The 144179-nt window shown below is 42.9% G+C and overlaps 6 protein-coding genes and 1 pseudogene across 12 annotated transcripts in view; 4 read left to right on the top strand and 3 right to left on the bottom strand.

Moving 5' to 3' along the window:
- Positions 1-1186: 1186 nt before the first annotated feature.
- nptx1l (neuronal pentraxin 1 like) lies at positions 1187-4822 on the top strand. Its single transcript, XM_084036511.1, has 5 exons — positions 1187-1709; positions 1946-2153; positions 2807-3051; positions 3143-3322; positions 3647-4822. Exons 1-5 carry the CDS (start codon positions 1266-1268, stop codon positions 3866-3868), a joined length of 1299 nt encoding a protein of 432 aa, XP_083892637.1. The 5' UTR covers positions 1187-1265; the 3' UTR covers positions 3869-4822.
- Positions 4823-37851: 33029 nt separating this feature from the next.
- On the bottom strand, positions 37852-47626 carry sec14l1 (SEC14-like lipid binding 1). 2 transcript variants are annotated; one of them, XM_084036187.1, is made up of 16 exons: positions 47462-47626; positions 47055-47134; positions 43731-43880; positions 43426-43557; positions 42920-43048; positions 42580-42793; positions 41821-41930; positions 41400-41589; positions 40990-41078; positions 40836-40906; positions 40578-40749; positions 39823-39957; positions 39514-39648; positions 39080-39331; positions 38779-38957; positions 37852-38585 (listed from the first exon to the last, which is right to left on the bottom strand). In XM_084036187.1, the coding sequence occupies exons 2-16, from the start codon at positions 47115-47117 to the stop codon at positions 38480-38482; spliced, it is 2127 nt and encodes a 708-aa protein (XP_083892313.1). In that variant the 5' UTR covers positions 47118-47134; positions 47462-47626; the 3' UTR covers positions 37852-38479. The 2 variants fall into 2 exon arrangements, with proteins under 2 accessions (XP_083892313.1, XP_083892314.1); XM_084036188.1 differs by lacking the exon at positions 47462-47626 and adding an exon at positions 47342-47360.
- Positions 47627-61379: 13753 nt separating this feature from the next.
- Positions 61380-105329, bottom strand: mgat5b (alpha-1,6-mannosylglycoprotein 6-beta-N-acetylglucosaminyltransferase B). The gene is made up of 17 exons (XM_084037172.1): positions 105031-105329; positions 103358-103470; positions 95500-95644; positions 92114-92223; positions 90568-90641; positions 89387-89554; positions 87829-87993; positions 84451-84620; positions 76192-76323; positions 74514-74647; positions 73064-73194; positions 70659-70823; positions 70367-70513; positions 70142-70258; positions 67313-67387; positions 63135-63400; positions 61380-62344 (listed from the first exon to the last, which is right to left on the bottom strand). Exons 1-17 carry the CDS (start codon positions 105096-105098, stop codon positions 62146-62148), a joined length of 2379 nt encoding a protein of 792 aa, XP_083893298.1. The 5' UTR covers positions 105099-105329; the 3' UTR covers positions 61380-62145.
- A 7213-nt stretch (positions 105330-112542) lies between these two features.
- Positions 112543-114622, top strand: LOC311031100 (uncharacterized protein). 3 transcript variants are annotated; one of them, XM_084037216.1, is made up of 4 exons: positions 112543-112634; positions 112728-112821; positions 113477-113767; positions 113838-114622. In XM_084037216.1, exons 1-4 carry the CDS (start codon positions 112605-112607, stop codon positions 114185-114187), a joined length of 765 nt encoding a protein of 254 aa, XP_083893342.1. In that variant the 5' UTR covers positions 112543-112604; the 3' UTR covers positions 114188-114622. The 3 variants fall into 3 exon arrangements, with proteins under 3 accessions (XP_083893342.1, XP_083893341.1, XP_083893340.1); XM_084037215.1 differs by having other exon boundaries at positions 112728-112833; XM_084037214.1 differs by having other exon boundaries at positions 112588-112646.
- A 12210-nt stretch (positions 114623-126832) lies between these two features.
- On the top strand, positions 126833-127942 carry LOC311030892 (ras-related protein Rap-2a pseudogene; annotated as a pseudogene). Its single transcript has one exon. The product of its transcript is annotated as a ras-related protein Rap-2a pseudogene (transcript).
- A 1629-nt stretch (positions 127943-129571) lies between these two features.
- Positions 129572-144179, bottom strand: part of prpsap2 (phosphoribosyl pyrophosphate synthetase-associated protein 2) — a 46282-nt gene continuing 31674 nt past the window's right edge. Inside the window, exons 2-12 of one of the 3 annotated variants that reach the window (XM_084037268.1) lie at positions 137479-137574; positions 137333-137385; positions 136907-136973; positions 136621-136793; positions 136347-136462; positions 136206-136261; positions 135861-136006; positions 134924-134965; positions 132577-132647; positions 132280-132426; positions 129572-131888 (exon numbers count right to left, since the gene is read on the bottom strand). In XM_084037268.1, the coding sequence (XP_083893394.1) occupies positions 131730-131888; positions 132280-132426; positions 132577-132647; positions 134924-134965; positions 135861-136006; positions 136206-136261; positions 136347-136462; positions 136621-136793; positions 136907-136973; positions 137333-137385; positions 137479-137561 (1113 nt within the window). In that variant the 5' untranslated portion in view covers positions 137562-137574 and the 3' untranslated portion in view covers positions 129572-131729. Of the gene's footprint in view, positions 131889-132279; positions 132427-132576; positions 132648-134923; positions 134966-135860; positions 136007-136205; positions 136262-136346; positions 136463-136620; positions 136794-136906; positions 136974-137332; positions 137386-137478; positions 137902-144179 lie in introns of those variants that run through there. The other 2 variants (XM_084037267.1, XM_084037269.1) reach the window with 2 other exon arrangements.
- LOC311030783 (cytoglobin-1-like) overlaps positions 139467-144179 on the top strand; it is a 4911-nt gene continuing 198 nt past the window's right edge. The window contains exons 1-4 of the mRNA XM_084036763.1: positions 139467-139616; positions 139711-139853; positions 142958-143189; positions 143643-144179. The exon at positions 143643-144179 is cut by the window's right edge and continues 198 nt beyond it. Coding sequence (XP_083892889.1) covers positions 139711-139853; positions 142958-143189; positions 143643-143807 — 540 coding nt within the window. The 5' untranslated portion in view covers positions 139467-139616 and the 3' untranslated portion in view covers positions 143808-144179. The remainder of the gene's footprint in view (positions 139617-139710; positions 139854-142957; positions 143190-143642) is intronic.

The raw sequence follows: 144179 nt of genomic DNA, 5'->3' as shown, positions 1-144179 counted from the left end.
GGACATTAATATAGTACATGGCACCGGATCTTCCAGCTCTGAAATTAAGTCCTTCCTCCTGACAACAGTTTACATTATGACTGGGTGTTAATATCCACCCCGTTAAAAGAAGCCTGCAGCTAGAAAGCATTTAGCTTCTCACGCCTGCTACAGGTGATATTAATCATGCTGTGACCTATCTAACCCCCACATCTAATATCTTTTTTGTCACATGCAGACTTCCGTGTCTCGTGCTGTGTACCTCTCCCCCGTGCTCACGTTTCCAAAAGAAATCAATTTTAATCTGAGGGCCGATATGTTTTCATTACTTATTCAAAATGTTTTCATTTTATTTTCAACATTGACCGACTAGAGAAGAGCCGAGTGGGCAACGGGAAAATATAATGGAATTCTCCTTCCTGAATAATAGATAGAAAGTAGATAAATTGCTTGGGGACAGATTATCATCTGAGAAATTGAGAGATGATTATAGCAGTGATGTGGAGAGGAGCAGATCGCCACTGTAAGAGAGGGTCTTTGGGAATAAGGGGTGTGTGTGTGTGTGTGTGTGTGTCTAGGCTAGCTAATTTACATGAGTTTCCAAGAAAAACAAATATCATCATCACATAGGGAACTCAACAACACAAAAACTGAAGAAAGAGAAAAATAAAGAGTAAATGTTGTGCAGACTTGTCTCAGCTGAGCTGAAGGGAGAGAAAAAAAAGGCTCCAGCACCTGAAAACCAAGCAGAGACGCTCCTCTGCTCTCTGTGGTAATGCGCTGTGGTTGGAGCTCTCCTTGGTGCTGAATCTGCGGGGACTCCACCGACTACAAATTGCAGTAACTTCTGATCTCCATCCACCTACACGTGTGTGTGTGTGCGCGCGCGAGAGAGAGTTTCCTGTGTGCGCAAAAATAAAACAAACATTGCACCCCGCCACGAATGCAACCCACTGCCTACAAAATGCGCGTTTTCCAGATGAATAATACACAGCGAGAAATGACAAATAGTCGAAGTGATGAAAGATTTAACATGTGGGAGCCTGAAAGCAAAATGGGTTTCATCTCTGGAATACGACGCCGCTCCTGGAGCCGATTAAACAGGGACAGCGCGGTTCCCTCCCCTACGGTCGTGATGCAGTGAACCTGCTCTGCGCAGAACCAGGCTCGCCGTATAAAAACGGCTGCACTTCCACAGACGGATTACAGCAACAAGGGGGGACACACGAGCGCGTCAAGTCACTGCGGCTCATCAACCAAAAAAACAACCCAGCACAGACGCAGACATGCAGGCCAACAGGAACGGAATCAGTTGGAGACTTTTTCTATATTCGTGCCTCTTTTTGGAGAGTTCGTCCCAAGACTTCGGCGGACAGACGCAGTTCATTTGCACGTCCGTACCCAAGGATATGGACATTTGCGCAGCCACTTTGCAGAACAGCGTGCCGGGAGGGGACTTGAAGACCACGGTCATGCAGCTGCGGGAGACGGTTTTGCAGCAGAAAGAGACGATCATGAACCAAAAAGAGACCATCAGAGAGCTGACCTCCAAGTTGGCGCGGTGTGAGAGCCAGAGCGGCGGGGAGCCCGGGGACGCGCGGCCCGGGGGCAGGAGGAAAGAAGCGGGGTCCAAAAACACTATGGGGGATGTATCGAGGGGCCCCGCTGACACTTTGGCGCAACTATCACAGACTTTACAGTCGCTGAAGCAGAGATTAGAAAACCTGGAGGTAGGCTGCTGCTCCTGGGGACGACACTTTGGGTGACTGCGCAAAGCGCCAGATTACGAACAAACCACTTTCTTCACTAATATAATAACACCAACAATAATAAAACGTAGTCTTGCGACTAAGAGAAAACGTTACCACAATAAATCAAGTTGCTTGTTCAGATATAATGAATTGGTAAAAAAAGAGTACGCTTGTGTTACACCGACTCACACTCATTCCTTCCCCCCCTTTAACAGCAATTCAGCAGAAGTAACAACTCGGTGCAGGCGAACAGCCTCAAAGACCTGCTCCAAAGTAAAATCGACGACTTGGAGAAGCAGGTGCTGTCCCGAGTGAACAGCATCGAGGAGGGGAAGCCCGGACTCCGGAACGAGACGGAGCAGCGTGGGCGAGTGGAGTCCACCCTCACGTCTCTCCACCAGAGGATCACCGACCTGGAGAAAGGTAGTTGGGGGGAGAGACAGCACTCAGGCTGGCGCACTAAAAAGTGAAGGGAGGTCTGGGGGTGTGACGGCTGAGTGCAGGGACTGATTATTAGAGCAATCCAGGAGAGATGTCACATCAGATATCTGATCAGATTTTTATATGCGAGGGAGGGAAAATGCAAACAAATATTCTGCACATATAGTTTGGTATTATAAACCCGTGTGAAGTAATGCTTCACTCATCCGCACAAAGCTGGAGGGGGCAGATATATCCTGCAGTTTCCTGCTCTAATTCATGCAGATTAAACCATTTCAAACACGCAGAGAGCGAGGCGTCCCTCCGTTTGCTCTGCAAAGTTAAACCACAGCGCGCTCTCGGGTTGGGACACCTTGGGGAATTATAACCGCAAAGAAAAAAAAAAAGAAAAAAAAACTATGGCAGTGACATATTGAGGTGTGGCGTCAATAGAAAGGAAGATGAAGGTTAACAACGTCAGCGCTCCTGTGGTAGATCCATCATGCGACATTAAAGCACATCTGTGGATCTGTTGTGTAACCTGTAAATCCTACATGTAAATCCCGCGTGCGCGCGCGTGACACATCTGTGTTTGACTGAAATGAAAACACAGATATTAAGATGAAGTCAAACCGCTGTGTGTTTGTTCGCCGCAGGTCAGAGAGAAAACAGGCCCCTGGATAAATTCCAGCTCACGTTCCCGCTGAGGACCAACTACATGTACGCGAAGGTGAAGAAGAGCCTGCCGGAGATGTACGCGCTCACCGTGTGCATGTGGCTCAAGTCCAACGCGTCTCCGGGCGTGGGCACGCCTTTCTCCTACGCAGTTCCGGGTCAAGCCAACGAGCTGGTCCTCATCGAGTGGGGAAACAACCCGATGGAGATACTCATCAACGACAAGGCACGTCTAAACACGGCGGACGCGTCGCCATGTGTTGTTGTTGTTTTGGCTCACTGCAGCAAACATTCACGTCACACCTGTCTCCTTCCAGGTTGCCAAACTGCCTTTCCTCATCAACGATGGGAAGTGGCATCACATCTGCGTGACCTGGACCACTCGGGATGGCGTTTGGGAAGCTTTCCAGGACGGCGTTAAGAGGGGGAGTGGAGAGAATCTGGCTCCATACCATCCCATCAAACCGCAGGGTCTGCTGATCCTGGGTCAGGAACAGGTGAACACAACACACGCCTGTCCCACATGCTTTCCACGTCCACGAAGGCAACACATAAACTACATTTGGAGATTATCTTAACTGCTTCATTCACCGTAACAGGATGTCAGGGCAGAACATATTATTATTATGATTAAAAGATACAATAACTGTGTGTCATGATGTGAAATATTACCAACAAGGTGGAGAAGTCATTTTAACATTTCATTGTGTTGAACCCTCCCCAGCTTCATATCCATCCTCGAGTTTTGTTCCTTCCATGAAGCAGCCGGAGGCGACAAAAATCATATCATCCTTGATTAAATCCATTTGTCTTTTCCACAGGACACGCTCGGAGGAGGGTTCGATGCCACACAAGCTTTCGTCGGAGACTTGGCCAATTTCCACATCTGGGATCGGAAACTATCCGTCGGAGAGATATACAATCTGGCCACGTGCAGCAGCAAAGCACAAGTGGGCAACGTTTTTGCATGGATGGAGACGAGCCTTGATATTTACGGCGGTGCCTCGAAGTGGACATTTGAAGCCTGTCGCCAGCTCAACTGAAGTGCAGTGAAGAGGAGATGAATGCATTTTGATAAAGTCACAGCATTGCTAGACAAATTTGAAAGATCAGGATTACTTCAATGAATAGCATCCGGATTTGTTAGAGATTTAAAAATATCATTTGTGGACACTAGATTTTTACCAGATACTCATGTGGGACAGGTCACTGCAAACGGACACTTTGGCGTCCTGTGGTGCTTGAATGCACCATCAGGCCTACTTGTGGTTTGCATCCGATGTCGCTCCAGAGAGCAGGGGATGCTCTCGGGGAACAAAATGTCAGACCAGCATCAAAAGTACAGTAGGAGGTTATGTAGTTTTTAGCCAACAGATGTCACGCAATTCAGCAAAACAGACTTCTTAAAAACGTCTTTTCTGTCTCGACTGCCAGGGATTTTCACTGTGAAAAAGGACAAGGTGGACTTCTTTAAAAGGAACGTGCTCTTCGAGAGGTCATGAAATAGACGACATTGTTTCTCTCTCACTCTTCTTTCTCCACCACCACCTGCTTGACGTGATTTAGTGTAAAGAATGACGTATTTATTGCCAACATGGGAGCCTGAGTGCCTTGGGCTGTTGAAAAAAAAAATCTCAGCACATTCATTATGATTTGCAGAGTGTTTGTGTATATTTTGTGTAAAATACTTTTGAAAAGAGGTGTTTCCTGTAACACTCTCAATGAGATTGGATCGGATTGCTTACTGTAAAAAATGCACTTCATTGATGATAATGACGCATTTTGCAGATGTTTGTACTTCAGTGGGAATGTTCTCTGTACAGTAACAGCATGTCTTAACTTCTGTAAATGCTGCGTCAGCATCTATGATCTTTGCTTTTACGATCCGACTTTTGGGTTGAGATTTTATACTGTATTGTTATATGCTTAAAGCATGGCAACACGGACAGATGAAAAAAGTTCTAGTTTTTGTAATAAATTGTGATACTTGAATCATATACAGGTGTTAACATATTTATTTGTGAAATGTGCACATTTTTTACGAAGCAGACATGAAATGTGGACTGATGAAAAGGTCAAAATTTGACCTCCCGGATCCTTAACATGTACATTTGCCATGTACACCATTCAATTTGGCTGCTATCGTCAAACGTTGCATATTAACAACGGGTCACATGACTATATGCATGGCAAAGGGGGCCACCTGTAAATATATATCACTAAAAACCCACTTCAATACCTAATCACCACCAACCGGCTCACAGACAAAGTCAGAGGAGGCTCGTGAACATGCGTGTTCAGCAGCTAAAGAGTCCGATATTTTCTGTCAGGAGTTGGTGGAGACCAAAACAGAGTTCAAACCAGAGTGGTCTTATGAAAAACAACTTCAGTGATAATGTAGCTCCTTTTCTGCAGAGTGTGTTAATATGCAACTGCAAAAGGCAGCAGTTTGCCATAACAACCTAAGAGGTGGCACAAAAGTTTGTCATTACAGGTTCTCTTTATCCCATTAAAAGTTTTCACAGAAGCCAACAGACAGTAAAAATCCAACAGTATACTTAAAAAATAACTGCTTACTATAAAACTGTTATTTACGAGTAAAGGCCTTTACAGACCTGGGGCGTGATTAACAAATTACACAAAAATGTGAAATACTCGCATATATTTTGCAGCAAAACTATTCGTACTGGCAGAGATGTGAATTTGCGACAGTTGCGGCGTTTTTTCAATAAAAGGTTTGAATAGAATTAGTGCAGGCAGAGGGCCAACTATTGGGATCCTACTGACCCAGAGCAGCGTCTGGCAGTCTGTCTGAGTAAACTGTTGTATAGCCAAAGCCACTCAAGGCCGTTTTTGCAAAACTTTCCTCTGTTTAGAGTTATGCAGTGTGTTTAACAGCAAAACTTTCCTGTTGACAATTGCAGTGTGTTTAACTAGTAAGAACGAAATAGGCACATTTGGTCTGCGCTGCCTCTGTCAAGGTTGAAAGGTGTAATAAAGTTTGCCGTCTTGGTTTTGACCATGAAGCCTCCGTGTTGCGATACATATATAGCGTACATTTTTAATCTGTCTGTTCTTCACAATGGGATTCGGTGTTGGCGTTGATAGGAAAACGTGTTAAGTTGTTTTTATTACAATGCCTCACATTATAGGCATATTATTAAAGCAAAAGTCATTTTAACAGAAACATATCAGGATGTGGGATTCGTGTCCATGAAGAATGGATGAAGGATAAAGAATGTGAACTCGCCTCCACTTTACAAAACCGCCAACATTCTTTTGTGAGAATTCATCTCAAGGTGGTGGAGTTCTGGGGAACTTTTAGAGCAACTCAAGCAAACATGAACCACTTTTATAAAAAGGAGTACAGAGAACCCGTTACGTGTGCATTGTAACTACGCATATTTCACAGACTGTTCTGTAAACACATGGCTATTTCTGTCACCAGAAAGGTTGGCGTTGAGGTCTTACGTCTCAATCCATGCAGTCTTTCTGCAGATCAATCAAAGCTGCCACTCACATTAGAGGGGATATCAGTGTCTGAAGGTCCTCCCTTTATTGTAAGCGAGGTCATTTGGTCCCACCACAGTCGTGTCACATGTCCCTTAAATTGGTCTCCGTTCCCTGCCTCTGAGGTAGGGGGACGCCTTCACGTCAATAGCTTTTCCCCAGACATCAGATGAACTTCAGCACATACCTATCGCACAGCAATTACAGACAGCTAGTGTGACACGGCTGGGGTTGGATTTCACTGCACATTGTTTCCAGAGCCAAAAGTAACACACAAACACACCTATATCCCCCACACAGACACGTACGGACAGATGCACACATACAATGTGTGACCTCTTCTTGAGTGGCCGCTGGGGGCTGAGGGAGAGAACCACTTCCACTCCCACATGTATCCACTCGGCCTGGTTGACATTCAGACCACAATTGTCCAAATCAGCTCTTTCTTCTCTTGACCTAAATCTCGCCCTACATCTTGTCAGGCATATTTTTGGCACATCCAGATAATAGCCAGCCTGTTGACCTATCTCCAGCCTCACTCACTCATAATTGGTTTGTGCCTGCATGCACTCCGATTCAAATTAGTTTAGAGGAAAGGTCAAATTTGAGGTGGTTTTTGTGCACCACATCGCACTTCTCCTGAAAGTACAGTTGAGGTTGATGAGAACGTCTTAAAGTACTTGTCCGAAGTAGGCGACCCCGGTTGTGTGTACCGATTGTTATATCCTACAATCCCATAGCTAGAAATATTACACTGAAAACTAAAGTTAACAAAATTGACGCTGGCCAAATGTAATGCATCTATTGCATGAAGAAATTATCTAGCCAATGGCATTCTAACGTAACAAAATTAATCTCAATGATGTCACTGGGGCCAGTGTTGGTTGGGGCTGAAGGTTTGAAAATGAAAAGAAATCTGTTAGTGGTGAGTTGCATTGTGGGTAAAATGTGACCATAGAGTGCAGCTTTTGTCCAGTTGATTTAAACCCCTCTGACTACTGATGGGCACATTCTGGCAACGCGGGGCTGGACAGACCATAACTTACAAAGAGACCCTGCCTCTTCTATACAAAAGCCACTGTAACTGTGGAATGGAAAAATATCCCCTCCTCAAAGACTGCTTACTGTGCTTTATAAGGCAAACATAAATGTCTCATCAAGTGGCTGATGAAAAATTCATGACAAGAGAATAGGAAAACAAACAAAATCTCGAGGTGGGTGTGAGAGACATTTAACTGTCCCACTGATGCTGAATAAGAGCCGTTTCTGCTGAAAAATGATAAAACTGTTGACATAAGCATTTGTTGATAACTTTTGTTCAGGGAAATGCATTTTTAATGACAACAAGATTATCTGCACAGATAGGAAAACAGTGATACTCGAGAATTAGATTTTGTAATTTGCGTAAATCATCAGTATCCTTTTATTGGATGATGCGATGCTCGCCGCATCAAAAAGAAAACGCTGAAAAAGTTTTATTTTGGAGGATTTATAGCCTTTGATGGTTTCAAGTGGAGAGTGAGGCGCATGAAATGTATAAAACGATGGCTTTGGATTCTAACCGACTCTCCTAGTCTCTCACAAAACACCAGGACGTCATTTTACATTGACAATGAGTCTTTTTCTACTCTATTCTGACAGGCGCCGTGAGTTATATCTTTTTTAATCGCTTAAATCTCATTATAGTACAACTTTGGCCTGCAGCACCCTTTAAATAATTATTGGCAAAATACAGCAGAATAATTGTCTGTTTAGAATGTGCTTTTAATGATGCCAATCGAGAGCCACGCAGGAGGACTTTGGCTTGCATGGTGAGACAGAATATATATGAGACACACATCCATCCATCCATACTTGTCCTTAATCTCAGAGCTACTTCTGCAGCTGTCAGGGTGGTGCTCAACCCTCCATGCCACTGAATGAATAATAGATTCCCCACTGACATGGGAAATTCCCCTTTCAGACTATCGCACAACAACTCGGAGCCCAAATATATGCAAAATTAAAGTCCCTCCTTTAGGGAAACGCAAACATAAAATGTGTAGGTATCTAATTACTCCTCTAGGGGAGAGATTATTTTGGATTGTTTTAAGTGTAAACACTATTCGCTCAATTTTGTTTGTGCTTTACACACATATTATGAACTCCACAGTGTACACTTGGGATACATACTGAGCCACGCTGGCAGTGTGACAGTCAGCGTTTGTCAACTGGAAATTCAATATGATTATCACTTCCACAGGTGCTAGGGGTGTTACTGGCTGTAGGATCATGACGAGGCCAAAAAAACAAAAAAGCGCTTTTGTGTGTCTGTTGGATCTTCGCACATCTCGACAACCTTTCATAACATCTACTTCACACTTGGCGGGTGTATGGCTGGGGATCCGAATTTGGTGCGAATCCAGTTTTGGTCTTTTTTAGTTGTTGGTGTACTGAGGCTCACAGATCTCACAGGCGTGACAGTACAGAGAGAGAGCTGACAGGCCACAGCAGGATCAAGCATGTCTCGTGCCACATTCATATAAAATCCAGCCCCTACCCGCAGGTTTGTGAGAAGGTGTGGACATTTTTTTATTTTTGCTTTAGAAGGTAACTGCTGTGGAACAATCATTAAATTACATTTTATTATTCTGATTGCCGGCCCCTCTCTTCATTCAATTTAGCATGCTTGACCACCGCTACTCTCTCTCTTCCTCTTTCGACTAATTGAGCCAGAGTGGATTTTTTTAGGCCGTGTTTTTACAAACAGCATCTGACAATGTGAATACATATTAATCCTTCAGGTCTAAAATAAAGCAAACTCTCATGACCCCATTGGGATTCTTGCTCCGTCTGCATGTGCACAACCTACAAAAACAATCCCAACAGCACAACAGCGTTCATTTTTCAAAAGTAACACTCTGGGAGAGTAAACTTGTGTGGTGAGTGCATCTCCTAAGAGCACAGTTTCTCTTGTCTAAAGGGATTGCAGAGCAGATTAATGGGTCATTCCAACACTTCCTGGCGGCCTTCCCTCCTCTGGCTCAGCGCCCCTCCATGCAGCTTGTTACGTGCTGCTTCTGCACACTAAAGGGTAGGTTTGCATTTTTCCTCTGCAATGGTCAGACTGACTTTAAGATAATGGGTAGAAAAGATTATTCAGTGTTCAAGGGCAGTTGCTGCAGCCTTTGTTGATTGAGTGCTGGAAACAAAAAGGATTGCATCTCAATGTATTGGTTACATGAAATCTATGAGTGGATTTTATTCTATCTCCAGCAGCAGTTTGCTACTAAAAGAACTAGATAATACAATGACAGATTGTATTATTCTATCTCCAGCAGCAGTTTGCTACTAAAAGAACTAGATAATACAATGACAGATTGTTTGTGGGAAGCAGTCACCCAACCACAATTATTTTTCGATCTACACGTGTGTGCACGATGCTACTTCTTCTATATCTATCTAGAGAGGACATCTCTATATGGATTGTATTGGTATGAGAAGTCCTCAAATTGCCAGATTTGGTGAAAATGTTGTTTAGTTTACCACTTTTGAACCTTCACTTCCACAGTTTGTTATGCAAAGTGGGAAAAATATCAGAGCCTGCTTAAAAAACATCCCACATACCTGACTGTAATTACCACTAGGAAACTAACATCAATAATATTTACCATAAATCTGACACGACATGAATGCTGCATAATTCTATCTCCTCTTGATCATCAATCTCCCTCCATCCCTCTCCTTCCTTCTTTAAAACGGTCCTCTCTCTCCATTGCTCTCCCTCTTGGCAGCCTGCCACGGCCGGGCTTCATCCACAGGCGTCCTGTGACAGAAGCTGGCGCTACAGGAATATTTTTCATGAAAATGCCACAATCCCTGCACCCTCTGGGAGCCTTGCCAGGGGTTGTTTTCCATAATCAGGTCAATCACAAACAGCCACCACACAGAGCCCTCCATCCCTTCCCTCCACACACACACACACATCAGGTGGAGCTCTGCTCGGTGTGCCAGAGTAATCACTAAGGGTGTGGCGGCGGCACTGAGGCAAGCATTGAAGGCGGAGACGCAGGTGTCCTAAACTAGCCGACCATGAGGCAGCAAACAAAATCTGCTGTTAAAAAAAATGTCAACAGTAAATTTTTGCACTAAAGTGTTGATCAGAGAATGATTAAACCATAAAAAATAAACTGGCAAGTGAGATACATTGTTATACTTGCAAACTAGCAATAAAAAAATGTTTTTACAGTCAAATTCTGTTTGGACAAATAAAGTTGGATATTTCTCCACAGGAGCACAACTTTAAATGAATGCAAGCTGTGTTCGAGGACACAGTGTACTTTTGTACTCTGAGGTACAATAAAAGATGGCTGTAAAGTGAAGTATAATGTGGAGGAGGGCGCTCCGATGCTTGTAATCAACGGAGGAGTTCAATAGAATTGTAGCGGTATGTACCCCTCAGCACGTTAAGTGCCATCTCAATTAATGAAAAGTCAGCAGCAATATTGAACACATAGAATTTCTGTCAAGGTAAACTGACTTCAATCTCCACTTCATAGCTTCAGAATTCAAGTAATAAAAAGGTAGTTTATCCTGCAAAACAACTGAAGGTCGTGTATTTTCTGCTATGTACAGCGAACGCAAATTCATCAGCCCTTTTGTCTTTGATTTTTACTTTTTAAAAAGCAGCTTAATGACAAGGTGCAGTTAGAAAAAGGCCAATTCTGGAGAGGTTAACTACATGACTCCAAACTCTTCACAGCAAAAAAAGGATTTTACATTCAGCACAAAAATGCAAGGACAAGTCTGACAAAAAAGGATCCATCTATTAAAAATTTTAAAAATTACCACCTTTTCAGGCAGTTGTTTGGATGTTACCAGTATGGCAGCCAGTGTAAAATTCAATATCCAGTACTGGCAATGGGACAGTGATCGATGCTCAGTATTCTATGCCAGTATTGTGAGGCACAACAACATTCCTGTGCAAGAAAACTAAATAGGAAAAGTGAAGTTGAATAAAAGCAAACAGCCCACATAATGCAGAAATGAAGAAAATGAAATTAAACCGACACAAGAACTAAAAGTATTGTGAAGTCAGGGTCACGTAGAATGTGGAAAATAGACTAAAGTTAGGTTGAGACTGCGTTTCAGCTAAAAACAACATACATTTGTGTTTTCAGAGGACAATATAGTGATGCTGTTGAGCAATACAGCTCAAAATACCTCAATCGCCCTAGACAGCTAAGATAAGATAATCCTTTATTAGTCCCTGGTGGGGAAATTTACAAACACCATTCAGCTTAGATGTCCTATGAAATATGTTTAAAACCAAGACAGACATGGAGATGAGAAAGTCAGGAAAGCAGATCTCCAGCCTTTAATGCTGTCTTTAGTCAGTAGAAAATGACTGGTTGCCAGAAACAAAGCAAATCCCAGGTTGAGAATTGGCTTTTGAAACGAAAAAAGCAGACAAAACTGAAGGTAATAAAGAGTAAGGTGGCAAAAATGAAAAGAGGGAGAATGGACCTCAGCACAGTAAGGCGTTGGTCCTTCTCCCTACAGAGGAGGAATAGCTGAAACTGACAAAAAACATTAAAAAATACCCAAAAGATGACTCTGCGGAAGAGAGCTTCGGTAAAGAAATGACTGTGAAAGAGAACTGGAAGATTAAAGTGCTGAAAACCTGGCAGAGGATGGGCCAATAAGGAGAGCGGGCCCTCAGATGTCAGACTGCTGTGTCTTAGGGGTGTTACTCACGGTGACACGACCGGGTTTCAAAGAACTCTGGGTGAGATGCTGGGAGTCTGTCGGCAGGGCATTAACAAAAGCAGTTGACAAAAGGCCTATATTTATCAGAACAAGGGGAAGAGATGGAAACCCCTGATGGAGTCCATAAAGTCTCCTCTGACCTGGAAAATAGAGGAGGATCAAAGATGACCTTGGTAGGCATGTTTCCAGTTCCCCAGAGGATCACCCTGTCATTCCTCCACCAGACCGTCGTGTGTCTGTGTGGCCACAAAGACCCTCTCCCTCGTTACTCAACTAGACTTGGATTTAGACACCAATCAAAGACTTTGAGACTTGCTTGTGATTTGCAAAACAATGATTTGGTTCCACCTCGGGTACACACACATAAAACTTCAAGAACCCTGGGAAATATAGATGCACGGCATGCCATGAAAGGTAGAAATAAGCATAAAAAATGTTCTTAGGTGTTTCTACAGCCAAACTTTTGAAATTTGAACAGATATGGACAAGAATGACAGAAAGTAGAATTTCCATTTAAACTCTTTCTTGGATCGCCATTTAATATTCTTCAGTTTTACCATTTTATTGTCTACTTAAATCCAAAGTCAAGTCAATTTACTAACTGATAATTATCAATTATTACTTGGTGCAGCTAATTGGGGAGTGTCTCGCTGGAATGTGGTTTTAGTCCTGAAAGGCTGATTGAGTTAATGCTGCTTTCAAGGGTAAAAATTATCAGATTGGTACGGTTTTACAAACAGCAACAAAAAGTAAACTAATTACACAATATTCCGAATCTTCGGCTATAAGTACCTGCAGCAAATTACAATATACTGATTCTGACAGATTAGATGAAAGTGGAGCCTGTGCTTGTAATATTCCCCACCAAAGCAACACCCCTACACTACATATTCCTCATTAAAAAAAAGAAGTAATAAATCAGAGAGCACACATAAAAGAAGCTGGTTTTGCTTTCATGATTCCCTTCTTATGTCCCAAAATTTCAAATCATATGCACTGAGATGAGCATCACTGCCGACTCCCACCGTTAGCCAAAAGAGGGTGCAGACAGCCAAGAATCTCCAAGAGACAGAATGTTTCTGCCTGAAAGTGCGAGGATACGGCCACATTAATGAAGTAAATCAGGGCAGCACGTGTGCAGCACATAGCAGTAACATAAGAAGAAAAATACAAGCTCCTCTGACTTTTTCCACTAATCACACCTGATGAGGGGGTTGTCAGCTGTGAGGAATCTCTTTGTGAACATAGGCTGTGTTTGTGCTAATTGCTGATTGATTCAAAAAATGGACCACCTCGACCCGCCTGTTTTGAGAAACTTTCAAACGTTACTGAATGATTTCATCATTTCTACCCATGGAAACAACAGAACAAAACACGCCACCTTTTGATTTCTACATTGCAACTACCATGACCACCTCTGACTGTAGGAGTGTCAAATAAGGGGAGAACAAAGCTGGCTTATCACTGGGGGGGAATAGAGACTGGCTCTATTGACCAAGCATTAGCTATTAGCCCTGTTGCAATACTTGATGTCTGCCAAGCCAGTATGGGTATATCTAAATGCCTGTAAAGCACAATCAATGAGAATAAACACCAGAAACACTAGAGGCTTACAGATCACGGTATTATTAGTAGCCACTTGCATCCATCCCTAGTGATCATTCCAGATTATGAACTTGGTACGGTCGACAGCTTTCCCGGTGACCTGATGCAACTAGCCCTGTCACGCTCGCTGGGATACGGGGCACAATGGGACTTGTGTCTTCTCCCTCCGTACTCATGAATAACCCATGACCTCAGCGGCACCGGGAGCAGCTCCGGGTACTCCGAGAGGTTTTCACTAAAACAAACTGTCAAAACAAGACACAAGGGTTTATATGCACACGGCAGAAGGTGGGAAAAGTTACACAACAGCAACACCCTTGGCTGTTTTAATCAACAGAGTTTTTTTGGGGGGGGACGTTTGATTCGATTTTATCCCCCCCTAACTTAGACAAATGAGTCCGTGTGTCATCCAAGGACATTTAGTAAGGACAAACATATAAGCTGATGGGACTGTCTCATGCTTCATTTCATGGCACAAAATGATGTTTGGGAGAACAAACTACAGACTTGTGGTACATTCACATTGGGTCACTATTGTGCGATTTCCATAATTACAATATATTTACCATACTTATTCCCACAGCACTGTTTCATGTTTGAAATTAGTCCCAAAACCTGTTAAACTGCTAAATGAGTTAGCAGTGTTGGACTTCCAGTTCCCTCATCTGGAAGTCAAGAGGGTGTTTGAATGGGTTTTTGGTTAGATCCCTGAAATAAGTTCTTAACAGATTTAAATGTTTTGTTTGATGAATGACTTGAATGTTGAAGCTTTTAAACATCAAAGAGACTTCCAAACATCATCACAGAGCCCAACATTAGCTTTTTACTTCTGCCAATTGTATTCAATCTTCATAAAAGAGGTGTTCATTTGTGAAGATGATCTTGCTGAACAAAACGTGTAAGTATCACAATAATCCAAACAGAAAAATCCCATTGGCCATTTGTCAGAGGAACCTGTGCCATGCTAACGTCCTGATTGGCCTTAAAAAAATATGTCATCCCCGGAGCACTCTAAGACTAAGCTTTATGACATACTGCAAGGGGCATTATTATTACATGCTATAAAGAGGTCATGAAAAGTGACTCATCATCCTTAGACTCAATAAAACCTGGCACCCGGGGTTCATTTTATGAACATACTTCATTCATGCCAACTTTTCATGATAAGGCACGAAATGCATCCATGAAAAAGAGATATAAGACTGCAACTAACGGTGACCTTCATGGTTCTGTCGGGAGAATGCGCCACCTACTGGTTATCATCTCTGCTACTACATTCGTTGCTGCAGACTTGAGAGGTAAAACAAAACAGTGATGCGCCTCCCTGAATATAGTCTTCTCTGACAGGGAGACTATAATAGCACAGTCATCTGCTTCACCTGGTCTAGAACATTCCTCTGGCAACGTCCCATCATTCCTCCACATTCTACAGCACTGCAGAGCCGGGACCGTCACATACCAACTCCCCACTGCACACTTAATTAGCAACCTGTAGAGTGTCAGTTATGTACGTGTATGTGTGTGTGTGTGTGTGTGTGTGTGTGTGTGTGTACACACAGCTTCAACTTTTCACAACTCGCCTCCTCCTCCAACCCTTCAGCACATTTCCTGGCTGTTTGCCCACAGCCACACTGTCGTCCCTTGTGCTAAAACACCGTTTGGGTTTAACCAAGACAAAGAGCCTGATTTACAGTTAATTAAATGTGTAGTGCAGTGTGTACAAAACATAACTCATAATTAGTAATTGAGAAATATTGTCACACTTGTTGGCTCTTACGCTTAGAGATTTTTTGGGAAATACACTAATTTGCTTTCATACAGTAGAGCAGCAACCTTCTCATCTAACTTGGCAAGACTGCAAATAAGTTCATTTTCCATAATGTCAAACTATTCCTTTTATTCATGCATCAAACACCTTAGAATAACATAATAATAAATAATACAATTATTAGCTTCACAATTAACACGTTTTCCTCGGTGCAAACATTGATAAAAGTGAAAGGTCATTCCATTGCAACGCACCAGCAGAACAACACCGCCATTTACAACAACCGTGTATCAAAGGATGCCAGTAAAGTACAAAAGTAAAACAAAATTGTTTCTATTGTATTTTATTATATAAGAATTTAATATATGAGAAATGTGCCTACTATAATAACTATTTAGTTACTTATTTCTGGCCTGTGTGTTAATAAATAGCCTACAACTAATACCATGTTAAATTCCATACACTGTATTTCAGCTACTAGCACTATCAGCTACTAGCCGCTTGTTTAGAAACAGGGATGGGAGCGGTCATGAAAAACAAACCCAGTAATTGTAATTCCACCGTGTGGCCACTATGTTAACTTTGTTTGGAAGTCCTGAACTCTTCCTGGGGGCTTGCACAGACTCAGTTTTCATTCAGCACCATCCAATGGCTGATGTCGACAAAAGCACCAGAATTTAATCTCTTTGGTTCTATACTCTCAGATGTAGTGCTCTACCTAAAAATAAATACAGCATAAAACTCTCATGTACATTTTTGTGTGTGAAGTAATTAGCGTATCTACAAGGCGGACAAGGGGTTGTCTCTTCTAATTAAAAAAAAGGGTTTGAGGACATTATGACTGACTGATCTTCCTGTAAAAACATGTAACGTGTTCTTAATTACTGCTGGATGGGTTGATCATGTCACGCTAATTGACAGTGCACTACACGGAGGGTGATCATTACACTAATGGTCAACAGCCATTACAGTGTCCGACATTTAATCTGTCTTCAATTAATTGCTTCTATCACGGAGTGCAGAAACCTCATATAAGTGACCCGGTGTCAGCTCTCACTGTGAGCTGCGCTGTGCTAATGAATGAGATGCTGTTTCTTCCTAAAACGGGAGATATTTTGGGTATTTTTTCATGAATGTCTATGAACACAGGATACACAGAGAAAAGGATTCAAATAAAAAACAACCTGCTGCAGCAGCACACCACGTCATTTGTGTGCTTAGACTGCCTGGACTGTAATAGTAAAGATCTATATGCTACCACCAAGTTAGCCCAGGGACATGTGACAGGAGGAGAGGTCATAAAAGCTCTCTGTAGACTAAAGGAGGCTGGCAGGAAATGGCGTTTTGGGACTGCAGCATACCATAGCCCACCGCCATTTACTCCGTCTAACCTTTAAGCACATTAAAATCTGCAGTATCTTTTATTAAAACTCACATGCTCAGTTTTGCCCTTTCCTGCTGTAACCTCTGTCTGGGTATTCCTTTCAGGGCAAGTGGCTCCGTCAAGGAAATGTTAATAAAGGTGGGTTTCATTAGAGTCTGGCCTCGGGTTCCCCCGTGTGTCCCTGTGTTGGGATAGACCTCAGGATGTGGCTTTTGGACGGTGCAGCTTTCAGCACAATTAGGAGTGCTGTGTGTCAGGAGGGGAGAAGGGGAGACAGTGACCTAATGATCCAGAAAAAAAGGCCTTCAGTGAGGACGTGTGTCCATTTGGCCACATGTAATAAAGTAGCACGTAGACCATGCAGAACAGGTGTATTTTCCTAGCGTAGCTTTACGGTGCTATAGTGTCTCTCTGCACAAGGTGACTTCTGCAGCCAACTAACTGCATCGACAGCAGCACCCTGCAAAGTCGAAGGCTTCATCAGATCTCTCAGGAGGACCCACAGCTCGTTAGGAGCCAACAACTACACATCAATCAGCGGTGCTGCAGTCCAGTGATGGTCTTAATAGAGATGTAAAAGTTATCCTTGTACTCTCTTGCCAGTCACTGGCAAGCTCACTATGCGGAGAGAAAAATCTAACTATCACAGATCACAGATAATAAGTAGAGCAGCAGGTAATTAACGTGAACTCATTTGATAAATGATAAATAATTGAAGTTATTATTGAAGAAGAAAATGTGTTGGCTCCAGCTTCTCAAATTTTAATATTAGCTTTTTTTCCCATCTTCTGTGAGAGTAAACTAAATATCTTTGATTAGACAAAACAAGCAACTTGACGCCGACACGCTTTGGGAAGTTGTGACGGAGACAACATAAATTAAGCAATTAAACAATCGAGACAAGCAGCCCCTTGCACAGTTAATGTAAATTGTTATTTATGAAGAACGTTGCCAAGAGTTGTGTAATATATGTGCATTCAACTACATTAATACAGTTTGTATCTTGCAGTGCCCAGAATGAATGCTCTACAGCTTTATCCAATCTACGGATCATTTTAAACGTAGGATAATGCTGACTAATGCCTTTTTATCACTCCCAACAGTCTGAATGTTTACTCCAGCTGTGATGCAGCCGAGTCTCCATCTATACAGGTGCCATGAGGCTTCTGTAAAAATAAATGTGCATCGTGATGATGTCAGCAGTGTTCCAAAACTTTACAATGCAAGAGACACAAACTTTTGCTGAAATATAGATATAAGCTCTGTTTGTATCCGGCGCACCGGTCCTCTGTGTGACCTCCACGTCAGAGTGCAGTGGAACTGGAATGATCCGAATCTCTCCCCTGGCACACAGTTTGGGATTTAAGCACATCAGGTATAATCCAGAAAGTCACATCAATAAACCAGCGGCTCTATTGTTTGTGGCCAGCACGGCCTGCATTTAATCTGACATACTGTGATAAAAACAAAAACAACACAATGGATCAAATAACAAAGTCATAACGGTACTGGGGTAACTGGAAACCAAACAACTGACTACTATAATAAAAATATATACATCATTATCGATTCCGTATCGCAGTGCAATAAACAAATTAATCATGTTATCACTGTAAATTCAGCTTTAACCAGCTCAGATCACTTTGCATGGAAGCTGGACTTTCACAAGAACACACATCACCTGAAAATCAATCTCGTCAGGCTGCAAGTACTGTGTTTGATTTACAGATGGTTTTTAAATGGCTGTTTCTAAAACCAGCTTCTCGGATGGTTGTCTAACAAAGCTTAACTATCACTATCGCATCTTTTACATGTATTTGGGATCACTCAGGCTTACTACTGCGGTTCCAAATGCTACAGCAACTCAGACTCCAAGTTCCTTTCAATTCAGCAAAGGAATCCTTGAAGCAACGGAACTTAAATTAAAATCTTGAAAGACACATGAGATCCTCTGGCCCTAAAACCCGGTCTGTCACCAGATGTTCAGACTATCTCGACTGTCGCCCCAGTCAAGCCATTCCCTTCCCGTTCCATTTGATCTTCTCTCCTTATTGATGTAAACTTAAAACCCACGCTCATTTACTAACTTAGAAGTTTTGACTTTTGTGTTTGCTCCATAAGTCTATCTACATTTGTTGTTAACGTTCATGTTTTTTTTAACAGAGGAATTCTTGATGTAACAGTCAAATGGTTTTTACTGACTCAAGGCTGCTCCATGCAAAGATGTGTTGGGAATTTAAATGTGTATTGTGGAGCATCTGAGAAGACAGCTGCTGAGGATATTGGATATAATAAATAGTAAACAATAAGGTGCTTGGATGAGCTTGTAATGTTACCCCGATAAAAACAATGACATATTGGCACTCAAGGCTTTCAGTAAGTAGTGGAATGTAAAGGTAAATTCAAACAAAGCTGAATAAAATAAACGTCATGCCCGTTTATGGGATAATATCAATATAATATTGAGATACATTTAGTCAGTGTTATTGTAGCAAATTTATAGGGTCCTTGACTTTGAGCCCTGCAGTGCTTTGCCTGTCAGACCATAAAAATGTAGTAGCGCGTAATCCTGTATGTGACAGCACTGATTTACCATAATCCAGGACATTGGCTCTGGCCAGTGTGGAGGGGCCAGGTTCTAATCCAAGGTCACTTTATCAGCCATGTCTAGTCGAGCTCAGCATTATGTTGCATAATGTCCACTTTGGGGGTAATAAGTGATTAAAACGGCTGTCTTTACTGGTCACCCTGTTGGGACGTGGTTTTTAAGCAACACAAATGCAGTGCGAGGAAACTAAATCCATGTATTGCATAGCAGATGAATAAAAAATAGGAACAAATCATCCTAGAGAATTTCTGTCTGAATCAAACCACAAAGGGGGGCCTGAACAAAGACTGTGTTCCAAAAAGTAGACAAAGGAAACAGGCAAAGCAAACAGAAGGATTGTTCAAGTATACTCTATGTGGATACAGAAAACAAAAGTGAGAGTCAATTTTATATTAAATACTCCATTAAAAACCTGTTTTCATATATTAGGTCCAACTAAACATCATGTACACCCAGTCATAACCTACACCACTAAACTGTGCAACCTGTTCATACACCTAAAGATCATTTCTATAATTGTACTTGAGCACTGTCTTCCCCTATTTTTACAATAACCTGTTTTATTCCAGAGAGGATTATTTCCTGCAGTCTGTTCAATCACACAGATATCCAGAGGATCTCCCCGTCATCCTTTCTTTCCTCCGCACGTTTCGACCAACGGCCTTAATGAGAACACGCAATCGCTTTTAGCTCAGCTTTGATGTGTATAATACAAAATGCTAACAGGATTCTACCCCGCCAACCCCTGCTTCCTTTCAGCTTGTTTAATACTAAATTGCTTCGCGGCTGACTCAGTTTCATCAATCACATATTTATGAACAAACATGTCAACGACAGCCACGCGATGTGAATGGACAGCGCCAAGCAGTGTAATTAGCATTTACTCAAACGAGAGGCAACGCAGCGCGACACATAATGGGGATTTTCCTGCCTCGGTTATGGGATGCAAATTTATTTTCCTTCAGACCAATTGTTAATTCACAGTTCCTTTTGCAAATTACTTCAACGTCACAGTTTTAGAATGATGTAGAGAGAAGTTTACAGTTGCTGAGCTTGTGCCACAAACCTTAAAGCTCCCTATAACCTGCATGCTTGCTCATATTAAAGCTGCATTAAACATACACACAAACATGAAGGTTTACTTTGAAAACATTTAGGATACGAATCATTCCACACATTCTATTGAAATGATCTAGTCATTATTGAATCCTTAGAGTTTCTCTTCCAATGAATGGATGTACATTTGAACTTAGAGAAAGCTCATATGAAGCGTACAGCTACAGTGTTTACAAGCGATGGTAAGCAGACCATGTGGGCTCAAGGTTGAGTCGTTATCTTAGATGACTGACTAAACTTCCCTGACTTTATGTAGAAATGTGCCCTTCTCGCACTTCTTTTTATTAAAGTACAAACATTCAGCCATGAAGGACAGCTCGGAACATTTATGTTTGCATGGTGATGATGAAGAAAAGAAACCTGGATCCCAAACAAACCTCATAAAAGCCCTCGCCCCATATTGAAACCCTCTTCTGTAATGTCGGACAACCAATTCTATAAAAACACAAAATAGGGCCAACGTTTCATGTTCAGATAAATGATGGCGCACTTCTCGGTAGCACACATATTAAAAACACGTTAATAAACACTTCATCAATTCAGACCATCTGAAGTTGTGTTCCTTTGTGCTGCACTCTCTCAATAACAAATGGCCGCCGAGCTTTCACAAATGAATCTCGTCTGCAGATGAGAGCGAGTTGGTACGTGATGAATCGCGCTACCACCCACAAAGTGTGCACACAGACACGGGAGATTTCAGAAAACAAACGCATAAAGAGCAATGGGGGTGTCCTTGGGGAGAGGGCCAACATGACTGTTGTGGCTCTTGTTCAATGGATGACTCAGTCCTCATGAAAGCATGGTCACACGTTTCCATTTGTTTCCCAAACAACTGAAGTGATTTTACGCTTTTTTTTCCTACCTTTGAAAACAGGATTCATCATTGTACAAATGTTTCGGGTGTAGATGAGATGGGTGGCACTGATCTGCCCCGGGGCTTTGTTGAGAATACAGATAAATAAAACTGTCTAATCTCTCGGGGAGCGTGTGCGTGCGAGCGTCGGTTCATTAATATCGGTGACAATCCCATGTTCCTGAAAATCCGTTTTTCTGAGTCATCTGCGCCACTCAAACATGGTCTTCTAACCTTTAGAGCGATAGACCTGACGACAAAAGCTGTTAGGCTTAAACTTGCTGAGAATGTGTCACGGAGGGGAAGAGTGAGGAGGCAATTCATCCAAATGATGTGTCGATACGTAAAGCCACGGCTTGCTTGGTCAGTGACTAAGTGAGCGAGTGCGTGTGTGTGAGAAGCACTAGTGTCATCAGCAGCAGCAGCATCCTGATCTTAACATGCTCAACTGAAGAAATCAAGCTATTAGTTTGGATAACTTTATCATCCAAATCAAGCTGTTTATTAAAGCTTCCAGAGAAGCAGTATGCTTAAATTAGTGGGCATTTACACGCGTCAGAGGTGAACTGGTCTCACAGACAAAGGGGGGTCTCTAGAAAATATTTACAACATTATTTGTCACTTGTAATCATCAGTAAAGCGTCTTATAAAAGCTTAGTATCTCCAGCAGTATTCTCTTTGTGTTTCCTTTAATACTGCCATTGAATAGGAGTTTGTTTGTGGTAAGGCCTTTGTATTGAAGATGGTCTTCAATACAAATGTTGTGTAGTTTAGAAAACCCAACACGTACAACCTGAAAAGAAGTGGATTTTTCTCCCCTTTGCTTAGACATCCTCAGTGCACTCTGGTAAAAACACGGACTCTGTACGCATCAAGTCGGGGAAATATTTCAAAGAGAAAGCAGAGTTCATTACCTCTGTCCCAGGTTTTTTTTTTTTTAAGGTGAAATATTATTACATAGAAATAGAATAGAAACAAGTGTGCTGTGTGGATGCTGTTGGAGGTCACAGTTGCTGCGTGGTTGCAGTCGTCTGAGTGGCCTTATTATTAACGATACTCGTCTTGGTAATGTGTGTGCACACTATGTACTGCCTGGTTGATTGCCTTGGCTTTCATCCACAGGCGGATACTGCGTATTGAGTCTGTGTAAGACTTCAGCATAACACTGGAGACGGGGGGGCCAAATTGCCACCGGGTATTTCACACACAGATAACAAGTTTTGCAACGTGAAGTTAAGGTAAATATTTCATGGTGTCTGCCCCATACGGAGAGAACATCCAAGCCCACGTTTTATCGAAGAGGTCACGGTGTGTCTGTCTGTGCAACGTTAATGTCTACACACTTGGGTTTTAATGCAGAGCTTCCTTGTTTACACAATGTTATCTGTATTTGTGTATGTCTAGAATGCCCAAATTGCCTTAAAATCTGTTATCACTGGTTTCTCCAACAAATACACAGGGACCAATTTCATCCGGCTGTGGTCTGACAGAGCTGAGCAGTGCCCTGTTTCCACAAGAAGGTTCTCCTCTTAACACAGTCGGACAGATTGGCTAATATAAAATAAAAACAAGCCTGCTAACATTGACACAACGGCTGCAATTAAGGAATATCTTGGATATCTTATTCAACCAAATGTCCAAAATACCAAAGAAAATCCTGAAAAGCTTCATTTATTTAAATACAATATGTAAAAACCTGCTGATTTAATATATTTGATGGACTCATTGTTTCAGCTTTAAATGACACAAAATCACCCTAAATATAAAAATGTGTACGGGTTATGGAAATATTATTAATCTATTATTACAGGAACAGTCACAAAAGCAGAGTTAACATGACACTAATGGCAAATAATCACCAAGATATCTTACTCAAACTGGATTTTTTTCTTTGTGATTATTGTGGCGGTAGAGTTGAAATTCACCTCCATTCCTTATTTCCAGTTGTCAATTCGTCAAAAGTTCCTTTGTCACAAAGGGCTCTGATGCAATATTCTCAAGGCTCCCTGAAAGGAGAGGGTGGCGCTGACAGCTTTCATCTGTAAATCACTCTGAGGCTCAGTTCTTCGTGCTTACAAGAGCTGAAGACATCAGTGCTTCACTCTCTGGTCTGTGGTGGGAAACATCAAATATGCATAAATGGGGGGAAACAAATTACTGACAACATCCCCATCCCATTTATGCTTTGATCAGGAGCAAACAGCGGCTTCGCTTCAGCGTCTTGCAAAAGCTATGCTGAAGCACATTTTGTGTGGAAACACACACGCACGCACGGACTTCAATCGTGAAATGAAGTGAGCGCAGTATAAATCCACCACTGCTTCTTAATTAAATTATAAACATAATGTGGCTCTTTCCTCCATTGGAGAATGTGCATGTCAAATGTTTGAGACGATGTCATTATTTCCTCCAGTATATTGGATTTTTAATTATTAGTCACAGACAAATGTAGACTACTTATGAGTCTCCTGTGTATCGAGCAAATCCAAAAACCTTTTATTACCACAATAACCAAAATGTTAACACCAGTAGAAAATATATTGACTGTCTTTTAGGATCCCAGCCTGAAATTACAGGCAGCATGCAGAACTAATTTTTGACAATAAGTGGAATAAATAGTGAATCCCGATGCCTGTGTGGTCATCCACATGACCTAAGTCCCTGTCCCTGTTGTCCATGGATCCACACAACCGTTAGAGTCAATAATTACATCGGCAATCAGAACATCCAGCCTTAATGCTATTAGCACATCTGAGATCAAGCAGACAAAGCAGATGCCACAAGAGAGCAGGATTGGTGGATCTGTCAGTCTGGGATTCAAAAGAAACTCTCTTCTCTGCGTGCTCGGCTTTAAATCTTTATCCATTCCTCAAAAACCTGTCATCCTCCACCGCATTCCTCCACCGGAGCTTCTTTTAATAACCATCCTTTTTAGCTCCGTCTCATGTTCCTCCCTACTGCCTCCATGCTGCACACATGACTCACCTCTAATGATACAAGCAGTACCTAGAAATATACTAGAGTATTGTATCTGGACCAATTATCTGAGCTGGTAGGTGGATGAGAATGGGCTTTCCAAGTAAGAGGCTGCTTAGAGCTATTCTCCCCACAAAGCCTAGTTAGCTATGCTATTGATTAGTGGAATAGCCGAGAGTGGCACCGCACAGTGTGTGAGAGAACATGAGAAGGCCAACAATTCAATAAAGACACACACGATGTTTACTGCACAACGATGTGGACCTTTTCCAGTGTGGGGTCTGTGGAGTGTTTGTCATTAACTAAGCTATAGCTCACATTGTGATTACACAACTTTATAGGAAATCAGTAGAATAATGAAAATGAGGTGGGGACCGAGCAATTAAGCAAACAAATAATATGAGACGGAGCTTAGTCGCCATGGCAACCGTATAATGACATGAATATGAACAACAACATCGAGGAGTATTACAGGTCTGGCTGACAGCGTTATTATGGCAAATTCAATCCAAAACATAAACGTATGCTAAACAGGTGAGGGTTGAAGTCTAGAAGGTCAATCAATGTTACATCAACTGTGTCACCCTTTTTTCTCACCTCGATGACGGCTCCCATGTTCAGCTATACACTGCTTGCCGTGCATTCAAAAGGACTGTGCTTTCCTCTGCCTCCTGTCTCAGCCTTGCCCTCCCTGACCCTCGTTATGGCGGTGCCCATGAACACCACTGTGCATAAGTGAACCCTGGTCCTGCTAATTTGTGCGGCAGGAGTGGAAAACCCACAAATCACCTTTTGCTCTGCTCTTTATGTCTGCAGGTTCAACCCACTGGCTCAGAGCCACGACTCAGTCTGCAGAAGGGGTTTGACAGGGATGGGGGGGGAAACAAGAAAAGAGGAGAGCATTTTATAATGCAGCCTATATCCAATGTGTGATTTGTTGTATGTATCAGTACTAATGAAATACTTAACAGTTCCTACTTGAATGTAAATGTATAGTGGAAAAAAACAAGACGGGGAATGTGGAATAATAATACTGGGAACCATACTGGCTAACAAAAATGAAGCATTTACAGAAATACATTAAGGATCTCACACATTGCAAGCTGTCAGTGAGCGTCTGTCGTCGTAGTTTGAGAGAGTGACCTTATGTATCTCAACAATGGCTTACATATCTGCAGCCCAAAGTCTTCCAGTGTCCTATTTGTATGATGAATACATAATTACCTCCTGGTATGGAGGACGCAGAATATACGTGCTTGTTGGCCATTAGCTGTAGTTTTTGTGTTATGTTCAAGCAGTTGCCCTTTATCGCCGCAAGCTCTTTGACGTTGGTTTACTGCGTCTGGGCCTTAAGAGTATCGTAATATAATTCACTTGTCCTGTCCTCCTTTGTTCCCCATAGATCATTTCCTTCCACTGTGACGGCATTAAAGCAGCTATAGGAACCAGTGACAACTTTACTGCTACCTGATTCATATAATGAGACGAACCTGCCTTATAAAGTGCTACCAAAAAAGAGCAGTTAATGTTGTGAAAGCATCCTTAAAAGCGTGTTCACTTTTAATATGCTGAGTTTAGTATCAAGAAGCCTAGATGTTGACAGTCTTCACAGCTTAGAGCAAAAGAAATCTTGTTCCTGACTGTCACAGTAACACATCACAAAACCAGAGCAGAGACGACGAGTCTTTGTACAAACAGTTTACATCACAGAACACAGAATTTGCTTACAAATGGGCAACGCTGGAGGCCAAATTCCCCATTAAAGTAATCAAAAGTCAAATCAAAGGCAACATTCTGGCAATTTTGTTGCAAATTACAATCGCTTTAAGAAGCAATGTCTAAAGAAGAAATGCTTGCATTACTGTTTCCCTGCAATGTGCCAGTACATGTTTGAATCCCACAGCTTGAGAATCTCTTGCCGATTCCTTCCACACAACAAAACGTGACACAAAACATGACAGTAGAGCCGTGTACTGAAATTGATTCAGTGCAGAGTAGACACGTGTACTGCAGAAAAACCCTCTGTTCCAGTTTACATCAAGTAACAGTTATGAAAGTGTTATTTTTATATCTGACTGCTGTGATCTGAGCAGGTTTTGTGTCCCAGCAATATGTGGCTTGTGGTTATCAAACAAGACAGGTAAACAAAACACTGCAGTTTCCATCCAACACGACCTGACTCATGTGTCACAGTGACGGAGCCCCATCTTCGGCTTCATGCAGGACCTCACACAGGCCGCTGGAAAACTATTCAAACTGAAATTACATTTTAGTTGTGCAGCCCCAGGGAGCGTGGGAAGGAAATCCTGCACATATCCAGCACGCACCTAAGGCAAAAAGGCTGTAATGAATTTTTATTGCTGCACGGGCAATGAACACTGAATTGAGAGATGCAAGCTGTGTTAAAAAAAAAAAAAAACCTAATGGATCATTTCCAAATGTGCCATGAAAGTGGGAAAGGTGATGAGTCCAGCTTAAATGATCACAGGCTGGGCGGATCATGGAAGGATCACAGCTATCACATCATTGGTGCAATCAGGCTGCCCAGTAACTTTGCATGCAATTAATGATAAGTGAATGTCTAGTATATGGCATGATAGACATTTAAGGAGAAATTGGATTTTAACACTATAAAGTCATCCATTTGAACACTATTAAGTCCTCCTCTGTGACTCACGTCAGTCTTAGACAGAAGATGCTTTTCTTGGCTTAAGTTCAAGGCCTCAGGTTCTGAAGATTCACCTTTCCCTGATGAATAATCCCATCTCGGCCTGGAACCTTTCATCCACGGGCAGAAAGGGAATCTAAACTGAGTTGTAAGAAAGCATTTGATCACGACGTGGTGACTTCTTGATTGCGACTGACGCGACGGTGTCCCTCATCACATAGAAGCAAGAGGTGGAACAAAGGACTATTAACTTATGACACTTTCTGATAACAGTCACTTTACAAGATATCATTCAAGTTTTGTGTTCCCCAGGAGTGCTACAAAGACCTGAGAGCTTCAGTTTAAATACAATTATCATTTTGACGGCATGTCGTCAGAGTTTACTGGCGTCTATCTATCAGCTCTACAAAGCGAAGGGACCGGCTTAAGGTCATCCTCTCATCTCCTCACTCTCCGTCTCGCCCTCTTTCTCTCTCTTGCATGTATTTTAAATAATACAGGTTAGCATAATGTACCAGTTCAAATTGAGGTTATCCACTTACACTGCTCTGAATCAAAGAAATGTTTTAAGCAAATGCAAATTATATTCTGCCCGATTAAATATCTTAAACCAGTTTAATTACAGATTGAAGTACTTTTAAACACGTAATGTGTATTGTGAAATTAAAAAATATATATTCTAATTCGCAGAAAAGACAACTTTTTTTAGTCCTTTTTAGTGAAATAATGAAATAATCTTAAATAAGATGATGTTGTCCCTGCATAAATACAGGATGAATACATTTTTAAAATTTCCTGTATTTTTTTTTTATGCTTTCATCGCTTCCCTAACTTGATAGAGTGTTTTTTTTTATCCCGTTGCCAATAAAATCCCATATCGTCCAATCCCTATTAGGAAGTGAAGATTCAACAAAGAGTAATGGCAAAGATGGCAAGTAGAACAGATTGTATTTTGTTTATAAGTTAACTTTTCAAACGGTGCTTGCAGACGAATAAAAAGAGTGGGAAAGGCCCATCTTAAAAAGGCAGAATTTACAGTATGACCTCTCTCCGCAACCTTTGGCAATATTTACAACATTAAAACATTTGCAGGCCAAACAGTCATTAAACACTGCTTGTCTTTCCACATAATAAATGGGATGCAGCCAGAAAATTTAGCCAACAGCCATTTCCGCTTCACATTATTTTTTCACCGTTCAGACTGCACATACTGAATAACACATGAACAACAACAACAACAACAACAGATGAAAAACTCTGCAGGATACCTTGTTTCACCATATGACATCCTGTAGGTCCAGTTATACAAGCAAACACGCTTCCTTCAAATACGGTGACTGCCACACACACCAACCCGCCTGGTAAGGGTTGAGTTGAGGTAAATTGTATACACTCTGCCAGCACATAAACATGTTCGGCTTACTGCTTCCAATCTCCAGCGGGTTGGATTAACTGCGGGGCCTAAATAAATAAAATGCAGTATATTTTCCCCGTGTTAAGCAAACAATCCATTCTCTTTCTCCTTATTCATGCGTCGTTGTGGCAACAGAACAAAGAGCAGCCGTAGTTTTACTTTTTGTTAACGTCCAAGCATCCAAAGCAGGTATGGCTTTGAGGTATCCTTAAACTACATCAAGTGGTTATGAAAAGCAATGAGAAGCATATACAACGATGCATTTATGACGAAATCACACATCCAGAGCCTTCATGTATTACAGAATTGGAAGAATATGGACAAATAGAGGAGAAACATGCAGGTTGAGAACAACCAAATCGTTTTCTGCCACTGCATTGAAATGTAGCATGTCAGAATACTTAATTATATTATTTACAAGGTCACCCCTCACTTGTTAAAAGCTGGGATGTTTACTAGCCAGGTTTAATGCACTTGTTAGCTCTCTATCTCTCCCTAAAATGACTTCATTGGGGAAAGGAGTTCAATTGACAAACCAGCAGATCCTTTACTAGGCTCTGGGTATGGCCCCACATATTTAACTGCAAATTGAAAGTACAAGGTAATAATGGGTTCTACTTCCATTCATGGACATCGGGTTTAGGTTTGTGGGTATTTTCTAAAGTGTCAGGGTCTCTTTTATCTTTTAGAAAGATGTTGTTGAGTCACTGAATATCTTGTGAGCCCACATGCTCGCCAGTCATCGAAGCAGCTGTTTAAGCTGAGATTTCTGCCAAGTTTCTGCCGGCAGGCTACCGTTAGAAACTGTCCAAACATATTTATCACCTGATTTTATCACAGTGGATCAGTCCACAGGCGTGTGCTTTTTGTTTTCCACCAGATATGCTCCCTGAATCATATGATTGACTTCTGTTGCTGTTGCGAGTATATGGCAAGAATACTGTTTACACATTTAATAGTCTGAAGTTTGAAGTGGCAAGGAATGATGCACTTTTGTTGGCCAACCCTGGAAACTAGCATCACACTCAACAAAAAGCCGATAGGATGTGATGGCATTTTGTGGTCTCAATTACCCAATCGCCTTTTTATATATAAAAGCATTCAAATTCACCAGAGGGGCATGTAATACTACATATTTTATATTGTCGAACCAAACATTAAAATCTCTTTTTAGCTTGTGTTAACCAAAGACCTTAGGTCGTCTAACCAAAGACCCACTCAAAGTGCTAAGATGTGCTCATTTTAAGTTTTCAGGACTCATTCCTGCTCAACCCTACTGATGAAAGTATTGCAATATTTATATATTCGCAATATTCCAAACTGGGTGACATTCTGTATTAAGTTACTGCTAATGAAGGTCATGGAGTTGACTCATATATTAAGAAGTGACAGGATATTCAATATGTTTGTCACTGAGCTTGACACTGACCTCTATTGCTCATCAAAAATGCATCTGCAAAACAACAAAATGGTCATTTTGGTGATTTCCTTGACAGGGGATCAGTTTTTGAAACATTGCAGGAAGTAATGAGGGAGGGAGCAGCCATAGTGAGCTGTTAGATGAAGAGCTGCAGGCTGCACACCTCCAACTTCTCAGCGAGGTACCCACTGTTTGCAGACTCATGCTATGTGGAACATAATCTTACTAGATTACCGTTGCTCACAAAATGATGGAAAGGGGCAACAAAAATAATTTGTTTTGCTGCCACCTGTGACCTGTAACATTAAGCAACATTTGCTGTTAACACCAGTAAATACTCCAAATAGTCCAAATAAAGTCCCACCAGGACTGAAATCTTTATCATTTAATTTCCTCTAAAGGGGTTCATGTTGACATTGAGATCAAAATGGATGCTGCCAATAAAAGTTGAGATGCAGCCAAAAATTTCCATGCAACTGGTTTTAGTTGTTTGTGTGCCAATAAGACCATTAGATTGTCACAACCAGTTGGTTTTGACAATCAAAGACCTTTGAATGAATTGCACTGTCTACTTTGCATTGAAGTGCTAATGACCCACAGAACAAAGGACTGTTACTATATTTCGGTATAGGCCGGATACGTTGATGCCACAGCAAGTGGCGCAAATTGGCTCTCACACTCAGGCTTGTAGTATGAAATAGGCTTAACAGATCACAGCTGAAAGATCCTCGGCCCCGAGCCTAAGCTGGTCTTGAAGGCAATTACAACCACAATGCCTTCGCACCACACGCAGGAGGGGGGGCTGTCATGTGATTCCAGTGAGGGAAGATTGTTCATTTCAATATCCTTAAAAAAGGAATTGAAAGGCATACATGGCTAACACATCAGCCTATAGTCATTTTGACCCTGACAGGTGACGAGCTTCCCTCAGGCACATACAATAGGCAGACCTGTCAAGGTTCATATCTCTTCCCTGCAGCCTGTCAAAGCTATTTTCTCCAACTACGGGCAGGAGAATCAAAAACATTTTCTACATCTGCAGTTTATAAATGTAAAAATGACACAGTATACTCTGCGACAGTAAGTCAAATCTGGAATATTATATTATAATAAATCAGTGAATGTATATCCACGTATCTATTTGTTTTATTTTGCTTGACAAAATTAAGAAAGCAATGATTAAGTCTAATGTTGTCTTTCATGTGACAGAATTATCCCAATCACATACAGTGAGGCATACAGTTTATTAATTAAAGACTCCGTATCGGCCAATACCCAAAGCCCAAGTTGGGAATTAGGACTAAAGAAGTCAGATCTGCACATACCTAATTGATTATACACAAGACTTTTTGTTTTTTGCATGGCTTCATCAAACAAAATATTACATGTTAATTAGTGAGCTTTAAAATATGCTATAAGAAGGATTTTGTTACCTTGGGACGGCGGCATGCCGGCAGTTTCAGCGATTCCTGTCTCTGTCTAAGCAAACCAGCTGTTTCCCTTCATCTAACGCACAGATATGACAGTGGTATCTTCTTAACTCTTGGCAAGAATACACGTATTCCCCAATTTGTCAAAATGCTGGTTTAACTCAGCATTGAAGATATGATGACATGGAACTAAATTATATGAGGTGTGAAAATAGCACATATTGAGACATTGCATGGTGTTTATCTACATAAACAAGCACACAGCGTCCTTACGACAGAAGCTCTCTGATTTCTTCATAACTTTCACCACAGGGAGTTGCAACCACAGTGTGTGCCAGTTTGGACCAATCAGCCATACCGCCTCCTCCATGGGCTTTTATGTTCTGCAATCAGACTCAAAATGATAATGAACTTCCTGCCAGAGAATAGGTGTCCCTTTATGCCGGGAAGAGTTTTATTTTAATTTACACGGCGCAATGAGGCAGGTAGTTCAAACAAGCCAGGAAGACATAAGCTACAAGCAGACTGAGCGGTGTAGTGCCAGCACGCATCGAGGGATCGCTTATGGGCCTGGCTTACAGTAACTACCTCATAATGTTAGAGAGAGACAGAAAGGGAGAGCAGTCGATACTGGTGCCAGAACACATTTTCCACACACAGTTTGGCTGTGTTTCATCTCTCTTGTTCTCAGCTTCACTGCATCTGTAAAGGATGGTCTTTAAAACAACAAGAGCCACAGACCGGCCTTGGATCATTCTGTCTTAGTCACTTTTAAATGCAGTCGCCTCTACCTTAAATATAAATCATAAATCAATTTTGGAAAAGTTTTGAGAACCCCCTTATGCCCTGTGTTAAAAATGAAGTTGGTTAACTATTCTGAAAATTAATTGACTGTTAAAGTCATTTATTCAGGAAAATTACAATTTTCACAAATTTGCTCTTTGACTTCATCTTTTCTACATTTCTACTCAATCTTATTCAATAGTAAACTGAAAAGCTTAAGGTGTTGAAGTGCTGCTTATGCCTAGTTTACACTACACGCCCCGATTTTCTGCCTGCCGACAGTTTTCGGAGCTCCCGGACAAAAGCCCCAGATCAGAGGCAAATCTGCGACGGCTTGGCAACTCGAGTGTTATGTGTGAAATGTTCAGAGACGCAAGCCGAGAGGCTCACTGGTGCATCGCAGACGCTCCCCAGATATCGAGCATGCTAAATATCTGGATCCGCCGGGGAGTCTGTTGGGGGAGCTGTAGCCAATGAGAGTACAAGGATTGAGGGGAAACCTGGTGGAGGGGTCGCCTGTGTTAATGCACTTGCAACATGGAGCAAAGTTGTTTTTGCACCGAGGGTGTTGAATATTTGCATTAATGAATAAATAAATAATAAAAGTAAATAAGTAAATATGTCACTGATGGATCTACATGGGGGAAATAGTAAACATGCCTGTAACAAGCAGGACTGCACTCCATGTCACTTACTGCATGTTTTTCATGACAAAATGTAGTATAGAGACCTCATCGGGAATTCCCCCCAATTACAAGACAGCAAGATGTGTAGTGTGAACAGCACTGCCGTCTGACAACTACGACAGAAAGTCCTCAGTGTGAACGTATGTACAGATAATCATTAGTTGCAGCCATTGCCTTGTCTCCAAATTACTTGTTTTGCACAACAAACGTTGCATTTCAAACTAGAACTAGGGCACGATTTGCACAGTGGTGTAAAATCCATCCATCCATTGTCTACCGCTTATCCTGTATTTAGGGTCGTGGGGGGGCTGGAGCCAATCGCAGCTGTCATTGGGCGAAGGCAGGGTACACCCTGGACAGGCCGCCAGTCTATCACAGGGCCAACATGTAGAGACAAACAACAATTCACTCTCACATTCACACCTACGGGCAATTTAGAGTCACCAATTAACCTATCCCCATCCTGCATGTCTTTGGACTGTGGGAGGAAGCCGGAGAACCCGGAGAGAACCCACGCTCACACGGGGAGAACATGCAAACTCCACACAGAAGGAACCCGGGCCGACCCGGGAATCGAACCCAGGACCCTCTTGCTGTGAGGCGAGAGTGCTACCCACTACACCACCGTGCAGCCGTGGTGTAAAATAAATAAATAATTATTTTTACTTCATTTTCTGTTAATTGAGTAAAGCCTTAACTGATTAATCAACTGCTTCGGCTCTAATAAACTAGCAAAAACACTGCACACTTATCATGACATAAAAGGACAGTACAATATGATATAATGATAGTTATGATAGCCTGTCACATCCAGATGTTTTTCTGTTAAAGTTGAGTGTAGGAATGCCTAATCTGATTCATTTCACAATAACAGGCCACTCTGATGCCTCCGTTTTGTCTGAACAGTCCACGACCGAAATATAATCAATTAAATACCATATAGGACAAATCTGCTACAGTCTGAATGAAAAGGGACGCGCAATAATGGCAGCAAGATGGCAACCAGTCCCATGGGAAGCTTCCTGCTCTCTAGTCCTTATTCACACCCACATCATTCAAGTATAAGGGTTTTCCAGACAGACCCTCTGCCTGCCAATCAGGCAAACCTGAGTTCGATGAGCGGTGGTGAGGCTTGGCAGCTGAGAGGGCCGAAGATGGATGCCTCAAATGCCGCCGGTTACTGTCTCCTGGCAGAAACAGGAGTGCAGGTAATCACTACAGACCTCCAACAGTGCCCCATGATTACAGCTAACCTGAGGGAATACTGAGAGACAAGGGCAAGAGGGGGGTGTTGCCTGTCACAGATAATACGTGGTAACGGCCCAGCAAGTCACCCTTCTTGAGACACTGTCAGTCATTTTTAGCTCTTTATACAGTGGGTTTTAAAATAAACAGTAATGCTGACATTTAGAGTCAACACAGCAGGAAGAAGACACGGTGTAATTGGTACTAGTAATGGTATTAGCTCCATTAAGTGAGTCAGTGACGCGTAACCATCAGCATGTCGTCACTAAACTGGTCAAGCTGAATGGAGTATAATTCATTTTCTTAATTACACCTGTCGTTTTTCTACTATGCCGTTAAAATATCTGCCGGTAAAAATCAACTAAAATCAGCCATTGTAGTGTAGCTAGCTAGTCTAGTTTAGCTAGCCGTTGTTACGCGACGGAAGCTAATTCTCTTGCTAATTGTTTGGCCAGTCGACCGTTTTATACATTTAAAATGATTGTTGACAGGTCTTCCTTCCTTTAATGAAACTTTTGTTTTGGGGTTTTAAATCTCGGCGGGACGACACAAGCTAGCTAGCTGTTAGCCGAAGTTTACCACCGTTATTAATTGTTGCATTTTAATCGATAAATGAAATGTCACCCAGCGTGTAAAATTTTAAAACACTTACCGCTGTCTTTCAAGATGTTTGCAGATTCTTAAAAAAACTTTTCTTCGGCTGAAACACAAAAAAATAATCCGTTTCGTCTTCGACCCGTTTCCTTGGAAACATGCTCTGCGTTATCTTAACGCAAGACGTTGTGAAAACCGGAAGTGACGTCCCCGTTTTAATTACTTATCGTTAAAAAGAAAAACGTTATTTACAAGGTCATCTATCTCTATTATACATTCATTTCAAACACATTTTATTTTTTATCAGGTAACACTGAACATTTTTATTAGCGTGACCTTTCAAAAAAATGTCGTCTGGCTTTAACGGTATTGACTTACATTTATAAGATATGTTTTAAAACCTCGCTTTAAGCAATCAATATTGTGAGATTGCCATAGATACACTTCAAGTTTGGTATTCTGTCCAAACAAGCCACGGAGAAATGTTTTATCCCCAATGTAACAATTAAAGGAGATCAGGCCCACACCGACCTGCACACTCAAGCGCCCATTTAGAGTGAGAGGAATGGAAATGTCAACGATAAAAGTCAGCGAGGCAAGAAAATACCAGAAAAATAAAACACTCTGATGTTCTCAAACCAACGAAAACAACATATGAATGGAGCAGAGCCTTGACAGTTCTTTGCAAATGAGGGCAGTGCTCGGAAATTGGCCTAAATTGAAGCGAGATAGATTGATGGTCTCCCTTGTTGCGGAGATAATCAATGTTAGAAGATATGAGTGCTATGAACGTCAGAGATAAATAGATGTGACTGTATCCATTTGTTTGTGGACATATTAATCAGGCCCGGGCCCAGTAGTAGCCTACGTCAACTCTGAAAATAAATTTCAACCCAGCCAATATGAGATTAGTTAAATAGACAGGTCCACAACTCAGATAGAGGAGACATTGAACATTCACCGTTTCTCAGGTTGCACACGTCGCATTCAAGCTGAACATTTGTTCACGCAAAACAATCCCAGGGAAAGTTTCTCTTCCAGTGCATCTCGCCTGCACACTAATCCACAGCTCTCCTTTTCAATTATTGCGAAGGTCAGAATTGTCAGAAGGAAGCAAACAAAACACAGGCTTAGGTTTTTAATTACAATCCCCACTACAGTGAGACTCTCCAACCTTGAGTCTGACAAGATTTCCTGATTGTGATGAAATAAAATTAGAACAGAAATGAGGATTTGAAAGACTGAGAGAATAGATGGGAGGATGTTTGGACTCTTTGTGTTGTGTTCATTCAACCATCACATCTGGGAGTGTGGATATGCTGACATGGGAAGATACGTGAGTCATTATTTAGGCTGAGATGTTTATAGCTTTGACAAGAAGTCTGGGAGTATTTCAGCAGCGCATTGTCAATGCAGTCCTCCTACTTTGCCTGCTGTGCTCACCAAAGAATTAAGAGATCTAGTGTTGTCCAATATTTCAAACTGACTGCTTCTGCAGGACCTGCATACCACCGGTCAACCATCGGTTTATGAGGCAGATTAAAGAAAGGGGAGCCGTTTCTTACGGGGATGTAGCTGGGAGTGAATCTTCACTCCAGTTTCCAGATAATCTTGTCGTTACAATGTCTGTGATGTTCAGTACAAGGGAAAGATGACAGAGATGAGATGTCACGATGTTGCTCTTCTCCTGAGAGACTTCTTCATGGATGACTGTACTGGAAATGTTGAGTCTACAAAGGCACAATTTCTCCTTCCTGGTGGGTGATGATGAACAAAACTTTTGCAGATTATTAGAAATATTCATGATTGGCAACAGAATGGAATCCTTCAAGTCCATTCGACTGATCTTTGCAACATATTCCAGTTTTCTTTTTCACTTTTCATATAAAAATTAGATAAATAACATCATATAAAAAGAGGCCTAGCATCTCAACGGCAGATGCTTTTGTCACAAAAACTACAAAGATGGCCTCTTATTATTTTATTATTGGTAAACACAGCTCTTGTGAAGTTAATTCTACCACACTATCCATCTGTTGCGAGGAAAATGGTGAAGTGATATTTGATGCAAGTTTGTGCTCATTCATGGTCTTCAGAGAATGTAGTGACATCATCGCCAGCATGGCTGTAGACTCTTAAAACTACAACTTTACTAAAGGCAAGTTTTGTGAAGAACAACAAAGTTTCTGTTCAGACTTTTGTCCAATTCACCGATCAATAATACATAATATAACCATAAATCGTTTCAACGCTTGTTGGCCAACTATCCTTCCTTCTCAAGCTTGTGTCGCGTCAAAGGTGATGCATTATTTAGGAGCGTGATTGACTTACCAAACATTGTTACCCGTAGAATAGACCTTGTTTTTCAAACGCCGGTCAAATAATTCAGCTTTACATCACAAGACTGCTCAAGAAGAGGTTTTAATAGCAAATTAAGTGTATCAGGAGAAAGAGGTGCTGCTATTTATGTGGACAATATGTGTCTTGGGAGATCATTAGAGCAAGGTGGGTAATTCAGTAAATAAGCTTTTGGCAAATGCCCTCAGTTCCTTTTTCTAACAACCCTGTCACAGCAGCAGGAAGTCAGGCTCCCGTTCAATCAATCCCCAAGAAAACTCAATCTACCTGATGTTGTGAACTGTGTTGGGATGAACAGCAACACATGACAAGTTGGCAAACCAAGAAAAAAACAACAACCCCAACACTGGGAAATTCAATTAAGCTTTTGCTGGAAGCATCGGATAAGTTTATGGAAATTAAAGTTTTATGTAAATCAGTTGTCTGCCTGGCCCTGTGCCAGATCACAAGGGGCTGCACTATATTGCATTCAAATTAGCAGCCTCGGAAAACTCAGCAGCTATGACTAACAAGTCCAAAAACAACATTATATGAAATCTAGAGTGCGCTCTGCATATTTTGAGATATTTCATATCATCTGCTCACTCTTAACGTCTCACCCATTGCTGTAAAAATGATTAATAACCCATCTTTACAATGACTACTCCACTGCAGCTGCAGCTCTGCAGACATTGTTTTCTAAATATCCAGTATCACACACACACACACACACACACACACACACACACACACACACACACACACACACACACACACACACACACACACACACACACACACACACACACACACACACACACACACACACACACACACACACACACACACACACACACAGGAATTTACAATATTAATGCTTGAGATGAAGTCTTTATTTAAACAATTCTGTACCAGTGGAAACAGTATGTACTGAGTAACCAGCTTCGCTGAGGGCAGTTAAATCACAGAGCACACTGCCATCTTGTGGACAATGAGAGTAACAACAGGGAGAGAAGCTGTGTGCATTATACATATTTTTACTCCCATCGTCTCATTTCATGTAAAAACTGCCGTTTGTGAGGCACCTTATTTAGTATTTATTCATCCAGCAGATATTGTGGATACACTTTAACTACTTTAACAAATAGGGTATTCAAAATGTGCACTTTAATTGAATTTGTTACGCTGTGCACTATTATTCAAATAACAACAAACATAATATGAAGTCAGTCACTGGACAGGACACTGATACTTTAAATACATCATTTCCGAGAAACAGAGATCAATGAAACCGTACTGTTCTTAGAAAATACTACTCCTACAAATAATAATAACAATAACAATCATTTATTTATAGCCAGTTCCATAATACTTTCCTCACCTCCATTAGTCAGGTCAAATTCTGATTAAAGAGTGTGAGTTATATGATCCCTCTCGTTGGGGATATAAGGCACAGTCAGAGTAAGATGTCAGTCGGTTTGAGGACACTGTTCTCTTTGGGGGCAGATGCTACCTGGAGATGGTGGAGCTGGCTTGTGATTGGCTAGAGGAAGTAGTGGCAGCGCTGAGCTGGGAGAAACCACTATGACTAGACTCCAGACTGGTCATGGATCCCCTTAAAGATAATAGAAAAAAGACAGAAAAGGGATATTCAGACAGGAAACTGGTTACAGGTAAGAAACACATTTGACAAAAATAAGGAAACATAAGATTTTTTAAAAAAAGAACAGAGAAGCCTGTGGGAAAGTCAGCTTCAGTAGAACACATGCAAAGAATAGAAACAAGCTCAGTGGAATAAATAAACTGACCTGAAGTCATGGGAGGCCAGCACCTCTGTGTAGTACATGACCTTACACTTGTGGGAGGAGACCTGCAGCGAGGCCAGCACATCATCCACGCGAGGCAGGCTGGAGGCGGAGCAGGCCGGGGCGCTGTGGAAGCGCCACTGGAGGATGTAGAAGCCGGGCCAGCGTGTTACGTGGGAGCCCTGTTTGAACCGAGGAAAGCTGCACGATCAATTTGAGACTGCCGTGATGGGAGAATTTAATTCCCGTTGATGAGACGACGGCAAAACGGGAACAAACAAATCTGCTGTATGATCTCTCTGACCTGTACACTCTCTCCCTCCCTGCACGTGATGGCCTTCTCCACCATGCTGTAGTCCTGGCCCAGCACCCAGCTCCTGTCTATCATCTGGGCGTTAACGGCCCCCGGGGACGCGATGCCGTGGGCTCCGAGAGTGTCTTTCTTCGGTGGCTGCGGGGCCCTCCTGGAATGGTAGATGTTGAAGATCACGTCTCCTTTAGACACATCAAAGTCCCAGGTGATGACGGAGGAGGCCTCGGTGATCTCGATCAGCATCTGCAGCAGGATGCAATCAGATTGGAAACAGACGGGCAGACAGCTGGCCATTAATCCCTCAGTTCCTGTTTGCACCAGCAGGTGGCACCCTAACCCACAGAATATAACCCATGCACATTTCTAATCAACTTCAGCCTCACTCTTAATGTGGATTTGAGAGTGGATTAAAAAGGAGCCTGTACCTCATAAGGGGCTCCCTTGAAAATACTGGCACTCTTATAGATGGAGTCAGTCAACAGGCGGTTTTCCTCACTCTCCAGCTCTTCTGCTGTCCTGTACAGAGATTTGGGGACCATGCCTCCTTCAGGGATGTCACACTAGAGAGGGCAGATAGGGAGAAAATGAGAGACAACTGATATTAAAAGATGCATTTAGGTGAGAGCTCAAAGGGAAGCTAAATGACTGCAGAATAATAAAAGCCAAATCAGGAGCAAAAGGCACATTATTGGTATACATTAATCAACATGCTTAGCGGCTGGACTGAAACTCACCATGCAGTCCCCTCCCAAGAAGTCGGGGATGATCTCTTTGTCAATATAGTCCACCAGTCCTCTTGGATCCTGGTAGTCGTTTCCACCGTAAACAAGGAACTTCTTCCGGGTATTCTCATCAATCAGAGGGCTGACCTGGAAACAAGAGAAAAACAAGAAACACCCAAGAGTTACGAGAGCAAGAGCATCATGTTAGAAACCGTAAAAGTAAATCCATGGATATCTGAATTATTCATGTTTGAGAAATAAACAGTTTGGCTGGTCGACGGTGTTGCTAAGCATCTGTATGCACTTTTACATCATAATAACTAACGTTCGTTTTGTCGATTATTAGCTTTCCCAACTACAGCTTAGAGCCCAAACTTTAAATCTGCTTATGTAATGCAAAAACTGTATCCTGCTTTTATTACTTTTGTAATAGTTTTGATTTATAACAGTTGTGTAATACTCCTTTATTCAACTGCAAAATGACTACAAACTATTGCATATTGCAGCACTATATCGATGATAACATTTCTCCCATGAGGATCTGCATATTGCATTGTTTTAATTATCTTCCTCTCCATTTTTTCTTTGTTTATAATTTGTTCACATTCACAATGCGGCGCCCAGCAAGATGCAATCCCTCGTCTGTACAACTTCATCCATTCTCTCAGATGATTCATTAAAACCACTTAAGTGGCTGCACATAAAAGTGCATTTATACACATTTTATTTTATTATTTTATTCTACAAATAAAGACATTTATTCTCACCAGGGTCCAGAGCACTGGGAAAACTCTGGGCGCCCTCAGGATGAGCAGGCGACCCAGAGTCTCGGGGTAGTTGGCCTCCACCACCTCGATGATCCTCAGCAGGGCCTTCACACCCGGTCTCCACAGGTGACGCATGTTCAGACCCTCCAGATCCACCAGGCAGGTCCAGCAACTGACCAACACATTAGCATTAGCATTACAAGACATGCAAGCGTGTGGAGACCTGGTTAGCCGTTGGATGGATTCATATTTAGGCACCTTATCGGTCGACCGAAGACTCTGGTGTTTTCTTCGCAGCGCCTCAGTCCCTCCTCGTTGATGGACAGGACCTGGGGCACATTCAAGTTGTAGCATTCATTTAGCCAGCTGTTTTAATTAAAACAATGAGGCTTAAATCATGTATTCATGTCACCTGTCTCAGCAGCACCTCCTCTCCCAAGGCTCGCACCAAGCCCTTAGTGTCCATTTGGCCCAGACGTAAGATATACAGAGGACGGCCGTCTGAAACACACACACACACATCATTTAACACAAGGGCACTTCCTGTGTTCAAGTCCTACTTGTGAGCTGGTGGATCAGCTGAGCTGTGACTCATTTTCAGAAGGTGGGAGCAACAACAGCTGGTGCTCAGATGTGACAGTCAATAATTAACAGGCCATTTCAACCCAGGAGAGCTTTTTAAATACAGAAGACCTAAATCCCTCATTAAGTCTTCACTTTCACTCTAAGAGACAAACGACAGCACGACGACAGCAAATGAAACAAAGTGGCAGTAAGATGGAGTGTATATCGGCAGCTAGCCAGCCTTATTTCAGGTCGTACCTCGATCGTGGTGGTGCCAGCCGCCGCTGTAATAGTCCTGGAGCAGTTGTGGGTGCCCCCAGGTGTCCAGCAGGAAGTCTACCTGATGCTGCTTCCTCCAGGTCAGCGACTGGCACAAGAACTCTCTGGCCTTGTCCAGGTTGAAATCTCTGGCCCTCAGGAAGCGCAGCACATGCTGATCCTTTGGAATCTGTACAACAACAAGCAGGGGTCAAACATCTGATGCACAGCTCTACGTTAAAGCTACTACTAATAAAATTTTAGCCAATGGATGCTTGTTATTGCAATCTAGAATACATGCAAGTGTGGGTGTGATAGCTGAGCAGAAGTGTGCCCTGAAAGCCCAGTAATAAATGTGTATTTTTACATAACTGCACAAACTGCTGTGTGGTCAAACAATGTGTGTTTGTGTTTATGTGACCTTGCCCTTGTGGGTTTCCTGGAGCCACTGGCGCAGTCGAATGAGACAGCTCTCCTGCAGAGGTGTTAATTCGCCGAGGTAACGTCTGATGTAGTCAGCATCCAGCTTGTCTACAGGCCAAAACACGTGTTTGTGGGAAGTGAACAAGTGTATAAAGTTAGCACATATTGGATGCATAAATCGGAGCCATCAGGAGCTGTTCTCCACAGAGTATTTACACAAGCTGTCCCCCGAAAAACAAAGCCGTCTGTGTAGTTTGTTGTTGTTGCAGGTAGCTTATTACAAGCCATAATCAGGTTTATTGTTGGGACTTGTTAAAACTCCTGAGAAAAAAAGGTTTAACTGCTAATCTGAAGCACAGCCATGTTTTTGTGGTTGCGTTCACTCAACCAGAGCAAGTGTTTTTGCTTGAATTCACAATGTTAACCACGTGCTTACTGTGAACGTGCGGTGGGCTACCCACGGGGTCTGACAAAGCATCATTATGTGACGAGTTGGCATGAGAATGTGGTGGTTAACCACATGTGTGATACTGTGATTAACTACTTTAACATGAGAAAAATTCAACATTTGTCACTATTCTTCTTAGAAATAGTGCCAGTTTTTAAAATATCACATATAATACCATTATATCAATCATTACTTTCCTCTTATTATTTACAGGCTTAAAGTTCTTAGTCTTTCAGGTGAATGTTTGTACTGTAAATACGTCAACATCTGTTGTTGCATACTTAATCGTGACTAGTAGTAAACACTGACCTTCTGGGGAGCCGGCCACTAGCTCTGTGGGACAGACCGGGTCTTTACTGTCCAGTCCAGGTTTAGCAGTGTTGACTGGGATGGCTCTGGCTGTGGAGCGGGGCGGCAGCTGGAGCTTGGCGGTGCCAGAGACCACCGAGGGGGTCCAGCGAGGTATGTACGTTACTCCTTCCTCCTCCAGCTCTCTGAGGTAGTACTCGATCATCTCTTTACCCTGCAACACAGGAAGGAGACAAGACTTCAGCTTAATGTGGCATTATGGTTGTAATCACAACAGATCACAGAGCATACAGCGGGCAAATGCAGCCACAATTTTAGATTTCAATACAAACATGCAAACCTTTTTAATGCTGCTCGCATACTGTTTCATAGCAATCTTCTCTGCCGTGCTCTCAAAGCCAAAAAAGGATTTAATATCCAGACTAGCCGTCTGTTCGAAGCACGTCCAGTCCTCGTTCTCCGGATGCACCTGTGGAAGAGGACACACATGAAGATATACAATACAATAAAATACAATACAATAAAAAGGATGAATAAAATGCATGTGACAGATGAAGTGGCTCTACAGACAGAAGTCATCACCACCAGCAGAGAGGAAACGGCCGGTGAGGCTTATGTTGTGGAAAACGAGGAAATGTTTTAGCAGGGTAGATATTAATGGAGTGAGTCACACTACATTGACTTTGAAGACTCCACCTGTTGACACAAGGGGTTAGTGCATTTGGCACACTATAAGAAGATCATTCAGATTGATAATACATGCGCTGGATAGAAAAGCCACATGTTCACTAGTACATGCAACAGTCCTGACTGACTTGAATGAATAGATACAAGCCCAGGACTGACCGTGTAGTTGCAGCACTCGCTGACGATGACCCTGTTGGAAAAGGTCTCGTTGTGGACCTCGATGCGGAGCGTCCTGTCTCTGCGGTTCAGGGTGTTCTTTTGGCTAAAGTACAGGTAGTCGACACCAGCAATCTGCATGCAGAGAAAAACAAAGATGTCATGCTTTACAGACAACATGAACGGAGCAACCCTCCTACAATACCACCTTTAAAAGGTTGCCACTGTCCGACACAACACAGCATTCCCAGTTGTGTTCTGATTAAATCAACTGTTTGATGCTCTGTTAAGAAGCCGAGGACTCGTACCCGTTTCAGGAGCCGCGGGGCCTCGATGTCGATCGTGCAGCGCCTCTCGGTTACCAGCGTGGATCCGTCCTTGCTTGGGGTCTCGTTGATGATCTCGCTGTCGACAAACACCGGGATCAGCGGGGACTTGGGGAACCTCCTCACGTAGGCCTGAGACGGGGGGAACACGGCACATGTGAAACAACTCCATCCTCTTTGTTTGTCCCTTTGTTTGATTGATTTCCATCGTCATGGTTTATTTGGCTGCTAATTTAGTGTACAATGTCAGATATGTTGACAACGCAAAGAAAATATTTATATTTAGTTTGAACTTGTTAATTGCTATTAATCTTTATTTGTTATTGTTTTAATTTCAATAGCCATGTTTTCTTCTTCTGTTGCTATTTGATTTTAATTTTATCTGCATTTATTGCATGTATACCGTGGCACCAGTGACTCTCCTTCAATGTGTTTGTCGAGGTTTTAAATACAGTGGAAACCTCTTATGGTGATCACATCTATTTGGGTCAAACTGATCACGGGAAGCGGATCGTATTTTCTTTTTTATAAGTAATAAAACCGACGGCTTCACTACTTTCTGAATTTTTATTGACTGTTAAAATACAAAACAACAGGCGTTGTCCGCGTGTGCGTTTGTTTTCCGTCTCCTTGTCGGAGTACAATGCACAAGGTCGCCTGAGGTTCAACAAGTTCCACTGCTGCAATCTCTCGTTTCTTTGTCATAAGCTTCGAGGAGACTACATTTTTTATTAAGAGAAAGACAGACTTTCTTTTTCTCATCATGATTTCAACGTGCACGCAGCGGCAGCCTCAGGACGGAAAGCTGGAAAGCAGACGAGTTACCGCGAGGCAAAGTGTCAAGGGAGCAAAACAAAAACAACAAAAAAAGAGAATTACTGCAGCTTTAAATGATTTCCCATATGTGGTCATGCAGTTTATCCCTGTAACCATGCTCACTGTAAGCACTTTACTTTTTTTTTTGCATAGCACTGGTGTTGCTGGCTCTGTACATTCTGTTCCCAGCGAGGTTTTTTTTTTGCTTTTGTCCTGCCCACCATGAGGTAGATATCTGATTGGGCTGGAGCGCTGCCTTTGAAAGGACCCATTATGGCCCCCTTGTATTTTCTATGTTGTTGCTGACTCAAGACTACAGCATGTGATGTTCAATTCACCATTCCAGCGTGTGGTTAGGATACATTTAATAGTCATTGGCTTTAACAGCTCATATAAATACAAAGTGCTCCTGTGGCAGCTTTTTACAAGCAGTGATTTGCATTTTACTGCCCACAGCACGCTGCATGAGCGTCTGTCCACGCAAACATCACCGGGGCTCATCGGTCAATATTGATTGAGTCTCGGAGCGGCCGTTTCAGGATATACAAAGAAAAGTCTTAGTTTATGTAATGAGGTAAATATTAAAAGTAGAATATTGACAGGTAAGGTATTCAACCATCACAGTAAAGACAGCTAGTTGTCTTTTTTTTTGTGAAGATCGTAAAGGACAAATCACAAAATAACATAAATAAAAATAGAAATTCTTCATTCTAGTCAATCCTGAAGGTCCAATCCAACTGACTAAATAAAGAGAGCAAGGCAAAAATAAAAGGCAGGATTTTCAATTACACATCCTGCTTGTATTGACACTGCTCAGCATATGAGATATCTAATCATTAAGATGACATTCTCCACAAAGCAAATGAATGGGACAGGTGGCCTTGGTAGCAAATAAGCAGCGTTGAATGGTGCAAAAATATGTTTCTCTGACTGCAGACTAATGTAAATCTTTGTCCTCCCTATCCCTCTCTGAGCGCTTAGCACACAGTTGATGAACACAGAAGATCCTGTCCAACCTCATTTTCCACAACCAAATTTCACATTAGCTTTGCAGCAATGCTTCCTTTCCTTAAGGGCTATTGATTAAATGCAAGTCTACACACGTCAACCACGCAGAGGCAGATTAGTGTATCTCTTACATACAGACCAAAACGCACGACGTGTCATGAAAGGTACAACGGTGATGTAACTGGTTAAACATTCAGTTCCATCCAGGACACCGACTGTAAGCCGGAGGATATTATCAGCAGACGGGACAAATGAGAAAGCTCCGAGATAAGTGGGAGCAGAGGAGGTGGCGGACTATTCACTGGATTCTCTGCTTTAGGCTTTCGAGAGATCTTTCACAGGATTTGTTCCATACTTTTCACAAAAGGCCCATGCCGAGGTGCTTTTGAACAACGCGCAGTGAAGCAACATTCATTCTCAGACCTGTGATTTTCTGTGAGAGATGTTTCGTTGTAAATGAGGCTCGTGTGGGAGGCAACTTGGCCTGCTTGGGTAAAGAGTTATAGCACACGGAGCAGAATGTCACGGCTGCATCGCCGCCTCGACCCCACTCTGAGGATATTGCATAAGTCTTTGGCTTAATACGTAACTGCAGGGGGAGAAGGGAACAACAGCAAGAGAGCAGACTGTGAAAGTGGGTGAAAACAGACTCATGGAAATGCACATTTATTTTCCATTTGTCCCACTTTTGCTTCACAGGGAGCACTGAGTTGTTGATTGGAAGCGAACAGACTGTATCAGTATCATAAGGAGACATTTTTTCCGCTTGTTTACCACATGGTGAATAAATGTTTGGGAAGTTGGAGCTCCATTGCTATTTCAGTGCATTTCCCTGGGATGAGTGTTGAATACCGCGGCAATAAATATTCTAATATAGCTAGAAAAAGAATCCTGCTGATGCATTCAACCAGGGAATTCAAGGAGTATTATTAAAGCTATTTAAGAAGCGGTAGCAATCATGCAGAATATCTGAGAGACTCCTGACCTTTCAGCACAGCTATAAACTTCTATAATTTGCATATTTTTACCAATAATAAAATAAAATGAATATATGATAAAATAACCAATTATAACGTTTGCATAAATATACCAAAAAAAATCAAATATTGTCAGAGTCTATTAAAAATAATGTTTGTAAGTCATTCCTGCCTGAAAAAGCAATTTAAAAAATCACTAATCAAATAATGACTAAGACCAAAACAGCCAATTAGTTGACAAATCGATGAAGAGTGTGGAAGCCCTAAAAATATCCAACCTTGAGAGCAGTTAAAGAGGAAAAAGGCAAAGAAATACAGAGTTTAATAAGCAGGATTCAGTATTGAATGTATGTACTACAGTATATGTATATTCTGTCTACTCAGGAGAATAATTCAATTAAAGTAGAATATAAAGAGTGAAAACCATAATGGCCACGGATATTATAGAAGCACACATGGTTAAAATACTATAATGGTAAATAATGGACAGAAACACACCACTCACCGCCATTATCAACTCAAACGGGTACTTGTAGACCCGGACCGGGGACTGGTACTCCTGCACCATGGTTGCAACTGGTCCAGCTGTTGGGTAAACACACAGACACCGTCAAGACACAGAAAATAGGCTTTTAAATAATAATAACAACAAACATGACAGCCATTTACACGGGTCACTGTAACGCTGCTGTTGTAAACAGATCAGCTGAGTGTGCAGAGACAAGGGCGTTCACGTGACATTTGATGCTGCAGATTAGAGTAAAACCATAGAAGAAGAATAAATACCCTTACATGATAAGCAGCAGGCTTCTGAGGGGGGGTTTAATAGGGCCGGGTGCAAAACAAACCCCCTCTATACACTATTTAGTGGCCAACGGCCCGAGCGGCGAGAACGCCGAAGTTTGGACTCACAGCAGAGTTGAATCCAGGCCGTTAAACGTCAGCTACGTCACTGAAGTTGTCCTACTGTCCGCGTGTAATCCTCCATAGTGTCGGCTGACTGGGGGGAAGTGTACTTCCACGCACCGTAAACCCGAAAAACTCTAAACTAAAACCAGAAGCGGGTCCGTCCGTTTAGTCCCCGAGCACCGAGTGTTGACTCCGCCTCCTCCGGACAAACCGGAAGTCCGCTGGAAGTCCGGGCGTTTTATTGTGAAAGGCAAAATTAATTTACCGGTATAAACGTTTTTTTTTTTTTATTAATTTTATATTAATTACAAAGCAAAGCACTTGGTTTAATGTAGACACTGATTGCAGAAGAGCAGTTATAAATAATATTTATTAATTTCACTCAACCCCTTTCTGGCTTCATGAGAAAACCTTTTTTTTTTTTGTCTTTTTGCTCATTTGCGTTATTTTTGGGTACAATTGTACATAAAATTTCATAGTTAGTAAATGCTCCTTATTCTGGCCATTTAATATTTTACAATTAAGGACTAAAAAATATGTCATTTAAACCACATTCCCTTCAATTCTCCAGCATATATCTGTATATATAGCCTCTTTTCACGCTGCAACATTATCAGTGATGTATTTGTTTGTCCCTGCGCGACAAAATGGAGGATTTATCGTGGCCCAAAAAAGGCACAGATACAGATTTACAGATCTCTGGATTTATTTGTGCGTTGTGTTTTACGAGACACAAGTCACATGACAGTTTTAGGGCCACATTCATCACTGTTTGTGGATTTTGTGAACCAGCCTGGTCTCAAAAGAATTCACGCATGTATTTACATTGAAAACGGCTACATTTTTATAGTAATGACGATGAGAAAGTTGTAAATTACAGATACAGATACATATTTACAGAATCTCTTTGCATTTATTTGCGCATTGTGTTTTACCAGTTGTGTAACATGACATTTGTCTATGAATTCCCTACTTACTGTCTCTTTAGTGGCTCACATCAGCTGTTCCAGGGAGCTGCAGCTGGTCTCACATTGAGGCTCCTGAAGCAGCATCATTAAGGGGATTGAAAGGGTCTGGCAGCCTACAAAAGGTACTGGAGTCCAGCAGGGGGACATCCTGAGAGGCGGAGAAGGAGTTCAGATAAGTGCTGTTCCCTAATCAGCATGAAGAATAATGTTACTGTGGATCTCAACAAATGTCTCCACACAATTTTGGACAGAGAGTTACAGCTGCAACTTCACATATTTCTCAGAGAATATAACCGGTGGCTATTGTGATGGACCCTCGTGCATAAACATACATTATCTAAAAAAAAAGAAGGAAAACATGATGGATATGGCTGCAATATTGATTGAGTTTGATTTCTCCTTTGAGCAGAGACATGGTTTCCAGGCAAACAAAGCACGAGTGCCAGCCTATTCATTATTCAACACATTGACGGAGGTGGCAACGATCCAAATGGCCGTTGTGTGTTACTCTTTAGCTTTTTTGTTTCTGACTCACACAACTGAGCCGTAATTTTAATTCTGACGGTCAAAACAGAAATCAAACCACCATGGTGGCTCACAGACTGACGATAGCCGGGGACCAATCCTTCCTGCAGGCCTCACAATGTCCTCCTGTCTCTCCTGAGTGGGGGATTGTGGTTGTTTTGATACTCTAATTGTGATCAAGGGCCATAAAAATGCCTCCTGTCATCTATTATGACAACAGCGGATACTTTGATATTCACATCCTGCTGTATCCCGCCGTCAGAGCACTAGCACAAACACAATGACTCATCTTTATCCTCCTGATTTAAATATTCACCTACATTCTCAGTTGTTTGTGGAAATTACAGCCCACCCAAAAAAAAACAAAACGTGAAGGATTACCGGCCGTCTCCTCAAAGCTGGGCTCATCACCTCTCTGAGCTCATCTTCCTTGTTTAGAATCCTCTTAGTGCGCCCGTCTAATTAACTCTCATAATGACTTAAGCATAGTGGATGGATTTCTCCATCCACTAAACACACCGCAGGCACCGCTGAGCTGAAACCTTTGGCAATAACTCTCCTGGAGATTATGCAACCTTTGGCAAATCTTTTTTTTTTATTCATGCATTGGTTATCCAGAGCATGAATAAACCTCGTTCCATCAGCTGTTCACCATCAAAGAATACAGGAATAGGATCTGTTAAACAACATTGTCCGTTACAAGCAAAGACTCCTGAACAAAAAAAGGGCTGTTTGCTCTCCGGTTAGTGCTCATTATCATGCAGATATTCACACATATGAGCCAGAATCAAGTTCAGGCGGTCAACTCGAGCTCCATATTATATACAACACATCTTGCCAATGTGGTGGTCTACATACATCATTTCCCATGTCTCCCTGCTCTGCATCAGTGTTGCTGCTTCCTGCTCTTTCAGCCCCAGCATGCACCTGCAGGCTCCGACGGGGATCGTATTTAATCACCACTCCAACATTTCATGTGATCACGTCTGTGCGGGAGCAATGGCATCGTGTCTAGGCGCCAAATTCCAACTATCAAATGTTGTGATCAACGTTTCAACCGTGAGTTATCCCACTGAAATATAGTTTCCTGTTTTTTAGGCAACTCAAAGTCTTAATGAGTGAAATGATGCTGATGAAGTGACTTGTGCCTGTGAGTTTGAGTGATTACCGTTTCATCTGGCTCCTGAAAGCGTTGCTGTTTTCCTCCTCCGTTTCTCCGGCAGGGAATGCACCTCGGGGAAGAAGTCAATTCAAATTAAAATGGAGACCGTGTCAGAAAAAAAACAAAAACAAAAACAATAGGCCGAGCTTTAAGGAATGCAAAATGATTTTCAGGCGAGACAGATTTTATCCAGGAGCTGTTTAGCACTGTGAATTGGATCATTTACAATTCAATTAAAGTACCCTCTGACCCATTCCTACACCCCGGAATGAAGCCTGTCTGTGTGTGTGTGTGTGTGTGTGTGTCCATTTATTTTGAGAGCAACACTGATTCTAAGACAGATCCCAAGCAGGAGCAGTAGCCTACTTGTTCTCCTGCAGTTGGGGTAAAGATCAATTTATTCACTGAACACAACTAAAACACAAAACTTATGATTTGATTCAAAGGGATGTTTCCACATGTATCCTCTGCTAAGAGAGCACAGGAAGCTCTTTCAGAGAGCTCTTCCATGAAAATCTAACTCAACAGCATCACTTTGCTTGGGTGAGAGATTTTAACTGCTACTTCACCTGCAATAATTTCTGCTTGAAGTCAAGAAACGTGACGAAATCTTTGTAATCGGAAGGAATTTAAACGAGGATGTGATCCGTCAACGGAGTTGCAAAAGCTAAAAGTTTGTGAAGCCTGAGATTAGAGACATTTCAACGAGGTGACTCTTCGGAGCATCGTCAGCTTTCAATGAGAGTGAATGGCTGCAACTCTATCAAGATATATTTGTTGTCATGTTACATTGGCTTATTTATTACCTTGGTATTATTAAAAAAAAAAATCAAATATCTAAAAAGGAGAAATGAAAAGTCTTTACTGCTGTAATGAACAGCTGATGACACCAACACACTTAGTGCGAGTGTAAAGGTCAAACGATCCTGAGAGGGATGTGTTTTTTAATTTGAGCGGGAAGGTTGCAGGAATAATAGGAGGACAGCGTCAAGCCACATAATCAACATTAACATGGGACGTAATGACGGAGGGCGGGTGTTGTTCATTAACCGTCCACTTGAGGTCCTCATTCCATTACCAATAATTGGAAAATGAGATTAAATCAACAGGACATTGAATGAAACGTGTATGACTCTGTATACCTGAAGACTTTCAGGTTGGAATCAGCGCTGCGAGTCCGGGACACGCGGGACTAAATCATCCATAAGCAGCGCCGCCTGCGGCTCCTCCACGCTGTCCAATGCCACATTCATATTACAGCCCAGAGCAGCTGCAGTACGTCTCTGTAGTGTCAGATACTGGCTGGCAAATGTTGTGTTATCAATCTGGAGGTGTAAACAACCTGTCGCAGACTGAAGGTCAAAGCAAACCATTTAACAATGATAATATAACTGAGTGTAAGGAGCTGTCTGAACCTCAAGGATCTTTTAGTTATTGAGTGTCCTCTTGAAGCGAGGGGGGGGGGGGGGGGGGGTCCTGTAACTATTCAAGTCAACTGGTGCAACATAAATGCAATGGATGTGTGTTTTTTTTTGACAGTGAAATGATTTCCTTGCAGAGTCTCTTCCACCCACATGCACTCACCCTGTATAGGCGCCGTGCTTTGAGCTCCACACTCATGGATTTAATCTGAAGGCACACTGGTGGGGAAAACCAACCAACAAGAGGCGATTTATCTGGGCTGGGCTGATAAAAATAGCTTACTGTTTTGTCCTAATTAAGATGAGATTGATGTCAGTCCAAAATAAATGCACTGATATTTTAGTTCAGGTGGAGTTATTTTTTATTTAGCTTGACGTAGTTAAAAAATCAAAGGGGTTGTCATGATGTAGTCTGTCAGGAGTCACGCTGTAAGTCTTTCCTCACAGAAGGCGGTCCATGCAGTGCACACGCAAAGGCTAATGGAAAATATCCCATCGGGCCTCTGTAGAACACGACTTCAAACCATTCCAGCCTAGAGTTCACCCTCAAGGATGACATTTGAAACAAGGAATAAGTGAGGTGTGATTTATGAAAATCCCAAGCCTCTCATCTAAGAGGAGAATCTCAAAATGCATAACTTGTTAAAGAAATGTCGAGCAGAGCAGGAGAGCTTAAAATTACTCGTCTGAAAAATGGGTGTAAGACAGAAGATCACATGATTGCCTGGCAGCGGGCTGAAATAATTACTTTTATTCCAACGCTGGATTAAAGGGGACGCGGAGGAAACAGAGCCAGCAGTCAGAGAAACAAGAGGAGGAAGGCAACCAGCTCTCCGACACATCCGACGCTGACCTGAAACAAACTACAACAGATGCCACAATCAGGCTTCTTCCAGCTGAACGGCCATGTTAGCCCGGGAAGCACGAACAACCACAGAACGGGGTTTTTTTTTTGGAGAAAGGCTGCAGACTTCAGAGCAAAACTGTCAAGGTTTATCCACCACACACAGTATATGATATAATAGGCACATGTAGGGTTGCCAGGTTGGGTTGGATTCCTACTTTTGATTAAGTTGAGAGAAATAGCCTGGTGTTTACACAGGTTTCTAGCATTTCTTTATTTATTTTTACTGATTTAGATGGTTTTTAATATTTGATTGTGCTGGAATCCGTCAATTTTTTCCGGCAGCGCCGGCCGCATGGCGAGCAGGGCGAAGCTAATAGGTGGTGCAGGTGTTCAGACATCTGCAGCCAAAATATATTCCCATAAAGACAGATTGTAACGCGCTGGACTCCGAGGCACAACATGACTAATTCGCACAATCTGCTCAGAATCAGTCAGCGTGATGTATGTTTTCAGTGGCCTTTCATATTCAAATGAGGGAGACGTTGGAGCGTACGTTGGAGTCCGGGCAGCTGTGGGAAGAAGAAGCCATTTAGAAGATTTAAAGGAGGGATCATTATCACCCCATCACTCATGTTGTCTCGCTTCGGCTGCTATATTCCAAGTCGTGGCCTCCATTATTTAGTGTCCGTTACCTATTAAGGAGATTTTTAACATGCATGATCCACATTAACATTCATCAGGTGTTCATGGTCACCAGCTGCTGGCAGGTACCACAAGGTATGAATAATTTAATAATATAGACATCGATTCTTATTAATAGCCTAAATGTTGTATTCATCACAAAGCATTAAAGATGGATTTATTTGGATATAAGTAGCCTGGAACAATATTACTTATTGAAAAGTTCACTTATTCACCATCTTGCAGAGAGTTAGACGAGAGATTCGATGCCATTCGCATGTCTGTAGGCGAAGTAGGAAGCAACAGTTAGCTTAGCTTAGCGTAAAGACTGGAAACAGGGGGAAACAGCTAGCCTGGCAACATCTAAAGGCAACAAAATCCACGATACCTCTAAAGCTCACTCATCCGCTTGTGATTATGTGGCGGACGATTTCTTGGCTGCTCGTTGTAACTTCCTCGAGTCTCGTCGTGACTTTGAAGTTGCCAGGCAACCAGCAGACTCCAGAATAGACCACCATAAGCCCCCCCAGTAAAACCTGTCACTTCTATTTATTAGTTTATTTTCGCTGGCTGTAGCTTCATATGTTCACCTGAGTCTCTGCAAGAAAAGAAATGAGCAAAGATCTCTTATATTAACTTATCCATCTCTAGAGAGGGATTGCAGTTGGAATAACAGTCTTATTCCCTTTTCATAGCCTATCATTTTCAGTAAAGATATCACAGGTGACATCCAGATATAATATTCTGTATCAACACTTATTCTTCCGTATGAATAGAATGTGTGGGAGAAGATTAAATTCAATGCGGTGTTCTGCTTTCAGCTGTGTGACTATCTATGTCACGCTTCACAGGTGATGTTAAAAACGGGGGGGGAAGCCAAACAGAATTCCTCAGGTGTGCAGAAATTCAGAGAGTTGTTGTTTTGCTGAGAGGCCACGCTGCGCTGCCGGAGGTAATTCAGCGTCACATGACAGACATGTGATGAGTAAGCCAGGCAGGGAGGGGGGGAGACATAACCAGCTCAAATGAGATCAATTAAGACCGATCAAAGTGGAGAGGAGATGTGATGGTAACATGCCTCTACCAAGCTCTGACGTCGCACACACACACAATCACACGGCTTCATTTGAGCATCATTACGAAGATCTAACACCTCAGGAAACAACTCTCTGTTGTCAGCCCGTATGAGATGAGCTACTCCTGCATGTGGTTTAAGTGATTGGAACAAGTATCTCCTGCAGCTCCATTTTGTTAGATTTCTCAAAATAGCTGATATACCGCGCAGAGACAACCGGCAAGACAATTAAATCTCTCTTAAATAATTACCGTACGAAAATAAGCGTCTGGAGAAAGTATATGAGCCTGCGAGCGCTCTCTGTCGACTCATTAGGAGAGATCCAAGACCATCAAACAGAGGTCAGAGGACACGCCCACCCACCAACACTTCACATTATACAACCTTTAACCGAGTCATTGTTTAATCCACAGCAACAAAGAGGAAGTCGGGAGAGAATCGATTATCCAACAGTTGAATCATTTATCAAACACGGTCTTTCTTTGCTGGCTAACAGCGAGCTGAGGTACTCATCGGAAGCGTTTCGGGGGAGAAGGAACATCCTGAATCGTGAGTAAACAGATGAATCATTTGCCACACAGGATGTGAGTTTTGTAAGGGACGTCATCTGTGGCAAAACAAGGAGGGCAAAGCTCACAGAGAGACATTTCCAATTTCAGGAATGCCGGGTGGATGCAGAGGTATACGGGACCATGCAGGCAATATCTTCAGAGATCATGGTCGTGTATACATTCATTATCATTGTTGAATGTCAGAACATTATTTGTTTTGTTGCCATTGGGCATTTTTTTGACCAATCCGACCCTTTAAACATACACTTTCATACACCGTTGCCTCATTTTTCTAGGTACAAGTTTGAATGCTGATACAGCAGTTTCTTAACTCCGTCTCTGATCTGGTCCCACAGCCCTCTCACCTCCTGCATCAATCCATAGACCACTGAATAACCCATAAGAACATGCAGCATGCTGGCTGCAAAGCTGCGTGATACCATTGATCTCTCCGAAAGTCTTTTACATCAAGGTCCTACCAACGTGATCTAAGATCAACATGTTTTTTTCTTTGATTCCCATTTGAGACCTCTTTGCCTTTTTCGCTGTGCATCCTTGCCATGGCGTTTGTAGGAGATCACTTTGAAGATGATCCCCGGGAGAGAAGCCTTATTAAAGGCTGTCATACACACATGCTGCTCTAATCCATCTGCCTTGATTCTGGCCCCCAACTATTCAATCGTTTGTCTCCTCATCTTTTTCTCTGCAGGAAAGACATCTCTTCCATTCACCCACGCTGTCTCAATCACTTCTATTAAAGCTTGACAGCCCACTCAGACGGCAGGGTCACTGCTGTTGGTCTGTCTATGAGGGATGAGGCTCTCTCTCTCTGTCTCTCTCATTGGTCAGGACTGAAGGCATTTGCAGTCACCGAGCCTCTCGCCTCCACCTAAAAGCCGTGTGCCACAGACAGCCTGAACCTTTTCTTCCCGCAAGACTGCGGAGGATTGGTTTTTATGTGTCTAGTGCGCTCCACTCTCAGCTCTATAGAATCAGTAATGGTGTGGCCTTTGCAATTGTACAGAGGCGGCGAGCGAGGCAGTCTGGGTGTCTGTCGCTGGAGCTGCCAGCTGGCGATGGGATCCGTGACTCAGTAACGGAGAATGACTGTGGAGTAGCCTCTTGACTCCACTCAGCGCACGCATTACTGAGGAAATGCGTGCAGATGTGTCTAATGTGAAATGGGTCCATTTGATGGAAAGAGGGTGGAATATCCTGCAGCCTGGAGGTCATCTCTCCGTCAGCAGGAGGAGGGAAAGGGAATATGAGGACAGGTGGGAAAGGATTTCCCGGGACTTTTCTGACTTAAGGGGAGAAAAAATAATTAAACTCCGCCGCAAAATATATTCACACAAAAAATGCTTCCCCGCTTTCCAGCCAAACTTTGCTGCCGTTGAACTTTAAAGGAATATTTCAACCCACTGGGTTCCAAATCTTAAACTTTTAATTTCTAATCCTTTTCTTTTAGTGCTCTGCTCTGACAAAGTGCATACTGTTGCAGGCAGTATGCATTCAGTTCTACTTCATCACATTGTACCTTGACCTCTCTTGGTTATATGTCTACTGCACAGAGGATTGAGGCTCACAATAGCCAGAAAAGCATGTTTGCTTGCACACTGCACAATAAGACTGGATGCAGATGGACACCCTGGTATTTTTGGCATTCTGGCATATGAATTGGGACAAACTGAATCTTTTCCTGGCATTAATAGTATGGTCGTGTGGCACAGTCTTGATAAGCTTATTTCAGCATCAAGACTGGAAGTGGGAGAAGAAATCATCCCTTAAAGCTCACTAATGATCACATCATATCTCGTTTGTTTCATGTGAACAAAACCAAGCTTTATACTAAACAAATAGATCAATCGATTTCAATTTCTCTCCCGTCATGTCAAACTATTCCTTTAAACCTGCAATCGCTGATGATCTCACCACCTTTTAAGTTGCTTATTTAAAACACAACCAGTTACAGAGCAGCATGATCGTGTGTGTGTGTGTGTGTGTGTGTGTGTGTGTGTGTGTGTGTGTGTGTTGGTTCTTCTCAGAGGAAGCGAGGCTGAAAAATCCACATGGACCTGAGCGATTGGATATATGTGCTGGGTCGGCGCTGCCCACTCACATCTATCTCCGATGCCTGTGGTTGAGTTGGAATGAAGCAGACTTCGGCGTGGCAGACAGGAGAGCCTTATCACGCAGCAGCAGAGCTGTCTGTAGGTGGTTTTCCTCAGGTGCAACACACACATCCAAATCCTGCAAAAACAGGCTTCGTCTCCACTTCACTCATTCACGTTGTCGAGTGCAAACCAAATGTTATTGCAGCCGAACGCGGGGAACGCAGAAGGAGCAAATGACATTTCGTTAAATCAGCCAATTAATCTGCATTAACCAAGAATGCAATTACAATAAAGTGTTTTCAGCGTCTTTAAGAGCTTGAACTTTACGTTCTTGTTTTCACGCACATGTGATGAAGAAGCCGAGGGCCGAAATGAATGAGGAGACAGTCAGACAGAGACGGCTTAACTCCTACGACTATCATTATTAACGACAAAAACACACATCTAACGTGATGCACCACAAATAATAGATGATGGTCTCCCAAATCGGCAACCTTTACTTCCACTCTGCGGTTCTGATGGTCATAACCGGCCTATTAAGGACACATTCTATTAAGTGTCAGTTTTTCAGACACCTATTATCACGGAGAGAGGCATCAGCATACAGGGAGCCTGCACACAAAGAGCAGGGTCATTATGTGTGAGGCATTTATCTTTGTGGGAGGCAGCGGACGGGCAGCGAGTCTCCGCTCTGTCACACATACTAAAGAGCCGAAGAGACCCGAGCCAGCACAACAGAGGAGTGATAAGAAAGGAGTGTCAAATACACGGCATTCATGTAAAGAGCGAGGTAATTGGTCACGGAGAAGGCTTCGGCGTCTGACAAAGAAAAAGAAAAAAAAAGAATTAATCTGGAGGAGATGAGGTGAGGATTGAGAGGAGAAAGAGGAACCTGGAGAGATCGAGAGAGAGAGGAGAGGAGCCGATGAGGAGGTGAGACGGGAGGGATGAAGGACGCCTGCTGTGTTTGGAGAAAGGTGATTCATCCTGGCCTTCCTTTAGATGGGTCGGCCTGCCGAGCCATGAATCAGACGGCATCATGGGTAAAGTTGCTCTGCTCCAGCGCTGAAACAACACACACACACACACACACACTGGGAATTTGGGAGAATTGCTACAACAAAGTCTGTTTAACCAATTAAAAAACACACAATCTACATTTTTTTTAAGCACATAAAGCCACAGACTGTTTATAAGAAGACTCAAGTTTGGCATTTTGGAATCTTCAAGTGAGAAGTCGGGTCATTTTCATCCAATCAGACTGTTTTGCTACCAGAGGAGTCGCCCCCTGCTGGCGAGAATTCAAACTTAAGCTCACCTCTGCTTACTGTTCAGAGTTGGAGGTTGCCATCCTGGTAAAACCGACAAAGAGTGCACACAACCACTGCAAGAACACGTGAGGGATGGGTAATCATTTAACTTCATTTTTTTGCCCGTCAGACTTCTTTATACGTCTAAGATATCAGACGGCTCCTGGTACAAACTTATTCTCAGTTTGGAAACTCACTTCCTTTTCTTGTATGTCGGGCACAAAGCAACATATTCACTTCGGTATCGAGTGTTAAAGTCTGACTAGATATTCTGGCCTAGAAAGGATTTGACTTTGACAATTATTTACAACAGTCAGAGAGAGAAAAGGCTATTAAACGTCTCTTCCGTCTTACTTCACTGTGTTTCCTGAAAGAGTCTTCGCTGACTGATCCACAGCAGGGTGTGGAGAATCTGCCCAAGGACCAAATCAACAAGCTAGTCAACAAAACAGCTGCAAAAGCAGCACATTTGATCTGCAGGATGTCAAACCATCATTGTGTGGTTTTTGTTTGCCTTGAATGGTTTCTCACGGCGGCGGTTCTTTATGCCAGGAAGTTAATAAAAGCACTTAAGCCATGAAAAGCAGAAAAAGAGGTGAGATTTTCTTTCTGCCTCGCTGAATAGAAAAATACTTAACTGTGGGTGCAGCATTGTCGGTTCAATAGTGAAAAATCCATTCCAGAAAAAGTATTACATATAATCTTTTTTCTTTCATAACTTTGCAAAGTTTTTTTTTTTTGTTAAAGACCAGAATTCAAACCATGAAAGCCGTGAAGCAGTCAAAGCCTTCTGACTGCTGCTGCCACACACACACACACACACGCACGCACACACGCACACGCACACGCACACGCACACGCACACACACACACACACACACACACACACACACACACATCCTTTTGGCTTTGGTGACTTGAGAAGAAGTTCAATATTAGTTCAGAGATTATGAATTGGAGAGGTGAAATGGGCATATTGTGAAATGGCCCTCGCTATCAGTCAAAGAGATACTGGCACCATCATTAAATGAAACTCCCAGCTCTGTCTTTTGAAGCCGTCTCATTAAAATCCCCTTATCTTAGTGGAGGGCTTCAGCTCCGGCGGAGCGGCGGCTCACACGATTACCACTTTGGCGTCATTGCATCCTTTTCCGTGAACATTATAACCTCCATCTGCAAAGGTGATCTAAAAGCCCAACATTCAACGTCACTTCATGTTTGTGTTCAGGGAACACAAACAAAGTCGAAGAGAGTGTGGTGAGACGGCATGAATATAAAATAACGTGACTCATTATGTCACCATGATGCAGAAGAGTGTTTCTGTTTGAAAAAAATGGCCAAATCTGGAACATGAGAATGAAAGTATTGAATTAAAGCATTGAATTGTACCTGCTTGAAGGAGGGCAACGTAGTTCACAGACTTTAAATGACATCTTTGTGTAAAAAAAGAAAGAAATAAAGGTCCAACATGTCCAACATTGTCTCATTAGGCTGATATATTATCTCTGGGGGGGGGAACTGGACACCATGCTGTGAGGTTTGAGTCCCATTGTACGTTATGGCACTAAATCCAAGTCATTAAATCCTGATGCAGTTCCCCGTAGGCCTCAGGTCATACTCATCTTTTTACTCATTAAATGAATATATATATATATGATACATAATGTAATACTCTCATTCCAATCCAAGACACAGTTCTTGGTCACTGTGATCATCCCTCCTCTTCACATTTTATTTCAGTCAATCCAAGAAATTCAGTCCAATTCACCAAAAAGACCACACTTACACTTAAACTGCTCATATTGGCTTCAGCTCAAGTTTAGGATTCATTCATTGTGGCGTTAACGATGGACATGAATAAGCCGTTTATGAGGATAATCCCGCTTTTGATCGTATTCAGCTCATCGTGTTTACATGGGAGCAGAGCAGGCTTATTCTGTAAACATGGTCTAGTGTTTACATGTGCAAACACATTCATACATGGGTGAGTCATGTCCATGTAAACACACACACACACTAAAGGGATTTCTCCGTATCCATTAGGATACACATGGGCATGTGAGCATCGTTCTTCAGTAATAAAATATACAGATTGTTAATCCGAGTTGGGGATAACGGAGTGGAAGACGCCTCCAGTTGTTGCAGATGTTTTCTGTGTCTCTGCAGCTGCAACATCTCTCTACAGTTTAAAGTGACGTAGTTGGTGGTAAGAAGACCTACAGGCTATTTCAGCTTGGCTTTCTCTCTGGGCTCGCTCTAAAAAAACAGAACTTTCTTCTTCTCTCCGCTTGTATTGCAGACTAGTTGCGTTTCCAACAGTGAAAATCCCAAAATATGAGAGCAGAGGATTTTTTACTGTCGACATACATTAGACGCAGCAGAGAGACCAGCCGGGGCCGGACTGTGGAGGCGTTACTCAAACTGTTCTCCGACGCCAACTGAAACTGAACCATTCAGCTGTAATGAAAGTCAGCATTTATTGCAGGCGGTTGCCGACGGTAACCCCCGGAGAGCCACTGTGTGCATTACCACGCATGGAAGTTTTACATCCCACTCAGACGGAGGTGAGATGAAAACCTTCTCCAGGATCCCGGACATAAACACTGCCCTTGAGAATGTGGAAAACAATAAAGAGTTATTGTCCTCTTGGCTCGGCTTCAGACCACGGAGCCTTGTATTTTATTATTTTGACTCAGGATCAGTGGCTTGGCTCAATTCAGCACGACGACCACGTAAAGAAGCAGACGAAAAAAAACAAACATTATTGGATGAACCTACGATGCTAGACAAGGCCAATCAGATTCAACTTTATTCATCACATTCAATAACAGCCCTAACTGTCAGACCGGCCGTCGACTAGTAAACAAAGGAACACAAACGGAGCAAAGTTGCCGATGTCAGCAGGATAGGAAGGAAGTCTCCCCGGGGCCAATCCTGCCCAAACAAAAGATGACAGCTACATGAACTTGGCGAGCTCACTCGCTCCATGCACTACCAACCAGGCAAGACCCTGCACGACTCGAGGAAGGTGGCGGGACCTCGAGGCAAAGCGGGGCGGAAAAGAGGTCAACCCCAGCAGCTATCCGAGAGACAAAAACACCAATCATTGCTATTCCATTGTAAGTGTAAGAACGCAGGAACTGCTGATTTCTTATGAATTAGAAAGTCTTTTAAAAGAACATTTGTCATAATTATATATAATTCCCCATCCATATCCTAGTATAAATAACAGCGACAGCCTTTCTTCCCCTGTCTTTTATTAAACAACACTTATGTACAAATATATTCAATACAGGACATGTAAAATAGTACATCTCGACATGGTGGAAATTAGGGATGGGACGATATAACGCTTCATCGCTGATCCGGATACAAACACTCACCAAGTCGGTGGTAAATCTTCATTAATTGGGATAATCGTGGTCGAGAAGTTAAAAATAGAATCTGATTAAAAATACAGGAAGTATCATGTAATAAAAAAATGAAGGGAGTCGATATGATTGATTATTTGTTTTTCAAAAGATTGGTTAAATGATTCCAGTAAGTTTAAGTGGTATTTTATAGATTTTAAGCATATATAATATCGGGAATTGCAATATTTTAGCCAGAATAATTGTGTCATTCCATCTTCATATCGTCCCATGCCTACTGTGAATGGCTTTGGGTGCATCTAGTACAAATATCCAAACTCCACTATGACACTGTAGGTTTTCACACAACACTGAGTAAACACACTTCGTCAATTTCAAGCATTTTGCGATATTTTTTTTCTTAAATCAAAAAGCTTCCCGTTTTGATTGCTCATGATTCCTCTACTAATCTATGCCTTCCATCACATGACACACTTCAATGTGACTTTTGTTAAGACTGTGGCCTTAATGCAGCCATGTAAACCTTTAAACTGAGGCTCCACACCCACCACATTCAACGTACAATCATGCAGTTCCCTGAGAGGTAATACTGTCTGTTTGGCACCACGGACTCTCCTTTGCAAATGTTAGAAAAGAGTCTCTATCAGCGGCTCCTCCTCTAGTCATAGGCAGTCTCTGCACAGCGCCACCTGCCCGATACGGTAGTCTCTGCAGGGGCAAAGGCGCCGATACTTGGCGCTGGAGCCGGCACAGCTGAACAGCAGCGGATCCTGCTGCAGGCCGCATTCAGCGTGCTCCGCCGAGAAGGCAGGGAAGAGGTGGTTCATCTCCGTCTCCACCGCCTCACACTGGAGGTCCAGCCTGGAAGCAGGAGAGGCAGAAGAGGCGCACGCTGATGAGGATGCAACTATAAAAGACTTTTAAAGGTTATTATTATTCCACTAATACATCACATAATGAATAGTAATGTTGCAGCGATGCCCCCGAGAACCTCAAGGAATAAAAAGGCAGATGTGACGGGGAAGAGGCTGAGCCAGGGTCTGTAGTTTGTGCTGCTGCATAATTTTTTGGAAGTGCAAATGAGCCGTGAGACTGTGGAGAGAGAAAGTTAGTTAAAGCAATTTATTATTTATTTTTTGCAAAATGAGCATTTCGAGAAGTTCAGAAGAAATCCAGAAGTCATTACAAGTGTGGACGGTGCATTTGGGCAAGAACGCGGTTCAATATCACAGTTGACATGCTGATGGTAAAGGGACTTCTGTCGTCTTCCAATCACTTAAAGCGGTTTGGACATTTCAGCCACTCACACACATCCAGACTCTGATGGCAGCGGCTGCCATGCGAGCTGCCAAACTGGCCACCGGGATCTAATCTAAATGCTGATTCACACACTCGGACCAGAGGAACCGAGGATCTACCTGCTGGTCTTCCTTATATTCTACTTGTGTGCAGCACTTTGATGGAAAGTGCTTTATAAATACATTTATTAGTATTATTATTATCTCCTGAGAAACAGCCGTACATCCAAAGATTACTTTCCATGTCATTAAAAAACAAATCTAAAATATCAAAATAGAAAAAAATGTAAAATCTCATATGCCATAAATAGCATGAAAAGATAAAAGTGTTATCGTCAGTGAACAACTCTTACGCGCTGAAGGCCTCCTTAATGTTGATGAAACGATACAAGGCAGGTTCGCAGACGAGTCCCGCCCTCTGGCACGCCGTCACACACGACTGGCCCTGCGGCGAGGCCGAGAGACGCAGGGCGCCGAGGGGAGGCCAGGATGCGTGGGCGCTGGCGTTGGCGGCCCACGCCAGGACGCTGGAGTTGGGCAGGAGGACGAAGGGGCCGGCGGGGCTGCTCAGCCAGGACGAGTTCGCCGCAGGAAATGGGGCTTCGGGGGAACAGAAGTCCTGGCAGGTGCAAAGACAAAGTGACCCAGATCAGTGACATGTCCTGTGTTGTGTTACAAACACTTTGACCCGTCGGCTAAAATAAACTCCACTCTGACAAACGATACATTCAGCCGTGCAACACATGATGATAGAGGAAATATTAAAAGGGCCGCCGCCGTACAAAAGGTGCTTATCAGAGCTGAAGTCCTCGTCAATCTTCCAGGAAATGATATGAATGCCGTTATGCCAAACCAATAACAAATGATGTTTGGAGGAAGAATTAGGCTCTGGTGAGAGTCCTGATTAGATTCCACTCCAGCTGGGGCTATTCATAAGAGCCAGGTAATAACATTTCTCTGACGTGTCCCACTGGCCTCCAGACCCGTTTATTAAAACAGGCTCCCAACGCCCGCAGGCAATAACAAAGCTGCTGATCTCTCCATCTCTGCTGCACTTCCACTGCTAAACGCAGACAACATCTGTGACACACACACTAACACACACACACACACACACACACACACACACACACACAGCTCATCAGGACTGTAACGAGGCGTGGGAAGGGGCAAGGTTAAGAGACAGAGATGGATAGCAGGGGCATGTGGAGATGCAACCAACTGTTATTAAATCTTTTTATTTCCTTTTCATATGTGCATGAATTTGCTTTCATATGTGGAGCTTGTGAGACATTTCTTTATCTGTTTTGGTCCGGCTATCATCCACATACTCTACATATATATATGTAATTATAGATTTTTTTTATACCACCCACGATGAGTCATCAAAGTCAGACAATGTCTCATCCTACACATAAAAAACAAAGAACATTTCTGTAGATTTGAAAGTAATATTTAACTCGACAGCTGTGCAGCCGAGAAGCAATACGCGTCGCGTACTGATCATATTATGTGCTTAATTAGAAGAGAACGAGCAGGAGAGTCTGTTTTAATCATACGTGAGACCTTGTTACTTCATCATGTGAATACTGATTGTTAAAATTAACGACGGCATGGCGAAGGAGCAGAGGCGTCAGCCACTCTATTCATCCGTGCCTCCAAAGCCTCCTTAGGGAGGGTCGGGGTCACGCTCCTTACAGACGGCGTCTTTGAGGGTCTTTGAGGGGCCGCATTCGTGCACGTGGAGCAGAAACGCTCGGTTTGAGTTGACTGAATGCTCATTAAGTATATAAAGTATTAAATGAGAACCTAAAAAACAGGACTAAAATATATACAACGTATATAGAGGTGAAGCCTGGCGCTGTGGGACCAGAAGAAATGAAATAGCACAACACTGCATGTCTACTGGTAAGCCAGACTAAGTGCAGTAAGAGTGGAAGTGACTCAGCAGAATAATACTAGGACCTTCAAAGTGAAGCAGCCATCATTACTCCAGTCATACACAGCTGGACTTTTCCTACTGAAATAGTCCTAAAATAACGAACATACCTCATCAATCAAGCTTCTATTGAACTGTCATTTATTGAGGCTGGTGACATCACCAGTAGGTTTTATGTTGGTATCTCACATCTATGCTGCATTGAGGGACCGCTGGTCATTCTGAACCTCACCTCTGCTCCAACCTTTCCACTACATCTCTTGGGTTAAATGAGAAAATGTCAACAAAGTGCTTTTTCCTCTGTTACATGGACACAACAAGACAGATACTAATAAGGACAGGTGGGAAGTGTTAACTGTGTCATCATGCAATCGAAAAGGTCAGAGTGGGATGGCTGGAGGGGAGAGGACGTTGCCGTGGGAGACGAGGAGGAGGGGTAAGAGTTGTAGGTGACTTGAGAAGTTAGAAACAAAATAGTAAAAAAAGTTGAGAAAAGGGGGAGGAAAGAGAGAGGGAGGAGAGTCTGAGAGTTCATGCCAGACGGAGAGTCAGTCTCGTCAGTCACGGCACGTTGAGGCTGACAGCCTGGGAAGAGTGGTGTCAGAGCATAGAGGCTAACACTTTTCTTTAACCTGCCAGACACGATAGCAACTGTCACAACATGACGGATGCACGGGAGGACGACAACATCTGCTAAAAAAAAGGGGTGTTTTAGGGTGTTTTTACACCGGCAGACCGGTCTGGATCGAAGGCAAAACATAATTCATTGATGAATTTTAGTTCTGGTCGACAACCAAGAGGAGTAAACATCAAGATACACAAACTGACAAGTTACTCGCTCCTTGTTATCATCATCAAGACCATCTGGTAATTATTATTATTAATCAGCAAATAATACATAATAAAATCCTGTGATTGGTTCTCATCAGAATCAGAGCGCATCGCCTCTAACAGGAATATGGACGCGAGTCGTTACTGAACCAAAGGTGTGAAAGCAGCCGTATCTCTGGTTCTACTTCTGTCTGAGTACTCGGCCCGGATTTCATTCAAATGCACTAAAACGTGCCTTAATAATTAATGAACTCCCATTTTGATGTAACAGGCTGGATAACAAGTCCACTTTCCTGTACAGTATGAGCATTACTTTCCTCTTTCATCACCATCCTCGAGGACCATCATTGAGAAAAATGAGTCACCCTGCCCGTCTATTCAGCTTGCAGCTGCTGCCTGCAAAGAGTTTAATAGCTGACCCGGGCGGTGTAGCTGAGGAGGAGATATTTTGGCAAAGCAAATAAGAAGTCCCAGAAAGGAAGCTAAGATAGATGCTCAGTTTCACAGCCGAATTCAATGGACATATGAATGCTTTAATGAGAAGAGACCTTCCATTCAACATTTGCTGGAACTTGAAAAAAACAACCTTTGTTTGAATTCCTGGGCTGAAACGAATGCAGCCATCAAGGTAATCGGGGACAAAAGGTTTGGTTTGTTTCCGTTCCCAAGAGACGGACAAATGAGAAAACAACAAAAAAAGTGCCTCACAAACACTTGAGGAAATATAATGGGGATGGCTGAGGATGGAGGATCCGGCACGCCGCAGCCAATTAATTCCACTTTCCTGTCAACAAAGAAGCTGAGACCCTCGCACAACGAAGCCTGACCTAATGAGCAGAGGTGAACACGTTTCCTTTGTCTTTCAAGGTGGCGCGTCGTTGTTATTGCTGGCTTCCTTCCTTCCCAGCATCGTGTCAATCTTACGGCAAGTTTACATGGTGTTTTTGAAACATTTAAGCCTATATAAATGTCTGGCGTCGCGGTTACGCCCGTGAGACGGAGCCGAGACGCTGCACCTGCACAGCACCGGAGCAGACATCAGCAAAGATTAGAACGAGAGCGGATCTGTCGTGTGAAAATCAAGGGGGAGGGGGGAGGGGGGGCTCAGCCAATGGTGGGCTGTGTTCATTCAATAACACAATACTGTTCGTAGCAGACACAGCTGGTGGAGATCTGCTCCTGATTGAACCTTTTCTAGCAGCGTTTGAAAGAATAAAAGTGAAAAGCGGAGCTGTCGGTGTCATTACTTTATATTCACGTAATAAATGTAGAAATGGTAATTAGATGATAATCTGTGTGTGGAATAAAGATGGTTTTAATAATCACTTACAGTGACCTGGACAGATGTGACATTCATATGAGTGGTTTCCACTGTATAACAGATATATACAGGGTCGCCCATGAAGTTAGAATCATTTGCAAATGTCTTGTCTTTTATAGCTCCAAACAAATGTTATGCATGAATTCATTTCACCTGGATAATCAGGACACATTATGTAATCATTGCACCTGCAGTCCAAAGTGATTACTGATGCATTTTAATAGGAATAAACAGAGGATTGTGTCTGAAAACAAAATATTCCAACTTTATGGGCACCGGTGTGCAGCTATTGGACTCATTCCTGTCCAATACTAAGACTGGAATTTAACCTGATCTCACCCTAACATTAGTTATTAACTAAGCTGCTAGGTTAATCATAAATTATAAATCCGTGACCACAGTCTGTTCCGTCTTTACGCCTGCGGAGGTTTGAGACCCACCTGGTTCTGAATGTAGGCGTGAACTCTTTCAAGCATCCCCTCACAGGTGTACTCGTAGGGCAGAAACGGCTCCACCTGCAAACACAGAGGAAGGAACAGTGAGGGCTAGTGTGTGTGTGTGTGTGTGTGTGTGTGTGTGTGTGTGTGTGTGTGTCCGCAAGAACACGCCAATGCACGTAATTACAGCCACAGAGCATCTGATAATTAATCAAAGCTGACATATTCATTAGCGTAATTGTGAGAGGTTTATATCACGCCACACATTAAAATCAATGAGCTAATATATCACAGGTGACAGCTTTGAAAACTGATTTCATTATTTTTAGTGACGACTACATCAATATGTCAAACAAGGAATTAAACTGGCAGCGGACCACAGGTCGTCCAGGACTGAAGGGCTGAGGTTTACGTGCATCCCGGGTCCTTTGGGTGCTGTGATCGGTGTCGCCGTTAAAGCCCCTCACTCCTTGTCTGACTCTTTGACGAGAAGAAATGGATTGAAATCCACTCAGGCGGAGATCAATAGCATTTCCTCGTCATTCTAGTGTTTTGACGGCGGTGTGGAGAAATGAGAGCAGTCTTTGGATCCAAGTAGGTTTCTATTACTGTAATTACTGCGTTTCTAAACCCATTGTGTTTCGCTGATATCAATACAATGAAATACATTCTGTCTGGGAACGCTCAGTGCAGAAAAGGGAATGTGTAATGAATGTCTCCCATGCCAGCTAAAACGGGATCTCATTGTTTACCATCAGGCCACGGAAGCACTCAGGCTTCTGAATTGACAAATGGTTCCTTTTAGTGTTTTGTCCCTTTTAGCACTTTCTTATTACTTCATTTCATCCCAGTTTAATGAAATGTATCTGGAAACGTATCTGGCACTTCATCAGATATTCCGCAATGCAATTTGCCTTTCGGGCATCTTTATATAATAGAAGCGAGAGAGGAAGAAACAACACTTCATGGAGGGTGATTTGAATTCAGCTGCGGAAAACATTTTCTTAAAAATGACAATGTGTAATTTATATACCTAAACTGATTGCATTGCTGGGCCACAAAAATATATATATGTATGAGCAACATTCATTATTTCATGCCATCATCGATGACAATAAAATGAAACTTTGCGAGTTTCGCTCGGAGCAACCGCGTCCAGAAAAAAAAGGCACACGAACCCAGATGGTTAAGATCGGGCAGGTGTCTCCGGCATTTTACCGCTACTTAATCAGCTGCCTCCCGCCTCATTTCCATCACGCACTGTTGCCATGGTGCCATTAAAATCTGAGGCAACAGTGTGTCAGACAGGCATGCAGCTCTTGAGCCCTCTGACGGAAGAAGGTATCCAACAAACAAACAAACCATCTAAATATATGTTGAGTAAAGAACATTATGTGCTGAGCTTTGAATGCATTTACTGCAAGTATATGTAGATGCATTCATTATATTTAAATACTGCATTAAAATATAAAAATATACTACATTGTCTAAATATTAAAAAAGCTAAATGTGTTTGCTACACAACATTCCTTTCGGTTGCTTCTCAACAGCTTTTAGCTGACGGTGCCAACAGTACAAACTACCGCCAATGTGCTGCCGGAGCTAACAGGGTTTCCCTGAGGGGCAACCGGAGGAAGGGTGCCAAGATGTGATGCTGGCGGTCGGGACGGCGTTATCAGCTGGTACCGCCGTCTGAGAGCAGTGCAGGCCAGCGGGACACGCTCACATGCACAAACGTGCACTAAAACCACATGTGGCAGGCTCGGCTACGTCAATAAAGCAAGTAGAAGCTCGGATAACAACACACACAGAGGGAAACTTCTTTGCTCATGGTGACGTTACTCTACTATAACTTTACATAGCAGATATTTGTTTGCTGCTATAGTAATGATCCGAACGGTAGATGAGAAATCTAGTAATATTGGAGAAATATGAAGCTATCAGCTTGCAGTCCGTTAGCGTAGCGTAGCGCAAAGACTGAAAATAGAGGGAAACAGCTAGCGTGACTCCGTCTGACAGTAACAAAGTCCACCTGCCGTCACCTTTAAAACTCACCAATTGATTTGTTGTATCTTGTTTGGTTAATTAGTACAAAAAAACAATTGTAACTAAACTAAAGTGACCAGTTGCTAGGCAACCAGCAGAGACAGGAAGCAGAAATAATAGAATTATAATAGAAAACAATCACAAATCAGAAATGATATGCATTTTTTTCCAAACTGGGTTTGAATTAAATATACATTTAGATAAATGAAGTCGCTTTTACTTTTTATTTAATCTTTCAACTGTGAGGTGAAACTTGCCGACTCAGCCGGCTGGGTTTTTCTTCCCCCAGGAACTACTTTTTTTAAGCACTTACCAGCATTACAACTGGTTCTGCTTCTATCAGCAGGAAAACACAAGGTCTATTTAACACACCTGACAGGTGGAGGCACAGAGAGGCTTGGCCGGCGCTCGGAGTTGTTCTGGCGACAGATTGAGCACAGCGTGATTGATTAATATGATCTGCGGCGGACAATGCTTCCTGCCTTTAAGGCTGGCCTCTGGAAGGCTACCATGTAAACCCAGGTGTGAACAGCCACCTCAATATATAGCCGCTTAACATCTCCAGCAATTAGCAGCTCAGCCAACGGAGAGACGGCCAGCTAAGCATTTTGCTGTAATGCAGGCTGGCGTGATTAAGAGGTCTATTAAAGGCTCAGCGCCTCAAAAGTGGGTCAAACCAGATGGGAAGATCAAACTATTCTAATAATGCAGCAGTGTTCTGTGCTATAGAATTATAAGACCATCCTGTTGAATGCTGAGATGGTAAACAACGATAAATGAACGTACATTGATCCTCATGATCTCACGGACGGTCGCATCGAACTCTTCAGAGTTATTGAAGTCGATGGTGATGACATGAGGCCTGCCAATGTACTGCTCTGCATATGGATGCTGAGAGGACACCTGAGGAGGAATACATGGAGTACCGTGATTCACAATCACAACAAAACTATTAGAGTCAAGATCTGCATATTTATTTCCCGGTATGTGGTAAAAGATAAGTGCATATACCTCCCTGGAGGTGGGCTTCCCTCTGAAGAAGTCGTGGTTGAGAGAGCTGTGAGGAGGATTAAACTTGGGCTGTAGGAAGACGCAGCCATTGGCTATGGCCTCCAAAGGGGCGGGACCTTCGTAGGGGAAGCCAAACCCAATGAAGAGCTTCACAAGGAAAATAAAAAAAGTAGGAGAAAATCACAAGTCTATACACGGAGTGGCTCATATCCAGGTCAACCTCTTGTATAAGACTTAACGCTACAAAAGCAGAGAAACTTTCAATAAAGAGTTTCATTGTGATCCGGCCCACCTTGGCTTTTCTGAGGAGCTGCTGCAGCTCCTGCTGAGGCAGCAGACCGTGGTTCTTGACAAAGGCCGGCACCTCTGGGGGGCGCTGCGACTCGTAGTACACCGTCCCGTGGATCTCCATGTAGCGGTGCAGAATGGCCAGGAACTTCTCCTTTCCCTTTGACACAAAACGGGCACAAAATGAGTTCAAAACCTAACAAAAGGAGACTTGTGGAGCTGGGACTACTTTTTCTGTGCACCAGATCCCTGTTGATTCGTTTTAACGTTTGACTGCCCACTTTGTGTTTGGCGATATAGTCGCCACGCCAAGACTTTTAATCATTTGACCTGCAGTTTGGACAGATTACTCAGAATATCTGATGTCTGTTATGTTTTTATTTGTTTGTTCTTGTTTTAATGTTTACTTTATACAAAGTTCCCCCTGAACCGACACACTTATGATCATTTGATTGAATTGATTCATCAGTATCACACTCAAGCACTTTTGAATTGGCAGAGGAGAAAATCCCAACAGTATCACCCTCGCCTGAACAAAAGTATTGGTTAATGGTGATCCGAGTCTGCTCTAAGTCGCTGTGACATCATTTTGCTAACTGAACTCTCCTGTACCTGTGAAGTCAGGAAGCACTTAAATCAATGTACATCTTCATGTTTTGCCCCGTTGGGACAACTTGCTTGAATCATTTCACCGACGTAAAACTGAATTAGTTTATTTCCAAAAAGGTTTTCTGGGGGAATGTTATGAATTATTCACTAATGATATGTCTTCAGGGCATAAATCATTTATAAATGTCATCCCAGTGTTATTCCTCGTTTTTTTATCTCAGGCCATTTTAATGTCTTCTAGCAACATGGAGATGAAATCACACTTTCTTCTACTTAAAGTAAGAATCTCATTCTGGGACAATTGTGACCACATTTTTTGCGTGAAAAAGAAAGTATGACAAACTTTATTACTTCTGAATCATCATCTAAATATGTGTATACTCCTGTGTCCAACATTACAGAAGAAGTTCATATTCCAGTAATAGATCCAGATGTTGGGAGATATTATATATATTTGTCTGATATTATCTGTTTTCAGAACTGGCATTCAAATAGATTTAAGACTCAATTCATGCCAACAAAACTGATGTGGAATATTCTTTTCAGGCGAAAAAAAAGACGTTTTTTTTTGGTATTTGGAGAATCAATAATGTCAGTAAAAGATCTGCACTTACGTGGAGCTGTGTGGATCCATCAATGATGCATTGTGGGATGATGAATGCAGAGCAGCACAGGTTGAGTACAGAAGTATGAAGAGGAGGGAAGTGGAGCAGAGAGATGCAGGTTCATGAGAAAAGAGAGAATATGACATGAAACATTAGTCATTATTCCCTCCCAGGACCTTTACAAGTCCCACATTCCTCATCTGAACTACAGAACCTCAAAAGGCGGAGGAAGAGACTCCCAACCAGAGGGGGATTCATTGTCTGGAGAGACCCCGACACCACCGGCTAGTACATCTGTCAGATGCACAAATGTTACACTGCAGCTCACGTTGTTGGGAGAAAAACAGGGAATGTTGTGTTGGTGGAGGAACAAAGCTGCAGTCAGTGAAGTGAACCAAACCTTGTGGGAGACTGCAGCTCACTTCAAAGTTACAGCAACAATGAGAAACGCTGCCAGTCGCTCGGAGGACAAATTTACTCTCTAAACAAAAAGCAATTGTTCCGCTACCACCAGACTCCAGGCCAGAGTCCTGGAGGAGAAACTTGTTTAGAGCAAATGTAACATCCAGTGGGTTTCTCAAAAGTTCTCCTAACTAAAAGTTGTGTTAGTGTCAAAGAACCTCATGATTCCAGCAATTATGAGATGCACTGAATTTGCCTGTCAGAGTCATGTCAGCTGCTGAGGGATCATGACTCCTGGAAAGCAGGGTTTTAAAGTTGTAATTTCACCTCATTTTGGCAAATTGTCAGATTTAAAGGTATGCTAAATTAGCAATTAGCAACCTGTTTGCAATGAATCCATACAGAAACCTTTCACTAGATTACTTTTGTAAAGGAGATGACCTAAAAACAATTCATCTTCTTTTCCCATGATTTCTAAGCGGATTTATGGATGTTTATTCATGCCTGACAGTGGATAATGGGATCACCGGGGGGCTAAGTCTCACTGAATCTAAAAGTATATCATTTGTATTGTGTGCCCATATTTGTCCAGGTTCCATTAAACTCAAATCCTCCTCATGCATTTTCTTTATCTCAGACAAACTGATCGCCCATAAAACTAAACTGCGCTCTCAAGTTTCCAGGAAAGCAGACTTTTAGAGGTTTTCTGCGTGTCCCGTCGTGCCCTTTAAATCCTGTTTGTAATCCTTCACAAAGAGAAAAGTTTCCGTGGGCGTTGTTGTGTGATACTGACCTTCCACATGCCGGCTTCTTTGCCGTACACAACAGCCATATTGTTAACCTTGTTCCGCTGAATGTTCAGCCGCTCCGTCTCGTTCAGCTCCTCCGCCACGAAACCCATGAAAGAGTTATCTGGAGTGTGGGCTGCCAAGGATAAACAATGCAATTGGCCACACAAAAAAGGTACACGTCCAATTTCACGTCACAAAAACAATGTGATGGGAACTAAAGGAGCGAGTGTGGAGATCCAGACGGCGGACGCATGCAAAGAATACAGAACAATAAGTAGAGCTGCGTCGATTCTGTTACGCTGAAATTCATGTTTTATAGTGACTAACTGTTCCGATTCATTTCTTTGCATCAGTGTGGTAAAAACAATTCCACCTCCAACTTCAACAGCTGAATAAACAACACAATGTGTTTGCATTCGCACGGATTGGTTGGTCGACGACCAGGAATGACTCTTTCCTGTAGTTTTAACCATCAGAGAGTTTTGGATGGCGGCTTTAATGTGCCAAAGCTTTCAGGATATAGGAGGCAACACAAAGAAACTTCACTCCAGCAGGGAGACGTCAAGTGGGAAGGAGAGAGAAACGGTATTCTCAGTCAAATCGTCAAACCAGAGATGAAAGCGTTCGCGGTTGTCGGCTCTGTGATAGAAGTATTGTGGAAACAGCGGGGCGGCGATCGTCGCTGAATTAAATCGGAGACGACACAAGCGGCTGGAGTTTCACCAACTTCACAAATTATGCAGCGAATGTTCTGAGTGTGTACGTTCTAGCATGTATGACTGGCCAAGCTGGTACATATAAGTATTTGTTAAATTTAGATTTAAAGGTTGAGTAGGTGATTCTATTCAGAAACACTTTCTACGTACCGATAGCAATGAATACATTAAATGTGTCAGAACTGTAAAAACCCGTCCAATCAAAAAGGTTGGGCCGGAGAAAGTAATTGGACGACCTTCCCTGTCTGTCGATGCTTACTTCCTGATCGTGCACTCTGCCGATCTCTTTGGCGTTCTGTAGGAGCGGCTTTGAACGGAGACTTTCCGGTTTGGCGATGCGTTCAAAGTCTCTTCCAAATGACCTACCTTGAAGTAGTTAATAAAGTAATGTTTGAGTCCAGCCTTACACCTAAAACAACGATCCCACTCACTTCTACACACTGAGGAACACAGCTAATCAATTCAACACTGGCGTCGGATCCTCTCTATTGACCGGAACCCAAAGCCCAGGCAAAGAGTCGGATCGGTGCACCGAGCTCTGATCCCTTTGTGGCTAGAAAAACCTGCATGTAACGGTCTGTGGATTTTATGGTCTCACGCAATCTGCTCCCGCTTCGAGTCGCAGAAACACTTCAACACGAATCGAATCATCCGAGAGGGTTCATGCAGACCGTTAAGCAGATGTCCAACCTCCGTGAAAGCAAAGAAAAACTCAGAAAAACCAAAGCCCACGTACGGAACATGGTCATGTACTGCTGGCCGTGGAGGTTCCAGTAGCCCCAGTTGGTCCGGTAGCCGTGCAGAGTGGCGTACTCCTCGTGGTTGTAAGCCGGCTCAGTACCGAAGGTGTCAATCACTCGGATGTGGCACCTGGGACAAAAGGAGAAGAAGTAGGCCGAGCTAAAATTAGATCAACGTCGTCTCCGGCTTTCAAATAGTACAGTCTCCCCCACCCCCCCTTGATTGAGTGAGACAAACACTGGGTGAGAAAAATAATTCTTGGCTTATTTCACCCAAAATAGCACCGATATATCTTTGCCAGGGAACCAGACGAATGTTTTATTTGCTCCGGCAGACGCAGCTGGTCTCCCTGCTGGCCAGATTTACAGCAGCCGTAGCCTGACGGGACATTCACAGCCGTTTATCTAACACGGAGCGTCTAAAGAGGAGCGCAATTCATACGTTTTTGAAGAAAATCAAGATGGTTGAGGCTAATGAGCCAGTCGGGGCTCTGCGGCGTCCAGCATGTCGTCTGCAACAGGACTTTAAATGGTCTGGCCTAATGACTGCAGCTCACTTTTGCTGCTGGAATTAATAATGTTACATGGATGCTGGATTTCCTCCCTGAACGAGCACAAGCCCCATTTTTCCCCATGAAAAAAGCCTCAAGGTGAGACGACGGAGGCTTAAATCACAGCCTTGTTTCACAGCCACCACGGGGCCCCCTGCTGGCAGAGATCATAACACAGCCTGGACAAGCCTGGGATAATTTAATTAATTAAAGTCAAACACCTTAAAAAGAGGCTAAACTCTGGAAGATATTTCAACACTTAAAATATGTCGCGTTCATATCCTCCCTGATCAAACACCAACAGAGAAGCCAGGGAGGAACAGAGGAGACCAGAATGCATTTAGTTTCCAACGAAGGAAGAAGACAAGCACTTCATCAGCAGTGAATATTAACACCGGGAAGTCAAAAATCAATTGATGTAATCCAATCTGAGATCAATAACCTGCCTCCCCAATCAGCGTCAGGGCCGTAGAGGAAATTAAAGGATAGGTCTTCCACTCTGCTGAGGAGTGTTAGTCGATCAGCTCACCTTGGACTGACGCTGATTGGAATCAGCGGAGGTTTTTTTTTTTTTACTGCTGCCCTGCCAGGAATCATCTCGGAGAACTTAAAGTGTGAGACGTGTCATATAAATGATTTAGCACCCCTAAAATCTGTTTTTTGTTTGGATAAAAATAGAGGATTTGCTTTTATTCTCCGCTCCAGTGCTGCTCAGCCAGAACTGAAGGCCAAACACTGAATGCACAGAAGCTTGTGCATTATTAGTTTGAGCATTCAAAACGACACAAACAACTTTATATTGTCGTACATAATGATGCCCTTGCTTTAAGGCCAGTTCATTAAGCAGACTCCAACTTCCCTTCCTCACATATAAAAGAGAGTTTGTGATGAAGGCAGCACCTGGTTGATTGATCACCGTGTAGAGAGGCCAGATTACATCCCCCTAAAGGAGGATTCTTGCTGACGCACTGTGACGTTAGCCGCCCGATGTCTACCAGTCTGCAACACCGGCCAGTCGATAAGCCGATGGTCGGGTATTTCATCAGAAAGGCAATTACTGGTAACAAAAACTAATACAACAAAGGAAAACAAAGAGAGAGAAAGAGCAAAAAAAAAGACTGACTTGTTCCTCCTCAGTGACAGACCCATGTGCTGCTTCATTTGCTGCAGGCCGTGATAGTCGGTGTAGATGAGGTCAAAGGGCAGCGGGCCTGTCAGAGGGCAGCTTCCTCTTCCTGGAGGGACGCCCAAAAACCTGCAGACAGTTCAGAGGCCGTTTTAGCGCTGAATAGGATACAACAGCAAACACTTTAATCAAACAGAGGTGATGCAGACAAAAAACAACATATAAATCAACTAAAATAATCTGGTTTTATAAATCAGAACATCGTGGCGAAGGTATTTCTTCATCCACGTATCTGAAAGAAACTTCCAGACAGCTGCAGCTACTATCTATGGACTTCTTATACTGCACTGTAATTTCTATTCCTTAATAATCTTGTTTTTAATGTTATTTAATTGGCTTGTTTTAATGTTTTTCCTCCAGTGCTTTTCATGTTTTATGTAAAGCACTTTGAATTGCCCTGTTGTTGAAAGGTGCTATACAAATAAAATCGCCTTGCCTCGTCATTTGTACGACAACAAGTGTTTAGCGTGGGTTCTTTATAACGAGAGCTGAATTTTAAAACAGCTGTTCTGTACCGTTTCTCTGAACATGTATGTGTTTGGTGTTTGAAGACGGGAAGAATGAAAGAGCCCGGTTTGGTTTGTGAAGCACGTCAGTGTTCTCAGAGAGACGGCTTTAACCACACGTCGTCTCCGACAGAAGCAAAGGGATGGTTGCTTTCAAGCGCCATTTGCGTGGAAACCGCCTTTGTTACGATGTCATCCGAGCACTTACCTTACAAACGTCAGCTTCTAGAGCACCACAATAACATTTATTTTCATTTTGAACCACCATCAGGTCAACATTTCAGTCTGTCCAATACTTTGGTTGATAACATACTCATGGTATTCCCATCAGCCTCAGCTGTACTTTGTGTTCAGTGCTAATTAGCGAGTGCTAGCATGCTAATACGCTAAAATGACCCAGTGATCATGGTTAACATTTCAGCTGCTTTACATCAACATGCTATGCTCGTCCAATCATCCCATACTTCCTGTACCATGAAATCTAAATATATTTTACTCAGTCGTCAGCAGCAACGGTGAGATTTCAGACGGTTCGGTTTGCATCATCGCTGACTCAGCAGTCATTTTTTTTGCATCTTTAAAATGTGAAGCATTGCATAATGGGAAATTATTCCACCTGCTGTTGGTGATACTTTTTCTGTTTGTTGCAAAAGTGGAATAAAATGTGGACACTCAAATCAAATTGCAGTGAATGTATTGCATTATAATGTAATAAGGGTGATTTTGGAGGCAGCATGCTGGTGTAAGAATAGCCGTTTTCTTATTTTTTTTGTGTTTTTCACACAATGTGTTCATGCATATTTATTACGGGTTAGTCGCAGGGTTAGAAAACTTTGTGAAATTGCAAGTCACTGTTGTATAGATGTAATTCCCCCCCTCGTTACTTCTCTCCTCCGTGCAGGAAACCAGACGGGCTTGATCAGTCGAGCACCTGCTGCCAGAAGAAATAAAGCAGGAATAAAAAATAAAAAAACCCTAGACGACGGCAGTTTCAAAAGAAGCCTGATGTTACCAGAAGACGGGAGATACAAATGTGTTGTCCGCTATGACAAAGTACATCGCGGCGTCGGAGAGAATTCTGCTTTCAGTTGGGATCAAGGTGGCACCGTGTTTGAGAATAAAATCAATCAAGTGTGTCTGTTTTCATTATAAGAGCAAGTGTTCAGCCGTTGAAAAGGAGAGTAAGTGGATGTACGGATCCGTAAACTACCTGTGTAGTGTGCAGTTTAATGGATGTCAAGAGAATGTGACATGAAGCCCTTTAAAACACATTATACAAGCATAATAGAGCCCTTTGGGAGCACAACACACACAAACACACATTTGTACCACAATAATGTACCTGTGAGGACATGATAGGCATTAAAGTGGCTACCAAACCACATGCTGCCATTAGATAAAGAATGGATGTAAATCTGTAAAAAAGATAACCTTCAGTTATCAAAGGTGTTGAATAGGCTTCTGTTTATGTTTCATATTTCAAAAGAAAGCAAAGCAATGAACGTATCTCTGTAACACATAGAGATGATCAATCTTGCAGGAAGCAGCGAAGAGAAGGAACATGTTCAAGCTTTTAAATCTTGTCAAACTGCATCCACTTCAAGAAAGTTTTTGCAAAAGGTAGTTGGAGACCTTTGACCTCATACTCCTTCTTTCTCTCGCTACATGGATGAGAAACACACACACACACAGACACACACACCTACAAAACAAGAGCCTATCGATCTTTCTTTAGACAGTGAACATATTCCCGTCTGGACTGCAGCCTTGTGAAAACACACACAGCGGCCGCTTCCCCGGCAGCAGGCGAGATAATGAGCAGGAGAGCATCGGCCGACGAGGCTTTAAGCTGCGGTTTCATCAGTCAAAGGTACACACCCGGGCACGCCGGTGCTTACACAAACAAAACACGCTCGTCACTTAAGCTGTGTGTCTGTTCCCCATTACGCAGCCAGGTGGAGGCGATGCGGTCTAGCTGCCAGGTGATTACCACAGGAAGACTTTCATGCAGCCAACCAACTTTTCTACGTTGATCACTAAGTTCGTTACTACGACTGCATATTGGGGACATATTAGTTGCAGCTTCAGAGATTTCTTGCTTTCAGTTGGGATCAAGGTAGCATTGTGTTTGAGAGAAGAAAGAGTAAGAAAACAGTAGAGCAACAAGAAAAAATAAGTGCATGTCCGAGTGCAGCTGAATGGATGTCAAGATAATGTGACATGAGGCCCTTTTGTCAAAACTTTTATAAAAGGTAGCGTGAAAGAGTTCTTTGGGACCACAACACCGACAAAAACACACATTTGCACTACGATTATGTACTAAAGTGGTGGAAACACACACACACACACACACACACCCCCAAACTGCCAAAGATGCTTTTTGTGACCAATTCAAACGCACAAGATTGTGGATTCTTTCCATCACATACGGTTTTGTCTGTAGTATAAATCATATGCGTGTGTGTGTGTGTGTGTGTGTGTGTGTGTGTGTGTGTGTGTGTGTGAGGGGGGGCAATTTAAGTCTGAATTATGGCCTTTATGGCCTCTCAGAGTTTAATGCGGGAGCAGATGTATTACAGTGACTGTACGTGACTCCGCTCCTCACAGATCCACTGAAGCTGCTGCAGTTCTGAGCTTTAATTGGATATATGCAAATCCGGGGAAACTTTAAGGGAAGAGTAAAGGGATTAAAGTGCATTAAGAAGCCAGGAGTGTGGAAAAGGGAGCACACACACACACACACACACACACACACACACACACACACACACACACACACACACACACACACACACACACACACACACACACACACACACACACACACACACACACACACACACACACACACACACACACACACACACACACACACACACACACACACACACACAGGCACAAACAACTCCATCCCTCTTTATCTCCTTCACAGCTGCACACGCAGCCCGGCATTATTTAATCATTTTATTATCATCAACAAATCTCAGGATGGATCCTTCTAACAATTACCGTCTGTGTAGCCAAACCGTGATGCAGCGTTTGCCTCCGTGATTTACGGCTCCACTGACGTCCAAAACGATTAAAAACACATAAAAAAAAAAAAGAGCCACACCGTCTCATATTTGTGAAACTTTGCTTTGCCGCGATAAACACAGCGGATGTAGTTTATTCCTCTCAGCAGCGTTAACACGTCCAAGAGCTCAGCTTAGTGTCGACGTGACACTGAATATTAAAAACGCAATTACAGTGTTGTTTCAGGAGACATCACACCGTGTCCAACTTTATGTTCCTAAATGTGTTTTTAACAGGTTTTTGGATGACACCGGAGACGGTACTTAGGAATCAGCCGCATCAGGCAGCTTCCGACTGCACAGACGGAAATTGTGAGTAAGATAAATTATTTTTATTCAAATAGTATGAAAGCGAGCTCTGCAGGAAAATAAAAAAGATCTCTTTTAATATAATGTCTAATGACCTGCTCAGACTTCAGACGGGAGCATTAAGTTGAGATGGATTGCAAGAGAGAACGATGGAGAAAAAGGTGCAAGACATCAATTTCCTGACATCATTCGACAACCATCGGGCACAATTTCTCTGTTTCACAGCTGGCCACTGGCACCATGGCAACCCACTAGTTTTGGGGGGAATGGAGAGAGCCAGAGACACAACACACACACACACACACACACACACACTTCACTGCATTGCAGGGCGGATGTGTCCAACAGTGAGGGGAATCGGCAGATTAACAGGTAGGTATGAGGGTTGAGGCTGGGGGGGTTCAGCTGGTTTACAGAGGGCTGCAGGGCGGCTGGGGGTGTGTGTGTGTGTCTGTGTGTGTGTGTGTGTATGTATGTGTGTGTGTGTGTGTGTGTGTGTGTGTGTGTGAAGGGAATGGAGCATGGCATGCTAATCGACCACTCGAGACCGCAGAATAACACACGAGAGACTCAGATGTTGACGCTGTTGTGATCAGATGCAGCTGATGTGTCACTTTGATGTGCAGTATCTGGCTACCATTCAGCCCCCCGGAAACGGTTGCTATGACAGCACACACAAGCACTCTTACTTCATATATTGCACTGTGTTAATGTAAATACAGAAAGGTGCATTACTTTCTGCTTTTTATTATTATATGAAAAAGGAAAACTAGGAATATCTGCATTCATGTGAAAAAGAATATCAATAAAATAAACATCTGGGGTGAATCCAGATTTGTTTTGTTGTGCTTTTTCTACTTATTAAGAGGGACTTAAGTGCAAAATCAGCAGCTCATCATTTAAAAAAAGATTTAACAAATCTGTAAAAAAAAAAGAAAAAAACAGAACTTTAAAGGTAAGATATATTAAGTAACGCTCAGTTAGTTAAATGCTTTAATAAAGACCTGCTATAAATACGACATGCTCTATAATGATTGAAATGAAGGAGTATCACACCAACTCTGCACTGCTGACCTCATTTCCTCACCATGCAACACTGTGCTGAAGTCAAATCCTCATGATGTCATCACTGATGATCTCCACTTTCATCAATGCTGCTGTTTTTGCATAGAAGCAAAGGGACATCAATCAGAGGAAAGGCTGCGGGGTGAGAGAGCATCAGCACTTATGGAAAAGCACAACCTGAGACTGGCAGCGTAATAAGGCTCTTTGCTGGAGACTCCAGGAAAAAGTCGGCTTTGATTTTAAGTGTTTCACACTTCAGAAAGCCCTGCACATGCCTGTCATTACTCCCACTGTTCAGCCTGCTGGGTTAACAAAGCCCCAATTTGACATTTGTGAAATCATTTCTTAGGGTTACTGATCACAAACACACTTCAGAGATGTCTGTATGTCTGCAGGAAGGAACACAGTGAAATCCCCACTTGTTAAGCCCCCTTCCTTCCATCCATCCATCCATCCATCCACTGCTCCTGAGGCTCCGGCTAATTACCCACGTCACTTTGGGAGGGGATGAGATCCCCCGAGCGGAGGCGACAGCTGTCTTTGCTGTGGGCTCCTCCCCCTCTGTGCTTGAAACAGCCACTTCGGTCTCCACCTCCGTTAGTGTAGGGACTACTTCTTCTCTTGTTCCTCTGCTGCCGCTCCCCCTTTGCTCCTCCTCCTTCTCGTCTGTCTCCATTTCCTCCCTTCATGGATAACGCCTTTAGTTTAAGTGGATGGATGATGACTGGAAAGTGGTTACATCATGAAATATGAATGCGAGGTGAAATGCATTTTTATTTAGCTTGTTAGCATGCTAACATTCGCAATCCGTCAAGCTGTCAGAGCTAGCATAGAGCCCAACCAAAGACAAGCAGCCAGAAAGACAGAAACTAAAGCAACTGCAACCATAACAGCAGCATCAGGTGAATGAGGTCATCCAGAAGACGTGTTTGAATCGCTTTGCTTGAATTTGTCCATCTTCTTTAGATGGAGGAGGGATGCGTTATCTAGGCAGGGGGGCGAGGGAACGATGCCAGACAAACAGTCGACTCAGTGAAGCCACCAGAGAAGGTTGCCAATTAGAGGCAATTACGTGATGCAAAACCAACAGCTTGACTGACGGCGTTTCTGCCGCCTCCTGTTGTGGCTAATCCGCCCAGTCGGAAAGAAAACACCGAACACATCAACGATCCGCAGCAGGCCAGTCAGTGGTATTAAACGCCTTCCGAAGGCTCGGGTGGGAAAGTGAAGAGTGTGGAGCGTAAATAGATACGAGCCTGAGGGAATCTGGACGCACATAACCCACGTAATGATCTGTCAATTTGATAGCGGGTGGGGGAGTAGGGGATGCAGAGAAATGTATTTTTCTCTTCATTAACGGTCACGGGAAGAGGATTTGTGGTTTATGTTCAGCATCTACCATTAACTGGCCAATTCAGGATGGCCATGAGAGACTGGGATCCACCTGCCGTCAATTTCAGCTCCATTATATATTTTCTTTAAGGGTGAATATTTCATTTCCTGATGAATAGAGAAGAATATCACCTCTAATAGAACGCCACTGCACACTTATAAAAATGTACATATATCAATAAAGTATCTCGCTGCACACACACACACACACACACACACACACACACACACACACACACACACACACACACACACACACACACACACACACACACACACACACACACACACACACACAGGGACTATTTTCGTCTGTTGGTGTAATAACCTTGGCTGATGTTGCATCTTCTGCATCGGTTTTCTTTTACATTTTTGATGGTATTCCCAGAAGGGAAAGACTGCAGTGATTCAATACACCATGACACCAATTAGTGGGGTAAATAACAGCACGGCAAGCAGAAGCAGGTCTACTCTTATCAAAGCAGCCTTCTTCACACATTTAGGACCAAAAGGGCAGCTCCAACTCATCGATGCCTTTACCTCTTCCCTACAGCATGGGAGAAAGTGCTCGATAACAAGCGCGCAATATCATCAGCCTCTCTGCTTCGGCTTCACACCACCGACTACAAGAATCGACGACACATCTCTTGTAAACAGTCATTTCCCCGAGCAGCTGGCGTGAAGATGGAGCCGTTCTGAAATATCCCGACGTGAGAAACAGGACCAGAACAACTCTGATTGCACCTCACCAGTGTGACAATCAATATTCTGATATTTTTAGATGAAACCATCTCGCCCGTCTGACTGGAAGGCATGTTCTCTGTGTGTGTGTGTGTGTGTGTGTGTGTGTGTGTGTGTGTGTGTGTGTGTGTGTGTGTGTGTGATGACGAGCGACAAGCCCCGTTATCGCTGCGTAGCCGGCGAGCTGCAGCAGGAAGGAGGTGCACAAGCTGCAGAGATGCTGTGGAGCCCTCGGGCTGAACCAGCAGGAAGGAGCTAATCTATGTGGCCAAAGGTGATCCACAACAAATAATACATTCAACCAATAATAGTAAAAAAACAAATGATTCCTGCATCGACGCCCCACAGAAGCTCACATTAAATACGGACGGGAGAAACAACATTATTATTATTGAACATCGACTGCAGCAGTTCTGCCTTCAGCGTAGAAATGACATCAGGAAGTAGATCTCTCTCTATCCATCATGTTTTTCCACTTGAACATCTCACACAACAGAGACTCTCTCATTTTCATATCTACAGTTCAGAGTCCATTTAGGTTTAAAGTGTATTTCCTCAAAAATACCCGAGTACACTTGATACAAAGACACAGATGAGTGGAAATCAGTGGAGAGACGTTCTTTTCCTGCTTTTTGTGGTTGTAAATAGAACTTTCAGTCCTGATTAAAAACATAAATCCGATGGTGCTGCATTCTTATGTGAGTGCTTGATTAATAAATGTAGGCCTAACCTTTGATTTTGAAACAGCCATGTTGTTATTCATGAATCATACATTAAAATGTATTTTATTTCCACATTTTCACGTTACTGCGTCGATTCCAGTGAGAGATTGGGCAGTCGATTCACTCTTTGGGGGTCAGCCAGACCTGTAGACCGAGTCTACGGGTTCGGCGATGCACTCAGCTGTGTTATCAGTAACCGGGCGGGGGTCCGTTTGTCACCGCAACCACATGAGGTCGTTGAGCGTGCAGCCGTAGCGGGCGAACCAAAGCATCGCTCAGTTTGCACCAACAGAATGCGAGATTAGCCGTGGACGGACGCAGAGGTGCACACGCACTCACACACACGATAAATAACGTGTCAGAGGGGAATAAATCACATGTGAAACGTACCCATGTAGCTCTTTGAGAGAAACGGAGACCTTGAGGTTGTGTCCCAGCACATGGAGGGCTGTGAGGATGTCGGCCCATTGCACCATCTCACCCAGAGGACCCCCCTTCAGCACTTTGGGACTGAACACATCCCCAGACTCCTCCGTCAGAAAGCCCACATGAACCAGAATCTGAATGCAGGATGGAAAAAGGAGAAATGTCAAGGCAAGAGCATTGTGTTTCATTAATGCAAAGTGTACGTTTTTTTGTTAGAGCGTTTCTGCACCGCTATTGAAGAGGAAAAATATTTATTTCCATCTTTTTTTTGTGTGTGTGTGTTTTGCATTCAGACCATCTCCACTCGTGCATGGTGAATAATTGAGATTTTTGTGAGAGCAATTTTCACAAAACGGTTCAAAGGATTCACACAGGAATGATTTCAGATATGTGGCATGGATCGGTGATGTGACATTTTAAAGTGAGTTGAGTCTCTAAGGAAGAGGAAGGAGAGGAAGCAGAGTGACAGCGTCGTCACACCGAGCAACTCCTAAGAAACACAACCAACCGTGCGCGGAGTGGAAATGAAGCTGACCCGCTGAGCGCTAATTGATATGCAGAACGATACACGAGTGGTTTAATTGCTGATGGGGAAGGATGGAATTTACATGGCTGTTAAATATGTAATGAAATTAGATTTTCCTTTTTTTTTTTTAGAACTATTTGTCATGAAAAATACCATTTTATTCATCTACTACTCCTTTTAAAAGGCATGAGAATGTTCTCTCTCCACCTTTTACTTCAACACACCCGTCATCTTGCTCTTCTCAGTCTTTCACACACAGAAAGGACAAAAGATGTTCTCAAATTTCCCTTGAATTATCATTTCTGAATAGAGCTGCGGATTCATGTTTCAACAAAGCTGCTTTAGAACGATCTTAATGAGCTTTTGCGTCTAGACTTTTCTCCATCTTTCACAAAAACTGCTTTTTTCGGACTAAAACCCTGTTTTTCTCCGATACCAATCTGATCTCGTCTCCCTCACTGCTGATGCAATGGCTTGTTGTTTCGCCTGTAGCGCCCTACACATGTGCGAGTCCCACGTGTCAGATATAAAACTCTCTGCCTGAACGACCGTGATAATGTGGTCGGGCAGCGCTCTCCTTTTGGCGGAGGGGAAGGAGTTCACACAGCAAATCTTATAGGAAAGGACATTTCATTTGGACTCCTGATGGTTTCACCAAATGAAATCCCATCATAGTCACACTTTTGGCAGTCAAAATGATTGATTATTATATTTGGTAATAGGTTTTTACTTTTTGGAGGGAAGAGAAGGACGGTGGGTGGGACAACAGCTGAGAATAAGTCTGTTCACCCCTCCAATCCTTTGACATTGTTCCCACGTACCAGAAAGCAGGAGAACCAGAGACAAAGTCAACAAACCACAGACTAATAAATAATTTCACATCATAAAATGCAGCTCAAAATGCTTCACAAGAGGAACAAATCAGTAACTGTATTTAACAGGGGACACAAGGTGTAAAATCAATAACATAACAAAGTCTGAAATAGAATAATACTAGTAATATAAATAAAATGATCACGATAAAGCATTAATTAAAAGCCGGATTGTAAAAATGACTTCTGAGCAGCTGCGATCGACAGAAGCTGAGTGTCTTATTTGTGTTGGAAGTTTGTTCCAAACGTTTGGTGCGTGACGACAGATGGATGCTTCACTAAACTTTATGAAAGTCATTTTTGTGTCGCCAGATGATCTACGGGGGGGGAAAAAACTCAGAAGAGGAAGCAGAAAACAAACGGAGACAGGTCAGTTCCATAAAACATCTCTCGTCTCCACGAATCTTTCTATTTCTGTATTTGTGCTTCAGCGATGGAAGCCAAGCCTGCAAGCTCTGGTTAATGGACAGTAACCATTGATGTCAAACACACCATTACTATAAACAAAGCCGTCTCCCCAGTGGGGAGGAAGCAGTGAATTGCTATTAGCAGAACGGTCTTTTGATTTATCCGACTGAAGAAAGAAGCTGATAAAACAAACACACAGCCCAAAGACAGGATGCCGTCAGCTCGTTTACAAAAAGCAAAACACTACAGAGTCATTTCTTTCATTTACTCGTGTTTCGTTCACGCTTTTTGGAGCATCAAACCGCTTTTCAGCTGCGGAGAGAGAGATTCGAGGAGAGAAATCCACAATTCCTGTGTGAAGCGAGAAACAGTCGACGGCCTCGTCACCACGAGAAGAAAACCTACACGACACAAGAAATGCTGCATGTATGATGAGTCATTTCATGCGTATAGATATGATTACATCCCCTCCCTGCAGAGCTGTTGACTAAAAGGTGCTTTTATGATCTTCTGAAGTCTGAAGCCACACTGTGATGTCATCAGAAAACCACTTGATGAGCTAAAAGGACGGAGCGCCCCTTTTAATGCACGGCTGTACATCTCATGAATATGATTATTGTATATTACACATCACATCGCATAATTTTCCCCATGTGTGGTCTCCGACGCTCTCCTTAACAGCTCGGCTCTCGCGTGGGCGGCGTTAGTCATATGTTGGTACGTGTCAGGCGCCGATACAGGCGTATAAATGTAAATGCAAGGACATAATGTAGAGTTGCTTCTGCGTTTAACAGCAGCTTATTTTTTCTAAAAACTACAAAAACCAGAGCAGCTCAAAGCAGAAGAAGACATGCTGGCCCCCCACCGGCAGCATTTCAACACCGAACAAACCATATTGTGACATCATCACACAAAAAAGGCAAAAAATAACTGCAATCAAGGGATGAAGGTGTGGAAGTTCTGCATAATATCGGATTATTTCATGCAACTTTTACAGTAGATTCTCTGGGTTAACTCCCATTAAGTCACAGTGTGTTGTAAAGGTTATTTAATGTGCTTCTATTCCAGCACTCTTTGACACTTTGTGGAAATGTCCCTGTAAATGTCAGCGATGAAAGGGCATTAAAGCCGGCTCCTGCTCGGAGCTACTCATCATCTTCTCACGTCTGTAACTCCACATTTTTTTTTTTGCGGTTTACGCCGAGTTGCTGGAGATGAAAGATGATGTTAGTCCAACAAACCCGCTGCTGCTCCGGTACCACAGCGGCCCAGCATGCGGCCATTAAAGAGCTGTCTGCTTGTCTGATGTTTCATCCAAAACATCTTGTGAGTTTCCAAGACTTTTTTTCCCCTTCTCCTCACTCTTTAATGCCTAAATTTGGATTTGGAAAAATATGTTTCTAGAGTTACAATTAAGAAGCTGTTGGAACCGAGAGAAAAGCCACTTTGAAAAAAGATGAAACCACAACACGGCCTTGTTCTCTCGTCCCACACTTTCATCCTCGAGTGTGTTTGCAGAAGCATATTCATCCTCACCCTTTTCTGCTCCCTCCGCTGCTCGCGGAGCTTGTCGTCCAGGCGGCGAGCGGCCGAGGCCCACTGCGCCGCCATCCTGCGTATGCGTCTCTTCATGAAGCTCAGAGACTCCTTCCCGGCTCCCACCTGCTCCAGCAGAGACCCGACGTCGGACCTGAAGACGGCCTGGAAGACAGGAGCAGTAAAAACATATATATTACTGCCATTTCTTTATGTAGACCTACTGTACAGATGTTCTACACCAGAACATACTTGTTATTCAGATTTCTCCTGAAGCAGAAGGGGGTGGGATGCTGCGAACTACAAGTGGACCTCTTTTTATTAGAGACTGTATATATAGCACAGGAAGCCTGTCGTATCCAGTTATCTGCTGGAGCCCTGGGGCCGGGCCTTTCAGACAGGTTGCCTGAGGGATTCCTGGATCATCCTCATAAATAGTCTGCTCCCATTTTACATCTCCTCCGTCGCCCACTATAATCACTGCATCGCAGCACAATAGCAGCATGCGAGTATTAATCAATGCAGTAAGTGCACGGGGGGGGGGAGAGCGGAGGACTTATAGATGTACGGAGGAGAATTCAGACGCAAACACAGACCGTCTGCAACTCCGCAACGCCATAAAAAAGGCGATTCTCCAACAGACAAAATCAATATGCAGACGTGTACTGTACTCTCACAATGCAGGTGAATTATGGCTCTCTGGAGCGAAGTTGTGTGCGGCGCAGCAAAAATGCAGAGCACCCAAGGGAGGCGCCGGGGATTAGTCTCAGTGAATACAGGCTGGCAATTAGAGCGGACGGTAGGGCCGCAGAATTAATTGTGCCGGCTGTGCGTTACTGCAGGGATGAGAGGGAGGGAACGGTGGGAATAGACCTTGAGGGGTGATTACAAGCAGCATGAAAAGTAAATGACGCGATGACAAAAAAGGCAAACAGCTATGAAAACTGGGAATGACGGCCCAGTGAGAGACGGTGTCTTCAGATTCTCCCGGGAGCTATCCATAAAAATTAAAAAAACAACTTGTGGAATAGGTTAAATGCATGTAGCATTAGCATCAAGCTACCAAAGTCACAGTAGCTCTCTTTCACTTTGATAAGTGGAGTCAAGTAAGTACATAACACCACCTCAGTTTTAATCTCGTCCTTTTATAGTTTTGGATTATTCTCTTTTGTTTTGCTTCTGTAGGTTTAAGCTGTTTAACTACTATATATTGTTTTATTTTATCTCATTTTTGTTTACATTTTATTTTATTTTAAAGCACTTTGAATGACAACAGTGTATGATATTGTGCTTAATAAATCCATTGGACTTTGACTTCAAACTAAAGTTTTAAACAGGGTTTCATGTTATTTTTCCCTCCAGGATCTTCATCTGCTGTGCAGAGACACGGTCATGACCGCTGGTCGGCCTCCCACTTGTGTTCTCGGCTCTTTGTGCTTTCAACTTGGACTAAAGGTCACCGTGGTAACTATTTTACATTCACATCAAACTGCTCCCCCCCTTCGGCTAACTGTGTTTTTTTGTGGAATTAAAATATGATTGGATATAGAGACGTTACTTGTGTCTTGGGCGGAGGCTTCAGCGTGGGTGTGGCGGTCTGGTTCCTCCAGGCCAGCGGGGGGCAGAACCACTCCACCTCGCTCAGGTAGGCGAGGAAGGAGCAGTCCGAGCCGTCCACGCCGTAGAAGGCGTAGCAAGGGTCTGAGGTCCAACGGGCGCGCATCCACTGGAAGACAAAAAAACCCTGAGTTGTCGTCTCTTAAACATACTTGTGGAGCAGCAATCCCTCACATTTGACTGAAGGCTGGTTTAAAATACATCCCGTGTGTTCCCGATCCATTTTGAACCCAAAGAAGAAGAAAAACTTTTATAAGATCTTTTCTGGGTGATGAACCGGTGGTCAAGTACATCAGATTATTATACGAGTCTTCATGGCTTCCTGCTCACAGGTGGAGTCAGCAAAACAGCCCGATGAGGTCATCCAGCAGGATAACGTGATAAAGGCAGATTTTGTTCGTGGCGTTCAGGTCGACTCGTTTCCCGACATGCACCGAAGGCTGCAAAGAGTGGACATCCGAGGGGAGGGAGCAGGCGGAGTATTTAAAAATGGTTTTGCTGAGATGCTAGAGAGGAACATCTCCCGCTCCAGAGCAGAGGCCTTGTGTTGTTTTTCGCTGACCGAACAGAAAACAAAAAAACGCCTGAAACCACTGAAGCAGGAAGCCGGTGTGATCCACGCAAACTAGAACGTCTCTTATCTGTGTGTTTAGTGCATTCAAACATTCCTATGGTCCAGGCACAAACATCCTTGTGATACTAAGCATACTAACCAGCGGTGCACCTTGCACATGCATGCATCTCTATATGCTGGGCTTCAGTTATATACTGAACAGAAGGTGCACATCTTTCACACATTGTCTCAAAAGCCTTTCTTAGAACATTTCTGTGGCCATGCTGTGTTGTTTATGCCTATATCCTGCACACATCCTGCTGCTCAAGGCTGTAATTCATACAGTATATATACAGTATATGCAATGTGTTTATAAAAATAAGTTTTGTTTTATTCTTTTCTGTATTTTTTTTGTCGCTCAGGCAAACCAGTTCTCCACAAATGAGCCATACGTCTGATTATACAGAATATATGCTGAGCCCAGATAAGTCCCAGAGAAAGGTTGGCGTGATAGTCCATCTGGGTGTGAAATAGCTGGGACTTAAGTGAGATGCAGTGTGAAGACTTACATCCATCTTGCCGGTGCAGTCTGGATAACGGGGATCTTTAGGAATCTCACATTGTCCTAATGTTCCATCCCTGACTGCAGGAGAAAAGAGAAGCGCAGGGATTCATCAAAGCCTCCACACACACACACACACACACACACACACACACACACACACACACACACACACACACACACACACACACACACACACACACACACACACACACACACACACACACACACACACACACACACACACACACACACACACACACACACACACACACACACACACACAAAAAACACACACAAAAAACACACACACACACACTGGCAGAAAAACACATTTGCTTCCTTCGGTTGTTTTTTTTCTTCCACAGATGCAAAAGTCAAACATGAAGAGGAAGGTGATAAAAACAAGCTGTCAAGGTACACCCAAAATATCCACAGTGATTTTTTTTTGTTGGTCGAGCAAATCAAAGTAGCAGTTTTGTTATCTAGAATATTCTGTCAGATTTACATAAGGACTCCCAGCTCCATACAATTTATATGTATAAATAGATAAATGATCACCAGCCTTGGACCTCCGGAGATGAACAGGGCTTATATCGATCAAAAGGGTCTTAAAAGCACTTCCCCCATGGGCTTTAAGTCTATTTGTCTTGGCCTCCCCTGCTGAACGGCCAAGTCTCTGTTCCACCTTCCTCGCTGGCTTTACGATGGATGGACTGCATTAGTGATTCATAAAAGTCGCCCCCCATGATCTTTGTTTGCTCCCTTCTTCTCTTTCCTCCACTCTCACTCCTTCCTTTCCCCTCCTTCCCCCTCTCATAGTGAGCCTAATTAAAAAGGAGCAGTAGCGTCTCCGTATCCAGACGTCGAGGAGCACAATCACAGGCAAATAATTGCCCGCCATTCTGTCTGATTATCTCGACGACGGCGGACTTCTCCTGACTAACGTGCTGCTACCGCCCGCTGCTGTCAGAGCCGAGCTCAGGTTGGGAGCCGCCTTGTTTAAATGATATCGCACATCACGACGACGGGTACGTTTTAATGAGTCAGCCGGGGGTGAGCGGCTTTCAGTCACAAAAAAGTGCAATGTAGCGGATCCAGGAGTGGAATTGAATATGTGATTTGCATTCTGTGGCCACTAAAGGAACTGAGAGCGGAGGGCTGATAAAGAAACCTGACAGGCCCGGATCCCATTAAGCAGGCAGTGATTCGTCATCGGGATTTAAACGGCGTGGGGTTATGGTATGGCAGCGCACACAGGAGCTCTTACGCCTTAACAGCGGTAATGTGCCATAAATAATGTTCTATACCATCAACCAGGAAGTGCACGTTTTGACAGGAATCGTTCCTGGTGGTGTTAATCTGGATCCGGGCTTGACAGCCAGCCGGGCTCACCCGGGCTGAGGGGGGACGCTCTTCAGATTGGAGGGATTTGAAATGGACAGCGGGGATTTATCTGAAGGGTTATGGCTATATTTGTTATTCTCCTGGTGTGTGAGAGCAGGATATCCATGTGTGTGTGTGTGTGTGTGTGTGTGTGTGTGAAATCATACCTCGGTTGCTGGCCATGCTGCGCTGGAGGATCTGCTCCACCCTCACTGCCATGTCGGACATGTTCTGGGCGATGGCCTGGATCCGCTCCACCAGACCCACAGGCTGAATCCTGAAATCCGCAAAACAGAAACGACAAATAGAAAGAGAATACCTCAAATCATTCCAGCAACAACCATCTTGTAATGACTGATATTCCCTTCAAACGGCAATGAAGACGCTATATTTTTCTTTTACAGCTTCCAGCTGTATTTGTTGTTTGTTGAGGCGTGAAATCGGGGGGAAAAAAGCTTTTAAGAGCACCAACAGATCATTTATTTGTTGATAGAAAAGTAACTTGGCATATCAAAGCGGATCCCTGAGGGAGATGAAAACAAGACAATTAAATGGGATTCACTGCGCTTGACCTTTGTGGCCTAAAAGCTGTTGGTAAAACACTCAGGAGCAACACTTACAATGGAGATACGGGATGAAAACGTAGAGGAAATGAAGAAAAGATGAGGGACTTGCAATATGTATTCATCCTTCTAAGAGATTTGTGAACCGTAGAGAGAAACACAGCAACAGCAAATTATCTGAAACTTTGTTCCTTAAAGTTTCATCTCACCACAGGAGCCTGAATGCATCACAATATATTATTCCAAGACCGGCTACTGGATCTGCTCTACAAGCTGAAACACCAAAGGAGCCGTCGTCCCACCAAATGTTATGTTTCTGTGCAACAGCGAACCTTCAGAAAGGAAGAACCTTAAAGAGTTTTGGCATTTGCCGCAACCTTTGGAAGGCCTCCATTAATGGTTAATGGATTTATGCAATGAATTATTAAATATCCTGGAGAAAGACCTCTGGAGGAATAAAAATCCCATCCTGTTGGTGTCCGGAAAAAAAACCTGTTTAAAAGTCAGGTTGTCAGGTTTCTGATTGTATGTGTGAAGTTGGTGCAACTTTTATTAAAAATAAATATTTCATTACTGACTAATCTAGAAATTATTTTCTCAATTGATCAATTTATAGTTTGGCCACTAAAAAATAATGAAAAAAGACATTTTCACATTGGAGAACCTGGAACGGTGATTTTTCTGCCATTTATGCTTGAAATAATAATTAAACCATGAATCGATTATATAACTTGTTGCTGTTGATCCACTAACAATCAATTGAATGACTCATCATTGTAGCTGTAGTCGCAATTAACAATTATTTTGATTATGATCAATAAAAAAACAACTGCTTGTTTTGCCCGACTAACAGTATTTTGCACAAGAAGCTTGAAAATACTTGAACTTTTCCAGGTTTCTGGTGAAAAGCATCAAACTGGACGTCCTGAGAACCTCCGACATCCAACAAACCAGGAGAAAAAGTAAACATTAACCTCTGCATCGCCACCCTTAAATTATTTTAATGAACCATCTTGTTATGTATAGCAGTATTTCTCCGTCGTTAACATGGAAATAAGAACTAATGGAGCGGTGCTTCAGATATCACGCAGTAAGACTCATTGATTCCATTGAGGCAGCGTGCGTTTCTGGGAGAGCGCCGGGGGAAAGCATGCTAACTGTGCTTATATGCATAACTTTACATAATCCTAAACCCATAAACTCATTTTCCCATGTGCTTCCCAGGAGGCAAGTGGCAGCCCAACCTTCTCGTCTGTACAGTAGAGTAGCAGGTCAGCACAAATGAATTGCCGACACACAGTGGAGTGAAACGCATGCACAGAATTATGATTATTATGCAGCTGCACAGAAGCAGACAGACATTTGTGGTCAGAACTATTCCACGTGAACACTGCAGGCTGTCTGACCTCGGAGGGGCTATCGGCTGTTGGAGAGCAAAGAGGACAAGCTAATTACTTTTAACAACATATCAGGTGGGCACGGGTTCTCCTGCCTGAAGAGCTCACACTCATCCCGAGGGTCGACCCCTTGACCTTGATGCATGCGGAGTTTCTTTAATCACCTGAGTGAGGTAAAAGTGAAGCCAGCAGTTTATTCAGTTTCAAAAACTATTTGGCCTTTTGTCGCTGTAACATTTTCCAGTTTAGTCCCCGAGAGGCCAATTAAAGGATTGTAAAAACGATATGACTGAAGGGGATTTTGGAGAGAAAACTCAATCCTCTGTAACATAAAACTGCAGATAAAAATAAATGTATGCAGCATTTTTGGCCCGAGTACAATAAATATTTCCCCGCAGGCTTCTGAAAAGCAGGTCAGATGAGGCGTCGCACCTCTTCTGTCATTGTTCATCATTTGCTGGCGTTGTCAGATATAGTGCACTTTTCAAATGTTATTACAATACTTTTAGTGGTTTCATTATTGTTTGGAGGCAGAGCCGCCTCTCCTGAAGTGTGATATTTCCCCGACGGTGAGGACGATGGGAAGCGATGTCCGGGAGCGAAACCGACAGCAAAGGCAAGAAAACAGGAGGGAGCTTCCTCTCCTCAAACCCTGAGCTAGTGTAGGTAAGAGGAAAGGTCTGTTGCCACGGCAACACACAACTCTGGGTTGGCAGCTTCGACTTTTCCGTATATATTTATTAATTTCTCCAGCAATGCAGGGAGTGGGGTGGGGTTTTGCTCTAATACAGATCATCCGCCAGGTTTCAGAGGCTCTTTTCACTGCGTGGACCTGATCCTCAGGGAGGCCTCAGGGCTCCGTACTTGGCCTCCTTCAGATTGTTCTTTCCCTCTTACAGCATCTTCACCGACAACACCGCAGTGACCACCTTTTTATTTTTTCATAACTACAGATACTATAGGAAAAAGCACTGCATAATAAATAATATAAGTCATTATTTAGTATTGCTAGCAGATTATTTGGATTCTTAAATAACACATAACATGACCCACTACAAAAAAACATACACAAACACCCAACTAATGACCTAAATCAGTCAACTGAGTCAATAACTTACAATAAATCATTTTTAATTAATTTAGAATAACTCTTTTGGTATTACTTTCCATCCAGCAGGTAAATAATAATATTTATGGAGTTAATTATGGAGTTATTTATGCACGTCCAGCTCTTTGGTGTCAGGAGATTGAAATGTGACATTTAAATCATATTTAAAGGCTTAAACATTTTTATATGCAGCTGATGAATTAACCTCCCTTAAAGGCTTTTTGAGTTTGAGTGATGAATTACAGGAAATGAGAAATGCTTAACTGCTAATCCATAGACTGTAATGGACGTAGTCATGGTAACGTCACCCACTAGTTTGTGGACTGTTTTTAATTGCTAAAGCCTATTTTAGTTTTATCCACTTATTTTTAATAACTCAGCACCCAAAAAATCAGGCTGTTTTCCAAGGTTTTAAATAAATGAGATGAACTTATGATGACAAACGCTGATTAGTTGCAGTCGTATAGGAACCAAGGATGCCGTACCTGTCCAGGGCGGAGCTGAGCTCATCCAGCCTGTGGGTGTCCGAGGTGTTACCCAGTTTAGACAGAGCATCCATCCTCTTCATAATGACCTCCAGCATGTCACTGATTTTCCTCAGCACCCCACGGGATTCATGTCCTCCGAGCACTGAAAAAAAAAAACACACACAGTCGGATAGTCTGAGACAAATATTACTCAAGTAAATCTTAGAGATAGAAGAGGGTTAGAAAGTCACTCGAGAGAAAAGGAGAAAGTGATGGATTAGAAAAGAAATAATAGTCGGCTGCAGTGTGTCTCTACGGGAAGTCACATTTTACAGTATCTAAACCCATTTATGGATGTAATGCAGACGACAAGGTCACGGGAACAAAACATGCTTGTTGATTCCAGATAAATTATTTTTTTTATCCATCTCTGAAATGATTTGGTGCACCAGCGGTTTTTAATCCACCATATGTAGAACGGGCTCCAATCGTCCTTCCTTACTTAAGCGGCAGCTCCCCCGGAGCCGGCTTTGCAGCAAAAACACAGGAAGAGGCAAATTAGCCCGACACTATTGGTTTTGTCTTCCAGCTCTTGTCAAATTATTAATGATCTGACAGGTGGTAAACGGCAGCGATGCTGTTAGCGAACACCTAGTCAATTAATGAGCCTGCAGCTACAGACAATAAGGTCAAAGCAGGCCTCCAGACTGTGCAGCGCTCCTGAGTTCAGCTCCTGATCCTGCACCGTTTTCTTTGATCACATTTAAGCTCTGCACTCGATGGCGGGAGTAATTATTACCACTTCAAAATCACCAAAGGGGAGAAGAAAACAGAAATCTGAGCAGGAATAGTTGTTTTTGATGACGAAAAAGCCAGAGTCAAGATGAGTAAAGCCACTCTTGGGACTTGGGAGTGAAGTATTTGTGCTTTTAACCAGAGAAAAAGGATTCTAGATGAGCAACAACGGGGTCGTATTGTTCTCGGAGGCTGTGGGTGAAAATAAAGCCTCACCTCTCCGTGTTTCCTCATCAATCGCATTAAGCTTTCCAAACGGCAGTGTGTGCCGACTCACTTCTCCAGCCCGAGTTCATTCATCACTGCCCGATGCCAAAGTCACCTTTCTCCGGGAAGAAATTGTATTACACCAGTAAATAAAATACGGACCGAGAGGAAAAAACACCCGATTCAAGTGACCTGACAGGAGAGAAGCATTCGCCATCACAACAAGAAAGAAAAAGCTGCAGATATCTTAAATCTCCTCCCTTATCGCCTGTAAATATTCAGCAAAGTCTAGAATATCTTCACTCAAACTGGCCGTCACTTTGAATAATTCAGCAGTTTTCACAACTTTTTACTGTTTTTATTCCACAGACAGAAAAAGACGAAATTAATGCCCATTCAGATTTGCAGCAGTTTATCAAATAGGTTTTGAAAGAAGAGTGACAGGAAATGAGATGAGATTCAGGAAGGAGGTAATATCAACATGATGCCGTTTGTTGCCCACAAACCTCCAGAAACCCAATAAAAAATAATATAAAAAACACTTATTATAGCATTCTTCTGCACTTTGAGTTTTGTGGACTAGTACAGAGGAACCTCCATCAGCTCCACTTTCCTCACAGCACTAAATCTAAACAAAGCCTCTGGGTTAAAGTGTGGGAAGGAACTCACATTTCTTCACAGCGATGCTTTTCGCACACATTGTGCTCGTAAATCACCATTACCGAGACCCAACAGCCTTCCCACGCAGTACTTTTTTAGAACTGAGCCTTATATATGTTCGCAATCAACTGCTCATCACATGGCTTTTTCCTTCTGCGTGCTGCTGCCTCTTGGGAAACATTGGCTAATGTGTTCCCCCCCCCCCCCACAATGGACAGGCAGGCAGGCTGGCAGTGCTGCAGCAGGAGCTGATGCTATCTATGTGCTAATGTGGAGCTTCCTCTGTGTCATTCCTCATCTGCTGGTTAATAAAGGGGCTGATTTGGCAGCAGCTGATCTCCTTTAACGACTCAATTTCGGAAGTGTCACAGCAGAATCGATAGTATGAACTAATTCCAATCAGATCGCCGTTTGTCCTGTAACACTGTAAACACACTCACCGGCTTCATGCATTCACACTGAAATTTTAACAGGCTGCGAAGAGATCCCCTCATCTAAAATACAGCGTTACACCAGATCCAACGTCCCTCACACACTGTTTTTGACAGTTACCTCAACCGAGGGCCCGATCCCAGTCTCCACACTCACCCACTCCTTCCTGCATGAGGGATTAGAGCCGTCCCGCTGTCAAATGGTCCAGTACTCGAGGGCTCTCTCACAGACATTATGCACACTTTCTGTAGGTCCACCTAACTGTATATATTATGTGTGTGTGTGTGTGTGTGTGTGTGTGTGTGTGTGTGTGCAGCCAGGCAGGTTCATGAATCACGAGGTAGGAACAGATCAGGTTGATCAAGACCAAGATGGCCGGAAAGCAAAAGCATGAGCAGCCTTCAGGATGTGACAGGGAAGCGAGTGGGAACGTCCTGGTTATAAACCGCAGGGCTGAACGTAGGCATGAAGGTCAGGTGACTCAGACTCAGAGGGAGAGTCGGAGGGAATCCGTAGCCGTAGAGTCTCGTTACCCTGCTGATCGATGACCTCACCTGTTCTGTCTGCGGATCACGCCTATGAGTCCTCGACCCGTTTCGCTGAGCCGCCGCAGCTAAAGCGTTTCACTTGACTGGCGGATTAGTATTTCGTTCAGCTTCAAAAGTTCCCCAGAGAACGTTCGCCTGCATGCGAGTGTTCCGGTGAGAGGGACGAGCTTTCGTTGATCAATCCGTCTATGGTTGATTTAATGGTTTTTTTTTGTCATCATAGATTCTGTGGTTCGGTATATTTCATTAAAACCCCCAAACACAGTCTGAGTCCCACATTGGATTCTACTTATGATTAAATGATTCATAGAGAGACACATACAATCTGATTTCCTAGAAAGAGTGGCGTTATCAGGCTCTGAATACAGTCTCACAACACCAAGCCAATTCTGCCACCAGCAGCTCCCAAACATCCAACGGAATAATGGATGCAACTAAAGTCACTGCAATAAAACTGGAGATGCACCGATACGGATTATGGAGAATACGGCTGGACCTGGTATCTGTAATAATGGACTGATCTGGCATTATTTTAATAAATAACAATTCAAATAATTTATCGACACATTTATATGCTATATTTTCTTTTGCAGAGTTCAGAAAGCAAAGTTTATGTACGAACACTGGTATCACATCCATATTTGGACTGAACAAGTCGAATCGCTAAATATCATCTTCTATCTGCAGGAAAATGAAATGCCAAACTTCACCAGAACAACAAATGATGCATATAGGAGACATTTCATCCAACATCAACAGAATCGAGTAAATAAATCCAGTAATCCATAATATAAAACCTCACGTCTTATATAACTTTTAATTTTACCATCATTAAACAGAAATACAGCCGATCTGCGTTTAATAATTTATTCATCAACAATCGACTAAAGCTGCATCATTAAGAAACTGATTTCTCCTCCCCGTCTGCATAATTGGCAGCCAAATAAATGAATGCTGTCGACCCTGCTGATGATGCGTGCCGGCTGGTGAGTTCTCCCAGCGAGGATCCTCGAGGTCAGACCTCCTCCGTCTCACGTCGTCCCTCCTGATCTGTACTCCTACACGCATACACGTCCTCCTTCTCTCAGTTCAAATATTCAGTACAGAAAAAAAGCTGAGTGATTTTTGTCATGGCGGGGGGGGAACTGACATCCACACACTATTAGAGCAGAAAACCTCTGTCACTTATCCTCCAACATCTCATTGCACCTGACAGCGCTATTATTTTGTTCTAAAGCTGCTTCTAGCTTCAATTCAAGCGTGAATGCGTCTCCTTCCCTAGTTATCTCCTCTGGCCTTCCCGGTCCACGCAGCGTGCAGACGTAGACCTAGATCAGGTAGAAGCATGCGGATGTTTTATTAAAATGCACGTCGAAACACCGCAGCCTCACGTTTATTGATTTTCCACAGCTTCGAGCTGTCGTTTGGAGTTTGATACGAGCACACCTGGCAACAAAGAAGGTGGGGAAACGCTGACTCAGGTTCCCTTATTAAAAGAAAAACACACACACACGTACCTCAACTCACCCCGAAACACACAAGTGTCACAGCACACAATCGTTTCCCCGGATGGGAGGAAACTTGTATTCCCTTTCATGCTCTCGCTGCAGAACCATGAAAATATGATGAACATTTGCATAAACAGATTTCCTGTTTCCACACAGACAATTCTTGCATGAATGCAAAAGAAACAACATAAATAGAAACCTTAACCAAGTCTGGGAGTGAACTTCGTGACCCAGTTTGCAGCTCAAGCCCACAAAGACGACGACGATGCTGCTGATCAACAACATCAGCTTCCTAAAGAGGCTGGAGTCCACCTGCATGCCAGATCCACTTTAAGCTTATATAACGTACACATTCTTAATGAGCGTCTGTGTTGTTTGTGCATTCATTACTTTGGAGACGAGTGTGTGTCCAGGTTCAAGCACACACACACACACACGTCATGACCACACTCGAAAAAATTAATAATGTTGCAGCGACTAATTTACAGAAACAATCATAACTGTAGTACTTAATTTCCCACTGCTTCCCCCAGGAGACTATTTAATCAAATGAGGTACACACCAACGCGTGGGCTCACAAATTTGTATTTATTGCTTTTCTCAACAGTCAATTCTACAAAAGACTAATAAGCCACAGTGGTGACGAACTCTCTGGCTAGAACAATGTCCGTTGTAATGTCAATAATAACACAAAGAGCCCAAATCAAAGTGTAGATCAGTCGGAGCCTTCAATAAATATATAGGTGATGCTTTAAAAATCACAAAGCCACAAACAATAAAGCAATCTGAGACACAGAAAACATTTCCAATTGAATGTGGAGACACTCACTATCAATGAGACACTGAGTTTGTGAAAGAGTGCAGTCAACCGGCCAATCAGCTGCCCATTCATTGCCAGCTCTAAACTACCAGTGAAGTTGCATCAGTAACCATTCAAATACATCAACACAGGAGAGAGTTTTCCATTTCAAGCAGAAACAAAGTACTGAAGATCACAGCTTTGACAGAGCTGCCATGCCACTCCCTCGATGGGAGCCATGTCAAAATAAGGCTCACTTAGACTCATTTTCATGCAGAGCGGAGCGAGGATCGCTGAGCCATGAAGTAAAAAAAAAAAGAAGAAGTTCTGCCAGAGTCGGTGAAAGGATGGCAGAGAACAAGATGCTTCCACACCTGATGCTCCGCTACGTGACTCAGTGGTGGATTCCAGAGTCCAGCCACAAAAACAAAGCTGCATTCTTTCCAGATTTTAAATATCTGTTTGCGGCAAATATACATGTAGCATAATACATAAATGTATGGGTTCAAATACAGGGCGTTGGCTGGAGACGGAACAAAACACCGTTTTTAGTTGAGAGATGCAACACTCTGTTTGCCTGCAGCAAAACATATTTTTCCAACACTTCAAAAGGACGGCGGGCGGCCCAAAAAAATAGATCCTATAATGGAGCTCGCAGGTAGGACTAAAGGAAGCATTAACATCGGAAACCATTTAGTCCTGCTCTGACCGGGGTGAAACATGAACGCATCCCGAGACTAGTTTCTCCCTTTTGTGGCAAAGCTGCAGAAAGACCCCGATGGTGGAAGGACACACTGTGAAGGTGGTCTTCAAAGAGCCTATTAGAAAGCTACAGTAGACCTCTGGAGCCTTTAAGATATCTAGGATCAAACGCTCCCGACTTTCATGCTTCCCTGCTCTGGCAAAAATCAACCCCAACCCAACCCCTTTCTACTTTTCCCTCTACATCATTAGCTTCCTGTACCTTCAAAAAGAAGTGATGAAGGAAATGCATGCATTTTAAAACTGGATTTAAAGCCGGGTACCCAAACGCAACACGCTGGTATTCTGGGTTCTCTGGGAGTGTCAAAGGGTGCAGCGCTATTTTATACATAGCACACGGAAAGGTATAAATGCGGGGAAATAGCGCACGCCAGATCCTCGCTACATCTTAGGAAACAATTTTTGACAAAAAATCATACAGAAGCAGGTAAAAGCGAGTGAGCGGGAGGGAAACGTTACAAAGAAAGAGGCGGGAAGGCGGCGAGAGGAGAGAGAAACAGAAGGTGGCAAGGCAATAATTACAGATTTTTCTTCACACCTTTCTGCTCTTCAGGCAGTCGTTGCCATTCACAAGTCAGGCATTAACAGGGCGCTGGGTTCTGTTTACCCTTTCAGATAGAAGCTGGTGCATGTCCAGCTGTGGATGTTAGGAAGCTTCCACTGCTTTATTATCATTTCTACATTTCCTGCATGAATACATGTCTCACACACACACACAGGTGCATGTATGTCCTGCAGCTCTCCACAGCATCGAGCAGCAAAGACTGGCTGGATGGAAGTATTATCTTGTTGCTGCACCGCTGAACAATCCATCCCAGCTCTTCATTACATCATCTCCCGGTGCTGCACATGTAAACAAACACTCGGACTCAGCACAGAGAGGGGGGGGGGGGGGGATTTACATAGCTTCACTCTCCGAGGCGGCGCTTAATGAGTTAGAGGCCGAGCGCCTTCCCTTGACTGCAGTCTGAGAGTGGTTAATTAATCAGACAGCTCCCCCCCGTCTCCCACCCCTCTCACCCCCCCGAACCAGCCCTTCATATACTTTTTTTTCGGAAGCCTTGGACTCGTCTCCCGTGACGACACCTGCTGCAGCTCGTTACAACATTCTCAGAATTACATTTCAACACTTCTGGCACCGCGGGGCGACACGCTGTCCAGTGACTGGCCCGAAAGCTGGACTGCATTATTCAAGGAGGGGGTTAACTTGATTAGTGTCGCCTCATTTGCATTGCTTGTTCCCCAACCAGGTGGTGTCTGACAGAGAGGATGACACGCAGTGTCAACAATGTGGGGTGGTGAGAGACAAAAGTCCAAAAGCTAACAGTGACGCTCCCAAATGGCCGGAGCCGTGTCGGTTTGTATGCAGAGGCACAAAAAGCAAACACAGGGAACGTGTCGAGAAAGACAAGTTTCCCTCTGGAATGGTGTCGAGAAAATCGTTGGGATTTTTTCTTCTGCCGTGGATTTATTTTGGTCGATCTCAAGGTCAAGGCTGCTGGCCGTTTGGACTTTTTAAGATTAGATTTGTCAGACGGAAGTTGTCAATCAGCCGGTTATCAATATTCTAGTATAACACGATCACTTGTGCTTTGTGATAACCAATGAAACACAAAGCTACCACTAAAAAACACCACAGACCACATTATAAAAGAATATATTAGTATTATTCATTTGACTTATAAATATTCACAGCCAGAGTTCATGTTTGCAATAACTTATGTTTGCTTCAGTGAGCTCAGAGGGAATTTCACTGGTGAACTCCTTCCTCTTCATGATAAACGTAGTGTTTCCGCTCTACATGAAGAGGTCAAGGTCAACATAACCGACATATAAAGACTCACAGAACAGCAACCTCAGCCAACATACGTTTTCAACTCGTACTACTAAAATACGTTAATGTGGGTCAGAACGAGGTCATGTGGGCAACGAGCAGAGATGAAAGCAAGTGGGAAAAAAAGAAAAAAGCTGGAGCCTCTCCGGGCGACATGTACCCCCCCGATGCCTTCACCATGAGCAAAGTGAGCAGGTCTGTCAGCCCCCTGGAAGCAGTCAAGGAAGCCCCGCCAAGCTCTCAGCGTGTTCATTACCAGCGCTGGCGGGGCACAGACACTGTGTAGTTGCGAGGCGACCGAGCAGCACTGACGTGTAAACTGCAGGCTTACCTTCAGCTCGCATCGTGAACGGGGAATCTCCGGGTCTCTTGGCCGAGAACTGGCCCCCGAGAGAGGTCATTAGAAAGCACAGGCTGAAGAAGCCGATCCCCACCACAAAGATCCTGCAGGAGACGGACAGAGAGGAGGGGGTGATTAGGTGACACGGGGAGCACGGCGAGGTTAGAGCTCATGAGACTCATGAGACTAAACTAAATTTAGAAACAAGCATGTGTGCAAGAGAGTTCAGGCCAACAGAGGACTTGGACGTAACTCCATATGGTGAAACCTCAAGATGTTGGGACGCACAATTACGTCGTCGAAATCGATAAGCAAACACGAAATCAGAAAACTCACTTCAACCAAACCATTTCCTTAATCAGATGATTATGGATGTAACTATCTTCCTTTCTCTTTGATCTATAATTATTAGCCATTTCTGTTGAGGTTCCTTTGATTTCTGTTATTATTGTCTCTTTATTGTGTTTTTATAAAGATTATTATATGTGCATGCATGTAAACAAAGTCAAAAACAGACTTCAGCATGTGGTTATTTATATGGATGGTGTATTTATTGGACTAGGAGTAAACATCCTCCATCGTTAATCTAGATATTCAGTGACCCACGTCGTGGCCTCTGTCAGGCCTCACGGAGCGTGGACCTATTTTTTGAAGTTCATATTGCACCAATCAGCCCACAGAGGAGCCGTTGTGTACTCGCTTGAGTGTGTCATCTCAAATGGGCCGTTACATGGGTGGCTTTTCTGCATCACGCTCTGCTCAGTGAGCAGAAACCCCAAACAAAAGCATTAAATTACAGGCGAATGACTGCATTTTTTTTTTTTTGCAGAGAGCTGCAAAACCTACAGCCAGCGTGTCTCAAGTTCCCAAGCTTTGAAAACAAATTTGTTGGAGCGATTAGCTTCAGAAACCCGTGTCTTCTGGCATGCTCCGGCAGTCGGGCTGAGAAAATGCTGGGAAACAATCCTTTTTTATAGAGTTGGGAACTGCAGGACAGATTGTCACACTTCCATTCGGCACACCACAGCTTGCTTACTTGAATTTTTATAAGGCAGAAAACTGACAACGGAGAGGCTGCAGTCACTCAGCTAGAGCTGCCGAGAGAGAGATAGTGCCACGTTACTATCCAATAAGGGAGGTGATGGTGAAGAATGTATGGAGAAAACATGCAAGACCATTCACTGGACTCTACAGCCAAGAGCTGCATGGGAAATGAGCTGTGGATCAGAGAGCATGATGGGAAACATCAGGGAACTTCACCTCATCCCTGCCAAGGTGGCTCCTACCTCCTTAATGCTAATGAGCCCTTCAGCTTGTGTGCAACCTGTCTGGTCAAACGTGTAAGTTTGAATGAGTTTAGCTTTGCTGGAGTTGCCTCCACTCGCCTCCAGCTGCTGCTGCTGGTTTAACTTTTAGCTGTGTAAGCAAACGTTAATTATAGCACAGCAGGCGTTCCTTTGCTCCAATTAAAGCCAATGTTTTTAAAAAAAATGCTCTAAACTTGTAAGAATTGCTCGACTGTAGAAAACAACAGCAGACATTAAATGCATAAAAACACAAAGAATAAAGTGAATAATATCATTTTTTATGATGCAGAATATTAAAAAAACATCAGAATGCATTAAATCAAGCAGCATGCGAGTAAATAGGGAAGCTGTTCTCACCTGAATGGTTTGAAAGTGAGCAGACATCTCCTCACCATAATGGAAAGGTCGGCGCTGGCTGCAATCATTTCCCACACACGTAGAAGGCGGCGGGTCTCCTGACCATGGTGCGAGTCTTTGTGACAAGCGGCGTCGAAAGCATAACTTTCACCCAGAGTCCCGAGGATGGACGCGACGAGGCAGGCAACTTCCCAGGCCGACGGCTGTCCGCGACGTGCGGCGTGTGCGCGACCAACTTTCGGGTCGGATAGTCCTCCAGTCCGGATCTAGTTTAACCACGCGCACTAATTCTACTGTTTCACCGTCTTCCTGCATCCATAACACCGCTGGAGATCTCGGCTGCAACAACAGCAGACTGCTGAGTTCCTTGAATTCCTCCGAGTGGACGGAGCGCTGATGACTGACTCTCTTCTCGTTGTGTCGCTCTTTGGCTGCGGCTCGTTCACCGATAGCGCCATCTAACGACTCACTCTAGAAAATGAATTATTTAATAATCATATTTATCGGAAGAAAACACACCATGGATGGAGACACAAACAAAAGGTCTAATAATAAAAGCGTCTAGAATAAATTGGAAACATGTCGGATCAGGATATGATGCATACCAGTGACCTAATATGACATTAGTAGATTGATGGCAGTGAACTATTTATCATGGCAAAGCAAAACAGCATCAATAATCCGTATCAATGACTCCAAAAATACATTTAGCACGACTTTTTAACGTACTAGGAGCTGCTCCCGGACACGTTTCAGCACCGTGGACAGCTCCGACTGCGAGCCTGCGGTCAGACAGCAGCTCAGCAGCGACACCCAGCGGACCAAACACAGAATACACTGACTGCCCTGTGCTGAATTTAAAGGTAACAGTCATCTATTTTCCTTTGCGGGCCATAAATCTTTATTTACGGCTCTTGGAAAGAAATTTCAACAAAGATGACCTTAAAGTGAAAAGTATTATCATGATTCCAAAATGCTGCCGTGGAGAAAAATGACACTGCAATACATTCATCATGACGTAAAAAACGTTGGCTTTTTGATTTCATTAAAGTGGATATTTATTACATTATTGAAAAGTGCTGTGAAATAAAACCGTGTCATCCATACAGACGACAAAACAGACGACCTCCATGTACGATCTTAAAGTCGTCATGGAAAGAGTGACCATCGAGAAGTCGTCCGGTGTCGACCCTAATGGACCAGCAAGCGCCAGCATCCTCTGTTGCCATGGAAACTGTTTTCAATCTCGGGGACCACGGCCTCTCTGCCTGTTGCCGCTGTGTAGCCTCGTGCCCTGCAGGCCCGGAGAGACTGACATTACAAACCCCCGGCTGAGATTTCAAATGCACCGCTGGTCAGATCACATTCACTTACTGGAAAATGACAACTTGACAGAGAGAGAGAGAGAGAGAGAGAGAGAGAGAGAGAGAGAGAGAGAGAGAGAGAGAGAGAGAGAGAGAGAGAGAGCTTTACAAACAAATCATTGTCCTTCTGTCTTTGCTGCAAAAATGAGCAAAACACTCTGAAAAGTACAGTCAGCAAGTGTTCATTGAGTCGGAGATGACCTCTCACACCATCTTGATGAAAAGATGAATCATAATGCCACTCGGACAGAGTTGAACCAAGGATGCTCCCGCCAGCAGCAGGATATCTCCTATAACTCATCTTTTGACTTTCAAGTCCTCGTTTTTAAATTTCCTTTCCTCCACTTCCCTTGCCTTCCTCCTGTCCTGCCTTGTTCTTACTCTTCACCGCTGGCATTATCCACAGCATTTGTTATCTTACCGACATAAACGGCTCCTCTGTTTGTAGCTCTCCATCTTCGTCTCCGTCTGTCTATTTGTCTCTCGAGTATCTCCTCACAATGCAGTTTTTCCTCTGCCTTTCACTGTTTGGTTTGGACTCCCTCGTGCTTTACTGAGGATTCACAGAAGCGCCCAAGGACGAACAACTCATTCCCTTTATACTAAACACTATATTTGCATTTAACGGGGGAAATATACATCTGGGAGAAGCAGTGAAAGGCAGCCTTATGTGTAACAACATTGAGCAGCATCCTTGATCACAGCAGAAACGAGAAGGACACTCGGAGGCCGCAGACCTTTGCAAAGGTCAACTCACTCACACCTGACATGAAAATCAGAATCTCTATGCTGAGCAGCTGAATAATAAACATTAAGTGTTCAAGAAGTAAACTTCCTGTCTTGAATGTCCTTTATTTTATTTATTTATTTTATTTCAAACATTATTTTAAAATAGTGTGACATATATTTTTGTTATTCCTCAGAAATGTGCTTTGAATTTTAACTCACTATTCCGCATAATATATGCCATAAAATCTCCATATTATAGCCTGATGCAATATTTTATTACAGTGTCACTTTCTCTTTCTCACTTCCTGCACATCTACAGTTAAATACCACTTAATGCCCATTAAGTCTGCCATAAAACACTTTATAGATCCTATGTTTGTTGTTATTATATGTATGTTTTGTTTTTTGTGGCAGAGTATTAGATTGTACAGGGTTGTATTGATTTCTCATGGTTTGTAAAGCTCCACTCTCAAGAGTTAAATCAGCACTTCTGAAATAGTTAAACATTTAACACAGAGTTATTTATTTAAATCACTGAACAGAGTTCAATGAAAGACGAATAACAGCGAGATAAACGTACCTGGGGTGCAGTCGAATAGTATATTTTGCTTAGGAAGGTTCCTACCTGAAGAAGTGACCCGGAAGTAAACAAGTGGCCGCCATGATAGGAGCCGTTCGAATTCTCTAAATGCAAAGGAAAGGAGCTCCAATGCTTCCTTTCAGAGCTCCTTTAGCATAGGATGCAACGGACCTTCCTATGCGATAGGAAAGGAGATTACGCCGACCCACAATTCTTTGCGAGAGCAACATTTAAAGTGCCGCACACCTCGGCCGTTAATTAAAACAAACGATATGTGTATTTGCATATTTAACATTAACTTTCATGCAGACATATAGTAATTGGAATAGTGATGATAAATGTGTGGACAGTGATAATAATTGAATGGTATTTTTTTATTTTATTTCAATCATGTTACAAATGTTTGACAAAAACGAAACTAAAACCACAAATGAAATGTAAACACAGCAAACGGTCAACAGGAAGGAGGAGCTGCTGGAACTGAAGCCGGTCAGTGAACGAGCTGTTTATAAAACCAACAACATGAGGAGAAGTGGACGATGCGCTTTTTGTAGTCCATTATTGTAGTTTCTCCAGCGCAGACGCACGTCAATCGCCGGCGCCGATCATCAGCTGTCAATCATCAGCGGCCGCGTTTTAATGACGTAGCTTAGTGAAAGTCCGGTCGGATTCTCTGAGCACCGCGGTCGACTTTTCCTAAATCCTTTTGAGTTCTCCTATCGCCTTTCCTTAACCCCGTGACGTTTTCCCCAGAGGTCAAGGAATAGGAGTTAGGAATAGGAGATAGGACCTTATTTGTTGACTATTCGACTGCAGCCATGGACCAGCGAGAAACCGGACTCAACCACCGGCGGTTTACTTTACAGGTAATTACTTCCGGGAAATCACTAGAGTGGGCGTGGCAGAGGCGAGGGGCCTGATTGGAGGACTGCGTGAGGGGCGCGGCGTAAAGGGGGCGTAACCTTGAAGGCTGATTCTTTAAGGCTGGATTATGTCGACACAATGCAAGGGAGCTTGCGGACCCCTTACGTCCTTGCGGACCCCCTACGTCCTTGCGGACCCCCCTTACGTCAACGCAAGGGCCTGACGTGTGCCTCCCAAAAATCCTAGACGCGCGTCGAGGCGACGCAACGCCAACGCAACACCAACGCAGCGGCTTTGGCTGTGATTGGTCCGCTAACTACATCCGCTGGAGACGCTATCCGGTTTCCACTCATAAACACCGCCATTTAAACTTTTAAAAGGCTACTTTTATTGTTTTCACCTCGTTTTATTGTTTGCACCTTCTCGCTTTTGCACAAAGAAATAAAACACCAAGTTCTGAAAAATTGTGGACGTTTAAAGCCGGAAAGTAAACAAATACGCTATAACGAAGCTTACGATGATATACGCCAAGAGTCTCGGTCGGTCGGTCAGTCTTTACAAAAACCATAGCGCCCTTTACCGGTGTGGCTTTGAATTGCATTTCGACACGTAAACCCAACGCAGAACCATCACGGTCTCCAAGCAACTGCGTGGCCGTTGCGTTGCCGTTGCGTTATCACTACGCGGAAGCATAATCAAGCCTTAAAGGCTTGTTTCGAATCAAGCATGCGCATGCATTTGCCTCGCAAAACAAGGCATTCTGGGAAAAAAACGTCACAAATGCTGGTGATAACTTCCCTTTGCGACATGTCACATGACTTTAAAAACTCGCGGTATCTCCAGGTACCTCCCTTCGCATGCTTTTCTCTGCAGATGGTCTGAAATAAGTGCGGACATAAGACACTCCCCTCAACGTTGCCCTAGTTGGTTAGAATTATCACGTGGTATTTCCCACGTGAGAAAATTCCTCAGCCTCCGTCAACAACGGGACTTCAAATGCCTCGGCTCGAATTCGTCAGCGACGAAGAAAGCCAGCGCCACTGGGCAGGCCATATTCTTTGTGCAAAGTCCGTGAAGTTTCCCCTGGCGCGATAGTTTGTGTTATGTATACAATTATTAATAAAGTTTAAAAAAAAAAAGGTCCGTGAAGTGCACCTGTGTCCGACTTGACGTGGTGAGAACTTGGCGTGTTTATGACGAGTTCCGGCGGATCCTCTCAAGTCTTGTGCATGCATCGGCGCAAATGCATGCGATCCGAAACACGCCCTTTAGCTAGCTAGGTAACTCCACCATGTTTTCCACACTGGCTACTAGCACCATCTATGACTAGCACTAGCAATCATTAGCTGCTGGTTAGCTAACTAGCTAATTGCCACCTACTTCCCCTTTGAGTTTTAATGGCGTCTGCTCCACCTTACAGGCGCATTATCGCCACCTACTGGATTCGAGCAGTAAATTAAAACAAACTCCATCGTAATCTTTTTTTTCCTTCATCATACCTGTTGCAGTTTGCTTTTCTGTCTCAGTGCAGTAGGTTTGCTACTTGATTGCACATAAATAGAGTCAAAAATATTTGAAAAATTATGATATTATGAATAATTTCAGCACAGTTCAAGCACACATATTTGACAGTCATGAATTCGTAGAGCGGCTCTGTGGGGGAGTAATTTATTTCCCTCTCTCCAGCACTCACCACCTACACATCAACGGTTATTCCCCACAGATATCTGACTTCTCCTTGATAGATCACCTGCTTTTAATCGCCCATCTCCATCACTCCCAGTTACATTAGTGTCCAAAACACCCATTAACGTAACTGGGAGTGATGGCGCAGCGTATTTAATGCTGAAAACAGTTAATGGTCATTTACACAGCTCCGTCTAGATTCAGGTACATTAAAGTCTAAATGGCAGCAGAGTCGTCTTCCTCCTCCCTCTGCAGAGGCTTTCACACTTGCATGATCATTTCATGAGATATATACTGGGTAATTAGATTGATTTATAATGTAGTTTTCAGTCATTGCATTAGCTAGATGTGTGTCATCCTGTGTGTCAGAGCAGCATCTCACAAGTGAGTTATAGAGATTTCCTTCGTCATCTTCACACCAGGAGGCCTGAAGGTTCAGAGCTGATCAGCTGACTCCCCTCCTTTTGATTGGCTTTCACCTGAGAGGAACAAATCGACAATGACTCCACAATAAACACAAAAAACATGCTCATGCATTTCTGAAAAATAGTCTGTTTGTTTTGCTTTCTTGAGTGTTTCACTTTATTTATCTATTTGAATTTCTTATTATATTTATTATATTATTATAACATACTGTTCATGTTTGGCCCCTTCCTCACCTGTCCACCAGGTGGCCTCAGTGTCACGGTGCTCACTTGCTGCTTGTATGTAAAGATGTCTGTTGTTTTTTAAGTGCATTTCAATAACGTTCCCACAAACCCACCTGCAGGCAACCTGTTGACATTTAATCTGCATATTCTTGCCACTTTTCCTTACAACAACATGTTCCCACTCTGGTGTATTAATGGAGCTATGTGGCAGAATATGTGCTTGCCTCTAAAAGCAAATGTTTTAACATTTGTGTAAATGTACTGAGTTTTTTTTTTAAGGTAATCAGCTGCTCAAAAGTCAGAGGATCTCTCAGAAAAATACAAAGTCTTCCATATAATTTTGTCCATTATTTAAAATAAAGAATAATGTAAGACATGAAGGACATTTCTATGACATCATCACCACCACTTATCATATCAAACTATGTTAACATGTTGGAAAATGGGGTTATAATTTACAGAAATCTGTTACATTTTGTCTATTAATGTGATTAATGCAATGTTATTTGATATTTATTGGTATACATGTAAACATTTACACCTGGAATTAAATTAATATTAGCTCATTTGCATACTGAGCCAGATGGAAATGACCATAATTGAGATAATGAACACATTAATCCTTGTTCTGAATGCAGAGACCCGTGATTCAGATTATATCATCCAGATATCACATGCAGGCGTAAACAGGGTTTACCTGGAGTTCCTCTGCCTCCTATTGGATGCCAGGTGTAAATGCAAATAGACAGAAACTTGGCATTCATTCTATAAAAATAAACACGACTTTAAAAAAAGAAGTGCGTGAGGAAAGTTGATGATGCATCTTTTTCACTGTGGGAAAGAGTAACTTGTCGTTTCTTGCTCGTCTTACCTTTTTATGCAGGATCCCTGAGGTATTTTGGAGAAGTCTGGGCACATATCTCTGCTACTGTCCTTGCCCATTTGTTTTTTTGTCTTTACAACTAAACCGATCTTCTTCACACACAGTCGGCCTCTTTTTCACCGTTTGTTGTAAAACTGGAGAATGTGGAGACTTCTCTGTTGTTTTAAAACGTAGATACCACATAAATTCTCTTTTTATTAGTATTGTTTGCTGCCAGCAGGACACACAGGAACATGTAGGTGGAGTAGCAACAGGATTATTCCTGTCTTTTATTTATTTAATTACAGTCTACACTGTTTTTTATTTTTCAGGAAAGCGAAACAAACAAAACAAAACGTGTTCTTGAACAACCAGCCAGTTCCCAGGGAGTGGAAATGATTTAGTGTCATTAATCATTCTTCTAATTAACTCAAAAACCACTCTGGCTGTTATCAAGTCCATCTCGGGGTTTTCCCACCTCACTCACCGTGTTGGCATCGGCTCAGAGATGTGGTTTGATGAGTCAGTTTGAAGAAATATGACACACAATTTCACACTAACACGGTAAGTTACACCTTTATGTGTTATTATATCTGTAAATGAGTAAATCTCTCTTTGGGGCATGTAGTAGAAGTTTGAGATACAGCACTTCCAATAAAGTAGCCCAATATATAACTTCATAGGGCCCAAAATCTGCTCCCTTGTTCCCGAGCAGTCATTCATTCCAGGACATGTCCACTCCTGCTCCACCTGACACCACCTGACTTTGTGGTTCCAATAAAAAGCGAGGTTTACTCACTGAACTGTTCTTCCTCTTTAGCCCCAACACATGAAAGGAAATGGAACCTAAACTTTCTTGTGTGCACATGGTGAGTCCACACGTTTGTTTTGTACAGTTCTGCTGTCTGTGTTTGGCTTCTTATCTGGTTCGTGTAATGAGATACATGTGGATTTCTACACAGATTCAAGGGATGAGTCTCTCCTCTGAAGCGAGGACGCAGACGGTTTGGGGCTGGGTTTCCATCGTCTGGTTCACTTTGGCGGTCAGCGTTGCTGGTGAGGTTGCTGGTGAGGTTTGCATGAGAAGAGCATGACGTCTGAATATCTGTTAATTGTAAAGTGAAAGTTTGACGTCTCGTGAAACGGGATTCAGTTTCTCTTCTCTTGTGTTTCGGGTAAACCTCAACCGAAACCACCGTTGGGGACTCAAAGGAATAACTGGACGTTTTGGGAAACATGATCCATAACACTCATTTTTTATATATTAATTGTACACGTTTATATAAACTTTAACATGACTAAGCATAAAGAATAGAAACAGCTCGTTTGGTTCAGTCCAAAAGATAAACCCTCTCTATCTATACTTTGGTTTTAGTTGAGATAAAATGAGATTTAGAAGATTGTTTTTTATTTGGACAGAACCAGGCTAGCTGTTTCCCTCTGTTTCCAGTCTTTGTGCTAAGCTAAGCTAACTGCCTGTAGCTGGGCTGGAGAGTGGCGTCAATCTTCATCTCTTGCTTTAGTGTATAACGTGTAATTTATTTCCCAAAATGTCTTACTATTCCTTTAAGATAATGCTAAAACTACCTGACCCTTGTCCAACAGTTGACCCAAATCTAAGAATTTGAACCTGATTCTTCTAAAATATTAATGCATGATAATACAATGTGACTAAAGAGACCTTTGGTCATCCCTCTCTCTGATAATCCAGCCGGTCAGGGTGTGAAGCTGCACACTCTTCCCCAGGTCGCTGCACGGTGTGGGGATACGGTGACACTGACATGTAATGTCAGCTCATCAGGCCACTTGAAATCGCTTTCCTGGGTGGCTCCAGATAAAACCGTGTGTGAGTATGTCAACAAAACGGGTCTGTGTGAATACAAGCCCAACACACTCACCCTGACCCTCCCCGCCATCATGCCGAACCACCAGGGGGCGTACCTCTGCAAAGTGCGCTCCACTGGTGGAGCAACGTCTAACACAACTGTTGTCACAGTGCAAGGTGAGTTTTTACTATTTTAACAACATCACCTTTCTTCTGTCATCCGTCTAAAAGTCCTGGATCTTTACAGACTGCCTTGAAGGTTCATTCATCAATGAGTCCCGTGCTGAGTGCTGGTTCAGCGGGGTTTCCCCCGGTGGGCCCGTCTACTGGTTCCAGGGAGGGGTGAACTTAACGGGCTCTGCCAGCACACAGGAGGTGAAGGACCTCGACGGACGCTACACGGTCTCGAGTGCAATCGATGTGCGGGAGGGAAACAAGAGCCTGCCCTATGAATGCTCGCTACCCATGCCTTCTACCAGGAAGCTGCTCCTCATTCAGACGGTGTCGTCCCGGAAGACACGGAGCGGGTCATCGGGAAACGCGGTCAGACCGCAGTGGATCTTTGGGATGGTGGTCATCCTGGCATCTGTCATGTGAAGAGAACAGATGCAGATGTTGATAGAGAAGCAACATGGGAAATTATAAAGGGTTATTCCTAGATTTGAGTAAAGCATGCTGTTTTTTAATGGTTGTAAAATGAGTGGGCGTAGATCAAGTTTTCAACACCTTACCTAATTTCTCCCATTTGAGAGCCTCCAGGCAACTGTCTTCTCTGGAAAGACAAGAGTGTCTTTTTATGCTGCAGATAACCTTATGCAACACTTTGTGATGCTCTATAATGCATTATAAACAATAATCTGCTTAATGTGTAATGATTTATGACAATGCACACATTGCAAAGCATTTTAATGACTCATAACGTCTAATACTTCATAATTGCCGTGTATTGTAATTCCCCTTTGTTGTAAAACATAATCTGTTTACTTTGCATTATAATCACTTTTGTAATGCATTAAATATGATTGTGAATTACTCTGAGTGGTCATTGTTTGTTTGGAAAATATGATTCAATCTAGAAAATATTCTCATTAATTTCACTTAGAGTATTTTATAATCACATTATAGCGGATTATAATTCATTGTAAAAAAAAAAAGGAGATTTATAACTGTCAACGAGTGACCAGCCGCTATAGTGCTTGACGTTTAAACATATATTACAATGGTTATTCTCATAAAGCATTACAATTATTAATATCTATATAAAGAGATATAAGTAATATTTACAAATCTTTAAACAATGGGCAGTTTTCTAAAAAGAGGCTTTACACTTGATAGAGTGTTTCTGTTTTCAAACGTCATACATTGTTCACTGATTTTAAACCTTCACTACATCCTGGTGGCAAGAAGGAGGCAGTCTTCTCCTGCAGAATAACACAGACAGCCTTTAAACGCCTCTCGTGTGTTGGAAGTGTTGGAAAGGAGAGCTCAATCAGAATTCTGAATTCATTCCAAAGACATGAAATGTGTCTGTTAGCTGTCCCTAGTTCCTTAAAGCAGACATGATTCATGTGAATGGCTCAAGAGTTTTCCCCAAGAGCAATAAAAGATTAAATTAAATGAGATTTAAATGAATAATTAGGGCCACAGGAGAGAAAATGTGCCTTTAATTTAGCAATATTTTCTCTGTTAATCATTTTATTTCATGTTTTTAGGATGTTTTCCATTTGTTTTCATGGACACTGAACTATTCTGAAGCTAATGATGCAAATATTATTTCATTATCTCTTTCGTAGTTGTGCTCCAGGCAAGTGTGAAACATAATTAATTTTATAAGCTTCCTTTTATACCCGGTTATGGTTTGTGCTCCCCCAAGCTAAAAGTGAGTGTGTGTTTGCTTGTCTAAGGCGTGTCTTTGTCTGCAGAGAGGTTGTTTTGTTAAGTTTAGATATCCGCTCACTCCTCGCTGCACTTGGCTGCAGAGATGTTCAGGTGTTTCTTCTTCAGGCACAATAACTGTTGCCTTGAAAAACAGCATTTCATTCTGTTTTAGTGTTGGTATTTAAGGTGCAGTAGCTGTTTCAAATCTCACTGCTTGGTGTTTCAAGTTGCTTTCCGAAGACGTGATGAAGAGTCTGCAGGATTCTGAAGAACGCTGTCGTAAAGTTAAACAAAAACTAAGCTGAGAAAGCAAGCGTGGGCATGCGCAGGTATCGTGTTGCACAATCTCGTGGTTTTTTTCCCCATCACAGCAGACCAAACCGGGACTAAAGCAACAGAGTCTTCTTTTACCTTCTGCTGCCCCGCGGAGTCCAAGAGAAAAGATGTCCAACATCAGGGGTTTGAGTTGTCACCCAAGCTGCTGGAGGCAAGATGACATGACCTCCAGAGACCCTGCGGAGGGTCGCAGATTAGTTACTAAGGACACTGAATTATTAGCTCTAAAGCAACAACAACATCGGATTCATTGCAGATCAAACGTGTCTGAAAGTTCCAAAACAAAATCTACAACCTGTAATCATTCAGGCCTAATATAATAATATAATACTATAGGGGACTATATAAACCCTGAAAGGAAAATCAGTTGTCATTTCAGGTAAAGAATGCCGTTTATGTGTTAGAAATAATGAAATACGTGTCCATTTACAGGAGCCGTGTGTAGGTGTGTGTTTTAAAAACGCATTAAAAATAAACTGAAACATCACATCTCCACTGAGCATGGAACATTATCAAGATGTTTCCAGCTTCGCTGAGATCTGCGGCACGCTTGAGTCGTCTAGATTAAAACACTGTTGCCATGGTGAACTGAAGCCGCTGAAGCTTTCCATTAAAAGACAATATGTTGGCTTTTCTCTAATGTGTTGGTTTCCTTCTTGTTTGGTGCAGAGAAGTGATTCCCATTGAAAGCCCGGCAATTAAATACACTCTTGTCGGTGCCAGGAGGAAACTCATATATGTGTATTATTTATCTGATTGCATTTGCATTTTGTTTGTACGTTTGCTGAAAATAGGGAGGGCTTTGTGAAACGAGGGAATAAGCTGTTCTTTCCTTCAATTCTTATTTCATTAAGCCTGAGCTTGACTAGACAGGGACTCAAATACAGATGAAAACAGGCACGCTTCTTGACGTTTGTCTTGACAGGCAGGTAACAGCCGACTGCATTATACAACCCGTCCTCCCTCCCTGTAGCTTCTGTGTGTGACGCGCCGGACTTCCAACTCCAATGTAAAGCTTCAGAGCAACGGACAGAATAAACAGTGACATAATCCACACTGGGGACGGGGCCATGTGAGGTTTCTTCACGGATTGCTGCCATTTTAAGTTTTTGAGTTTTAAATATATTTGTGTTGATTATCGGGATATTATCACAAATCGCAATTCTTTTTGCATGCAGGGTTATAGGGAGGGCAGCTGGATGAGTCAAACAAACACAGGACTTTCACCCAGGAGACAGGATCTAATGGGAGCGTGTATTGGCGGTGGGTATTTATGCCCCTACAGCCCGCTTGCTAAGGACAGAGCTAACTGCCCCAGCCAATGACATCATAGAAAAACAGAAAAAAAATGCTCTAAAAAGCAACACATTCGACAATCTGTCCCGGTGAGAAACTGCTGCCTCATGCTAACAGGGAAGTGATGAATGCTCCCATTAGAACAAATTTACTCAGCCGCCACTCTTATGAACACAAACACTGCTTGAGCTCACAATAACCGACAGCTGTCAACCGACAACCTCAAGAAATACAATCTGACTGCCAACTATGGGCCTCCCAAACCACTAATGTTCCACCCCGGGTTTCACAAACACCACACTTACTCACATATATACCCCCCATGTGCAGCTGGTCAGCCATCAAGGGCCAGCAGAAGACCAGGTAATCAGGCCAGCGAGACCAAGCGGCACCCAGCATGCAGAAACCAGAAACCAGCATCCAGAAACCAGCACCCAGCATGCAGAATCCAGCACCTAGCAACCAGAAACCAGCACCCAGCATGTAGAAACCAGCACACTGCATCATGAAACCAGCACCTAGCATCCAGAAACCAGTACCCAGCATGCAGAAACCAGAAACCAGCACCCAGCATGTAGAAACCAGCACCCAGCATGTAGAAACCAGTACCCAGCATGCAGAAACCAGAAACCAGCACCCAGCATGCAGAAACCAGCACCCAGCATGTAGAAACCAGAAACCAGCATGCAGAAACCAGAAACCAGCATCCAGAAACCAGCACCCAGCATGTAGAAACCAGCACCTAGCATCCAGAAACCAGCACCCAGCATCCAGAAACCAGCACCCAGCATGCAGAAACCAGCATCCAGAAACCAGCACCCAGCATGCAGAAACCAGAAACCATCCAGAAACCAGCACCCAGCATGCAGAAACCAGCATCCAGAAACCAGCACCCAGCATGTAGAAACCAGCATCCAGAAACCAGCACCCAGCATGTAGAAACCAGCATCCAGAAACCAGCACCCAGCATGCAGAAACCAGCATCCAGAAACCAACACCCTGCATCATGAAACCAGCACCTAGCATCCAGAAACCAGCACTCAGCATGCAGAAACCAGCACCCAGCATCCAGAAACCAGCATCCAGCATGTAGAAACCAGCACCCAGCATGCATAAACCAGCACCCAGCATGTAGAAACCAGCACCTAGCATCCAGAAACCAGCACCCAGCATGCAGAAACCAGCACTCAGCATGTAGAAACCAGCACCTAGCATCCAGAAACCAGCACCCAGCATGCAGAAACCAGCATCCAGCATCCAGCATCCAGAAACCAGCACCCTGCATCCAGAAACCAGCACCCAGCATGCAGAAACCAGCACTCAGCATGTAGAAACCAGCACCTAGCATCCAGAAACCAGCACCCAGCATCCAGAAACCAGCACCCAGCATCCAGAAACCAGCACCCTGCATCCAGAAACCAGCATCCAGAAACCAGCACCCTGCATCCAGAAACCAGCACCCAGCATGCAGAAACCAGCACTCAGCATGTAGAAACCAGCACCTAGCATCCAGAAACCGTCCACCGGGAGGAGACGACACCTGGAACATAAAAGAGAGAAGGGAAGGCTGACGGCCACAGCTTGGATCAAGACATGTGTAACACAGCGGGGCGGATACGTTTAAATTCACATTTAGCTACGTCGTGTCAGGGCTGAAGGTGCAGCCAGGTGATGGGGTCAGAGGTCATCTGTCTCTTTAGATTCCCTGAACAATTCAAACTTTGTAACAATCACAGCCCACCTCCCGGCTGCAGCTTCCTCATATGACCGACAGCTCAGCCGTGAGAAACATCTCTTTTCTACTCTTCCGTGCAGAGCTTAGCTACAACGACGTCATTCCTGGGTGTTATTGTGAATCGTGTTGCAGATAATGTTCTGTACTAATGGAGAGAGAACTTCCTCAGTAGCTGCCCTTTGTTGAAGACTACAGCTGTGCTTATGTGCAACACACATTCTTCTGCTGCTGTACTTCCCACACCCTTCGTTCTGCGGGCCAGATATTCTTTCATCTTCACATTAGAATTCACAATTTGTGTGCGTCCCCAGCTGTGGAAGTGGCTATGAAGTGACATGATAACGACCATGGGACTCGATGAACCCAGACCGGAGTTCACAGCAGCTCCTGCTCGTCCTTTTTGTCACATGAGGGGAGATGGATTCTCAGAAACACGCACTTCAAGTGGAGCTGTATCTCTCTCTCTATATATATATATATATTTATATATATATATATATATATTCCATATTACCTGTTATACTCTTCACTGCAAGGGGATCATAACGTCCCTTCTACAGAAAATGCATTTTACAGCCAGTACATTATATAAGTGACTGATAGAGGTGCATGTGGGCAGATGAAAAGCAACCTGCAACCAGTAAATGTTGTTAATTGACAGCTAAAAGAGGAGTTCTGCAGCAGGAGCACCATCAAAACCATCGACCAGCGAACAGTTATATAAGCTTCCAATTATTTTATGTAACTGTGTTCGGGCTCCTCCTCTTCGCTCCGATCCCCGGCATTCTTCTATCGCTGGAAAAAGGAATGAAGGTTAAACAGCTGCAAATTAGAATAAATGTCCACAACCCATGCAGCGATGAAAGAGAATAAAGGTTAATCCGTCAATTAATTTGACTTATTTTGAACATTTGATGTCTGCTTGTTGAGTATTCCTTTAAAAAAAGCAGCTTTTATTTGAGATATTTCTATAAATAAAGACGACACCCAGTGTACAAGCAGCCCAGGTGTGATGGGTCTCCAGTCGTCCTATTGGCAGACGTGGCTGATCACATTACTATCCATTATCTCGCTGCATTACACAGTCAAACAAAGCCTCGGCTCGTCTGCCTCGGGAACCCAAACACAGAAACCGACCGACTGCGCCTCCTTGATGAGGTTCATGACACTCAAGGGATCTCACACTTCCGCCTCAGGGGCCGAGTGTGCATGTGCGGTTGGAGATGGAGTGTGTTTGCAGGTCTACAGCTGGCGGCGTAACGTTGGGACCTACGCTGGGAAATCAGGCGAAAGGTCAGCGGAGTTGAACTCGCTGACTGCTGAGGAGGAACACCGTGGATTCAATTAAAGCTCATCTGTGGACAAAGCGGAGATCTCTGGATCCATCCGAGGATTAACCAATAAAAAAAAGACATGATGTAAAACACAGCAGCTACGACTACCCAATCATTTGTGGTAATTGAAGAACTAATTAAAACACAAGTCATTATTATGAACAGCGAGAGACAAATGAGTTTTTGAAGGTTTGAAGGTACGAGGTGTGTACCTTTTTTTCCATGTATTTATTTGCTGTCTTTACTGTTTAAATCCCCAATGTGGTGATGATGGAACTTTATTATTTAAAAAATTCATAGAAAAACAGAAACGTCTGTTTGACGTGCCTGAAGTAAACCTGCGGTGCTTGAAGAGTGAGATAACCTTGGAGAAGGTCGTGAGACGCACAAACCCAAGGACCTTCATCAGACGACAGGTTTATCTTTCACCGGGCACAATGTGCTCAGGGATGAAAACAAACATCTACTTTATAATTCCCAGTCGGTCCCCATGAGATTTATTACTCAACATCCCCTCAGCTAGTATGTAAGTTGTCGATGACTAAAATGCCGTCTTGTCTCCATGATTTCTTTTTGCAGCTGGTAGCCATTATTTTCCCATCCTATAAAAAGTGCCTCTATTCTCCACAGTCTCCATGGAGCTTTAAACTACCAGCACTGCTTCCTCCCTGTGACCACAATAGATCTATCCAACATAATGGTGGTGGTGATGCAATGACTGATGTTTGCCTGTTTGGACCCTTATAAACAGACACCAGCAGGAAAACATGCTGTTCTTCATTCTGAGTCTTCATTTAAAAGGTAATGTTTTTGCTGTTATTGGATGGGACAGATGGAAATGTGAGCTGTGGGGATGGTTTTCACACCCAGGCTGCTCAGCGTTGGTAGAAGGGGTGCAGGTTCACTCACACTCGGCCCAGCTGCAAGTGGTTCTTTTATGGGTCTTTTTCTCAGAACACCGCTCATCTTCTTGCATCCACACAGCCGGCGGCTGAATCTCAGAGAGTCCGCGTTAAGACGGCTTGATTCGTGACGAGAATAACACGTGCATCGAGCCGGCCCTGCAGGGATGTTTTTCTCTGAAAAGAATTCATGAAGACGAATTCATGAGCTCACTTTCTGTCAAGGGAATCGCCACGGATGGAAGGATATCTCTTCCTTCTTACTGTCATACATTTGTGGTCGACAAAACGGTATTTTCCTGTTAATTTGTTTTTGATGTAGAAGCACATTTCCTCTCCTAAATATATAAAAACGATATAATTGTTGTGTCCAGACACTTTTTTAATCTATATTTACCATCATTACTAAATGTGCAGTTCCTGAGGACGGCGGTGACGTTCCTCCACTAACACATCCAACAGTCTGCAGTGAGCACATGATACATAACGGCGATGTTGGTGAGCAATAAGACCAACTAGAGGGCAAAACGTTTCTGAGTGGGAAATGTGTGAGAGTTTGAAATGTAAAACGGGGTCAAGTAAAAAAAACATATCTGCTCTGACTTCACGCTCCAAGGAATGAATCCGATAGAAAAGAAATATTTATAAATGCAGTCTAGGAATATAATTGCATATTTACTCCTTGGAGTCACTCTGATGTGATATTCTGAAAACATAATTACAATTCTGAGCGATGCCGTTGTGTTTGCAGCCCTCGGGGTGTCCGTCTCTAACAGTCGATACCAGCATAACAATGTCCAATCGTTGGGGGACAGATAGCCGGGCTCTTCTAAGCAATAATAATAATAATAACCATGCTGGAGGTGTGGAGAGGTCAACCTGGTCTTGTTATATAAGTTACATATTGCAACTCCTTGATACTAACACCTTTCACCAAGCACTGAATCACCGAAACCAGATACAAAGCTGCTCCTGATGCCGAGGACAAACAACTGAAAGCCGGTTTGTGAACTCTTAACCTTGTAAGGAGCACAGCAGGGTATTAAGGGATGCGGGAAGCTCCTTTATGGGGCTCTACCACATCAAAAACATGACACTCAGCTCCAAATAAAGCAAGAGAAAATAAATATGACAGAAACAGGTAAAAAAAAAAAAATGCTACAGGTGAAAAAGTAAACTGCTACTTGACATTTCACTCAAACCCAAAACAAATACCCGCTGCTCTTCTTTTTTTGACGCCTCCCAGCCAGCTGCCCTCCCCCATTGCAAGGCCACAGGTTGCATAACAGAGCCCTCGAACAGCCAGTCCGAACCGTTTTTTAGCTTCATCGTGCGATGTTCCGATTGAATACGTGTTTGTACGTGCGTCTTCCAGCCGCCGCCCGAGGCCTCGCTAATGGCCGGTCAGCGCTCGGAGACCCTCTTCAATCACCATTAGACTTGACACAGATACGAAGCCGTCTTGACACACGTGTTGACCCAGATAAAGGAAGATGATTTCTGCTGATTCAACTCTTAGAGTATCGGTGATTCACGCCTAAAATCATCAATCCACATTCAAACACAAACACCCAGGTAAAGCCTTAGAAGTCAAAACAACTAACCCTTCCTCAAACAGAGAGAGACAGTGAGGTTTAATGACAGCCGGCTGGCTGGATGCTGTTGTTTCTGCCTCCCACCACACCTCTCTTATCCAGGACACGCTGTTCCAGAGCCAAAAGGACAATATCAGAGGGACCTGTAGCCAAAATTAGGAGGGAGTGGGTTTGAATTCACACTCATGACAGCCACCTGCATGTGAGCTCTCAGAGTCACAAAGCCTCCCGACGAAAAGGACGGATTAGGAGATACTAGTGGGCTGGTGTGAGTTGACTTCTGTGGTCCGTACTTGTTGTTGACACACATATAAAGAGGATGAGATGTGCTCGACGAAGAAAAACATGACAACAAGTGAGGACAAACCGAAAAGGTCCAGATTTTAGAGATATCAAGCCATCCCTGTCCTTGACTTTGAGCTAAAATCCTGATAAAACACAAACCGAATGTGCATCCAGGCTTGAAACCTGCCAAAGTCGATGACGGTGAAAGCAACGGTTACAAGTTCTGGCCTTTCGTTTAAAAAATGTAATAGAAATGGCTACAGTCTCCACGGGGAAGAATGCTTTCCAAAATCCATCCGCTCTCTCTCAGCCGAGCCATTACCAATGTGTCACGCTGTTTCCTGTGCGAGACGGATGATGGAGCATCAGACGTCGGCGATACATCTATGTCAGGGTGATGCCGCTATAACTGTTCCCCCCCACTTTAAAAAAAATAACGAGACAGTCCATCAAAGTCGAGCTTATTTAGCCCGAAACCCTCCTGCAGTTAATGGGAGGAACCGGTTCGGCTCCTAAAATGTACATGACTGAAATGTGGCTGATTGGTCAATTCAATGGGATTAATAGCCCACTGAAGCAATCGACCTCACATTCAATCCGTCGGCAAACAGATCCTGTGTCTGCTCAGACTTCATCAGACCCTCCACTGGAGTGCAGAGTCCTTAAATTGCCCACTTAGCTCAGCTGTAAAGATCAAATGACTTTACAGCACGAGGAAGGGTTTCTGGGTCAGGTACATCTGTGTTTATTCATGCATTCATGTAGGACGTGCACGCCCATATTAGTAATTATCAGCTCTACTTAAATGACTGCATGCTGTGGAAACTTTATGTAAGCATAGACATGACTGTTTGACTGATGGGCAGGGCTGCCGCTTGTATCAACACACACAAAAACACCTCTGAGACAACTTAATTATTGACTTAGCAAAGACTTCTGTGTAAAGTAAACGTCATCAGGTAAGCAGAATAAACTAAGAATAAGGCGTTACATAACCCAGTCATACATAACGGATCACCTCAGTGCAGAACAACGCCTGCTGCGCCATAATTATGCAAACATTTTTATTAGTAAAATGCTGAAAAAGTTTGCTTAATGTTCACAAAAAAAATCCCTCACGAGACGAATGAGTCATCCCCGTTAAGAGGTGATGAGCAGCCGGCACGTGCACATTAACATTGATACAGATTGCAGTTTCCTTGCAAAAGCACGACCCTGTTATTTGGTAAATGGCTCATAAATGATGAAGTGACAACAAACCAGGCAAAGAGAGGAGCGATACTGAAGGACCAGGCAAGTAGCATGTTATTAGGAGAGCTAACAAAGAGACCAAAGAGAACCCTGAAGGAGCCGGGAAGAAGAGTGGAGGATCACTCTAAGCCTCACACTCCACACAGCCGAGCTTCATGGGAGACAGAGAAGAAAAGAGATTTAGAGGTCCTCCAATGGCAGGTGGGAGACTCCTTTATGCCCTTTTTTGGGGGGCTTTATATGTTTTCTTGGAATCTGCAGTAATTCACATTTTTTACATTAACAATGGATCAAATTATCAGGTTGTGTGAAAGGAGTCACTTTAATCTGACTGACTTGTTTTGGTTTTATGACCTTGCAACTTTGACATGTTGAGTGTCACGGCTCTCATCCACATAGTTTACATACTCCGAAGGAAGCCTACTCTATAGCCGCCCAGCACCAACACCCAGTGTTCTGTGGAGTCATTGTTGCTTTAAAGACAATGTTAAATCTACTTTCTTCCACGCCACATCCTTCAAAGTGCACTTTTGAGGGTGATGACATATATATGAAATAAAGGCTGAAATATACAGGCTCTGCTGTGTTTAATGAAGGGGAAGAACCTGAGCGATGGAGTCAAATGGCTCAGGGGCCTTCAGACCAGTTTCGTCTTGAGGGAGGGGAGGAGGCAGAGGTCAGGAAGGTCACATCCCAGAGTCCCTCGCTGGGAGTTCATGAGGTACAGCACGCAACAGTCACATCAGAAAATGTGGCGGAATCGTGATTTATTTTCCAAGAGGAAACAAAATATTCATTTCCTCAGCAGAAAGTGACATTTGCAAACATCCGTGTGGAACAACGAACACACAGTTATGTAATCGGTTTAAATGTACCATCTTGGCATGGTCCAACAGGTTAAATCACATACTGTGTAGGAATACGGTGACATGAAGTGCACCTTTAATTTGCCTAATTAGCCAATGTAGCCCATTAGCCTTCTCCGGAGTGAACCATCGGACCAAGTAATGAATGACAGGCACTAATAAGGTGCACATTTCTACTCATAAACCCCTTTCAGCTCAGGTAATGACTTCGGTGGTATCATAGCAACAAGTGACAAAGTCTGGGCACAGAGCGCACGTGAGAGAGATCTCAGTATGATAATGGCAACGCAAATGTAAAATAAGACCACTTTTCAACTTTGTCTGCATTGAATGCAAACCGTGAAGCTTTCCACACATTTGACATTTGAGTCCTCGCAGCACAATGGATGCAATGATTGAACATTGATTCTAGAGATGTACAGAGGAAGGGAACATCCGTCGCTGCCTCCTTCGTCTCCGACATGTGAGCTGATAACAATGAGCCGTCTCCCTTTTGAGACCACTCGCCATGAATGCAATGAGAACTGCTCTACATAAGACCATTCATGAAATTCAAACAAAAGACTGAACTCCTCTGTCAGTGTTTTAAATATTAACAACGTTCTCTCTTATTTCCATTTTTTAAATACTGTAAAAGTAAGCTAGTTCAATTGTTAGGCACGGTCAACTTATTCTTCTACAGTATTTATTTTGTACACTTTCTAGTTTTCCTAAATGTAAGCCCAAAATACAAAAGTGCCTGCGACAGTACGTTTTATTGTCTTTTAATATCCTTTGGGCTCTTTGCAGGCACCTCTTATCACCAATAAGTTTATTAAGTATGCTGTCTATCGCTCCTCTGTAAAAGTTAACAAAAACCTTTCGCCTTCTCAAGTTTCCTTAAGAAACTACAGCGTGAACAGGAGGGGGCCGAGCACACGGCCCTGGGGGACTCCGATGATCAACACTGGAGTGGGGGAAGGCAAGGCCAACAATCCGACGTGCCTGAGGTCGTTTTGTGAGAAAGTGTAACCAGTTGCAGTGTGAGGTAAGTTTACCAATCCATTCCATTGTGAGATCCTGTGCTAAGCTGAAATCAACAAAGAGCATATTTTTTCAAGACGTGAGCGGAGACGGCATCCTCATCTGCAGACTTTCTAGATAATGTGAACTCTCTCCTGTGAAGGTAATATGCTCAAAATGTTAGTGATGACATTTATTGGTAGACAACCTGGAACGCTATCATGCCAAGCAGTAATAAATGCCAGGTACAGGCAGAGCTGAAATACTTTTCTTTTTTGTTTTAAATATGTCAAATTAAAGTAACAAAAATTACATTTGTTGCTTTTTTCTAATTAAAGTCTTTACTGTATTTCCTTAAATGGTTTTAAAACCAATATTAAGGCATGTGTTCAAACATCTGCACATTTAATTAACTACTGTAACTATTATTAACAAGCAACATACATCATCAATAAAGAGTGAGATGAATGACTCACAGATTATTGATTTATGATATACTGATATCATAAATCTCTGATCCTGTTTGTACCAGAAACTAACTATGATGTTTTCTGCATTGCACACGCAGAACTTTAAGTAAAATCTCCCATTTTCCCCCTTCTTGTGCTTCTTTTTGTCTATGTTTGTCTGTGATTGGCTGCTGCAAGCTCATGGAGCGTGAGATACTGCCCTCTCCTGATTGGCTGGGAGCAGAAGGGGGCAGGTGCTGTGTGTGAACATAAATACAGAGTGCAGTCTTGACAGGCACATTCACATGCATCATCCTCCTCCAACAGGTCCACATCCAGCTCCATCACTGACAGCAAAAACACTTCAGACACAGATCCACAGGCAAAAGGAAGAGAGATCATTTCAAGCAGCGTTTGAGGAAAAAGAGCTCATCATGTCTTTTGAAGTGAAGGAGAAGACGGAGGTGCGTCTGGTGTTTTTGGGAGCAGCAGGAGTTGGGAAGACAGCCCTCATCCAGCGCTTCCTCAAAGACACTTTTGAGCCCAAGCACCGGCGCACAGTGGAGGAGCTCCACAGGAAGGAGTACGAGGTGGCGGGCGTCAAAATCACCATCAACATCATGGACACCAGCGGCAGCTACTCCTTCCCCGCCATGCGCAAGCTCTCCATTCAGAGCAGCGACGCCTTCGCCCTGGTCTACGCCGTGGATGACCCCCAATCCCTGGAAGCCGTCAAGACTCTGCGAGACGAGATCCTGGAGGTCAAAGAGGACAAGTACACGCCCATCGTGGTGATAGGCAACAAGATAGACCGCCACGACGAGCGCCAGGTGTCCAGCAAGGACGTGCTGTCCACGGTGGAGATGGACTGGAACCACAGCTTCCTGGAGTCCTCCGCCAAAGACAACGTCAACGTGCTGGAGGCCTTCAGGGAGCTGCTCCAGCAGGCCAACCTGCCCAGTCGGTTCAGCCCAGCGCTGTGCCGGAGACGGGAGACCTTCCCCAAGGAGAGCAGCAAACGACCCCCTATGAACAAGACCAACAGCTGCACCATCTCATAGTGATGCGGAGTCCAGAAAGAGACTGGAAAGGCTTCGTTGGTGGGGATCTCCAAGAGGAGAGTCGGTTTAATGATGTGGCAGACTTGAAAGCATTGAACTCGGAAGCGGCGCCGGAGGCAAAGAGACGCCACAGCGAGGACAGACATGTCACCATGAGAACGGTCACCACCTCAAAGACATGAAAGAATGTGGTTGAACAACCGTTTGAACCCTGAACTCTGTGAAATATGATGACATAACATCATCACGAGCTCAGTTCACACAAATGTATATGTGAGGTTTACAGTTTTTTAAGGTGTTTGTGTTACCGGTGTTAAAATGTGCAATAAGTGTGTTTACATAAGATATATGAAAAAAGGTGACTGTTCATATTTTAGTAACAGCAAACATTATGTTGGGGTGTATTGTGCAGCTGAAATAAGGTAAACGTTTGGAAGTGTTGAAGGACAAAGATGTTTGTTTGTTAAATGGCGTATTCAATGACTGTAATTCTACTCCAGGTTTCTTCGAGGTGACAAACGTCTTTTCCTTGAGAACCGCGCTGGTCTGACCTGAAATGTAGGTTTTAAAAATAAGCTGCGTTACCCGACCAACCTGTCTGTATTTAACGTGTTTGGTGTTGAATGACATGAATGTACCAACAAAACAAAACAAAAAAATACTTGAAAGCAGCAAGTGGATTATCCTGGTGAAATAAAGTCAAGTTACACACAAACACAATTTGTCTGTTTTGTATTGTATTGCCCCCTGGTGGTCATTATTTAACATAACGCAGCCAGTTAATGAACGCTCTCCAGGTCAATATGAGGAAGCGTATGCTTCCAAACATGTTGTCAAATTAGATTTTATGGTAACCAAGATATATATATATATATATATATATATATATATATATATATATATAAAAAATAAAAACCTGTATATTCCATTTAAACTTCTAAAATATGAGAGATAAAACACAAATACTATTGATACTGTCCTATATACTGTACTGTATGTACGTTTCCTACTGTATTTTTCAGATTCACAATAAAAGTAGTATTTAGTACTCTAAGTTCATGTAAAATGACACACTTCCAGCTTGCCATTAAACAGGATGGCTGGTTAAATGCATCATTTCACCCTTCACATGTGCGGTTAAACTTTCCTGACTGTTAAAAGACCACACAAGTCCAGGGAGGCAGAGAATAAAATGTATGCTTCCCCTTTCTAAAAATGCTCAGAGACAAGGTGCATTGTTTCCCCAGAATGAGACGAGGAAGTGACCTGCGATAATCAGATCTCTGGTTCCTCTTTGCATCTCTTTTAAACTCAAACGCCATCTCCAGCCGGTTCTCAGCGGCACACAAACTCATCTTTTCAGCCGGCAGACGGACGACGCGGAGGCAGATCGGCACATTTTTTTGAAAGCTCAGGTGCGAACTAAACTTTCCATTCACAGGCATAGAAAACCATTCGAATAAGTCTCACATGTAAGACAGAAAGGTTTCATTGACTGAATGAAGGCTAGTTTTGGGGGTTCGGCTCTGCTCCTAGACTTGGTCAAAGCTCCTCAGTGTTGCATCGATGCCTGAGAAGTTTGGAACAAGTACAGGATCTCTGACTGTCACTACTATCAGCTCTTTTGATTTATGACACAAGTATTTACATTTTTGTGTTGCATTTCAATTCTATTTTCAGCTAATTAACACAAATAACCGCATTAAGTCTACAGAGATTTCTTTAACACAGCTAACTCTGCAACCTGCAATGAGATGGTAAATAATATTTCTGATTGACGTCAATATTTGAAGAAATATAAAGTGTGCCAAGATTTACAATTCCGTTGTCTTCTTATGCAAAAATATCCAGGAAAAGAAGATTCTTATTCCAAACGACAACCTGGTACAATTTGACTTCACTGTAATCGGATTGTGCATTTAGTACTTGTATTTAGTAGTTGTGTACTAACTATATAGCACTTGGTAGATTTGGTAGAGACGAGGCACAGCAAGAGGCAACGGTTTTATTTTCATACACATTGACAAACGGCGTAGAGCTAGAGGGAAGGGTGTTGCTGTCTAAAATAAATCCTACGTCCTCCACATCACAGACAAGTCAGGGAGAACGTAAATACAGAGGAGACATTATGAAACACGCTAAAGACAGATCATATTTTACACTGCATAGCAACATTTGATACGGACAACCTTCAAAACACCAGCATGTGCATCTAGCTCTCATCAGGAGAGATAAGAAAAGAAAAGGGCCAACAGTACTGCGGTATGGAAGACATAGTTTTTCACATGAAATCGGAACAAAAGCATCAAAAACAAAAGAAGAACTAACCGTGTACTGGCTTGTTAAGTAGATTTCCCTGAGCAAAAGGCTCAATCAGCATACAAATACACTAATTTCCTCTTATGCATCACTTTGAAATTACTCAGCAAAAAGGTGCCGTGTTCAAATTAAGTTTTGTAGACAAACATTAAGAAAATAATGGAGGAGTTTTTGACAGCTTGCTAAAAATGCATTTATTGTAATTTAATTTTTTTTTTTTTTTTTTTTACTGCTGGCCAATTTTCTTTTCGTTTAGTAGTCATATACAAACTTCCAAGCAGCCATCAGTTTACTACAGTGCAAAAAAACCTCAAGTAGCCCACCATATTGAATTTAGTCAAAGCCGTGGTGGTAAAGTGATGCACCTGAAGCATGGATCACTTCAACCTCTACTTCTCTGGTACATTCAAGTGCTGGTGTGACACTCGGGTTTCACGACTTCAACGTTGGTTGCTGTAAAGCACTTAACAAATGAGCCCCAAACTCAAACTCAGAGGGGCAAGAAAGGAACAAAAGCAGATCAAGACCTTGGTTGATGCTTGTACTGTATTTACGGTGTAAAAACCTTTAAGGATATAATGTGGATTAGTGTTTCTAACCTCCAGACAACACTACTGTGACGTGAAAATAAAAAAAAAGAAAACCCAGCAAGAGGATAACGGTGTCGACGACGTCACCAAGGCAAGTTTATTTTCATAGCAATCTAAAATACAACTAAAACAACTGGCTGCTTCGAAAAAACAAAGAAAAAAAATACATGAAGGACATGTTGACTCTGAAAAACAGTCGGCAGTGATGTTTGGTTTTCATGGTTCGTAGCTACAACAAAGATGGATTTTTGAGTCATTCACATGCAATGTGATGTCATCGTCAGATTACATCAGTTTATAATAAACACTGTATTAGAATAAGTATGTTCAGTCTACTGCTAGGGAGAGTAAATTAAAGGGTTAGTCCCATTAAAACATGTCCCCACTTCCTCCTACATCACACGTTATCCGTACACTGTTAGACAACAGGCGCAAAACAATGGAAGTGAATGGAATTTCATTTATTGTTTCAATTTCCAAAATACTTCACATTGAATCATTTGAGCACCATAAATGAAATTAAATTAACCTCCATTGCAGCAGGATAACAGCAGGACAAACGGACGGAGACATTTCAAAACAGCAGCATTAAACCCAAACTATCCTGTTAGAATCGAGTTAAACTCACCCCCGAATATATAGCACGTATGATGCCGAACCATTAATATTCTACAGATGTTCTGAACATTATTGTGTCACATTTTACCAAACATTCCCACAAATGCTGCACAAACGTAGAGTTTGGGCACCAAAAAGCAGGAGTTTGTCCAGTGTCTATGTGGTTTTAAATGCAAAGACATCACGGTGCCGAGCATCACGAGGGCCAGCAGGAGCGTCTGGGAAACGGTCGGTAAAGCAGAAAGTCTGGAGACATTTTTCTCTTCTCTTTTGCAGCTCAAGCTCAGTCACTAGATATGAGGTACCACAGTGTATGACAAAATAAGACGTTTGTTTTTTAAATACACACCATCTCTTGTTCAGGTTGGAAAAGCAGCGAGGGAGACTTCATATGAAAGATGAATGCATGAGAGTGAAAGTCGTAGGTTTTATCATCATCGTTTCCCAACAAGAACAGAAAGAAATACATTTTACACCTTTTAAATAACTCTGGGTAATGTTTACTATTTCATGTAATCCGGACATAAACACATGGAACGGTCGCTGGGTTTTTTTTTTTTTTTTTTTGTAAGTGCACCTGCCTTCAGTCACCATCACCCCTCCTCACCCGGTCTGCCCCTCCTCAGTCGTCCACGGTGATGTTGCGGAACAAGTAGGCCATGGACTCTCCGTTGTGGATGCGGCGGATGGCCTCAGCCAGGATCATGCTGACATCCACAGTCTTGATTTTGGGACACTGTAGCTTCTGCACTTCATGGGGGACTGTGTTGGTCACCACCACCTGAGGGTCGAATAATCAGAGTCTGTGAGTTTACATTTAAATTAAAAAAAATCTGTTTACTGGTGCCGTTTCTTCTCAGGCTGATTTAGTGGAAAAACCCCCAAATGTAACCGCTTTTGTTTTCTGAACCCTGGATAGTAAAGAGGAACTGAAAAATGAAACTAAACGTTTCCAGAAATACAACTACAATATAATAATCCATTCCTTTTTCCAGTTAGCTAATTCTACGTCATAACAATTCAACAGAAAATTCCCCGACAAGAAGAAGTATCCTCTTTTACATTGTGTTCACAAAGAATAGAGAACTAACAGACTACTTTATACTGTAGGTAGGAGAACAGCTCACTTTACTTAAATGCAGATCAAAAACAACACTTTTAGGTGTCCTTACCTCGTCGATGGCGGATTCCTCGATTAGGCGTGGAGCATCAGCGGACAGTAAGCCATGTGTGGCCATGATATAAATCTTATAGGCTCCTCTCTCTTTCAGGATCTCAGCAGCGGCAACAAAGTCTCCGACATCATCTATGATGTCATCCTGGAAGAGGATAGCGAAAAGCAACCTTGAGCTAAGACCATAAACAACTGGTCAGCAGCTAAACCCGTCTGTATCGCTGAATAGAGTATCTGTATGTTTTATTAAGAATTGTATGAGAACCATGTGAATAGTGAATTCAGAGCATCTTACCACAATGATGGCAATTCTCCCTCCCACGTCTCCAACGACAGTGATGGGAGGTTTCTCCTTGGCCATCATCACTGAAAGGGAAAGCAGAGCTCGTTACCTGCGAGAGCACGTCAGGGAGCGTACGTGTTCTGTACTTTCATCCAACTGAAAACAAAACTCAGTAGATTGGGTAAAATGGGTTGAGAAAATGTTTCGGAAAAAATGCTTTTTGCGATTTTAGGCAAATCTGAACCCCCGAATCATGAGGGTTGTTACTGAATGATGTAAATGATTTGTAGAGATTCCACAAGGCTGTAATCAATTTAAAGTGACGTCAAAGGTTGAAATTACTTCCCCCCATTGTACCCCGCCTACCTCTAAGAGATTAAAGTGAAATGCCAAACTTAGTACAGCACATGCCATGCAAAAAAAATCAAATGACAGGGTTTTTCTGCCCAGGATACCCAATCAGAAGGCAACGTACAACTGCCTGGACACGCACAACCTCAGGCCCAGGCCTCGGCAGGCACACGGCAGCAGTCTGCATATATATCAACCAATATGCAGCAGACGGTCTGATTTCACACAGGACAACAGTGGCCCACAAGCACTGATGAGGGTTTCTTCAGACACACTTGCCAATGTTCTGGGGTCAGTCCTCAGTCGAACATCACTGCTGCCAGCGACTACTTTTACATGCACACAACACTCCGCCTGTATCTCACAATCAGCCAATCACAGGAGATGACTGCTGCAGCTTTGAGACCAATATCACACGAATAACCTACTTATTATTCACATTTACGCAGCTTCATTTGTCACTGGGAGGACTTCTGAGCTGAACTGGTCTATAAACTCACACAAAAGGGTAAAAAAGCAACAATTACGATATAATCAAAATATTTCTCATATATCGATTACAATATATATCATGTTTTCTGGTCATTCAGGATATAAATAGGCTATATGAAATAACCACATGGTAAACGCCTGTCTGAATTAAATACTCGACAAATGAAAAGGACAGTATTTTCTTCAAAATTATCAGATTTTCTGAGTAATATGTGCTTGTAATTTAAACATAAGTGTATGACGCTACCTCAACATATGATTTAATCACAATATGATTCCATTCAAAGACGATTAATTATCACACTGAATAACTATCCCGCCCTAAAAATAACCTGAACATTCTCTACCGTGTGACTCTTTATTATCGAGTGTAGAACCTTTTCCTTTTCTCTTTTTAAAGCAGCTGCATTTGAAGTATTGTCGTGCATGTAAATGTAGTAATTCAAAGGGCAGAAGGAAACAATCCACTGGTAAACAATCAGCCAGCCAAGCCGATTGTGAAGGAAAGTATAAAGAAGCAGGGACAGGAGGAGCATGCCTTGCAGAACACTGAATACCGTGAGTCCCACAGCATCAGAAAACCTGGCAATGTCACATTCAGACTTTTATCACTAGATAACAAAAACAGCAAAAGCCATGTTGTTAGCAGTAAACACACACTTCTAAATAAATAAAAAAAACAATATGATGTTTTTCACAGCTTGCTGAGGTACTGCAACAAGCTACCTGAGAAATGTTTGGTCAAATATAAAAAGATAAAATAACATTCATTCAGACATTGGACTGATTTAAACAGCTTAAATGATTTCATCAGCAGATTTAAAACAACATGTTACTATACTAAATATTATTTTTGATCAAATAAAATCTGGTATCATCACTGAAGGAAGAAATTAAAACTTTGATTTGACTCTTAATTGAATGCTTAAATGTTCCAACAGTCCCATTCGTGATGTTTCTTCTTTCTTCCTAGCGCTAGATGTTACGTTTCAAAAGCATGCTTTGTTGTTATCACATGCAGTTATGACCAAAACTTAATCAGGTTTCTAAGAGCGGGTTTAATATATGGGTGCACCATGTGTTGATTGGCAAGATGAGTCCAGATATATAAAGTAAAGAAAACAAAAACAGAGAAAATGTTTGGCATGGTTCTGGTTTGATTTACGGAGTTTAAAATAAAATCAGAACACGACAAAACAAAAAGGAGGAGTTTGGCCATCTTGTAGAACGACTGTCTGGAATCTCAGAAAGGTGCAGTAAACATGTGAGCTGCCTTTTTTCAAGTCAAACATGCCATGCAAATAGCATCTAGTACGCTGTACAGTAGCTCATTGAACAATGTTTTTGTCAATGCAGACGGTCTTGTGCACGTCTCACAAACTCCCCGTCCAGAATCCAGACTGTATTTTCACAAGATGCAACGCAAACCCCTTCGTCTACACATGCACCAATTGAGGAGCCATTTGAAGAGGAATCATTTCATAGTCAGATGGAAGTTATGTTTTTACGGTCGTACTTGGGAGCTCTATGCCGGGGAACGGAGCTTGTTGTTTGCCTGCTATTACCAACAAATAAACACCACGTTAACACAAATGCACAAATATTTGACATGACAAACACATGATGCCAAGACTTGGAAAATCCTCACTCGGTTTTTTTACGGACAAACATCAAAATATCTCTCACAGCGACAAATCAAGAGGTGTTAATTTAAATCTCCGTGCGGTTAAAGCAGTTAGGAAGCACGTTATTGTTCCATGGGAGGATTTTTTAAGTCAAGGGTGAGAATAGAAAAACACAAGTAAGAATAGAAATATTTTTACTAAATAATAAAGTGAATACTGGACGCAAATACGTCGGAGTCATTTGCCAATGACACAATCATTCAATATTTTCTCAGAACCGTTAAAAATGGCCTAACCATGAATAAACACTGCAGATATGTTTTAAAACTGAATGAGTCACGTTAGTATCTCTCACCAAATATAACATATGTGCCAAGAGATAGGCAAGGACTATGATTCTATGATTAAAAAGCATGTCACTCTTTGCAAGTTAGGAGTTGCAGCTTGCGGAGGATGCAGCATGAGTGGATGTCGTGTATCTGTGGAATTAAAACATGCAGCGACACGGAAAGTAAATTTCCTGCGAGTGTGGTTGATGGTATGACTAAGGAACAGCAGAACCGTCAGCGTAAAACAGGTTAGCACAAATAAGAGCTGTTTTGGGTTGTTGGCAGGATTGATGTCATGAACGCAGTGAAGTGTTGAAGATTTGAACTGCTGAGAAGATAAACTAGCAGAAATAATAAGCAATGTCTTGCCGAATTTGACACACAAAAAGGAATGTAACTGTGAGAAACAACAAACGGGAATATGTTTTCTATACAGGTAAAATCTATGAAGCGCTGGGCAAAAATAATCTGCAAAAAAAATAATGATGGGTGTTCTTACAAGGAAGCTCCAGTCCTGTGTGTCCTGAGGTGTTGCGTACGCTTGGTGGGGAGTGTCTTCCATCAGCCATGTCAGACTCCGAACACTGAGCCTCGCCGTGGATCACAGCCAGACCCAAGCGGAGGCGTTCTGCATAAGATTGAGCCCTAAAAAACATACAAAACATGCTTATTTACAAATATTAAGTCAATTCAGTGCACATTAAATACTGCACTTTCTATTTTTATGATCGAATAGTCCTGGCAACAACAATCACGTTCATATTTTAAGACTCTTTAGAAGCAATTTCATCGTTGCAATGCTAAGGGATGAGGTGAAACGTGTTTATTTGTATCCATCGGTTACCTCTTAGCTGCTGAGGGAGACTTTGACACAATGATGGCGTTTCTGTAATCAGGAATCTGACAGGATGAAGGAAAAATTATGTTTATATTAGATCAATTATTACACACACACTCACACCAGACAATGGAATGGGAGTATTACCTCTTCCTGGATGTACTGAATCAAGAAAGGGGAGGCACGCAAGTTGTCCACTGGAAAGCTGAAGAAGCCCTGGATCTCCTTCTGATGCAAATCCATGGTGATGATGTGTGTTATTCCTTTGGGGTAAAAGACAGATTAACAGCATGATCTTACTCCCAATTAACACATTGCACTCTCAATAACTAGATGTACTGAGTGAAGATGCAATTAAATGACACTGATGGCGAGGGATAAAGAGACGGGCACACATTGTGATGCATTTCGTTCTCTTTACCTGCTTTCGCCAACATCGAAGCTAACAACTTGCTCACTATCGAGCCCCTCTTTCTCATCTTGCACTGTTTGCTGTAGGGAAAGTAAGGGATAACGCCAATGATGTTCTTTGCACAGGACGTCTTGAGGGCGTAGGCCATAACCAGCAGCTCCATGATCGCTGTGTTGACATCTCTGGTGCATTAAAACAAGAATAAAAAGGGACATTTTAACTTAAGCTAGTGAAACTGACGCAAGATCTCACTTGCAGGTGGCGATTTGTGCAGAACTTGAGATGTTAAACTCACCGGGGGATGGTCTGGATGATGAAGATGGTTTGTCCACGGACTGATTCTTTCACATCCACTCTGGTTTCTATTGTGACGGGAAAAAATAGTTTTTTCTAATCAGTTAAATTAGGCTGCAAAGTGCAAACAATTACACACACCCAGTCAATCTACATCATAAATTATATGGCCCATATAATATATATCTTGATGCTTCATCTTCAGCTACCATGCTCAAACATCCAATAGTCATGAATGTGAATACTGTGTGTTTGAATCCTCAGATTACTTATATATTCATAATGTAAACAGTGATTATTCAGACCCACCTCTGTTTGCTTGTAATAACGACTTAAATAAAGTGTTTGTGTTGCTTTAAAAGGGAAGCATGGTTATTTAGAAGCCTATAATAACTACCATTCCCCTTTGTTGGTAATGATTCCTCACCTCTGTTGGACTCCTGGAAGACCACAGACTTCCCCAGCTCGACTCCCAGCCGCCTGACACACAAAACCGCACACATTTACAGATCACACCCCTGATTACTGAACTACCAGTTAGAGACGTCAGAAATAATCAAGAATCATGCTTACTCCGTTATCTTCTTGGCCAATTCCGTGCACGCCACGGAGGAGTTTGCGGAAAAGACGCGATAACCACTTTTAGCGACGTTCATCGTGGCTGTGATGCTGCTGCTGGTGGAGGTTTGTTTCACAGACAACCTTCCGTTTTATCCAACCGACCACCGCGTTTGTTTCCCGACTTTCTTTTATGACGTCGCGGTTAGCTAACTAGCCAGCTAACGGTAGCTACCTACCGCACACTAGCCCGCTAGGTGAGCCAACTACGCGAAATCACCTTCAGTGTGCGACATAAGCTTTGCTACAGCCTCAGCTACGAAACTAGCATCAAGTTTTATCTTTATGTTACCTGTTTGTCTGGTTGTTGGCGAACCACAGGGGCTGATACCTGTCACTTAGGTAGCACCGTAGCCTAACAACCGTCGCCGTCTGCGCTCAGAATTACGGAATCCCTTAAGGGTCAAACTCCCCAGCTTGCGCGTTTTAAACATGCTTTATTTGACGCGCCAGCTAGGCTATATATAGTTTTACGAGCCACACTCATAATGTGACTGCAATATGTGTCTGAAGCATACTTACATTTGAGGCGCATAGTTTAAAAATAAACCATGCAAATAAACCACGCATATTTCTTGGATGAATTACACTTTATGTCATTGATTAGATGAGCTAAAATCAAGCAGCTCATCATGAGATAATTTAAGCAAAAACTTGTTGTTTACATGATTTGATTTTCTCAAATGTTGAATTTCTGACAGCAACTGAGAAGCAGCACTATTCCAACTTGTCCACTAGGTGTCATTACCTATTAGCCCTGGATCCACTTAGCAGAGTTATGTGTATGGATGTCAAATTATATTATAATGTTTGTTTATCTGAGGAAAACCGCAAAAAGCTAAGACATGATTTACAAGAAAAACTGCTCACACCAGTTTTTCTCATGTGGGTGAGGACAGTCTAATTAGTCATCAAGCATTACACGGTGTATTTTAGTTCCTCTGCAGGAACCTAAAGCATGCGGTGCGTGTTGATCTGCAATCATTGCCCAAGTCTTGTTTGTCTGATCACAGCAACCTAATCTGATCCCTGACGAGCCACTTTGACAACCATAAACCTGCAGTACATACTGCATGATGTTGATATTGATGGTTTTAATTGGGAATGCCCTGAGATTTCTGTGACAAGAAAACATTTTGATGTGTCTACCTTTCACACAGTTTCCCCCCCCAACTGTCAATGTTTAACCAGTCTGCGTTGTTGGCACCTGACGCCTGCAGTAAATCACCTCAATCCTACAATATCTTTTGTCTTTTCACTACTCCCATGTTTGCTCTCCCTTTGATGGTTAATCACCGTTTCCTGGCTTATTGGGCCCACGGCGTGAAACTTGAATAAGAGCATAATCGAGATTTCAGCTGTGAGATATGAATCACCACAGATAACCCCACGACACAGCAAAAGGTGGAGAAAAAGTATGCATTTGTAAAAAAAAAAAAGGTGTGGCGAGAGCCTCGTGGCTCACTTGAGAGTGTGTGTAATGAAAAAGATAAAGTAATGAAAAATGGGTCGTATAATCTGTTTCTTGTCAGGAGCACAGACTGAAAAACAAAATGAATAGACGCCTGCCCTATTTCTGATGGACGTCACGCCGCTTAATTTTCTGTGTTTCTACATTCACGTCGGCAGGGCTTTGAGAGAATATTCAATATTACGGGTTAATCTCCTGGATAGTCTGGAATGGTGACGACGGAGGTAGAAGGTCAGGGTGTGCTCCTTTATCTTTGTTCAGCGTCATAATCTTACATTGCATCCATGCTCAACCAGTGCATGTATTACATATTTGACTCAGTTATTGAGGATTTGCTTTCGAGCTCATCATGTCTCATCAAACACCACCTACAAAGGTGAGGTGGGTAGAGAGAGGGAGAGGGAGAGAGAGGGAAGGGAGAGTATAAAAGAGAGAGTACAGAGGCTCCTCCTCATTCGCTGCTTGTGTTTCTTGTGTTTTTTCAGCCTGTTCTTCACTCACACTCTCGCTCAGCAGACATTCAGAGGTGGAGAGCAAAAGATTCTCACTGGGAGGAAAGAAAAGGGGGGGAAGGGAATCAGATTCTCTCACCAAGAAAAAGACATTAACAAGAAAGACAGAGGTATAGAAATATCATGTTAATTTTGAGGGAGGGGGGGTGCTCTCACTAGCCCTGCCTTCTGCACGTGCTCAGCTCTGTACAACTGTGTTCCCAGATGGAGAGGATGCAGGGAGAGGGAGAGGGCGACCCCCTGGAGCAACCGAGCCCACTGACTGACAAGGAGAGGCTGATGATCCAGGACTCCTGGGCGAAGGTCTACCAGAACTGTGATGACGTTGGGGTGGCCATACTCATCAGGTATTTCTTTTTTCTTAGTTTTACTCTCCTGGTTTAGATTTGGAGTCTTAAACGCAAGTTATGTTATTAAAATGAGAGGTGACAAAGGTCGTCACAAGATCATTTAAAATATCCCTGAGAGCATTTTTAATAGTTTTGAGCTGACAAGTAGAATTAATTCTTAAATCGATGTAACGTCTTGAAGAGGCTTCTAATCTGTTCTTGTTTTTCAGAGTAACTGACATAAAATGAGAACGTTAAAACATAATAAAAGACAATCTTCACAAATAAAACACCACTTTAATGATATTTGAAGCCTGAATGCACTCGTCCGAAGCTAAAAGTTAGGCAACCGCCTTTATTAAGACGCGTAAAAGCATAAACATGAACAGGAGTATTTACTGACATGTTTTATATCGTAGAACTACAACTTAGCACTGATTATTGTTTACATCTCGATTATCAACTTCAGACACGAGACTGGATTTGTAGTTGAGAGACGACAGATAGTTTCACAAGTTCAACAAGGTTATTTTAAAACCAGTAAAAAGTGTAATGATAGTGAGACGATGATTGCAAGTCGTCCAATCCTTTTTTGTACTCACGGTCTGTTTACCTTCAATCAAAACCAGCTTGAATGTGATTGGTCGATACGGCTTGGACTACAAACAGAAACCAATGCAATGATGCATTGACACAAAACTGTATCAAACTACTATTTTGGTACTTTTCATCATCATTTCTCTTCATTTCTACAACTTGGGTTGGTTCACCACTGATACGTCAAATTTGCATTTAGTGTGTTTCCCCTCTGTTAATATAACTGCACCTTCTGAGGCTTCCTGATGCTTTTCTGCCTGCCATAAAAAAAAAAATCTGCAAAGATATCTATCTAAATCTGACTTAAACCCTGTGGGATTATCCTCCCTCTGCATGCAGTTTGTAAATTCCAATTATCACATTGACTTTACGAGTTTCCCGTCTGTCTGAAGGAACTCAGTCATATATTTGCATGTTATATTCTCACCTTTCCTCCTTTTTTCCTAATCCTGTTGATGAAATAGTAGAGGCCAAGGATAAACATTATAATCCATCAGTCAGACACTCAGAGGGCTCCCTCCCCAAGAGCAGGTCATGTTTCGAATGCCTTTGTAGAGGGCCGGGCAACCTGCAGCAGCATGAATCCCTCTCTGGTGGAAAGACCTTTAAAACGCCCCTCTTTTCTCTGCGATGGAGAGCGTTTTTATCATCTATCACTATCATTTTTTTGAGAGCATGCAACCCCTTTTACAGCCACTAAAATCATATCTGCAAGGACTTGAAAATGCGGGTGTGACGGCCTTTGACTGTCTTTCATGTGTGACAGGATTGACTGCGTGACAAAGCATGCCTTTGTAATCCGTTAGGATTGCAGGTTAAAAGTTAAATGAGGTCAGCAAAAATATGCTTGTGCGGTCACCATGGGCGTCGGACCCTTTGTATGTGTCCCACCCACTTTTTGCATGCAAGCATGAACAGAACTCAATTCATTAAACTAACACTCCCCTCATTTTCTTTCGCCGCATTCCTTCACCAACACTTCATGACCTTCAGGAATTTGAGGAATGAGGATTGATCGATAAGCGAGGCCGTGACAAATTATGGTTTGAGCGGGGAAAGCAGACCGCTGTCACTCACCTGCACCTTGAATCCTTCAAAGTAAAATGTCGTTGTGGGGCGAGAGATCAAAAGTAGCAGAATTATGACGCTGTTTCTCTGAAATTGGAAACTTTCTGTGCGTCTTGAAGAATAGATAAGGACGGATTAAGAGTCCAATGACCATATAAAATAATAATGAGGCTATTTATATGCAACCACAGCTCATGCAATTACAAGAGAGAAAGATTAAACACCACCGCTCCTCATTAGTTTTGCAGGGAAGACAGAAATATCAAGGCCCTCCACCCAGAGAGATCCTGTCTCCTCCCTCCGACATTTAAATCTGCATGTGAAACTAATATCCAGCCATATGCTTCAGAGCGAACGGGGAATGTTTGGCTCCTCTTTCTGTTAGTTGTTGCAGAGACAGTGTGAGATGTGACATCAGGTCAGCAACCAGATGCGTTGGCCCTCTTCCCAGACTGTGGGAGGGGGGGCGTTTTTAGGATCCTCTTTTCTAATTCCCGATGATACTTCTGGGGGTCAAACAGGAAGATGAACCAAAGGAAGGGTCTTTGAACTGTGCAGGGAAATATCAGAACAAAAATAATAATATTTGTGCCAAATGAAACATGAGTGAAAGGTCGGCTGTATTTGCGATAAGAATAATTCTCAACCATACAGTAAACATAATTACAATTGAACGCAGGATCCTTAGCCTCTTTTCCCCCCCTTCTGGTTGAAGATATATTGGAGTGATAGCAGTTATAACAACAATTAAATATTGGCAAAGATAACTGTTTATTTCCAGAGAGTTTATAGCAGCTTCATTTGCTCAAGGATTGAACATTATCTTTGAAAAAATTCCAAAGCTGGAACAAATTTCTAAAACAAAATTCCTCCCGGACACCATCAGAGATATCAGCCTTTAAAGCGAAACATCTGTCATGTACGCTTGATTTAACGCCGCAAGATTAATTTATGTAATGCAACATGTTAAATGATTGATGAGATGAAAGGAAAAATATTTTTATGATATAAATCACCCACAATGATGAAGGTAAAACTAAGCAATCAGCAGAGGGTTTGCATGTTTGCTCCTGCTCCCGATCACAAATATGTAGAAGAATAGATAATTAAATTAGGGTGGAATAGGATGTGCTTGAACATATTTTGGTTAACGACTTTTATGTCTACGGCGAAACATAAGTAGTTATTCAGTGCTGAATATTTCCCCTTTTCAAATCTATTTCAGATACCATACCATGCAGATAAGTTAAACATTAAAAGGGGAAAATATGCAGCCCTCTCATGTCAGTGCTGATATTTACTCGTGGTATTTTGCCAGCTGTGGGGGGGAATAAACGTGGGGTTTGCAGGATCGAAGCTGGTGCTGGCTGAAGGGCGATGAGATTAGCGGAGCGTCGACAGCAGCTGCTCGTACACTCACATCTCTCTCGTTTGCTCCGACTCCCCTTCCTTCTCAGGCTGTTTGTGAACTTCCCCTCGTCCAAGCAGTTCTTCAGCCAGTTCAAGCACGTGGAGGAGCCGGAGGAGCTGGAGAGGAGCGCCCAGCTCCGGAAGCACGCTCGCAGGGTCATGGATGCCCTCAACACGCTGGTGGAGAGCGTCGACAACTCGGACAAGGTGGCCTCGGTGCTCAAGCTGGTGGGAAAGGCGCACGCCCTCCGACACAAGGTGGAGCCTCGGTACTTTAAGGTAAATAAGAGAGATAAAAACTCCACCTCCAGAGAATCCACAGGGCTTAAAGTAGACCCTAAAACATGAACCACATATATGTTTTATGATGTAACCCAGAGGAGATCATGAAGGACCTCTTGATCCCAGGATTCAGTTTTACCATTTATCATTTTTGCCAGTCAGACAGGAGGACTGGGTGGAACAATGGGAGAAGGAGGGTGTGGCAGACAGAAAGGACGTTACACAACATAATCAAGTTAATGTCAAAATGATTCTCAAACTTCCCACCTAACGAGATATAATTATATAATGTTATAATGTGAGGCTAGATTCCAGTCTGTACAGATAACCATCCGTTGACCGTGTGAACCTTCGATCTCTATCTAACTTCCTATATATTTCCTCCAAAATAACAAACCATTCCTTAAATGTGTCTCAAAGAAGTCCTGTGTTTTGTTATGCCGTGGGCAGATCCTGAGTGGCGTGATCCTGGAGGTCCTGGGGGAAGAGTTCACAGAGGTCGTGACCCCAGAAGTGGCCGCGGCCTGGACCAAACTCCTGGCCACGGTCTACTGCGGCATCAGAGCCGTCTACGAGGAGGTGGGCTGGACGAAGCTCTCGACCTCAACCGGGTGAAGATTTTATTAGTCTGGCATCACTGGAGCACAATGAGAGACTTCTAATGTTTGGGGCCGCCGCCTCGTGGGAGAGCGATGTACCGACCTTTGACAGGAAACAATGTATCAGGGGGCAAATCTGAGGGGATTCAATACACTGTAATCTAAGATACTCATGGGCTATGGGACATACACTCTAAATAACCACAGGAACCCTTTTCATGTGTGTGTGTGTGTGTGTGTGTGTGTGTGTGAGAGAGAGAGAGAGAGATCCTAGAAAATCAAAGTTATCGATCTTGTTTTTTATACTCTTGTAAAGGACCAAACTGTTTTAAGGAAAGAGCAAAGGTAAACAGTGGATGAGAGGTCACATTTGACTTGGATGTGCCTT

The sequence above is a fragment of the Eutrigla gurnardus genome, assembly GCF_963514095.1.
Source record: "Eutrigla gurnardus genome assembly, chromosome: 20".
In the NCBI taxonomy this organism is placed as follows: Eukaryota; Metazoa; Chordata; class Actinopteri; order Perciformes; family Triglidae; genus Eutrigla; species Eutrigla gurnardus.
The sequence above is the reverse complement of the archived record's forward strand: the minus strand, read 5'-3'. Positions and strand labels throughout refer to the sequence as shown.

What these genes read in the sequence shown, in the direction of transcription:
- mgat5b (XM_084037172.1), bottom strand. Translation starts at nt 105,098, where the DNA reads ATGATTGCAGCCAGCGCCGACCTTTCCATTATGGTGAGGAGATGTCTG. An exon ending in CTCACTTTCAAACCATTCAG is followed by an intron (nt 103,471 to 105,030) that starts GTGAGAACAGCT and finishes CGTCTCCTGCAG; the next exon opens with GATCTTTGTGGTGGGGATCG. An exon ending in CTGTCACTGAGGAGGAACAA is followed by an intron (nt 74,648 to 76,191) that starts GTCAGTCTTTTT and finishes CTTTTGTCCCAG; the next exon opens with GTGCCACATCCGAGTGATTG.
- nptx1l (XM_084036511.1), top strand. Translation starts at nt 1,266, where the DNA reads ATGCAGGCCAACAGGAACGGAATCAGTTGGAGACTTTTTCTATATTCG. An exon ending in AGAGATTAGAAAACCTGGAG is followed by an intron (nt 1,710 to 1,945) that starts GTAGGCTGCTGC and finishes CCCCTTTAACAG; the next exon opens with CAATTCAGCAGAAGTAACAA. An exon ending in AGATACTCATCAACGACAAG is followed by an intron (nt 3,052 to 3,142) that starts GCACGTCTAAAC and finishes GTCTCCTTCCAG; the next exon opens with GTTGCCAAACTGCCTTTCCT.
- LOC311031100 (XM_084037215.1), top strand. Translation starts at nt 112,605, where the DNA reads ATGGAACCTAAACTTTCTTGTGTGCACATG. An exon ending in AACTTTCTTGTGTGCACATG is followed by an intron (nt 112,635 to 112,727) that starts GTGAGTCCACAC and finishes ATTTCTACACAG; the next exon opens with ATTCAAGGGATGAGTCTCTC. An exon ending in AACTGTTGTCACAGTGCAAG is followed by an intron (nt 113,768 to 113,837) that starts GTGAGTTTTTAC and finishes GGATCTTTACAG; the next exon opens with ACTGCCTTGAAGGTTCATTC.
- sec14l1 (XM_084036187.1), bottom strand. Translation starts at nt 47,117, where the DNA reads ATGGTGCAGGAGTACCAGTCCCCGGTCCGGGTCTACAAGTACCCGTTT. An exon ending in CGTTTGAGTTGATAATGGCG is followed by an intron (nt 43,881 to 47,054) that starts GTGAGTGGTGTG and finishes CCCCCGTCTCAG; the next exon opens with GCCTACGTGAGGAGGTTCCC. An exon ending in TCAAGGGAGCCCCTTATGAG is followed by an intron (nt 39,332 to 39,513) that starts GTACAGGCTCCT and finishes ATCCTGCTGCAG; the next exon opens with ATGCTGATCGAGATCACCGA.